Below are 144,179 nucleotides of genomic sequence, written 5' to 3' on the forward strand. Positions count from 1 at the left end.
TCATGTCAGTTATAGTAATAATGAGTAATAGGACATATATTTATCAAGGTTATCTTACAATTTTGAACACAGTATAAAACAGAGGAGCGCAGAGGCTGCTAATGATAAAGATTCAGGCAGTCTCGGGAGCGTGCACGAGAGAAGAGGCCGGGGGATTCTAAACCGCGAGCAGTATTTTCAGGGCAAGGGATCCGCAAAGGAGCTCAGAATACAAGGTGAGACAACCCCTTTAAAATTATAGACATATAATATAACCAGTATATTGCCAATACGCTTTTAACTCCAGCAAAGTATAAGCACCTTTGGAACCTGTGTCTTACCCAGGAGGACAGACCTGATGTCTAAGTGGAGTTTAAGCATTTGTATAATGCCACCTATAAAGCATTTTTGAAAATGATTGCTTTCTGGGGAACAGCTTTTTTCAAATAAAACAGGTCCTCTTTAACCGGTCAGTAGGCATTGTTGTGATTTTAGCAACTACCAATAAAAAATGTGAGCCCAGAAAAGCCCTTTTAATTCCAGTATCTCATCCCTATACCATAGCTAAGGCAGTCCATGGTTCACCTGAGAGATCTTGCAGAGAGCTAGTCAGCCCTGGAAAAGGGCTCGTGTACACTTCATATTGACCCTCATTTTGTTTTACTCTAAACAAGCTCAAGCTGATTAATATATATTATGCACAATTTCAGATACAGGGCTGCAGACCACATGCATAGATCAGAAGGCACTTAAATGGGCTCTATGGCTTCAACAAACATTGCATAAATCAATAGTACAAGTAAAAATAATAAAACTTTATAATATATCTTATTACAGAAAAAATACTTTTTCTTCACTTATGAGCCACTTCTTGTACCCCTGCCTCCTGAAATGATCACATTTAATTCACAGCTAATCTGCCTTGACAAAGGCAGAGATGAGACACGTTTTCAGCTCATGGAAGGATCAGGTTATAGAAGCTACCTATCGAAGTCTATGGAGAGGGGAGGAGGAGAAAGAAAAGGAAGTGGCTGCAGAGAGACTGAAATTTTGCAGGTGTTTTTTCCTGCCATTTTTAAAATCCTATAAAGAAGTCGCTAATTTTTTTAAATAAAAATGGCACTAACCACAAAAATACTGTATATGTAGACTTTTACTATAAACTTTAAAGGGAACCGTCACATTGAACATGGTGTCTGAGCTGCAGGCAGCATGATATAGAGCAGGAAGATCTGAGCAGATTGAAGTATAGTTTTATGGGAAAAGATTTAGCAGGACTTGTAATTTATTCATAAATCTGAGCTCAGCAGTCATATCAGTGGCTTTATCAGTGATTGACAGATATATATATATATATATGCACTATATGCCAACTGAGCAGGCAATTATCGGAAATGAATAGTTTGTGCCTGAAAAATTGTCTGCTCGTATGAGGATCGCTATTCCTATATGGAGTCATTGTTTCTGGGAGCAGATCACTGTTTACATGGCATGATCTGCCATCAGCAAATGATGATTTTGGTGTCCACATCAACAATTCTTCACCCAAGCAGTTGTAAATGCTCCTTCCCGTTAATTGCCCTGATCATCTGCCTTTACACAGGGTGCTATTAGTCACTGATTACAATGCCCAGAACTCAGAAAGAGCAGGGATATAAATGAAACATTTTTGCTGAAATACATATATAACAGAAATTTACAAAAAATGGTGCACTACACTGGTAAATGCAATTGACAATATATGGTTAACCCTCACACTGATATTAAAATGAGACTTTTGCCAATATATTCTTATATCAAGAACATACCGGAGCCCGCGCATCTCGTCAAGGTATCTCAAAGTGGCACGGGACCTAACGCCAATCTACCTGTGCCGTATGGGCAATTACAGGGGCAAAGACACAGCGAACAGCTCCCAGTTACCTCCGGTGTCATACATACAATGGGAGAGGGAGGAGGCTGTGAGTCCCACCTACCACTGACTCATGTGATGCAGGCCGCACAGGTGCACCTGAATGTTACCCATAGATCCCAAATCAAGGCACATTCAAACCTGGAGTTGCCACACCTCCAGGCGTGCATGTACAAACAGAATAACAGAATAATGCGGTCTTAAATGGCAAAAAATGCTCAAAACCCCATATACTGTTGTGCATTTCTAAACTGGGGTTAGAAATGCACAACCGCATATGGGGTTTTGAACATTTTCTGCCTTTTAAGACCACTTTATTCTGTTATTCTTAAATACATATATACCATAAAACTATATTTTAAGCTGTTCAGCACCTCCTGCTCTATAACATTTCATTTATGGTCACAAGTTCTTTTTAACATCTGCCCACAGTGCTTTTGAACAAGTAATACAAAATGTAAAAATGCTATAAAAAACACAGATGTTCATGTGTGTGAAATCAGCCCTCAGATCTAATAAGGGTATGTTCACAAATTGTTTTTTAAGGTTGATTTTGGCACATTTTCTGTGCTGAAGTCCTGTAAAAAATATTAGTATTAGCAACTCATTGATTAAAATGGAATCTGTGCAGTAGTTTATCTGTAGTGGATATTCCATTGGAGGATTTGAAATCAGTGTCAAGGAAAACATGACATGTCAGTTCTTGCCCAAATGTAACGTGGAAACAGTAGTGGTTAGCCACGTAATGTATAGCCGCATTGAATGAGTGTGGATCCATGCCATTTACAACTGCAATACCGCACTAGACATCTATAGGTCAGTCGCTTGTTTCTGCAAATACCAGATTTTTCCAACGTCTATTTCCAACATGTGAACTTTGCAAAAGAAAGGAATGAGCACATGATAAAAGGCAGGCATTCACTATAAGGGCTGATGCACACGACCATGGTATTTGTCAGCATCTGATCTACATTTTTTGCGGATCCATTCACTTCAATGGGGCCGCAACTGCAAAAGATGCAGACAGCAGACGGCCACGTAATTTTTTTTTAACATGTCCTATTCTTGTCTGTTTTGCGGACAAGAATAGGACAGTTCTACGGAGGGAAAATGCAGAACGCACACGGCCGGTATCCCTGTTTTGCAGACCGCAAAAACGTCAACGGCCGTGTGCAAGAGCCCTACTCGTATGCACTGGACATGCCCTAAAAGGGCTTTTCTGGGGCTATTGATGGCCTATCCTCAGAGGACTCTGGCTACCTGCATCACTTCAGTGCTCATACTCTGCTCGTCCTTCACACACTTCTATCAGTACAGATTGTGGGGTTTAGTGGATAAAAAGAGGTTTCCACCATCTCTGCCATTGGTGGGGAGATTGTGATAGAATTAGGATATAACTGTCCAAGTTACAGACTTCGATGACATCTCTGATTTCATTTTTTTACTGCTATTTTAAAAAGTGCATGCAGTTAAAACAAAAGAAAAAAAGTTCCGTTTTGTGTTTACTCTAGGTTAGCAGAGAATGACTCGCTTATTTCTTCTGAATTAAATTCCTTCATTCTAAAGTTGACTTTTACCCACTTGTTGAAGTACTCCCGAGATCCACTAGCATTTTCTACCACAAACTTTTCAATTTTGATAAGTGGAATGTCATGAAATCCCAGGTAGGTACCTGAGATCCCCCAGTCCTCTCCACAGTCAGGATTTTTGCAGTATATTTTGTGCAATTTCTTGTAGCCGGAAAACATCTTTGGATTTGAATGCGGCTTTGTAATATACCGATCTTTAAAGTCTTTATCGATCACTGTGTGATGGGAAATCTGTTGTGAAAAACACAGTAAAGAAAAACTCATGAATGGTAATTCATAACCTGGGTTTATGGAACAACGTGCCAATAATGGGCATACAACAGACGTCCAGTGCCTCATAAATATCTCTTCTTAAGGGTGCTAGGTGAAAACCATGGGCAAAGCTATGTAATGAGTCACAGTAATGAACGACTCCCTATTGGGTTGAAGCATAAACCAGGATGTCCCCTGTCTGATGGTGGGACTGCAGTTTTTTCCATGACTATATAGCTATTCTATACTGCAGAGATCCATGTAGCACCAGCCCCACTTTAGCATCCATATTTATCGCCACAGTACCTGTGAATACCACAGTTCTATCCAAGGGTAGGATTTTCAGGTAATCTAAGTTTTCTTCATGGGTACTGGAGGATGCCTAGCATTACGGCATTCTGAAGGTATGTACATATATAGTGGATACTCTGTCTGAATTTGCAGGTGGAAAATCTGCAGCAGTAGCAAAGTGAATGAGAGTTAATTCAATCCCATCCACATGCTGCAAAAAAAAATCCACCTGTAAATTGTGGTGTGGATTTTAAAGGGAACCCGTCATCACCTTTATGCTGCCCATACTAACGGCAGAATAAAGTAGAGACAGGCGAGTTGATTTCAGCAGTCTGTCATTTATAAGGTAAAAGTAAGTGGTTGCAGACTGGGCCTGGAAAAGAGTCCCGGCCACCTGAGAAGAGTCCTGGTTATTCATGAATTCATGTTCTCTCTCTGCCCACCTGCTGATGACTGACAGTCTTCTACCTAGTTTTCTCCCTTTCTCTCTAGGAGAGAACTGCCAATCATCAGCAGATGGGTGAGAGAGCAGGAGATTATGAATAACCAGGACTCTTCTCAGGTAGATTTGACTCTTTTCAAGGCCTGTGCTGTAGTGATTATGATGCTGGTTCTCGGCAACCACTTACTTTTATCTCATGAGTGACATACTGCTAAAATCAGCATTTCTGTCACGAATGTATACTGCCCTCAGTGAGGTCAGAATAAAGTTGATGACAGGTTCCCTTTAAATCAGCAGCATGTCAATTCTATCTGTGGATTTTCACCATAATTTGGTCGATATGAATTTGACCTTGGCTTTCATGATAAATTCTGCATCGAATCTGTAAAGCATGTTTTCTGTTCAGGTTATGTCCCTTTGGACATAATAGCCCTAAATTGTCCTTAGTCTACAGCGAAGGTGGTAATTAAATTTTACTTTTGTGTTTTAAAAAAATAAATTCTTTCATATCACCGTTTTAGTCTCCATTCTTCTGATCCGTCAGAAGAACAGAAAAAAAAGATCCTTTATTTTTAGCATTTGTTGTGGTAATTTTCCACCTGTTTGCACACAGATCCATTATTTTGGAAAGGAGAAAAAGCCCTATGAGGAAGACTTTTTCTGCCATCCAAAATAATGGCTCTGTGATGGAATTGACAGAAAGAGATGCAAAATTAGCACAACGGATGCTGAAAATAAAGGATTTATTTTTTTAGTATTTTTCTGTTCTTCTGACCGTTCAGAAGAATAGAAAATAAAACTATGATCTGAATGCGCCTTCAGAGAGATTCTCCGAATCCGGACCGCAGTTACCAGCTGTCCGGACACCTGCACAGTGGTGTGCTAAGTAGAGGGCGGTCTGCCCCGGGTGCCGGCTCTCACGGAGTGCCAGGGCCTAGAAGTAATGAGCGCTTCCATCAATACAGATAGAAGCGCTTATTGCTGGAGCGCAGGGGTCCTGTCACTCACCGCTCTGCTCCCCGCATTCCTCCCCCTCCTTCAGGCCGGCGGTGCTTTGAATGGTGAAGCAGGAAGATTTCTCCCTGCTCCACCATTCAGCCTGCAGGCACGGATCGTGCTACCGGACAGTGTGGGCGGAGCCTGCAGTCCGGAAATCTGCATAAGCTCCACCCACACAGTGCTGCAGCGCGATCTGTGTCTGCAGTGGCGAGAGAGGACTGTGAGCTTCAGAAACGGGACAAGGTGAGTAATTACTGTGTTGTTGTTTTTTGTTTTTTAAGACACAATGGGGGCACAATGGGCATTTCTACTCTGGAGGGCGCACAATGGGCATTGCAAATGTGAAGTAGGCACAATGGATATTTCTACTCTGGAGGGGGCACAATGGGCATTTCTACTCTGGAGGGCGCACAATGGGCATTGCAAATGTGAAGTGGGCACAATGGATATTTCTACTCTGGAGGGGGCACAATGGGCATTTCTACTCTGGAGGGCGCACAATGGGCATTGCAAATGTGAAGTGGGCACAATGGATATTTCTTCTCTGGAGGGGGCACAATGGGCATTTCTACTATGGAGGTGGCACAGTGCACAGAGGCCATTACTACTATGAAGGGGGCACAGAGGGCATTATTACTGTGAAGGGGTCACAATGGGCATTACTACTATTAAATGGGCACAATGGGGATTTTTACTATGGAGGGGGCACAATGGGCATTGCTAATGTGAAGGGGGCACAATGGGCATTTCTACTATGGAGGGGGCACAAAGGGCATTGCTAATGTGAAGGGGGCACAATGGGCATTTCTACTATGGAGGGGGCAAAATGGGCATTTCTACCATGGAGGTGGCATGGAGAGCGCATTACTCCTCTGAAGGGGGCACAGTGCACAGAGGGCATTACTACTATGAAGGGGGCACGGAGGGCATTAATACTATGAAGGAATGGGCATTACTACTATTAAGGGGGCACAATGGGCATTTCTATTATGGAGAGGGCACAGAGAGCATTATTATTGTGAAGGGGGCACAATGGCCATTACTAGTATTAAGGAGGCACAATGAGCATTATTACTATTAAGGGGGAACAATGGGCATTACTACTGTGAAGGGGGTACAATGGGCATTACTACTATAAAGGGGCATTATTACTGTGAAGTAGGCACAATGGGGATTATTACTTTGAAGGGGGCACAATGGGGATTATTACTGTGAAGGGGGCACAATGGGGATTATTACTGTGAAGGGGGCACAATGAGGATTATTACTGTGAAAGGGGCACAAAGAGGGCATTACTATTGTCAGGGGGCACTTAGGGTATTAATACTCTGTGGGGAGGAACTAAGGAGGCATCACAATGTGTGAGGGGCACTAAGGAGCATCATAATGTGTGGGGAAACCAAGGGATTACCCTGCTGTGAGGGTGCACTTAGGGGTATCACTGTGGAGTACTAAAGGGATATCATACTGTCTAAGGGGCATCATTATTGTTAGGGGGCACTGAAAGGACATTCTTACTGTTTGGTCAGCACAAGGGATATTAGGTGGGCTTGGAGGTGTGGATTATTGTAAAAAAAATAAATAATGCAGCGCTACTCGCCAATGGTGTTGTCCCTCCTAATATATTTTTTTGTTTTGCAGCTCGGACCTTCATCCTACAGCAGACCCAGGTATGTGGACCTTTACAAAAAGCTCTTGAGTACCCCTGCTCTAGTGAATGGTACAGTGCCAAGCAAGGCAAATGTGGTGCCCATTTTTAAAAAGGGCTCTATAACTTCTGTTGTGGGGAAAAATGTTTGAAGGACTCTTAAAGGGGTTGTGCAAGAATGAAGGTTTTTTTGGGAATCATTGGCTGTGGTGGAGACCACAACCCCTTACATCATGTGACCATTTGTCATGACATAAGGAGAGCCGTTTATACTGTAGATCCGGTAAGGTGGGGTGGTTGAAAGATTGTGTCCAGAGAGTGGTGGTCAACTATCCTGAATGGTTTCTGGTTATAAGTGGTGTACCCCAAGGTTCAGTGCTGGGTTGCCTATTAATTAACTTCCTAATTAATATATGGAGGATGGGATTAGTGGCATTATTCAATTTTCAAGATGACGCCAAGCTGCGTAGTACGTGCCATCTCCCTTCTCTCTTCCTGCTTTGCCATAGACATAGCAGCAGAAGGAGCATAGGTCATCAATGTTAAAAGCTCGGAACACCAATTTAACAGGAATATGCAATTCAGTTCTGGGAGCGAGTTCATAGAAATAATTCCCTGGAGCTGAAAAATGTACAAAGAAGGGAGACTATAAGAGGCAAGGCAAGAATCTTAGTTAAGAGGATATATTACACTGCGTGCAGAATTATTAGGCAAATGAGTATTTTGACCACATCATCCTCTTTATGCATGTTGTCTTACTCCAAGCTGTATAGGCTCGAAAGCCTACTACCAATTAAGCATATTAGGTGATGTGCATCTCTGTAATAAGAAGGGGTGTGGTCTAATGACATCTACACCCTATATTAGGAGTGCATAATTATTAGGCAACTTCCTTTCCTTTGGCAAAATGGGTCAAAAGAAGGACTTGACAGGCTCAGAAAAGTCAAAAATAGTGAGATATCTTGCAGAGGGATGCAGCACTCTTAAAATTGCAAAGCTTCTGAAGCGTGATCATCAAACAATCAAGCGTTTCATTCAAAATAGTCAACAAGGTCGCAAGAAGCGTGTGGAAAAACCAAGGCGCAAAATAACTGCCCATTAACTGAGAAAAGTCAAGCGTGCAGCTGCCAAGATGCCACTTGCCACCAGTTTGGCCATATTTAAGAGCTGCAACATCACTGGAGTGCCCAAAAGCACAAGGTGTGCAATACTCAGAGACATGGCCAAGGTAAGAAAGGCTGAAAGACGACCACCACTGAACAAGACACACAAGCTGAAACGTCAAGACTGGGCCAAGAAATATCTCAAGACTGATTTTTCTAAGGTTTTATGGACTGATGAAATGAGAGTGAGTCTTGATGGGCCAGATGGATGGGCCCGTGGCTGGATTGGTAAAGGGCAGAGAGCTCCAGTCCGACTCAGACGCCAGCAAGGTGGAGGTGGAGTACTGGTTTGGACTGGTATCATCAAAGATGAGCTTGTGGGGCCTTTTCGGGTTGAGGATGGAATCAAGCTCAACTCCCAGTCCTACTGCCAGTTTCTGGAAGACACCTTCTTCAAGCAGTGGTACAGGAAGAAGTCTGCATCCTTCAAGAAAAACATGATTTTCATTCAGGACAATGCTCCATCACACGCGTCCAAGTACTCCACAGCATGGCTGGCAAGAAAGGGTATAAAAGAAGAAAATCTAATGACATGGCCTCCTTGTTCACCTGATCTGAACCCCATTGAGAACCTGTGGTCCATCATCAAATGTGAGATTTACAAGGAGGGAAAACAGTACACCTCTCTGAACAGTGTCTGGGAGGCTGTGGTTGCTGCTGCACGCAATGTTGATGGTGAACAGATCAAAACACTGACAGAATCCATGGATGGCAGGCTTTTGAGTGTCCTTGCAAAGAAAGGTGGCTATATTGGTCACTGATTTGTTTTTGTTTTGTTTTTGAATGTCAGAAATGTATATTTGTGAATGTTGAGATGTTATATTGGCTTCACTGGTAAAAATAAATAATTGAAATGGGTATATATTTGTTTTTTGTTAAGTTGCCTAATAATTATGCACAGTAATAGTCACCTGAACACACAGATATCCCCCTAAAATAGCTAAAACTAAAAACAAACTAAAAACTACTTCCAAAAATATTCAGCTTTGATATTAATGAGTTTTTTGGGTTCATTGAGAACATGGTTGTTGTTCAATAATAAAATAAATCCTCAAAAATACAACTTGCCTAATAATTCTGCACTCCCTGTAGTCTTGAGAAGAGATGTCTAATGAGGGACGTGATTAACCTATATAAATATATAACATAAATGGCCCATACATAAAAATAAAAAAAATGGTGAAAAGCTGTTCCATGTAAAATCCCCTCAATACACAAGGAGGCACTGCCTCTGCCTGGAGAAAAACATGTTTAGTCTGCAGAGGCATCAAGGCTACTTTACTGTGAATCTGTGGAATAATCTACCTCAGGACGTGCTAACGGCAGGAACAGTTGACAAATTCTTAAAATTAACATTAAAAGAAAAGTGTAATCCGAAATCAAATTATTTTTAAAATCATGTTTTAGTGATGTTATTTTTAGTTTCCATGTCACTATCTATATAGGGGGGAAAAATGCAGTTTTCACACTGTCTACTAAGCCTAATAATAGACGTCACTATCTGCTTATCATTACAGACCGGATTAGAATGACAGCTGTCACATATATATAGAAAACATGGAATCCACCATTCACAATAGGTGATATCACAGCTTATCTACTCCCTCCTGACCTCTGCACAGGTCACAGAGCATGCCTAGAAGACCCTCCCATAAATGTCAATGATTCAGCTCTTGTCCATTAAGTCTATGTCCCATCGTGGCCAATGTAAAGTCTCTAAATCAGGCATCCTCAAACTGCGACCCTCCAGCTGTTGTAAAACTACAACGCCCACAATGCCCTGCTGTAGGGTGATACCTGTAGGCTGTTCGGGCATGCTGGGAGTTGTAGTTTTGCAACAGCTGGAGGGCCGCAGTTTGAGGATGCCTGCTCTAAATGCTGTGTCAGTCAAGATGGCTTCCCCTACAATCATGTTTCAAGAAATAGAATAAAAAATATCTACAATCAGAAAATAAAATTGTTACTATCTGGGTTTAACTAGCAGAAAACCTTTTCGGTGAGACATTCCCTTTAATGCTCGTGTAAATATGTAGAAGTTTTTGTTCACACTCTCCTTCCCTTAATTTACATCCCTTCCCATTCCTTAGTTGAACTTGATGGATTTTTTCAACCATACTATGTAACTTACCTGTATAGTTCTAATGTCATCTGTATTACACCCAAACTGCTTGCACTTTACACAGAGAAGTCGTTTGTTTTCTTCACTGAGTTCTCTCGGTTTAATATTCTTTTTGAAATCTCGCTGTCTCTTTTCTTCTCTTTGGAATTGAAGACTCTTTGATGAAGAAACAATATTGAGATAGAGAATGTTGTACAGATAGATGCATGCCTGATCTCCCATTAATATGTTCTTCAACACTAACAAGCATTTCTCAGGTAGAACTTTTGTGTTGAGTGCAGTGATCATACTTCAGCCAGGGCATGGCATATAGACACGTACTGTATACTGCTACTTAGAAGAAATGTACATTGCAGTGCAGTTTTCTGCTTGTTGACAAGTTCTCATGTTAGAAAGGCACAAACAAAATCCTGTGTCACACAACCCATATAACTGCTTCAAAAGTGGAGCTACACATCTAATTATATCTACTAGGTTTTGTTGAGTTTTCCCGCTGATGCAGCCACCCAGCCTGATTTTTTTAAATATCGCTCCTGCACCCCGAATTCCCCTCCCCTGCAGTTTTCCCGCTCAGTATGTTAATACTGAGCATCGGTACAGGGAGGAGGAGACGCCTAGGTTTCTCAATGGGCGTCTCCTTCTACCTGGCTGTGCCGCGGTCCAATCACATCGGAGAGTGTCACAGCCAGGGAGAAGGTACGTTTTTTTTTCTCCCTGGCTGTGACGCTTTCCGTTGTGATTGGACAGCTCACAGCCAGGTAGAAGGAGACGCCCATTGAGAAACCCTGGCGTCTCCTCCTCCCTGCACCGATGCTCAGTATTAGCATACTGAGCGGGGGGGAACAACGGGGCGCAGGAGAGATATTTTAAAAAAATCAGGCAGGGTGGCAGCATCAGCGGGGGGTACCGCGCAAGTGAAGGTGTTTATCACAATTAATACAAAACCATGAAAGGTCCTCTTTAACCCCTTATGGATCCGGGCTCATTTTCACCTTAAAGAGGACCTTTCACTAGTTTAAAAACGAAATCGCTAGATGATGAGGAGGACGCGGATGACAAGAGGAAAGTGGTGTCATCCTCGTCCTCACTGGGGCTCTCGGACTCGGAGGCAAGCAAGGTATATGCCTCCTCGGCCGAGAACGTCCGGCAGGCCATAGGGGAGTGTGTGTGTGAGTGTGTGTGCGTGCGTGCGTGCGTGGGTGGAAAACTTTATTTAGTGTGCGTGTGTGTGGGGCCATGGGTGTTCGCGGACTTTGCCCTAAACCTAACAGAAAAAAATAAAAATGAAATAAAAAAAAGTGAAAACCCAAAAAAAGGCAGTGTCGGCCACAGTCAGCGTACGCAAAAAATAAAAATAAAGACGCTTGGGGGATCTACGGTGGACCCCAGACACCCGATCAGGGTGATGCAACAGTTGAACTTGTTTTTTGTTTTTGTTTTTCCTCTAAACTTTCCCTGAATATCCCTGTTTAACCTAACCTTTCCCTAACCTGTCCCTATGTACCTTTTAGTGCCAGATGACACTGTGGACGGTCAGAAGGGGGGTGCTGGGCAGAGATGGGGGTTGCTGGGCACAGATCCGATGCTGTTCCTCTCCACGGGCTCCGGACACAGAAAGGGAAAGGAGGCAGAGCTGCAGAAAGTTTAAACCTCCCGTCCGCCCTGCAGCCAATAAGAAGTGATCCCGAGAGCTGATGTCAGCATCACCTCTCAGGATCGCAGGACAGTGATTGGTGGTGTATTATCACACCACCGATCACCATCCTGTTCCAGGTTAACGGGTCACCAGAGACCCGAATAACCCGGATTATTAGGTCTGAATTGACCTGCGGTTTGCCGCGATCGCCGATACGGGGGGCATTGTCCCAGGGTGCCTGCTGATTGATTTAAGCAGGCACCCAGTTCCGATCACCGCCCGCCGCGTGGCGGTGATCGGAAATACACATTACGTACCGGTACGTCATGTGTCCTTAAGTACCAGGGCATCATGACGTACCGGTACATCATGTGTCCCCAACAGGTTAAAGTGGACACCCTGTGACCAATATAAAAAAGTTACCAAACAAAGCTCTTCTTCCCCTCTTTTTATTCCATATGTTGTAATTTGCTTTGAAAAAATTTGAAAACCCAATAAAATCATAATTTAAAAACCTACACTGTATGCCCCAGTGTGTAAAATAAAATCCATAAAGGGTTGGACATTTTATAGGAAGATTTGAAACTGGGATATCTTTTTAATTTCTGTGTTGGCTGTGTATTCTATTCAGTACAGGTAGAGGTTGTCAGTCGGAACTAGTTCCCAGAGTTCCTAGCTGCCTGGAAGGACCTGTGGCTATAGCTGTAGATATAGTATTCTTATAGGTCCCATATCTTCAAGGTGTCCTTTGTTCTCAAATATGGTCATGCTGAGAGTTTATCTACTAGGGCTGTGTTGGCTAACCTCTGGCACTCTAGCTGGCTGCACACTTGCTTGGCTGTTCTTAGAACTTCACAGAAAGGAGTGGAGCATGCTGGGAGTCGTAGTTTCACCACAGCTGGAGTGCCGGAGGTTAGCCAACACTGTATTAGAGTATGTGGACACCGTAGAAGGGGAAGGGTTTCTCCACCTAGGGCACAGTCCATGTGATAGCCACATTTCCCAGACTGACCGCGCTTTGTCTGAGCCAAACTCGCTGCATAATAGTGAATGAGGGTCTACTGTACTGTACATGACGCTGTGAGTACGGAACGGTAGACTCACAGTCGGACTGGAACTTGCAGCATCAAAAATCATTCTGGTGCAGTGAGTTTGGCTCAAGAGCTGTGGTGAGTCAGAGAAATGTGCTGCGCTTTATTAAGACAGCAGACCCTGGACACACGTAAAGGCACTTTATCTAATTATTTACAAATAGTCATTCAGACTAACTGCCTTATTTAGACTTATGTCCTTGTTACTTATTGTTAAAACATAACTTTTAATTATCACTATATATAAAATTAATAATGGACCAATTAAATCTTGTTAAAACTCGCATTCTTTTTTCCGTTTTTTTCTTTAGTATATAAGCCCTGTTATTCCCACAGTGCTACTACTAGCCTGGGACTGTGAGGTGCTGATCCTTGCGCGCTAGTTTCAGCTCACTCTTATCTACATGTATCTCTGTCCCTCATGGCTGCTAATTTATTAACTAAATCTTGTACTCCAAGATGCTTCACTCCTGCTCTAAAAACCCTCAAACACTGCCCCCCGACATGTTTCGCCAGATAATCTGGCGTCTTCAGGGGAACGGGCAGTGAGTGTTTGAGAAATGTGGGATGGGTCTTTTAAAGCCTCCCATGCTGACATCATAGGTACCTTGTCCGTATCATGCTGACCGTAACTACGGCTTTTCAATGTGTATTTTGCTTTAAATGCTGCTATTGGAGCGCTCTCCCGTTTCTCCTCCCTTAGGCAATGACTCACCTATCCCTCCGTGCTGCTCGTAAGCATGTCTTGCAGCGCATGTCAGTGGACTTAGACTCCGCTCGTCTTCATCCACTGACTGCGCATGCTCCAGGACTTAGAAGAAAATCAATGTGTCTTCACTTCTGCGCATGACTCTGGACTTAGCTTCCTCGCTCATAGCTTGCTCTAACCATACATTCTTTGATACTTAGTTTTATTATCTTCCAATTGTATAATAATGTCTACAATGATGCAGTAAAAGGGGTTATAAATAGTATTATCAATAGTACATCCATTCTCACTTTATCAGCTGATTTTAATACTTTCCACATTTTTATCCATTTATTCCATTAAGTAGTGTCGACTTTTTATGAATTTTATTATGATCTTAAATTAATTATATCTATGTTCGTTTTTTATAAATATCCTTTTGTCTTCTATCATGATTGGTATTTTTAGATTAATTTCCTTTAGATCATGTTTAATAATCATTTGAATTATTTTCTTGTTTTTATATATTTTTTTATTTATATATGCAGCTTTCTGTCTACAGTCGTGGCCAAAAGTTTTGAGAATTACATAAATATTGGAAATTGGAAAAGTTGCTGCTTAAGTTTTTATAATAGCAATTTGTATATACTCCAGAATGTTATGAAGAGTGATCAGATGAATTGCATAGTCCTTCTTTGCCATGAAAATTAACTTAACCACCTCAGCCCCCAGTGCTTAAACACCCTGAAAGACCAGGCCACTTTTTACACTTCTGACCTACACTACTTTCACCATTTATTGCTCGGTCATGCAACTTACCACCCAAATGAATTTTACCTCCTTTTCTTCTCACTAATAGAGCTTTCATTTGGTGGTATTTCATTGCTGCTGACATTTTTACTTTTTTTGTTATTAATCGAAATTTAACGATTTTTTTGCAAAAAAATGACATTTTTCACTTTCAGTTGTAAAATTTTGCAAAAAAAATGACATCCATATATAAATTTTGCTCTAAATTTATTGTCCTACATGTCTTTGATAAAAAAAAAATGTTTGGGTAAAAAAAAAATGGTTTGGGTAAAAGTTATAGCGTTTACAAACTATGGTACAAAAATGTGAATTTCCGCTTTTTGAAGCAGCTCTGACTTTCTGAGCACCTGTCATGTTTCCTGAGGTTCTACAATGCCCAGACAGTACAAACACCCCACAAATGACCCCATTTCGGAAAGTACACACCCTAAGGTATTCGCTGATGGGCATAGTGAGTTCATAGAACTTTTTATTTTTTGTCACAAGTTAGCGGAAAATGATGATTTTTTTTTTTGATTTTTTTTTATTACAAAGTCTCATATTCCACTAACTTGTGACAAAAAATAAAAACTTCCATGAACTCACTATGCCCATCACGAAATACCTTGGGGTCTCTTCTTTCCAAAATGGGGTCACTTGTGGGGTAGTTATACTGCCCTGGCATTCTAGGGGCCCAAATATGTGGTAAGGAGTTTGAAATCAAATTCTGTAAAAACTGACCAGTGAAATCCGAAAGGTGCTCTTTGGAATGTGGGCCCCTTTGCCCACCTAGGCTGCAAAAAAGTGTCACACATCTGGTATCTCCGTATTCAGTAGAAGTTGGGGAATGTGTTTTGGGGTGTCATTTTACATATACCCATGCTGGGTGAGATAAATATCTTGGTCAAATGCCAACTTTGTATAAAAAAATGGGAAAAGTTGTCTTTTGCCAAGATATTTCTCTCACCCAGCATGGGTATATGTAAAAAGACACCCCAAAACACATTCCCCAACTTCTCCTGAATACGGAGATACCAGATGTGTGACACTTTTTTGCAGCCTAGGTGGGCAAAGGGGCCCATATTCCAAAGAGCACCTTTCGGATTTCACTCGTCATTTTTTACAGAATTTGATTTCAAACTCCTTACCACACATTTGGGCCCCTAGAATGCCAGGGCAGTATAACTACCCCACAAGTGACCCCATTTTGGAAAGAAGAGACCCCAAGGTATTCGCTGATGGGCATAGTGAGTTCATGGAAGTTTTTATTTTTTGTCACAAGTTAGTGGAATATGAGACTTTGTATGAAAAAAAAAAATATATAAAAAAAATCATCATTTTCCACTAACTTGTGACAAAAAATAAAAAATTCTAGGAACTCGCCATGCCCCTCACGGAATACCTTGGGGTGTCTTCTTTCCAAAATGGGGTCACTTGTGGGGTAGTTATACTGCACTGGCATTTTCCAGGGGCCCTAATGTGTGGTAAGTAGGTAAATGACCAGTGAAATCCAAAAGGTGCTCTTTGGAATATGGGCCCCTTTGCCCACCTAGGCTGCAAAAAAGTGTCACACATCTGGTATCTCCGTATTCAGTAGAAGTTGGGGAATGTGTTTTGGGGTGTCATTTTACATATACCCATGCTGGGTGAGATAAATATCTTGGTCAAATGCCAACTTTGTATAAAAAAATGGGAAAAGTTGTCTTTCGCCAAGATATTTCTCTCACCCAGCATGGGTATATGTAAAAAGACACCCCAAAACACATTCCCCAACTTCTCCTGAATACGGAGATACCAGATGTGTGACACTTTTTTGCAGCCTAGGTGGGCAAAGGGGCCCATATTCCTAAGAGCACCTTTCGGATTTCACTCGTCATTTTTTACAGAATTTGATTTCAAACTCCTTACCACACATTTGGGCCCCTAGAATGCCAGGGCAGTATAACTACCCCACAAGTGACCCCATTTTGGAAAGAAGAGACCCCAAGGTATTCGCTGATGGGCATAGTGAGTTCATGGAAGTTTTTATTTTTTGTCACAAGTTAGTGGAATATGAGACTTTGTATGAAAAAAAAAAAAATATAAAACAATTCATCATTTTCCACTAACTTGTGACAAAAAATAAAAAATTCTAGGAACTCGCCATGCCCCTCACGGAATACCTTGGGGTGTCTTCTTTCCAAAATGGGGTCACTTGTGGGGTAGTTATACTGCCCTGGCATTTTCCAGGGGCCCTAATGTGTGGTAAGTAGGTAAATGACCAGTGAAATCCAAAAGGTGCTCTTTGGAATATGGGCCCCTTTGCCCACCTAGGCTGCAAAAAAGTGCCACACATGTGGTATCTCCGTACTCAGGAGAAGTTGGGGAATGTGTTTTGGGGTGTCTTTTTACATATACCCATGCTGGGTGAGAGAAATATCTTGGCAAAAGACAACTTTTCCCATTTTTTTATACAAAGTTGGCATTTGACCAAGATATTTATCTCACCCAGCATGGGTATATGTAAAATGACACCCCAAAACACATTCCCCAACTTCTCCTGAGTACGGCGATACCAGATGTGTGACACTTTTTTGCAGCCTAGATGCGCAAAGGGGCCCAAATTCCTTTTAGGAGGGCATTTTTAGACATTTGGATACCAGACTTCTTCTCACGCTTTGGGGCCCCTAGAATGCCAGGGCAGTATAAATACCCCACATGTGACCCCATTTTGGAAAGAAGACACCCCAAGGTATTCAATGAGGGGCATGGCGAGTTCATAGAAATTTTTTTTTTTTGCCACAAGTTAGCGGAAATTGATATTTTTTATTTTTTTCTCACAAAGTCTCCCGTTCCGCTAACTTGGGACAAAAATTTCAATCTTTCATGGACTCAATATGCCCCTCACGGAATACCTGGGGGTGTCTTCTTTCCGAAATGGGGTCACATGTGGGGTATTTATACTGCCCTGGCATTCTAGGGGCCCTAAAGCGTGAGAAGAAGTCTGGAATATAAATGTCTAAAAAATTTTACGCATTTGGATTCCGTGAGGGGTATGGTGAGTTCATGTGAGATTTTATTTTTTGTCACAAGTTAGTGGAATATGAGACTTTGTAAGAAAAAAAAATAATAATTCCGCTAACTTGGGCCAAAAAAATGTCTGAATGGAGCCTTACAGGGGGGTGATCAATGACAGGGGGTTGATCAATGACAGGGGGGTTGATCAATGACAGGGGGTTGATCAATGACAGGGGGGTGATCAATGACAGGGGGGTGATCAATGACAGGGGGGGTGATCAATGACAGGGGGGGTGATCAATGACAGGGGGGGTGATCAATGACAGGGGGGTGATCAGGGAGTCTATATGGGGTGATAACCACAGTCATTGATCACGCCCGTGTAAGGCTTCATTCAGACGTCCGGATGCGTTTTGCGGATCCGATCCATCTATCAGTGGATCCGTAAAAATCATGCGGACGTCTGAATGGAGCTTTACAGGGGGGTAATCAATGACAGGGGGGTGATCAGGGAGTCTATATGGGGTGATAACCACAGTCATTGATCATGCCCCTGTAAGGCTTCATTCAGACGTCCGGATGCGTTTTGCGGATCCGATCCATCTATCAGTGGATCCGTAAAAATCATGCGGACGTCTGAATGGAGCTTTACAGGGGGGTGATCAATGACAGGGGGGTAATCAATGACAGGGGGTTGATCAGGGAGTCTATATGGGGTGATCACCACAGTCATTGATCACGCCCCTGTAAGGCTTCATTCAGACGTCCGGATGCGTTTTGCGGATCCGATCCATCTATCAGTGGATCCGTAAAAATCATGCGGACGTCTGAATGGAGCTTTACAGGGGGGTGATCAATGACAGGGGGGTAATCAATGACAGGGGGTTGATCAGGGAGTCTATATGGGGTGATCACCACAGTCATTGATCACGCCCCTGTAAGGCTTCATTCAGACGTCCGGATGCGTTTTGCGGATCCGATCCATCTATCAGTGGATCCGTAAAAATCATGCGGACGTCTGAATGGAGCTTTACAGGGGGGTAATCAATGACAGGGGGGTGATCAGGGAGTCTATATGGGGTGATAACCACAGTCATTGATCATGCCCCTGTAAGGCTTCATTCAGACGTCCGGATGCGTTTTGCGGATCCGATCCATCTATCAGTGGATCCGTAAAAATCATGCGGACATCTGAATGGAGCTTTACAGGGGGGTGATCAGGGAGTCTATATGGGGTGATCACCACAGTCATTGATCATGCCCCTGTAAGGCTTCATTCAGACGTCCGGATGCGTTTTGCGGATCCGATCCATCTATCAGTGGATCCGTAAAAATCATGCGGACGTCTGAATGGAGCTTTACAGGGGGGTAATCAATGACAGGGGGGTGATCAATGACAGGGGGGTGATCAGGGAGTCTATATGGGGTGATAACCACAGTCATTGATCATGCCCCTGTAAGGCTTCATTCAGACGTCCGGATGCGTTTTGCGGATCCGATCCATCTATCAGTGGATCCGTAAAAATCATGCGGACATCTGAATGGAGCTTTACAGGGGGTTGATCAATGACAGGGGGGTAATCAATGACAGGGGGGTGATCAGGGAGTCTATATGGGGTGATCAGGGGTGATTAGGGGTGATCAGGGGCTAATAAGGGGTTAATAAGTGACGGGGGGGGGGGTGTAGTGTAGTGTAGTGGTGCTTGGTGGGACTTTACTGAGCTACCTGTGTCCTCTGGTGGTCGATCCAAACAAATGGGACCACCAGAGGACCAGGTAGCAGGTATATTAGACGCTGTTATCAAAACAGCGTCTAATATACCTGTTAGGGGTTAAAAAAAACACATCTCCAGCCTGCCAGCGAACGATCGCCGCTGGCAGGCTGGAGATCAACTCTCTTACCTTCCGTTCCTGTGAGCGCGCGCCTGTGTGCGCGCGTTCACAGGAAATCTCGCGTCTCGCGAGAGGACGCGCCGGCGCGTCCAGGAGGAATGAATCAACCACCTCCAGGACGCGTCTGTGCGTACAGCGGTCCGGAGGTGGTTAATCCCAAATAAAAACTTTCCACTGCATTTCACTATTGTCATTAAAGGACCTGCTGAGATCATTTCAGTAATCGTCTTGTTAACTCAGGTGAGAATGTTGACGAGCACAAGGCTGGAGATCATTATGTCAGGCTGATTGGGTTAAAATGGCAGACTTGACATGTTAGGGCTCATTCAGACGGCCGTATGCTGTCCGCAAAAATACTGAATGCTATCCGTTTTTTTGCGGATCCGCAAAAAAAATGAAACATGTCCTATACTTGTCCGTGAAAATCAGGACATGGCCCCATTGAAGTCTATGGGTCCGCAAAAATACTGAATGCTATCCGTTTTTTGCAGATCCGTTTTTTTGCGGATCCGCAAAAAAACGGATAGCATTCAGTATTTTTGCGGACAGCATACGGCCGTCTGAATGAGCCCTTAAATGGAGGGTGATGCTTGTAATCATTGTTTTTCCATTGTTAACCATCGTGACCTGCAAAGAAACGCGTGCAGCCATCATTGCGTTGCATAAAAATGGCTTCACAGGCAAGGATATTGTGGCTACTAAGATTGCACCTCAATCAACAATTTATAGGATCATCAAGAACTTCAAGGAAAGAGGTTCAATTCTTGTTAAGAAGGCTTCAGGGCGTCCAAGAAAGTCCAGCAAGCGCCAGGATCGTCTCCTAAAGAGGATTCAGCTGCAGTCTCGGAGTGCCATCAGTGCAGAGCTTGCTCAGGAATGGCAGCAGGCAGGTGTGAGGGCATCTGCACGCACAGTGAGGCCAAGACTTTTGGAAGATGGCCTGGTGTCAAGAAGGGCAGCAAAGAAGCCACTTCTGTCCAAAAAAAACATCAGGGACAGATTGATCTTCTGCAGAAAGTATGGTGAATGGACTGCTGAGGACTGGGGCAAAGTCATATTCTCCGATGAAGCCTCTTTCCGATTGTTTGGGGCATCTGGAAAAAGGCTTGTCCAGAGAAGAAAAGGTGAGCGCTACCATCAGTCCTGTGTCATGCCAACAGTAAAGCATCCTGAGACCATTCATGTGTGGGGTTGCTTCTCATCCAAGGGAGTGGGCTCACTCACAATTTTGCCCAAAAACACAGCCATGAATAAAGAATGGTACCAAAACACCCTCCAACAGCAACTTCTTCCAACAATCCAACAACAGTTTGGTGAAAAACAATGCATTTTCCAGCATGATGGAGCACCGTGCCATAAGGCAAAAGTGATAACTAAGTGGCTCGGGGACCAAAACGTTGACATTTTGGGTCCATGGCCTGGAAACTCCCCAGATCTTAATCCCATTGAGAACTTGTGGTCAATCCTCAAGAGGCGGGTGGACAAACAAAAACCCACTAATTCTGACAAACTCCAAGAAGTGATTATGAAAGAATGGGTTTGTCAGGATTCGAACCAGTGACCAGCCATGTCCCAGGCAGTAGCTCTAGCCACTAGACTACCAACCCTTCTGGACATTTCCTTCTACTGAACTCTTTGATCTACCTTGTTCCAGCCTTGCTTTGTTAATCTCTGTGATTCCTTGCACCTGCTACTTCCTCTTTATAAGCCCAGCCTCTTGCACCAGATCCCTGCTGGTTATTGTTCTTCTGGACTTGATCCTGCTGCATCTACTGCTGTTCCTCTGTTGCTACTGCCACCAACTTGACTGCTGCCGACCTTGGAATTGTCCCCGACTACTCTTCTGCTTGTCCCTACCAACTGAACTGCTTCCACCGTTCCCGATCCGGATTGTCTGACCACGCTCACTGCCGCCTGCCCTGACCCACCGCCTGCTAACCGATTACGCCTCTGCCTGACTTCCTGCAACTACAACCTGCCTGCGGTCCTTGCCACTGGGCTCCACCTCCAGCCAGCTGTCCTCTGACTCATGTGAGCCTGTAGGATTGCAACAGAATAACCAGCCTAAAAATGGAGTCCGCGATGGCCACCCTGCGCAAACAAGTCTCCGAACTTCAGGAGTTTGGCACCTCTGCCCAAAAGGAAATGGCTCAACTTCAAGGCGCAATCCAGAGCCAACAGAGGGAAATTATCGACTTACAGCGTCAACTACTGGACGTATGCAGCGCGGTCACAGACTCCCGCATGCCTCTCCCGTCAAAGTTTAACGGCGATCGGAGCCAGTTTCGGGGGTTCCTCAACCAGTGCTGTATCTACTTTTAGATGCAGCCGGGCTCCTTTTCCTCGGACAGAAAGAAGATCCTGTTCATCATTAACCTTCTAACTGACGAGGCCCTGGCATGGGCATCCCCATATGTGGAGTCCCACAGTCCCTTATTAAATAATCTAGACAACTTCACCGCAGCCATGAGCCAAGTCTTCGACGACCCTAACCGCTGCGCGACTGCCGAGGCTAGGCTGCACAGTCTACCGCAGGGAAGACGCTCTGTAGCCGAGTATACCTCCGAGTTCCGCCGCTGGGTCACGGACACCACCTGGAACCCCGCTGCTCAGAAAAGTCAATTTCGCCGCGGACTCTCTGAACTTATAAAGGATGAGCTCGCCAGGGTAGACGCCCCAGACGATCTGGATGACTTCGTCCAACTGTGCATCCGAATTGACCGGAGACTCGCGGAAAGAAGGAGAGAAAGACTCTGGTCCTTAGATAACAGGCCCGCGTACCCTTTCACTCCAATGACTCAGCCGGCTCACCAACCCTCCACCGAACCGATGCAGGTCGACACACTGCGCAAGACTCTATCGGCTGCTGAAAAGGAGAGACGACTGGCCGCAGGCCTCTGCCTTTACTGTGGCGAGCCAGGGCACTTCGCTATTAGGTGCCCCAATAAGACTTGCCGAACCATTGCTGTCACTGAATTACGGGAATTACAACAAGCTACAATTTCACCCTTGGCCTCTGAAACCATGGACACTACAGGTACCGGGTCCCACTTCATTGTTCCCATCCTTATCACTATTGGGGAACGACAGCTTCCCTGCTCCGCAATGCTTGACTCGGGGGCCGGCGGAAATTTCATGGACTTGACCTTCGCCCATGAGAACAACATACCACTGGTAACCAGGGCAGCCCCCATCGATCTGGAAACCGTCGATGGGACCCCGCTCTCTTCTGGGCCGGTTACGCACCAGACCGCTGATCTTCAACTTCTCGTCAAACCCGATCATCAGGAAACCATTCACTTCTCCCTGATCACCTCCCCTAAGTTTCCGGTGATCCTAGGCATCCCTTGGTTGGAAACCCACAACCCCTCGGTGGACTGGGATGCCCGCTGCATACGGTTCCGCTCTGACTTTTGTTCTCAGAACGGTTTACGTGAATCCGTCCCTTCTCCGCCCGAAGAACCTACCATATTCGGACTATCCACCAAGGAGCTTTTACCCCCTCAATATCTGGAGTTCCAGGATGTCTGTGACAAAAGAAATGCAGACAAACTGCCCCCGCATCGGCCTTATGACTGCCCGATTGAGCTGCTACCTGGAGCCGAAATACCCTTCGGCAGTATATACTCCCTCTCCGAGCCGGAACTAAAGGCCCTGAAGGAGTACTTAGACGAAAATCTAAAAAAAGGTTTTATCCGACCTTCCACATCCCCTGCAGGGGCCCCTTTCTTCTTCGTGGAGAAAAAAGACTCTTCTCTACGCCCTTGCATAGATTATCGAAAGCTCAACAACGTTACTGTGAAGAACCGGTACCCTCTCCCCCTGATTTCTGAACTTTTTGAGAGACTTCGGGCGGCAAAAGTCTTCACTAAGCTCGATCTCCGAGGAGCCTACAACCTGGTCCGAATTCGCCCGGGGGACGAGTGGAAAACCGCCTTCCGAACCCGCTATGGTCACTTTGAGTATCTGGTCATGCCTTTCGGCCTCTGCAATGCCCCTGCTACCTTCCAACATTTTATCAACGACGTCCTCAGGGACATGCTTGACCAATTTGTGGTAGCATATCTGGACGATATTTTGATTTTCTCAGAAGACCCTGAACAACATTGTGGGCATGTCCGCAGGGTGCTACAGAAACTCCGTGAACAGTCTCTCTATATTAAACTGGAGAAGTGCGAATTTGAACAGACTTCCACCCAATTCCTCGGCTATATTATTTCACCGGAGGGCTTAAGTATGGATCCCCGGAAGATCCAGGCCGTGACTGAGTGGCCCGCCCCGAAGAACGAAAAGGAGGTCCAGAGGTTTGTAGGTTTTGCAAACTTTTATCGGAAGTTCATCAGGAACTTTTCGAAAATCATCCCCCAAATCACTCAACTAACAAAAAAGACTGTCCCCTTCGTGTGGACTCCGGAGGCACAGGAGGCCTTTGCTAAACTGAAGTCCCTCTTCACCTCTGCCCCGATCCTGGCCCACCCAAACCCTGAATTACCATTTACGGTCGAGGTGGACGCCTCCGACGCTGCGGTGGGCGCAATTCTGTCTCAACGTTCAGGGTAAAAGATGCTCCTACACCCTTGCGCTTTCTTCTCCCGCCAGATGTCCCCCGCTGAACGGAATTACGACATCGGGAATAAGGAACTGCTGGCAATCAAGGACGCTTTCACCGAGTGGAGACACTTGCTGGAGGGGGCCCATAATCCCATCTCTGTATACACTGACCACCGGAACCTAGAGTTTATCCGCAGCGCCAAGAGACTCACTGACCACCGGAACCTAGAGTTTATCCGCAGCGCCAAGAGACTCACCGCCAGACAGGCAAGGTGGAGTCTGTTTTTCTCCAGATTCAATTTTGTTATCTCCTATCGCCCTGGGTGGAAGAACGGCAAAGCGGATGCTCTCTCAAGGATGTTCTCTGAACCCTCTCAGATCAATGAGGCTCCGGCCGGTATCCTTCCCGACAGAAGCATCATAGGAGCCACCTACTTGAGGGAACTCCTGGGTTCCCTCAAGGAAGGGTATGAGAACGATCACCTCCTCACCTACCCACCTGGAGCTGTAAACCTTACTCTCAAGGGTGGCTACTGGTTGTACCGGGATCAGCAGTTGTACGTACCAGAATCTGCACGACTTGACGTACTTGAACTCAACCACGATTCCAAACCGGCCGGCCATCTGGGTATCAGAAGGACCCAGGAGCTCCTCTCCCGTTTCTTCTGGTGGCCAACTTACAGAAAAGATACCGAGAGGTTTGTCTCCTCATGCACGATGTGCGCCCGCAACAAGACCCCCCGCTCCTCCCCCGTGGGCTTGCTATGTCCACTCCCGGTTCCCTCCCGCCCCTGGGGTTCAATCTCCATGGACTTTATTGTGGAACTTCCTCCCTCCAAAGGCATGAACACCGTTCTGGTCGTCGTCGACCGTCTCACCAAAATGGCCCACTTCATCCCCTGCAAGGGCCTACCTACCGCCAAACAGACGGCCGATCTCGTACTCCGAGAGGTTTTTAGGCTACATGGGGCCCCGGACGATGTTGTTTCGGATCGGGGAGTACAGTTCACTTCCAGGTTCTGGAGAAACTTCTGTCAAGCCCTTGGGATCAAGGTGAACCTGTCTTCTGCGTTCCACCCCCAATCCAATGGGCAGACCGAGAGAACGAATCAAACCCTCGAGCAGTATTTGCGCTGTTTCGTCACCCATCTGCAGGACGACTGGCTGGACCACCTCTCTACGGCCGAGTTCGCCTATAACAATGCGGAGCACAGTTCTACGCTAACACCGGCCTACACCCAACCTTCATCCCTCACTTGCCCATTTCCACCACAGTCCCAGCTGTGGCCGAACGTCTTGCAAGTCTACAACAGGCACAGGAAAATATTCGGGACAATCTACATCGAGCCCAGAGCCGCTTCAAGCAGGCAGCGGATAAACACCGCAAACTCGCTCCGGAATTCCAGGTAGGGGACAAGGTGTGGCTCTCCACCAGAAACCTAAGCCCAAAGGTTCCCTCCCGGAAGTTGGGCCAAAAATACATGGGTCCTTTCCGGATCACGGCTCGAATCAACGAAGTCACCTTCCGACTCGACCTTCCCGACTCCATCCGAGTGCACCCGGTTTTCCACTGCTCTCTCCTGAAACCACATGTTGAGAACACTTTCCCAGGCCGCCACCCCCCTCCTCCTCCTCCTCCGGTAAGAGTACAAGACCAGGAGGAATACACTGTGGCCAAGATCCTTGACTCCAGACTCCACCGTGGAAGGCTGCAGTATCTAGTTGGGTGGAAGGGCTATTTCCCCGAGGATAACTCCTGGGAGCCGGAGGAAAATGTCCATGCCCCCAGACTGGTAAAATCTTTCCACCAAAGACATCCCGATAAACCATCATCTGCGGTGCCCGGAGGTCACCTTGAAAGGGGGGGAGTACTGTCAGGATTCGAACCAGTGACCAGCCATGTCCCAGGCAGTAGCTCTAGCCGCCACTAGACTACCAACCCTTCTGGACATTTCCTTCTACTGAACTCTTTGATCTACCTTGTTCCAGCCTTGCCGTGTTAATCTCTGTGATTCCTTGCACCTGCTACTTCCTCTTTATAAGCCCAGCCTCTTGCACCAGATTCCTGCTGGTTATTGTTCTTCTGGACTTGATCCTGCTGCATCTACTGCTGTTCCTCTGTTGCTACTGCCACCAACTTGACTGCTGCCGACCTTGGAATTGTCCCCGACTACTCTTCTGCTTGTCCCTACCAACTGAACTGCTTCCACCGTTCCCGATCCGGATTGTCTGACCACGCTCACTGCCGCCTGCCCTGACCCACCGCCTTCTAACCGATTACGCCTCTGCCTGACTTCCTGCAACTACAACCTGCCTGCGGTCCTTGCCACTGGGCTCCACCTCCAGCCAGCTGTCCTCTGACTCAGGTGAGCCTGTAGGATTGCAAAAGGGTTGCTTGCTATCAGTCAGGAATTGACCCAGAAGTTGATTGAGAGCATGCCCAGTCGAATTGCAGAGGTCCTGAAAAAAAAGGGCCAACACTGCAAATACTGACTCTTTGCATAAATGTCATGTAATTGTCGATAAAAGCCTTTGAAACGTATGAAGTGCGTGTAATTATATTTCACTACATCACAGAAACAACTGAAACAAAGATATAAATGCAGTTTAGCAGCAAACTTTGTGAAAACTAATATTTTTGTCATTCTCAAAACTTTTGGCCACGACTGTAGTTCTTAATATTTTTGGTTTTTATTTATTTTTATTGTTTTATTTTCTTTTTATATATTTTTATTTATTTATATATGCAGCTTTCTGTCTAGTTCTTAATATTTTTTGTTTTTATTTATTTTTATTATATTTATTTTTTAGATGTTTTTATATATATTTTTTAAATATATTTTTTATATTATTTTTAATAAAATTACTATATAAGAAAATACCCACATGATTATATATATTTATAAGTATCTCATCATTAATTATTTCAAAAGGATATAACCTTTAATTCATATTTCTAATTTGTTAGTTTTTCAATTATTTTTAATTTTTATTATTTTTATACTCGTTCCTTCATTTTAGTGTCAATACTACAAATAATTAATGTAATGGAATCAATCTTAAGAAAAATAGATAATAATAATAATAATATATCATAGAGTGATTTGAGAGCAGATAGCACAATAACTATGTTGGTATTGTTAGGAAGACTACTTCGGTGTTCTCACTATAAGCTTGGACTACAATCCTTTTTTTAAAGATGGAAAGAGGGGAAATAAAAGAAAAAGAAAAAAAAAAGAAAAAGGAGGGAGAAAACATAGGGAGGCCTGCCATTACCACATTGTTTTATATTTATACTTGTATACTTGAAAAATAATCTCTGTTTTTCCCTAACATTTCCTTTACTTAGGGTTGTGACATAATGACGTTACTACGGTATAAGGGTCCATTCACACGTCCGTTTTTTCTTTCCTGATCTGTTCCGTTTTTTCAGGAACAGATCTGGACCAGATCTGGACCCATTCATTTTCAATGGGTCCTGGAAAAAAACGGACAGCTCAATGTCTGATTTTTTCCAGGACCCGTTGAAAATGAATGGGTCCAGATCTGGTCCAGATCTGTTCCTGAAAAAACGGACGTGTGAATGGACCCTTAGAGAAATGAGGTGAAGGTAAACCCTTTATTCAGCCCATACTTGGCCAGACTTTTCAAACGATAGATCCATTTGGCTTCTTCTTGCTGCATATGTGCCAATTAAAAATTACCAGACCGCATGAAATATAAATATAATTTATTGACACAATTTATAAATCACAGTCCATACATACCAAGTGCAAGGAAAAAGGCGACATCCACATCAGGAGACACAAATGGTGACTCAATCCCACATATACATAATAATAAAGTGCAAGTGCGTAGTGCATATTGTAAGAAGGTACAAGGAATCATCGTGGATGATGGGTACGTGTCACAGAGGTTCCTGGCCTCGGTGGAGTAAGAGCCGATTTTTATGTGTCAGCAGCAGTTGCTGTTTGACACCTTGGTACTTAGCATGGCTATAATAGCTCATCCGGGACGTCTCTTACTGGGAGTAGTCAAAGTGCTGGGTGGGTGACTACTCCCCACATTCCAGGTCGGGTTTTGCCAGGCATAAAACCAGCCAGCAGTGCCAGGTGGAGAGGATAACCTCTGTCTGAAAGTGGAGCTCAGGAGGTCTGTGTGCTGGGAACTGAGGCCTGTGCTGGGCTGGAGAGCGGGAACAGGCCGTCTAAAGCCTGTATTTGAACTTTCTGAGGCAGAACTGCCACCAAGGTGACTTTTGTTATATTAACTTGCCATTGGGTGTGAGGTAACACCAACACTGCAAAAGTGACATTTTGTTTTTGCCATCATGTGTGAATAAACACTGAAGTTTGAACTTTGTACTGCGCCCGCTTATCCTAACTACCAGAGCGAATCCCCACAATTGGTGGAGGATGTGTGCATAAGCAGTGAGGCTGGCGTGAACACCGAAATATTTTTTGTTTTGCATTTTTGGGCACGGTTGTATGTTATACATCAAACAAGTGGTATTACAACCCGTGTCCCACGACAAAATGGAGGCTGTTGTGAAGGCCCTCATGGAGGCTAATCTGCAGCAGCGAGAGACAAACCTGCAACAATGGGAGGCTAACAAGCAGCAGAAAGAGACCAACCAGTTGCTGCTACAACACGTGATGGCTTTGCAGACAGCAGGAGCAACCCCGAGCGTCCACGATGTCAGGAAGGCAGTCCATGCGGCGATTCCTAAGATGACACCTGCAGACGACATCAAAACCTACCTGGCGATGTACGAGAAAGTGGCCACAAGGGAGAAGCTACCCCTAAACCAGTGGGCTGAGGTCGTCGCTCCGTTCCTGGCATCCGATTTCCAGCGGGTGTATTTCCACTTGCCGGACAATCAAGCGGCCGACTACCAAAAAGTGAAGGGAGAGATTTTGGCAAGACTGGGGGAGAATGTGTTGGTCCAGGCCCAGCGGGTACATCAGTGGGGGTTTAAGCCGGCTGAGCCCGCGAGACCCCAGTATTATGACTTACTCCACCTTTTGCAAAAGTGGCTACAGCCTGAGGTGCTGAGTCCCGTGGCTATTCTGGATAGAATATTGGCTGATATGTTCTGGAGTGCTTTGCCATCCCCTCTCCAGCAATAGATCGGCCAGGTCTCTCCAGGTAATGCCCTTGAGATGGTCGACCTGGTGGAACGCTATGAGGCTACCCGGAATCTACAGGGGGGTTCTTTTGGGAGAGGGCAGTCAAATCCCGTAAATCTCCACCCCAGACCCGGCGACTTGTGTCAACCAAACCCGCCCGGGATGTACCCCCCATGGACCCAGCTCCGATAGTCTGCTGGCGGTGTCGGGAGCCTGGCTATTTACGATCTGACTGTCCACATCAGGTGGAACCCATGGACACGAACTATGGCTTCCGTCAGTCGTTATATGCCAGGAAGCTGTGTGCAGCGGGTACCCCAGAAATTCTAAATCACTTGTGCCCGGTGAAAGTGGGAGACACTTCAGTGGAGGCCCCGTTGGACTCAGGGAGTCTCGTGTCTCTAGTAAGGGCTCCCCTGGTACAGTCCGCTGAGTATACTGGCCGGAAAGTTGGGGTCATGTGCATTCATGGGGACTTAAAAGACTATCCCACCGCCCTGGTGTCTCTAACCAAGGGGGCCGGTAGGTGGACTCGCGAAGTGGCAGTTGCCACAAACTTACACTCCAAACTTGTAATAGGGAGAGACTTCCCTGGTTTCCCGGCACTGTGGCCTGCTACGAAAGTGACTGATACCCATGAGACAGGGTGGCCCTGCTCCGGGGGGAGGCCAGAACCCTGGGAACCCGAGGCCGAAGGGCCAGCAGTAGGGGTGACCTCCACTTCGGTGGAAGAGGGGGAGAGACAACCCCATTGATTGTAATGGTGGGAGACGTGGAGGACTTGCCACCGGGGCCTGAGCTGGCAGACCTCAATATCTCCGGGGATAATTTTGGTACTGCACAACACCGGGACCCCACCCTATCCCGAGCCTAGGAAAATTTATCAATAGTAGATGTGAACCACAACAAGCTGGGGCAGAGTCGGTGTTCCCCCATTTTGTGGTTCAGCAGGATATATGATGACGTCTTCTCTTTCGGTGACGTCATCGGCGCAGGCGCACTGAGGGAGTGCTGAGGAGACGAGCCTCCTTATCTCAGAGCGTCTGCGCCGAATCAACACAGGCGCACGGTTTTTGAAACGCTGACAGGGCCGGCCGGAGGAGGAGATCGCGGCTGGCCCTGTCAATCAACAGAAGGAGGGGGCGGTTTTCTGCGGCTGCTACCAGCAAGTAGACGCCCTACTTGCTGGTAGAAAGGTAATTAGCATATCATAAAAGTATGTTTTTTGCTAAATCTACTGAACGAAAATTATTAATAACATAATGTATGGCAATATGGCAGGATAGGGATTATAAGTACACAAAAAAAAAAAAAAGTTTAGTGGGGTGACAGAAGCCCTTTAACACGGGTGATCAGGTTTTGGTTCTGGTACCGACCGTGCACAGTAAGTTCCTGGCTAGGTGGCAGTGGCCCTACGAGGTACTTGAGAAAGTTGGAGATGTGAACTACAAGGTACAGCAGCCAGGGCAGCGAAAGCCAGAACAGATCTACCATGTTAATTTACTTAAGCCGTGGAAGTATAGGGAGACCTCTGTGGAAGATAGCCAGCGTCCGGGTTTTCTAGGGGAAGAGGTTCCGGCCCCTTTGTCTGATGCAAGGGAAGCGGTTGCCGCCGTAAAAGCTGCTGACAGCCTCTCCTCTAAACAGGCTCAGGAGGCCAGGGAGTTCGATATTCGGAACACGGATGTGTTCTCGGACCTCCCTGGACGCACCTTTACAATCCATCATGACATTGTCACGGAACCTCAGGCCACAGTCCAGTTAAAACCATACTGGGTACCCGAGGCTCGGTAACAAGCCATCTCAGAGGAAGTGCAGTTAATGCTGCAACTAGATGTCATTGAGAAGTCTGAAAGTGAGTGGGCCAGACCTATAGTCTTAATACCCAAGCCAGACGGGACGTTGCGGTTCTGTAACGATTTTCGTAAACTGAACGACATTTACAAATTCGATGCGTATCCCAATACGAAAGGGTACTGGCAGGTGCCCTTAATGGAGGCTGCCAAAGAGAAAACTGCCTTCATCACACCTGAAGGGCTGTATCAGTACAAGGTGCTACCTTTTGGTCTGCATGGTGCCCCCGCCACTTTTCAACGGCTTATGGACATTGTGCTGCGTCCACATCGTCGGTACGCTTCAGCTTAACTGGACGATATTGTCATCCTCAGTACTGATTGGAAAAGTCACCTACCCAAAGTGCAGGCTGTAGTGGACTCCCTTCGGAAGGCGGGACTAACCGCTAACCCCAAAAAATGTGCTATAGGGTTAGAGGAGACTAAGTACTTGGGGTAAGTCATTGGGCGCGAAGTCATCAAACCCGAAGTGAACAAAATAGAGGCAATACAAAATTGGCCCCGACCTGTCACCACTAGGCAAGTAAAGTCATTTCTGGGAATGGTGGGATATTACATAAGGTTTGTCCCTCACTTTGCTACAGTGGCCGCGCCATAGACAGGGCTCTTGAAGGGACACAAGTCAGTGATGGTTCGCTGGGATGATCGGGCGGAAGAGGCTTTCTCCGCTTTGAAGTCGGCCCTGTGCGGGTCCCCGGTTTTGGTGACGCCCAGCTTCAAAAGGGAGTATATAGTACAGACTGATGCCTCTGAAGTAGGCTTCGGTGCTGTACTGTCTCAGCAAGTCAACGGGGAGGAGCATTGCGTTGTCTTGCTCAGCCGTAAGCTCTCCCCAGTATAGTATAGTGGAGAGAGAGTGCCTGGCTATCAAGTGGGCACTTGAGTCTCTCCGCTATTATTTGTTGGGGAGAACATTCCGCCTGGTGACTGACCACTGCCCTCTCAAGTGGATGAGCCAGGTCAAAGAGAGAAATGCCCGAGTCACCAGGTGGTTCCTGTCCTTACAAAACTTTACGTTCTCCGTAGAACACAGGGCAGGCCGGTTGCAGGGAAATGCGGATGCCCTGCCCCGAGTATACTGTATGGTATGTGTTCACCCCCTCAGGGTTGAACAAAGGGGGTGTGTATGTAAGAAGGTACAAGGAATCATCGTGGATGATAGGTACGTGTCACCGAGGTTCCTGGCTTCGGTGGAGTAAGAGCCGATTTTTATGTGTCAGCAGCAGTTGCTGTTTGACACCTTGGTACTTAGCATGGCTGTAATAGCTGATCCAGGACGGCTCTTACTGGGAGTAGTCAAAGTGCTGGGTGGGTGACTACTCCACACGTTCCAGGCCAGGTTTTGCCAGGCATTAAACCAGCCAGCACTGCCAGGTGGAGAGGATTACCTCTGTCTGACAGTGGAGCTCAGGAGGTCTGTGTGCTGGGATCTGAGGCCTGTGCTGGGCTGGAGAGCGGAGACCCGTGTGTCAGGGAAACAGGCCGTCTAAAGCCTGTATTTGAACTTTCTGAGGCAGAACTGCCACCAAGGGGACTTTTGTTATATTTACTTGACATTGGGTGTGAAATAACACCAACACTGCAAAAGTGACGTTTTGTTTTTGGCATCATGTGCAAATAACACTGAAGTTTGAATTACGAACTTGTATTTTGCCTCTGTACTGCGCCCGCTTATCCTAACTACCAGAGAATCCCCACAATATAAATGTCCAATACATATCATATACAGAGTCTATTTACCCATTATGTGTCTCCTCTGGGCTGGCGCGTACTATATATATTTTTTTCATTCTGCTGTTGTTGATTCTGCAAAAGGGTTGTTCTATCAGTTGTTTTCGCTCTTCTATATGCCTTATGTAGTACCTTTTTCGGATATCCTCATGCCAGGAATCTTTTATATAACAACTCACTCTCCCGTTAAATACGTTCATTGCTTGAGCAATTTCTTTTTGCTCGCAAGTACTGGCCCACAGGAACTCCCTTCTTTAGGGTCAGGGGGTGATAGCTCTCCCAATGGAGAAAGCTATTTGTTGATGTAGCTTTTCTGTACACTTGAGTTGAGATACTACAGGCTGCAGGGCTAAAACTAGATCTAGAAAATTAAGGTTTTTTTAAATGTATCTCTGCAGTGAACTTGAGACCAACCGTATTATCATTCAGGACTCTCACAAACTGAACAAAATCCTTTTCAGTGCCTTCCCACAAAATCAAAATATCATCAATATTAGGGATCGACCGATTATTGGTTTTACCGATATTATCGGCCGATATTGAGGATTTTGAACGTTATCGGTATCGGCATCTATTTTGCCGATATACCGATAACGTATTGGGAACACAGAACGCGCTGCTGACAGCGCTCTCTGTGTTCCCTCCGCAGCACAGGGGAGAAGGAAGCAGTATCTCCCTCCCTCTGTGCTGCTGCTGCCGCCAATTAAAGGAGAGAGGACAAGAGGAGGGGCGGGGCTGTGGCCACCGCTCCACCAATGAAGATAAGTCTTTCATTAATTCATATACAGGAGGCTGCAGAATCACATAGCCGGCTCCCGACCTCTATGAGCTGTAGCTGCGATCTGCGGTAGTTAACCCCTTAGGTGCCGCGGATCGCAGCTACCGCTCATAGAGGTCGGGAGCCGGCTATGTGATTCTGCAGCCAGCTCCCGCCTCCTGTATATGAATGAATGAAAGACTTATCTAAATTGGTGGCGCAGTGCGCCCCCCCAAGCCCCCCAGTATTAATCATTGGTGGCGCAGTGCGCCCCCCACCCAAGCCCCCGCCCCCCAGTATTACTCATTGGTGGCAGTGGCCACAGGATCCCCTCTCCCCTGCTCCTCCGATCGGAGCCCCAGCAGTGTAATCCTGGGGCTCCGATCGGTTACCATGGCAGCCAGGACGCTATTGAAGCCCTGGCTGCCATGTTCAGCTCCCTGCTGCTGTGTGCACAAAGCACAGAGCAGCAGGGACAGTGTGAGATCCTATTCACCCTGATAGATCTCTATCAGGGTGAATAGGACAAGGGTTCTAGTCCCTAAGGGGGCTAAAAGTTAGTAAAAAAAAAAAAAAAATATTAAGTATAAATGAAAAAGAAAGATTTACAAAAAAAAAAAAAATACACGTTAACAATAAACATATTAATTTTCAGCAGATTTGTGTAGGAAATGTTTTTTTTTTCCCAAAAATGAAAATTCCCAGAATATCGGTATAAATTATCGGCTATCGGCCTGAAAGTTCACAAATTATCGGTATCGGCCCTAAAAAATCAATATCGGTCGATCCCTAATCAATATATCGGCGCCAAAATGTGACGTGCTTAGTGAACTTAATGTGCTCTTCCGTGAATACTATTCTTTCTTCCCACCACCCTAAAAATAAATTTGCAAAACTCGACGAGCATATCGTGCCCATTGCAGTGCCAGTGGTCTGTAAATAATATTTTCCATCAAAAATGAAATAATTGTGGGTTAACAAAAATTGTAACAATGTAAGGACAAAATTATTGTGTTCCCGAAAGTGTATTCCCTTTGCGCTAAGGTAGTAATTAATTGCTTGTAGTCCCAAATGATGTTGGATGCTAGTATACAGAGCCTCCACATCCAGGCTTGCAATTAACGTAGTTTCACTAGCTTGTATGTCCTGCATCCTGACTAAAGCATCTTTTGTGTCCTTCAAGATGACAGACAGATGATGAAAAAAATACCAATCATGATAGAAGACAAAATGATATATATAAAAAACGAACATAGATATAATTCATAAAAAGTCGACACTAATTAATGGAATAAATGGATAAAAATATGTGGAAAGTATTAAAATTAGCTGATAAAGTGAGAATGGATGTACTATTGATAATACTATTTATAACCCCTTTTACTGTATCATTGTAGACATTATTATACAATTGGAAGATAATAAAACTAAGTATCAAAGAATGTATGGTTAGAGCAAGCTATGAGCGAGGAAGCCAAGTCCAGAGTCATGCGCAGAAGTGAAGACACATTGATTTTCTTCTAAGTCCTGGAGCATGCGCAGTCAGTGGATGAAGACGAGCGGAGTCTAAGTCCACTGACATGCGCTGCAAGACATGCTTACGAGCAGCACGGAGGGATAGGTGAGTCATTGCCTAAGGGAGGAGAAACAGGAGAGCGCTCCAATAGCAGCATTTAAAGCAAAATACACATTGAAAAGCCGTAGTTACGGTCAGCATAATACAGACAAGGTACCTATGATGTCAGCATGGGAGGCTTTAAAAGACCCATCCCACATTTCTCAAACACTCACTGCCCGTTCCCCTGAAGACGCCGGATTGTCTGGCGAAACATGTCGGGGGGCAGTGTTTGAGGGTTTTTAGAGCAGGAGTGAAGCATCTTGGAGTACAAGATTTAGTTAATAAATTAGCAGCCATGAGGGACAGAGATACATGTAGATAAGAGTGAGCTGAAACTAGCGCGCAAGGATCAGCACCTCACAGTCCCAGGCTAGTAGTAGCACTGTGGGAATAACAGGGCTTATATACTAAAGAAATAAACGGAAAAAAACAATGCGAGTTTTAACAAGATTTAATTGGTCCATTATTAATTTTATATATAGTGATAATTAAAAGTTATGTTTTAACAATAAGTAACAAGGACATAAGTTAAAATAAGGCAGTTAGTCTGAATGACTATTTGTAAATAATTAGAGAAATGTGCTGTTCCCATGTGTGAAATGCATACCCATTAATAATGAAGGGATCTTGCTTTGACAAACCCAACACATCCATGTATTAAATAATCCTTCCCCACACTGCCAGAGGTGCAGGAGGTGTATGGCCAGGCGAACACCTATAAAACCCTGCACAGAACTGACCGGTGTGAAAAAGACTTACAGAGGGCAATTTAGTTAAAGGGAACCTGTCTCCGGGATTTTGTGTATAGAGCTGAGGACATGGGTTGCTAGATCGCCGCTAGCACATCCGCAATACCCAGTCCCCATAGCTCTGTGTGCTTTTATTGTCGATTTGATACATATGCAAATGAACCTGAGATGAGTCCTGTCCGTGAGATGAGTCCAGGGACAGGACTCATCTCAGGGTAATTTGCATATGTATCAACGTTTTTTTTACACAATAAAAGCACACAGAGCTATGGGGACTGGGTATTGCGGATGTGCTAGCGGCCATCTAGCAACCCATGTCCTCAGCTCTATACACAATATCCCAGGGACAGGTTCCCTTTAATATACAAGTGAAGGTTCACATACAGTATAATCTAAAAACAAATCCACATGTGATACTCCATAATACAGTAAATGTTACCTAGGCTCACAAAGGGCTGTAATAGCCAAAACAGGTTGGCGTCACCTTAATTTGCGTAATTAATGTTACCTGTTTTAGAAAGTCCTCCTTGTCCTCTTTCTGCACTTGGGCAACAGCTTCGTTCATCATAATCTCACATAATACGTTATTTTTTTCTCTAACAGTCTGCTCTCTCTTACTTGTGATTAGAAAGCACTTGCTGTCCTTTGCTCTGCCTCGACCTACATGGCAAAAATAAAATGCACATATATGTTGACTATGGACCTACAAACTGCATTGTACAGCATCACCTCTCTATAGTCTGTAAATGGTCTACCTACTGACAGCTGTAGCTAGGGAGGGTGTCTGCGGGTTTAAACACTCCTCATTGTGGTTATATAGGCCAGGGATGCTCAACCTGCGGCCCTCCAGCTGTTGCAAAACTACAACTCCCAGCATGCCTGGACAGCCTACAGCTATTAGGGCATGCTGGGAATTGTAGTTTTGCAACAGCTGCAGGGCGCAGGTTGAACATCCCTGATATAGGCAAATAGGGAGAGGCCTGTCAATCATGCTGAAATCTACCAATGCCATCCCAGCTTTTTGTATGGCAGACTAAAAATATAGATAATTTTTAATATCTTACTATCTTTTCACAATAAAAACACTTATTTTAAAAATATAATTTGGTTTTCAAAAAAATTTGGAAACAGAGTGTCTTCATGAGACATGCCCTTAATCAATTCATGACAGGACAGGGACACATTTTTGCTTTTGTTCAGCCTCGAAAACAATAACTTTTTTTTTATCATTCAGTTTTTTAAATAATTTTAGCATTTTTTTATGAAACATGGGGCTTTATTCCTATGTCATTTTTATAGTTTTTTTTAATACTTGTTACATAAAAAGTCAGTTTTCATATTTTTCTATTTTTTATTAATAGCACAAAGTGCAAGTAAAATCCTTTTTATTTAAATGTTGTCCCCTTTCCATTACAGTTATTTTATGCAGTTTATATATAGTGTACAGTTGTCTGGATTGGGGCAAGAAAAGCTGCAGTTTGGGCTAGTGATGCCATTCTTTTTTTTTTTCTTATTTTACACATTGTACCCCTATAAAAGGAAATCTGTCACCAGTTTAATACTGCACTGAGAGTAGCATAAACCAGTGACAGATACCCTGAGCAAAATGCTGGGTTGCATAATAGAATTCACCCAGTCATTCACAAGCAAAAACAAAATTTTTGTACTTACCGTAAAATCTGTTTCTCTTCCATTCATTGGGGGACACAGGCTTGACCATGGGTATAGCTGTTGCTGCTAGGAGGCGGACACTAAGCACAAAAAAGTGTAAGCTCCTCCCCTTCAGCTATACCCTTCCTACAGGGACTAAGCTAAATCAGTTGGAGCAGTAGGAGAAGCAAGACAAAACAGGAAAACCAAAGTATGTACAAACCCAGAACCATACAGGCCCAACGAGGCCCATAAACAAAGAATGGGTGGGAGCTGTGTCCCCCAATGAACGGAAGAGAAACAGATTTTACGGTAAGTACAAAAATCTAGTTTTCTCATCCGTATCATTGGGGGACACAGGCTTGACCATGGGACGTTACAGAGCAGTCCCCAAGGGTGGGCATAACCAAGAACCCTCCTGCCAATCAGAGGACCGCCGTCTGCAACTATCTACACCCCAGAGACGTGTCAGCCGACGCGAAGGTGTGCACTCTGTAAAACTTGGAAAAGGTGTGCAAGGACGACCAGGTCGCCGCCTTGCATACCTGAAGAGCCGAAGCCCCGTGATGCACCGCCCAAGAGGCTCCCACTGCCCGAGCCGAATGAGCAGTCACCCGGAACCGTGGATCCCGGTCCTTAACACGGTATGCTTCCACAATGGCCAAACTAATCCATCAGGGAATAGAAGCCTTCAATGCTGCCAGCCCTCATCTCGGCCCTTCTGGAATCACCAACAGGGAATCCGCCGTCTGTGACAGATAGACTCGAACGGCCCATACCAAATCCAGTGTGGAGTGACCTCTCCCGAGGATGAGCCGGGTCCGGACAAAAAGAAGGGAGAATAATCTCCTCATTTAGATGGAATGCCGACACCACCTTCGGAAGGAAGGCCTGAACAGGACGAAGGACTACCTTATCCTGATATAGGACCAGGAAAGGCGACCGATATGACAGATCCGCGAGTTCCGAAACCCTACAGATGGAAGTGATAGCCACCAAAAACGCCACCTTGTAGGACAGGAAGCGAAGCGACACCTGCTGTAAAGGCTCAAACGGTGAAGACTGGAGAGCGTTGAGCACTAAATTAAGATCCCAAGGATCCAACGGAGGATGGAAAGGGGGCGCAGCATGCGCCACCCCCTGTAGAAAAGTCTGAACCGCCGAAAGAGAAGCCAAGTTCTGCTGAAAATTAATAGAGAGAGCTGAAACTTGCCCTTTGAGGGAGCTGAGAGCCAGCCCCAAGTCCATGCCCGACTGCAGGAAAGACAAGAGACGTGGCAAGAAGAACTGAATGGGAGACAGCTGCTGCCGCTCGCACCACCCAAAGTAGGACTTCCAGGTCCGGTGATAGATTCGGGAAGACAGCGGCTTTCTGGTCCGAATCATGGTCTGCACCACTGCATCCGAAAAATCCTGAGCCTTTAGTATGGCGGCTTCAACAGCCATGCTGTGAAATGTAGCGACTCTAATAAATTCGGGTGGAAGATTGGTCCCTGTGACAGGAGATCCTCCCGAAGAGGAAGCCGCCAGGGTTCATCAGAGAGAAGGACGACTAGAGACGCGTGCCACACCCGGCGTGGCCAATCAGGGGCCACGAGAATGACGGGCAGTCCTTCGGACCTGATCTTCCGGAGGAGACGCGGAATGAGAGGAAGAGGCGGGAACACGTAAGGAAATGTTAACCGACTCCACGGATTTACCAGCGCATTGCACGCCAGTCCCTGGACCATGCCACGAAGTCCTCGACCTTGTTGTTGAAGCGGGAGGCCATGAGATCCACGTCCGGTCGACCCCTCCTCTCGCAGATGACTCGAAAGACCTGCGGGTGAAGAGCCCACTCACTGGAATTAAGACGCTCCCGGCTGAGGAAGTCGGCGATCCAGTTCTCGACGCTGGGATTGTGAACTGCCGACATCGCCAGAACATGTTTCTCCACCCATCTGAGAATCAGCGCCGACTCTGCCATGGCTGCCGTGCGTTCCTCGCATTACCATACTCCTTGAACAGAGAGATTCTTCAACACTCCCCCCAACCCCTGAGGCTTGCGTTCGTTGTTAAAACCGTCCACCGGAGATGAAGGAACGAGCGGCCTGACGTCAACATCGGAGAGACCAACCACAATCTGAGGGCCCGGAGGGTCAAGGCAGAGAGACGCATGGGCCGATCCAGGGAGGCTGGGGAACTGTCCCAGCTAGACAGAATGGCTCACTGAAGCGTTCTGGTATGGAACGGAGTATAGGGAACTGCTTCGAAGGCAGAGACCATGTGACCCAGAGCCCGCATGCTGCGACGAATGGGAATAAGACCTGGCCGCAACAAGGGAAGAACCTGAAGACGGAGCGCGGATAGCTTCTCCGGCAGCAAGAACACCTTGGCCTGAAATGTGTCGAGCACCATGCCCAGATAAGTCAGCCGCTGCATTGGATAAAGACAGGACTTCTGCCTGTTCAGGATCCATCCAAAGCGTTCCAGGGTGTCCAGAACTATGGTAAGACTGTCCGCCGTCCCCCGGAATGACGGACCCTTCACCAGGATGTCGTCTAAGTAAGGGAACGCCACGATACCCCTGGCATGGAGCAGGGCCATGACTGCTGCCAAAAGACCCTGGGAGCCGTGGCCAGGCCGAACGGGAGGGCTACAAACTGGAAGTTAAATGGACCCATTGCAAACCGGAGAAACCTCTGATGACTGACGCAGATGGGCACGTGAAGATAAGCATCCTTGATGTCTATCGATGACAAGTACTCCCCCGGTTCCATGGACGCAATGACCGATCTCAGGGACTCCATCCGGAAACTGCGAACACGAAGGAAACAGTTGAGAGCCTTTTGGTCCAGAACGGGACGGACTGTCCCCTCTTTTTTGGGAATCACAAAGAGATTGGAGTAAAACCCCCGAAAACGGTCTTGTGCAGTAACCGGAACAATCACCCCTTGCCGCAGTAGCATGCGAATCGCCTAAAAAAAAAGAATTTGCGACTGAGGGAGAGGCCGGAAGTGACGACCGAAAAAAACGGGATGTAGGGGAAGACTTGAATTCCAGCTTGTAGCCCTCTGCAATGACCTCCCTCACCCACACATCCGAGATGTGAGCCAGCCAGACATACCGAAACAAATGAAGCCGGGCACCCACCCGAAGAGAGGGAGGGAGTTCTTGGGTTATAGGACTTGGAGCCCTGTTGACAGGGACGCCAGGAAGGGCGAGGCTTGAAGGAAGGTTTGCGCTTCTGATCTGTGGCTGACTTGTTAGACGCCCTCTTGGGGCTGGAAAAACTCTGAAAGGGGAGAAAAAAAGGCTTCCGCTTTTTTGACCTATTAGACACCTGTTCTGTGGTAAATGAGTGCTCTTACCACCTGTAGCGTCTAAAATGATCTCATCCAGGCTCTTACCAAAGAGTCTGCTGCCGGTAAAGGAGAGGGTTGTCAGGGTCCGCTTTGAAGCATTATCCGCCGCCCAGCAGGAGAGCCATAGGGTACGGCGGATAGCTACCAACAAGGCAGACAAGCGGCCCATAAGCCTGGCCGCGTCCAAAGATGAGTCACAAATATATACACTGGCATGAGAGAGCTGCAGAGCCACATCTGCTAATTCCCCCGAGGGGAATCCAGAGTCGAGACCCTTACGTAAATTATTCGCCCACACCCATCCCCTTGCTCACCCATGTCGAGGCAAATACCGGCTGCAGTGCTGTGCCCACTGCTTAAAAGGAAGACTCTGCAAATGCTTCCAGTTTCTTATCCCTGATATCAGAGAAGGAAGCCCCATCCGCTATTAGCAAGGTAGTATGCTTAGCCAAGTGGGAAACGGGTGGGTCCACTATAGGTGAGGACGACCATTTCTTAGTCAAATCCTCCGGAAGTGGATAAAGGTTGTTTAAAGAGGACCTTTCACCTGAAAATGCAAGTTAAACTAAAGATATACCCTTACTTGACGGCCCCCGGTGGTGCTTATTCAGTTCTTCATTTTGCACTCAGTGCCCCCGTTTGTCCGTGGTGCCCCCCGCAATATTTCCCGCCTTCTATGCTAATGAGCCATTCGGCTCAACTGGGCGGGACTGCAAAAGTTCTCCCGGGCGTGTCTTTCTTCTCCCTGGCACGGAGCGCATCCAATCAGCGCGCTCGGCTCTTAGCCAGGGAGAAGAAGCTCCAGTTCTTGCGAGATTCGCGAGAACTGGAGCGATTTCATCCATTCTGAGCCGCCGCCGCCTGCTCCAATGCTCGCCGCGGGAATCCAAGATGGCGCCGGCTCAGGATGGATGAAATCGCTCCAGTTCTCGCGAATCTCGCAAGAACTGGAACTTCTTCTCCCTGGCTAAGAGCCGAGCGTGCTGATTGGATGCGCTCCGTGCCAGGGAGAAGAAAGACACGCCTGGGAGAACTTTTGTAGGCCCGCCCAGTTGAGCCGAATGGCTCTTTAGCATAGAAGGCGGGAAATATTGCGGGGGGCATCGCGGAAAAACGAGGGCACTGAGTGCAAAATGAAGAACTGAATAAGCACCACCGGGGGCCGGCAAGTAAGGGTATATCTTTAGTTTAACTTGCATTTTCAGGTGAAAGGTCCTCTTTAAGCGTTTTGGCAAAGCAAAATGTCTATCAGGAAAATTCCACTCCTTGGCAAGAGAAGAATCCAACTCCTGGTGGTTGGGGAAACACTTGTGCAGGCGACGGGACCTTCTAAAGAAAAAGCCTGAGCTGGCAGACGACGGTGCAGGATCCTCAACCTGCAATGTCTCCATAACCGCCGTAATAAAATTATCCACCATGGAGGACAGTTTGGATGACTGACCCTCAGGCGAGACCACATCCTCATCTGACCCTCTCTCCCCAGAACATGCCTCTTCCACTGAGGACACGTCAGTGAGACTCTCAAATAGGAGGAGAGGCCGAGGAAACGGGAGACAGAGACACCCTTTTGGAGGAGGATGTTCTGGCCCGTTTTGCGGGAAGGCCGCGATGGGCATGAGTCCTCTGATCCCCAGAGTCGGACCAGTCAGAGGACTGCCTTGCCGACAAATGCCCCAATATCTCCACAATGGCTTTGTTGGTATTGGAGACCTCCTGTACCACCCTGGACAGGGAACGCTCCCACTTAGATTCTACCATAGGCTGGGCAGCAGGGACCATTGGGTCTGGGGCCGAGCCACTTGAATGCGGAGCAGCACATGCAAAGCAGAGAAAGTCTAACTGAGGGGATGTAAATTTTGCGCGACACGATGAACAAGCAAAATTACGCACAGAAGCGACGTCTGCATCAGGGCATGGGGTCTGGGCTCAGACATACTGACAGCCCTGCCGTCCGTAAGGAGAAAGAGGGGGAAGATTAGACCCTGAAAGAAGGGATAAAACAGCTCTTACCCCACCTGTGTCCCTCCACGCAGCATGACCCGATCAGCGTCCTGCCGCAGGAACCTTTAACCACCTCAGCCCGCAGTGCTTAAACACCCTGAAAGACCAGGCCACTTTTTACACTTCTGACCTACACTACTTTCACCGTTTATTGCTCGGTCATGCAACTTACCACCCAAATGAATTTTACCTCCTTTTCTTCTCACTAATAGAGCTTTCATTTGGTGGTATTTCATTGCTGCTGACATTTTTACTTTTTTTGTTATTAATCGAAATTTAACGATTTTTTTTACAAAAAAATGACATTTTTCACTTTCTGTTGTAAAATTTTGCAAAAAAAACGACATCCATATATAAATTTTGCTCTAAATTTATTGTTCTACATGTCTTTGATAAAAAAAAAATGTTTGGGTAAAAAAAAAATGGTTTGGGTAAAAGTTATAGCGTTTACAAACTATGGTACAAAAATGTGAATTTCCGCTTTTTGAAGCAGCTCTGACTTTCTGAGCACCTGTCATGTTTCCTGAGGTTCTACAATGGCCAGACAGTACAAACACCCCACAAATGACCCCATTTCGGAAAGTACACACCCTAAGGTATTCGCTGATGGGCATAGTGAGTTCATAGAACTTTTTATTTTTTTGTCACAAGTTAGTGGAAAATGATGATTTATTTTTTTTTTTTTTCTTTTCTTACAAAGTCTCATATTCCACTAACTTGTGACAAAAAATAAAAACTTCTATGAACTCACTATGCCCATCACGAAATACCTTGGGGTCTCTTCTTTCCAAAATGGGGTCACTTGTGGGGTGGTTATACTGCCCTGGCATTCTAGGGGCCCAAATGTGTGGTAAGGAGTTTGAAATCAAATTCTGTAAAAAATGACCTGTGAAATCCGAAAGGTGCTCTTTGGAATATGGGCCCCTTTGCCCACCTAGGCTGCAAAAAAGTGTCACACATCTGGTATCTCTGTACTCAGGAGAAGTTGAGGAATGTGTTTTGGGGTGTCTTTTTATATATACCCATGCTGGGTGAGAGAAATATCTTGGTCAAATGCCAACTTTGTATAAAAAAATGGGAAAAGTTGTCTTTTGCCAAGATATTTCTCTCACCCAGCATGGGTATATGTAAAATGACACCCCAAAACACATTCCCCAACTTCTCCTGAGTACGGAGATACCAGATGTGTGACACTTTTTTGCAGCCTAGGTGGGCAAAGGGGCCCATATTCCAAAGAGCACCTTTCGGATTTCACAGGTCATTTTTTACAGAATTTGATTTCAAACTCCTTACCACACATTTGGGCCCCTAGAATGCCAGGGCAGTATAACTACCCCACAAGTGACCCCATTTTGGAAAGAAGACACCCCAAGGTATTCCGTGAGGGGCATGGCAAGTTCCTAGAATTTTTTATTTTTTGTCACAAGTTAGTGGAAAATGATGATTTTTATTTTTTTTCATACAAAGTCTCATATTCCACTAACTTGTGACAAAAAATAAAAACTTCCATGAACTCACTATGCCCATCAGCGAATACCTTGGGGTCTCTTCTTTCCAAAATGGGGTCACTTGTGGGGTAGTTATACTGCCCTGGCATTCTAGGGGCCCAAATGTGTGGTAAGGAGTTTGAAATCAAATTCTCTAAAAAATGACCTGTGAAATCCGAAAGGTGCTCTTTGGAATATGGGCCCCTTTGCCCACCTAGGCTGCAAAAAAGTGTCACACATCTGGTATCTCCGTACTCAGGAGAAGTTGAGGAATGTGTTTTGGGGTGTCTTTTTACATATACCCATGCTGGGTGAGATAAATATCTTGGTCAAATGCCAACTTTGTATAAAAAAATGGGAAAAGTTGTCTTTTGCCAAGATATTTCTCTCACCCAGCATGGGTATATGTAAAATGACACCCCAAAACACATTCCCCAACTTCTCCTGAGTACGGAGATACCAGATGTGTGACACTTTTTTGCAGCCTAGGTGGGCAAAGGGGCCCATATTCCAAACAGCACCTTTCGGATTTCACAGGTCATTTTTTACAGAATTTGATTTCAAACTCCTTACCACACATTTGGGCCCCTAGAATGCCAGGGCAGTATAACTACCCCACAAGTGACCCCATTTTGGAAAGAAGACACCCCAAGGTATTCGCTGATGGGCATAGTGAGTTCATGGAAGTTTTTATTTTTTGTCACAAGTTAGTGGAATATGAGACTTTGTATGAAAAAATAAAAAAATAAAAAAATCAGCATTTTCCACTAACTTGTGACAAAAAATAAAAAATTCTAGGAACTCGCCATGCCCCTCACAGAATACCTTGGGGTGTCTTCTTTCCAAAATGGGGTCACTTGTGGGGTAGTTATATTGCCCTGGCATTTTCCAGGGGCCCTAATGTGTGGTAAGTAGGTAAATGACCTGTGAAATCCTAAAGGTGCTCTTTGGAATATGGGCCCCTTTGCCCACCTAGGCTGCAAAAAAGTGTCACACATGTGGTATCGCCGTATTCAGGAGAAGTTGGGGAATGTGTTTTGGGGTGTCATTTTACATATACCCTTGCTGGGTGAGAGAAATATCTTGACAAAAGACAACTTTTCCCATTTTTTTATACAAAGTTGGCATTTGACCAAGATATTTCTCTCACCCAGCATGGGTATATGTAAAATTCCTTTTAGGAGGGCATTTTTAGACATTTGGATACCAGACTTCTTCTCACGCTTTGGGGCCCCTAGAATGCCAGGGCAGTATAAATACCCCACATGTGACCCCATTTTGGAAAGAAGACACCCCAAGGTATTCAATGAGGGGCATGGCGAGTTCATAGAATTATTTTTTTTTTGGCACAAGTTAGCGGAAATTGATATTTTTAATTTTTTTCTCACAAAGTCTCCCGTTCCGCTAACTTGGGACAAAAATTTCAATCTTTCATGGACTCAATATGCCCCTCACGGAATACCTGGGGGTGTCTTCTTTCCGAAATGGGGTCACATGTGGGGTATTTATACTGCCCTGGCATTCTAGGGGCCCTAAAGCGTGAGAAGAAGTCTGGAATATAAATGTCTAAAAAATTTTATGCATTTGGATTCCGTGAGGGGTATGGTGAGTTCATGTGAGATTTTATTTTTTGACACAAGTTAGTGGAATATGAGACTTTGTAAGAAAAAAAAAAAATAAGTCCGCTAACTTGGGCCAAAAAAATGTCTGAATGGAGCCTTACAGAGGGGTGATCAATGACAGGGGGGGTGATCAATGACAGGGGGGGTGATCAATGACAGGGGGGTGATCAATTACAGGGGGGTGATCAATGACAGGGGGGTGATCAGGGAGTCTATATGGGGTGATAACCACAGTCATTGATCATGCCCCTGTAAGGCTTCATTCAGACGTCCGGATGCGTTTTGCGGATCCGATCCATCTATCAGTGGATCCGTAAAAATCATGCGGACGTCTGAATGGAGCTTTACAGGGGGGTGATCAATGACAGGGGGGTAATCAATGACAGGGGGGCGAACAGGGAGTCTATATGGGGTGATCACCACAGTCATTGATCATGCCCCTGTAAGGCTTCATTCAGACGTCCGGATGCGTTTTGCGGATCCGATCCATCTATCAGTGCATCCGTAAAAATCATGCGGACATCTGAATGGAGCTTTACAGGGGGGTGATCAATGACAGGGGTGTAATCAATGACAGGGGGGTGATCAGGGAGTCTATATGGGGTGATCACCACAGTCATTGATCATGCCCCTGTAAGGCTTCATTCAGACGTCCGTATGCGTTTTGCGGATCCGATCCATCTATCAGTGCATCCGTAAAAATCATGCGGACATCTGAATGGAGCTTTACAGGGGGGTGATCAATGACAGGGGTGTAATCAATGACAGGGGGGTGATCAGGGAGTCTATATGGGGTGATCACCACAGTCATTGATCATGCCCCTGTAAGGCTTCATTCAGACGTCCGGATGCGTTTGCGGATCCGATCCATCTATCAGTGCATCCGTAAAAATCATGCGGACATCTGAATGGAGCTTTACAGGGGGGTGATCAGGGAGTCTATATGGGGTGATCACCACAGTCATTGATCATGCCCCTGTAAGGCTTCATTCAGACGTCCGGATGCGTTTTGCGGATCCGATCCATCTATCAGTGGATCCGTAAAAATCATGCGGACGTCTGAATGGAGCTTTACAGGGGGGTGATCAATGACAGGGGGGTAATCAATGACAGGGGGGCGAACAGGGAGTCTATATGGGGTGATCACCACAGTCATTGATCATGCCCCTGTAAGGCTTCATTCAGACGTCCGGATGCGTTTGCGGATCCGATCCATCTATCAGTGCATCCGTAAAAATCATGCGGACATCTGAATGGAGCTTTACAGGGGGGTGATCAGGGAGTCTATATGGGGTGATCACCACAGTCATTGATCATGCCCCTGTAAGGCTTCATTCAGACGTCCGGATGCGTTTTGCGGATCCGATCCATCTATCAGTGGATCCGTAAAAATCATGCGGACGTCTGAATGGAGCTTTACAGGGGGGTGATCAATGACAGGGGGGTAATCAATGACAGGGGGGCGAACAGGGAGTCTATATGGGGTGATCACCACAGTCATTGATCACGCCCCTGTAAGGCTTCATTCAGACGTCCGGATGCGTTTTGCGGATCCGATCCATCTATCAGTGGATCCGTAAAAATCATGCGGACGTCTGAATGGAGCTTTACAGGGGGGTGATCAATGACAGGGGGGTAATCAATGACAGGGGGGTGATCAGGGAGTCTATATGGGGTGATCAGGGGCTAATAAGGGGTTAATAAGTGACGGGGGGGGGGGGGGTGTAGTGTAGTGTAGTGGTGCTTGGTGCTACTTTACTGAGCTACCTGTGTCCTCTGGTGGTCGATCCAAACAAAGGGGACCACCAGAGGACCAGGTAGCAGGTATATTAGACGCTGTTATCAAAACAGCGTCTAATATACCTGTTAGGGGTTAAAAAAAACACATCTCCAGCCTGCCAGCGAACGATCGCCGCTGGCAGGCTGGAGATCAACTCTCTTACCTTCCGTTCCTGTGAGCGCGCGCGCCTGTGTGCGCGCGTTCACAGGAAATCTCGCGTCTCGCGAGAGGACGCGCCGGCGCGTCCAGGAGAAATGAATCAACCACCTCCAGGACGCGTCTGTGCGTACAGCGGTCCGGAGGTGGTTAAAAACGGAAGTGGGCGGAGCCAGCACTCCTCTATCAAACCTCACTTAACTGCCGGTGTGGGAGAGGGGAGAACTCAAGCCCCACCCCCAAAATGACTCCATCCTTCAGGGCAGGCCCTAGCAGCCTCTGTACCTGCCCCCCCTTTCCCCGCTCGCCGGCACTGCATAGTGCCGCGTCCCCGGCCAAACTAAGGCTACTTTCACACTTTCGTTTGGTGCGGATCCATCATGCGGATCCATCATGGATCTGCACAGACAGATCCGTTCAGATAATACAACTGTCTGCATCCATTCAGAACAGATACATTTGTATTATCTTTAACATAGCCAAGACGAATTTGTCTTGAACACCAATGAAAGTCAATGGAGTACGGATCCGTTTTCTATTGTGCCAGATTGTGTCATAGAAAACGGATCCGTCCCCATTGACTTACATTGTGTGTCAGAACGGATCAGTTTGGCTCAGTTTCGTCAGACGGACACTAAAACGCTGCAAGCAGCGTTTTGGTGTCCGCCTCCAAAGCGGAATGGAGACAGAATGGAGGCAAACTGATGCATTCTGAGCGGATCCTTTTCCATTCAGAATGCATTAGAGCAAAACTGATCCGTTTCGGACTGCTTGTGAGATACCTGAACGAATCTCACAAACGGAAAGCCAAAGCGCCAGTGTGAAAGTAGCCGAAGACGCCGCTCGGGGAATAAGAAGCCGCGGGCGAAACCCTGCGGGAGTAGGCCTCAAATTTTCCGGGGCCTCAATTATAAGTGGCCCCGGCGGTGCCCCTGCCCAGTCCGACACAAGGCATAACAAAAGATGGAAGACGGACGCCCCTTGAGACGCCGAGCCGGGGGCCAAGTCCTGCAAACCTCTCCCCGACAGCAACCACTTCCTGGAGGGGCCTAGCTTTTTTGGGTACCAGGTAACTTGAGGGGGAAGAGTACTTTGGGTTTAAATCCTTTTTCCCTTTTGTTTTTTATACTCACCTGTCCGGCGTCTTCTTCCCCCCTGGCTCCAGCCGGATCCAGTGCGGCCCCTTGGGGAGGGACGACCGTGGTGATCCAAACGCTGGCGGGATACAGAGGTTTTTACCTGAACCTCTGGTCCTCCTTAGCTTCTGGAGAACGGGAAGGAGCAGGGGGCTTGGGGGACCCCCTGGTCTCCCGTCTCCGGGGTGAGGGTGCAGGCAGTTTATTTGGACTGCCTGAAACCACCGCTGGAAAAAACAAAAACAAGAAAAGAACAACCAGCAGACCTGCAATGCAGGGAGGTCTGACTCCTACAGACACTAAGCTAAAACTGATTTAGCTTAGTCCCTGTAGGAAGGGTATAGATGAAGGGGAGGAGCTTACACTTTTTTTGTGCTTAGTGTCCGCCTCCTAGGGGCAACAGGTATACCCATGGTCAAGCCTGTGTCCCCCAATGATACGGATGAGAAAAATGTTTTGATCAGCTCCACTTAATACTCTACATGCACCCTGGTAGTCCTTATATTCAAGCAAATGACCCAGTGTATTGAGTGCCATGTACACAGCAATCGGGAAAGCAGAGATGGTAAAAAACATATCTCAGCCTTCTCTAGGGGTAGCCCAGCTGTCAATGACCATCAATTCCCTGTTCCTGCAGCTGCAAAGTCTCAGTACAGCAGCAAACTCCACATGGACATCCAGGAAGGTCCTTTCATAGTTATAGGAGTATCTGTTGGACAATTTAAGTCGGCCAGCAAATAGTTAAAAGGGTTTTCCAAGATTTTTTTTATACTGATGACCTATCCTCAGGATAGGTCATCAGTATCTCATCAATGGGGGTCCGACACCCAGGACCGCCGCCGATCAGCAGATTACCAAGCACAGCGCCATACATTGTATAGCGGCTTTGCTTGATATTGCAGCTCAGCCCCATTCACTTGGTACTGAGCTTCTTTTAGGCCACGTAATTGATGAACGTGTCATCAATGGCCTAGGGAAGGCTGAGAGAAGGCCGCAGTGCTCACAGGAGCACCGCTGCCTTCTCAAAACAATGATTGACGGGGGATACGGGTGTCGGACCCCCACCGATCAAATACTGATGACCTATCCAGGGGTCAGTAAAATAAATCTAAAAAAAAACCTTTAATAATAACCTGATTGTCACGACCATGGTCATGGTCGTGACTCTGGACCCGCATGTGGTTGCCTGCGGTTTGGTAGTGGTCAACTACATGGTGAGAGCTACTTGTTTGTTGCCTCACGTGTGGTTGCCGCTGGCAACAAGATTGTGTTTGGCGGTTGCTAGGCAGCTTGCTGCCAAGTGCATGCGGTAGCTCCTGGTTTGGTTTGTATGGTGTGCACTGTTACACCTTCCGTCACTTGTGGTTGCCCGTGGCAACGTGTAGTATAGTGTGTGTGTGTGGCAGTGCCTCGGCCTGCTGGCTGATTCCCAGGACATGATTGCCACGCATGCCGTTGCCGGCGGTAACTGGTGCTGTGTGATATTTATGTGTGCACTTTCCCAGTTTGTTGTGTATGAGGTTTAGTTATGTATGCACTTTCCCTTTAAGTGGTTTCACTTCCCTCCTTGGTGTTGGAAGGGTTAATTCCATTTCACTGTGTGTCTGTGTGGGTGTGGCCACTTTGGGCTATATAGCCTCAGTTGAGACCTGATGTCAGAGGGGTACTCCAGCCTTGTTTGTAAGCTGGAGGCACCCTCCTGGTCCCTTATACCATCTGCCAGTGAGGGCCACCCTTGTGGTCATAAATGTTTTTATGTGATGGTAAGTTGATGTGGCTTTCCTTTTGTTATTTAATGCAGCTATGGATCTGGGTTCCTGTCTGTATGTGCGTTGGCTGTGTCCTTTTAGTATGGTGTGGACGTCAGCGTGTCAGCACAGGGATCCAGTCAGCAAGGCTGTGGCAGGTAGGTGGAACTAGTGCAGTTCACCTGCCATATCCATAGGTCTGTTTTTGTATCCTGTTTCCTTGCAGCTTGGCCAGTGAGACTCCTGTTCCTCCGTGTCCAGGAGGAACGGGCTGTCTACCCAGCTCCTAGTTCAGGGATCGGCGGAGGGTCAGTAGGGATCCGAGGTTCCTGAGCATGAGCCCTCCTACCTTCAAGGTCGGCTCATGCAGCTAGGAGTCAGGGTCAGATTAGGGAAGCTCTAGGAGGTGACCTGCTCCCTAATTCTGTCGTCCTGGCCGAGCAGCCACTAACATCTTCTGGCATCGCACGGCTGAGGGTTTTCCCCATCCTCAGCCGTGATACTGATACAACATGATAATTCTCAGTGTGCACAGCATTGATACAATGAGGTTGTATGGGTAGGTTGATCTATGAACCCAGTAATTATTTGTACCTCTGACTTGGATCATCTTGGTGACATTGCCAACATACTCATACAAAAGAACCAAGTTACATGCAGGTATATCTATGCCTTCATCAGCCACTGACGTAGCGATCAGTAATTTGCTCTCTCCAGAGTTTCTAAATGTTTCCAGAGCTCCTTTCTGACTGGAAAGGGACATCCCTAAAACACAAAAACATGGCATTTTGTGAATAAAAAAATAAAAAACTGGTGTCATTCATGTCATTTAAAAAAAAAAATACAAAAGCAAAGTATGAAGTAAAAACACAAGCAGAAGTTTTGTGTGTGTTACGGCTCATACGTTCCTCCAAATATATACTTTAACCACCTCAGCCCCCAGTGCTTAAACACCCTGAAAGACCAGGCCACTTTTTACACTTCTGACCTACACTACTTTCACCGTTTATTGCTCGGTCATGCAACTTACCACCCAAATGAATTTTACCTCCTTTTCTTCTCACTAATAGAGCTTTCATTTGGTGGTATTTCATTGCTGCTGACATTTTTACTTTTTTTGTTATTAATCGAAATTTAACGATTTTTTTGCAAAAAAATGACATTTTTCACTTTCAGTTGTAAAATTTTGCAAAAAAAACGACATCCATATATAAATTTTGCTCTAAATTTATTGTTATACATGTCTTTGTTAAAAAAAAAATGTTTGGGTAAAAAAAAAATGGTTTGGGTAAAAGTTATAGCGTTTACAAACTATGGTACAAAAATGTGAATTTCCGCTTTTTGAAGCAGCTCTGACTTTCTGAGCACCTGTCATGTTTCCTGAGGTTCTACAATGCCCAGACAGTACAAACACCCCACAAATGACCCCATTTCGGAAAGTAGACACCCTAAGGTATTCGCTGATGGGCATAGTGAGTTCATAGAACTTTTTATTTTTTGTCACAAGTTAGTGGAATATGAGACTTTGTAAGGAAAAAAAATAAAATAAAAAATCATCATTTTCCACTAACTTGTGACAAAAAATAAAAAATTCTAGGAACTCGCCATGCCCCTCAGGGAATACCTTGGGGTGTCTTTCCAAAATGGGGTCACTTGTGGGGTAGTTATACTGCCCTGGCATTTTCCAGGGGCCCTAATGTGTGGTAAGTAGGTAAATGACCAGTGAAATCCGAAAGGTGCTCTTTGGAATGTGGGCCCCTTTGCCCACCTAGGCTGTAAAAAAGTGCCACACATGTGGTATCGCCGTACTCAGGAGAAGTTGGGGAATGTGTTTTGGGGTATCATTTTACATATACCCATGCTGGGTGAGATAAATATCTTGGTCAAATGCCAACTTTGTATAAAAAAATGGGAAAAGTTGTCTTTTGCCAAGATATTTCTCTCACCCAGCATGAGTATATGTAAAAAGACACCCCAAAACACATTCCCCAACTTCTCCTGAATACGGAGATACCACATGTGTGACACTTTTTTGCAGCCTAGGTGGGCAAAGGGGCCCACATTCCAAAGAGCACCTTTCGGATTTCACAGGTCATTTACCTACTTACCACACATTAGGGCCCCTAGAATGCCAGGGCAGTATAACTACCCCACAAGTGACCCCATTTTGGAAAGAAGACACCCCAAGGTATTCCGTGAGGGGCATGGCGAGTTCCTAGAATTTTTTATTTTTTGTCACAAGTTAGTGGAAAATGATGCTTTTTTTTTTTTTTTTTTTCATACAAAGTCTCATATTCCACTAACTTGTGACAAAAAATAAAAACTTCCATGAACTCACTATGCCCATCAGCGAATACCTTGGGGTGTCTTCTTTCCAAAATGGGGTCACTTGTGGGGTAGTTATACTGCCCTGGCATTCTAGGGGCCCAAATGTGTGGTGGGCAAAGGGGCCCATATTCCAAAGAGCACCTTTCGGATTTCACCGGTCATTTTTTTACAGAATTTGATTTCAAACTCCTTACCACACATTTGGGCCCCTAGAATGCCAGGGCAGTATAACTACCCCACAAGTGACCCCATTTTGGAAAGAAGACACCCCAAGGTATTCGCTGATGGGCATAGTGAGTTCATGGAAGTTTTTATTTTTTGTCACAAGTTAGTGGAATATGAGACTTTGTAAGAAAAAAAAAAAATAAAAAATCATCATTTTCCGCTAACTTGTGACAAAAAATAAAAAATTCGAGGAACTCGCCATGCCCCTCACGGAATACCTTGGGGTGTCTTCTTTCCAAAATGGGGTCACTTGTGGGGTAGTTATACTGCCCTGGCATTTTCCAGGGGCCCTAATGTGTGGTAAGTAGGTAAATGACCTGTGAAATCCGAAAGGTGCTCTTTGGAATGTGGGCCCCTTTGCCCACCTAGGCTGTAAAAAAGTGCCACACATGTGGTATCGCCGTACTCAGGAGAAGTTGGGGAATGTGTTTTGGGGTGCCATTTTACATATACCAATGCTGGGTGAGATAAATATCTTGGTCAAATGCCAACTTTGTATAAAAAAATGGGAAAAGTTGTCTTTTGCCAATATATTTATCTCACCCAGCATGGGTATATGTAAAATGACACCCCAAAACACATTGCCCAACTTCTCCTGAATACGGCGATACCAGATGTGTGACACTTTTTTGCAGCCTAGATGCGCAAAGGGGCCCACATTCCTTTTATGAGGGCATTTTTAGACATTTAGATCCCAGACTTCTTCTCACGCTTTAGGGCCCCTAAAATGCCAGGGCAGTATAAATACCCCACATGTGACCCCATTTTGGAAAGAAGACACCCCAAGGTATTCAATGAGGGGCATGGCAAGTTCATAGAATTTTTTTTTTTTTGGCACAAGTTAGCGGAAATTGATTTTATTTATTTTTTTTCTCACAAAGTCTCCCTTTCCGCTAACTTGGGACAAAAAATTCAATCTTTCATGGACTCAATATGCCCCTCACGGAATACCTGGGGGTGTCTTCTTTCCAAAATGGGGTCACATGTGGGGTATTTATACTGCCCTGGCATTCTAGGGGCCCTAAAGCGTGAGAAGAAGTCTGGAATATAAATGTCTAAAAATGTTTACGCATTTGGATTCCGTGAGGGGTATGGTGAGTTCATGTGAGATTTTATTTTTTGACACAAGTTAGTGGAATATGAGACTTTGTAAGAAAAAAAAAAATAATTCCGCTAACTTGGGCCAAAAAAATGTCTGAATGCAGCCTTACAGGGGGGTGATCAATGACAGGGGGGTGATCAATGACAGGGGGGTGATCAATGACAGGGGGGTGATCAGGCAGTCTATATGGGGTGATCACCCCCCTGTCATTGATCACCCCCCTATAAGGCTCCATTCAGATGTCCGTATGCGTTTTGCGGATCCGATTCATGTATCCGTGGATCCGTAAAAATCATGCGGACATCTGAATGGAGCTTTACAGGGGGGTGATCAATGACAGGGGGATGATCAATGACAGGGGGGTGATCAGGGAGTCTATATGGGGTGATCACCACAGTCATTGATCACGCCCCTGTAAGGCTCCATTCAGACGTCCGTATGCGTTTTGCGGATCCGATCAGTCTATCAGTGGATCCGTAAAAATCATGAGGACATCTGAATGGAGCTTTACAGGGGGGTGATCAATGACAGGGGGGTAATCAATGACAGGGGGGTGATCAGGGAGTCTATATGGGGTGATCACCACAGTCATTGATCACGCCCCTGTAAGGCTCCATTCAGATGTCCGTATGCGTTTTGCGGATCCGATCAGTCGATCAGTGGATCCGTAAAAATCATGCGGACATCTGAATGGAGCTTTACAGGGGGGTGATCAATGACAGGGGGGTGATCAGGGAGTCTATATGGGGTGATCAGGGGCGAATAAGGGGTTAATAAGAGACAGGGGGGGGTGTAGTGTAGTGCGGTGCTTGGTGCTACATATTGCTGAGCTATCTGTGTCCTCTGGTGGTCGATCCAAACAAAGGGGACCACCAGAGGACCAGGTAGCAGGTATATTAGACGCTGTTATCAAAACAGCGTCTAATATACCTGTTAGGGGTTAAAAAAAATCACATCTCCAGCCTGCCAGCGAACGATCGCCGCTGGCAGGCTGGAGATCCACTCGCTTACCTTCCGCGCGCGTTCACAGGAAATCTCGCGTCTCGCGAGAGGACGCGCTGGCGCGTCCAGGTGGAATGAAACAACTACCTCCAGGACGCGTCTGTGCGTACAGCGGTCCGGAGGTGGTTAAAGGAGTATTTTGGTTATGTGAAGTTATGCCCTATCCACGGTTTCATCGAGAGCTGAGCACTCTAATCGGCTATCTCCAGAACTCCCTTAAAAATGAATGGAGTGGCTGCAATCCGAACCAACCACTGCTTTCATTTTGGGGAGCTCCAAAGGGTATGGATTCCTGTTCTTGTAATCAGTGGGGGTGCCCCCGACCAATCTAATAGTTATCCCGGGGATAACTTCACATACCCAGAATACCACTTTAAATGGGTTTTCTGGTAAAATAATTTTTTTAACGAGTTCCAGCAGCATGGCCCCTGAAATAGAATATTCATACTTACTTGCTCCATGCTGCTCCAGTGGTCCACGGTGCCTTTGCTCGATCCATCCTCCAGTACTGGTACTGTATACATCCGGCTGGAAATGGCTCCAGCCAATGACTGGCTTCAGTGGTGACATGCTGCTTGTGGCCACAATACTGCTGAAACCAGGCATTGGCCAGCCGGATGAAAACACTGCCGGGACTAAAAGATAAAGAGGGCAGAGGCAGCGCGGACCACTAGAGCGGCATGGAACAGGTAAGTATAAATCTCCTGTTTCAGGTGCCATGCTGCGGGAACTTGTTAAACATTTTTTTTACCAGAAAACCCTTTTAAGGATCTTTCATAGAACTATGTCTATAATACAAAATGCTCTGAACGCTGAACCAAAAGCAGCTGACAGACATGTTTTTACTGCCATTTGCGATGCCAGCTAACTAGGGCAGTGCTTCTCAATGGTTCTCTACTGGGACCTCGACCAGCCAGAACATGGTGATTTCGGTAATGCTGGTTCTGGCCCTTATAAAAGTATTTATTATTACCTGAATATATTTTAAATTCTGTACACAGAACATTAAAGGTCTTGTTGCACAAAAACATATTCTACATTTTTCAAAGCAGCTTTTTTAATTGCATGCAATAAAAAATGTAGCATTGCCACTGAGTTGTTCAATAAAATGTATCTATATAGCGCCATCTGCTGTTGCTTTTTTTCCTCATTTCAATGTCCACCTCACTGGGTTGAACACACATTCTCAGTTCCATCCAAACTGCCACCAGTCCTATGTTCTATTAGAAGATAAGACAATTACGGGGAGAGATCTGCAGCACAAAGGACACGCTCCTTGAACTGTGAGAGGGAAATATCTGCACAAGAAAGGGCGCACCCCCTGAGTTGTTATAGGAAGAAAGCTGTAGCAGAAAGGACACTCCCTAAGCTGTAACAGGGAAAGAGCTGCAGAAGAAAGGACACATACTCTGAAATGTGATAGGGAGAAAGCTGCAGCAGAAATAGCATGCCCACTAAGAAAGAACACACATTCTGAGCTTGCATAGGGGTATTTCCTATTCCCGGGCAAACAGAGGTGTTTACCTTGACTTTCCTTGTCAAAGAAAGGATTTTTCACTATGTACAGTTGCAAGAAAAAGTATGTGAACCCTTTGGAATGATATGGATTTCGTCACAAATTGGTCATAAAATGTGATCTGATCTTCATCTAAGTCACAACAATAGACAATCACAGTCTGCTTAAACTAATAACACACAAAGAATTAAATGCTACCATGTTTTTTATTGAACACACCATGTAAACATTCACAGTGCAGGTGGAAAAAGTATGTGAACCCTTGGATTTAATAACTGGTTGAACCTCCTTTGGCAGCAATAACTTCAACCAAACGTTTCCTGTAGTTGCAGATCAGACGTGCACAACGGTCAGGAGTAATTCTTGACCATTCCTCTTTACAGAACTGTTTCAGTTCAGCAATATTCTTGGGATGTCTGGTGTGAATCGCTTTCTTGAGGTCATGCCACAGCATCTCAATCGGGTTGAGGTCAGGACTCTGACTGGGCCACTCCAGAAGGCGTATTTTCTTCTGTTTAAAGAGGACCTTTCACTACAATAAAAAAATCTAAACTAAGCATACAGACATGGAGAGCGGCGCCCAGGGATCTCCCTGCACTTACTATTATCCCTGGGCGCCGCTCCGTTCTCCCGGTATAGGCTCCGGTATCTTCATATGTTCGGCTCAACTGGGTGGAGCCTGCCGGCGTCTCCTTCTCCCAGGCTGTAGCGCTGGCCAATCGCAGCGCTTAGCTCATAGCCTGAGAGAAAAAAAAAACTCTCAGGCTATGAGCTGAGCGCTGCGATTGGCCAGCACTACAGCCTGGGAGAAGGAGACGCCGGCAGGCTCCACCCAGTTGAGCCGAACATATGAAGATACCGGAGCCTATACCGGGAGAACGGAGCGGCGCCCAGGGATAATAGTAAGTGCAGGGAGATCCCTGGGCGCCGCTCTCCATGTCTGTATGCTTAGTTTAGATTTTTTATTCTAGTGAAAGGTCCTCTTTAAGCCATTCTGTTGTTGATTTACTTCTATGCTTTGGGTCGTTGTCCTGTTGCAACACCCATCTTCTGTTGAGCTTCAGCTGGTAGACAGATGGCCTTAAAGGGTTTCTACCACTTCGTTTTCACCTAATTAGCTTTCAGACACTACCGATCCGCTAGTGTCTGCTCTACCTAACCATCCTAATATAACAGCTTATTGTCCTGCCGTTTCGCTAAAAAAAGAACTTATATAGATATGCTAATGAGCCTCTAGGTGCTATGGGGGCGTCATTAGCACCTAGAGGCTCGGTCTACCTTCACAAACTGCCGCCGCCCAGCGCGTCCCTCCAGCCCGCCCATCTCCTCCGGAATGCGATCTTCCCCGTGCTCATCTGTATTCGGCGCATGCGCAGTGAATGTCTGCCCGCTTCCCTGCTCAGACATCTCCACTGCGCCTGCGCCGATGACGTCATAGTGCTCCGAGGAACAGGCGCAGTGGAGATGTCTGTGCAGAAAGCGGTCAGACATTCACTGCGCATGCGCCGAATACATCCGCGCACGGCGCATGCGCGAAATTCGTCCGCTGGCTCACAGGGAGGATCGCATTCCGGAGGAGATGGGCGGGCTGGAGGGACGCGCTGGGCGGCGGCAGTTTGTGAAGGTAGACCGAGCCTCTAGGTGCTAATGATGCCCCCATAGCACCTAGAGGCTCATTAGCATATCTATATAAGTTCTTTTTTTAGCGAAACGGCAGGACAATAAGCTGTTATATTAGGATGGTTAGGTAGAGCAGAAACTAGCGGATCGCTAGTGTCTGAAAGCTAGTTAGGTGAAATCGAAGTGGTAGAAACCCTTTAAGTTCTCCTGCAAAATGTCTTGATAAACTTGGGAATTAATTTTTCCTTCGATGATAGCAATCCGTCCAGGCCCTGATGCAGCAAAGCAGCCCCAAACCATGATGCCCCCACCACCATACTTCACAGTTGGGATGAGGTTTTGATGTTGGTGTGCTGTGCCTCTTTTTCTCCACACATAGTGTTGTGTGTTTCTTCCAAACAACTCAACTTTGGTTTCATCTGTCCACAGAATATTTTGCCAGTACTGCTGTGGAACATCCAGGTGCTCTTGTGCAAACTGTAAACGTGCAGCAATGTTTTTTTGGACAGCAGTGGCTTCCTCTGTGGTATCCGCCCATGAAATCCATTCTTGTTTAGTGTTTTACGTATCGTAGATTCGCTAACAGGGATGTTAGCATATGCCAGAGACTTTTGTAAGTCTTTAGCTGACACTCTAGGATTCTTCTTCATCTCATTGAGCAGTCTGCGCTGTGCTCTTGCAGTCATCTTTACAGGACTGCCACTCCTATGGAGAGTAGCAGCAGTGCTGAACTTTCTCCATTTATAGACAATTTGTCTTACCGTGGACTGATGAACAGCAAGGCTTTTGGAGATACTTTTATAACCCTTTCCAGCTTTATGCAAGTCAACAATTCTTAATCGTAGGTCTTCTGAGAGCTCTTTTGTGCGAGGCATCATTCACATCAGGCAATGCTTCTTGTGAAAAGCAAACCCAGAACTGGTGTGTGTTTTTTATAGGGCAGGGCAGCTGTAACCAACACCTCCATTCTCATCTCATTGATTGGACTCCAGTTGGCTGACACCTCATTCCAATTAGCTCTTGGAGATGTCATTAGTCTAAGGGTTCACATACTTTTTCCACCTGCACTGTGAATGTTTACATGGTGTGTTCAGTAAAAACATGGTAACATTTAATTCTTTGTGTGTTATTAGTTTAAGCAGACTGTGATTGTCTATTGTTGTGACTTAGATGAAGATCAGATCACATTTTATGACCAATTTGTGCAGAAATCCATATCATTCCAAAGGGTTTACATACCTTTTTCTGGCAACTGTATATGATGTTTTATAGATAAAATAGCTAATCGAATGTTTGCTCTGGGTGGGTGGACGGCATTTCTATTGAATTCCAACACACAAATCATTCCGAATACCAGACATGCACAAGTATTTTACATGTGCTAGGAATTTCTGGTCTGTTTCGTGTACCTAGTTTATCATGTCTTCTGTTCCTTCCAATCAAGATTTCTGGCTTCAAGAAGCTGAGTTCTGGAGTTTCATCAATCCAGTTCTTTAAAGCCTAAAAGAGCCATGAAAGCGGTTATTATGTGACTGTAGAGATAACTGCGGATGGATTACTGTCACAACAACATCTTAAAGGGATTGTGCGGGAATCCATCATTTCTAGCAGGTGTGGCAGCCTCCCCTGCCCTACTGAAAGGGGTTTGAAGAAATCCATGAACTTGCGCCAAAGCCACCATATTCAGATGACTAAAAACACTTTTTGGCCACATATATATCTGCAACAACTCCACCACATGTGAATCTACCCTTAATGGGGTTGCCTAGGATTTTTTTTAAATTCCTCCTCACCCTGCTGGATCTGTGAAGAGGCCTATACTTACCTAGTCACCACTACTGTTTCAGCTCTGTGGCTCAGCGATGATGTGTCCGCAAGAGGATGGTGAAGGCTGGGAGCAGAAGTCCAGTGAAGAGAGCCCAGGAGCCACAAAGCAGTGAGGAGCAGGTACAGTAAATACAGATCTCTTTACAGGTCTGAAAGGGTGGGGGATTTAATCCTGGACAACCCTTTTAAGGTGGCTATACACATTGCCAATGCCGTTCTGATGCTTCCCCAGTCCCCGATGCTCTACACTTCTCTATGGCTCTCCACCGGTTGCTCAGGTGTGTCACCACTGCAGCCAGTGATTGGCTCAAACAAAAGTCCAAACCATTTCCTGAATGTCAAGAAAGTGAAGAACAGCAGGAACTAAAGAAGTGCTGGAATGGTAGCGGCAGGGAATCAGTGAGGTGAGGGGATCGGTAAGGTTAACCCTTGCTCAACCACTTTAAAAATATGTTTATGTCCCTGTAATAAGTTTTCAAGGATCATACAGTATACATAAAGTTTCTTGTTTTCTATGGGCCAAAGAGTGTCATTCTGGCATGCTGTAGTCAGGGATAGGGTAATTATATACTTTTTTTGTGTCAAACATTTGCAAGGTATATATTTATTCATTTTAAACATATTTTCTGCATTACCTTTCAACACTTTTCTCAAACTATATATTTGTTTATTTTAACCTAAAATAGCATATATAATGCAGATTGTGGGCTGAAATGCCCTTAAATCTCAACAACCAACAGGGATTTGATATAGAAATTCTCACCACCACTAACGCCCTGGTGTTCACAAAGAGAAGGGTGCGGGTCTCTGGATCGTCTTGGTAGGATTCAACTAAGATAAACAGCAGTTCATCTAGCTTTGGGTTTTCATTATCTTTAGAAATGTTTATCAACAATGGCAATTTAGCTGCAAAAAAGAACAGAATAACAGAATCTGGTGAATGTCGTTACATCAGACGATGGATTTAATCAGGTCATTAACAAAGAAAAGACAAAACACATTTAAAAAAAAAAAAACCTCATGTTGTGATTTTACTGCGGCTGCTAAAGCTCCCTTTACACTGGACGACGATCGAGGAGATTGTCAGGAAGGAAGCGTTCCTTCCCGACAATCTGCTGATCGCTAGTGGAGGAGACCAGTGCATTTACATGTAGCAATCTCCTCCAGCATCTCCAGAGTCTGGGGAGAAGTGACCACTAATGCCATCGCTCTTCCCCATACTGTCTCCTTGTTTCCTGGAAGCACGATCCGCCACTGGGAAACGATGATGCAATTACCCGATGAATGATCAGCAAGATCATAGCTAAGTGTTTAATTCAATGGAGTCTTTCACCTAAAATCACCATTATAGAGCACTAACATCAGGATCTCCATTTCATTCCCCATATTAGAATACTACCTTCCATATTGCTGGACATCGCTGATTTTCTCAGAAAAACACTTTTATTCAATATGTTAATTAGCTTCTGAAGGTGTCCAGGGGCGGCTTTCATGCGGCCGGTGCCCAGGCCCCTCGTCGCTTTTTATACGAAATCCCTCCCCTTTAACCCCTCTGGCCCGTTCTTCTGATTACGTCCTCCTCTTAGTGAGAAATCCAGCGCCGTTCAACAGATTCGCCGTGCCTGCGCACTTCACTCCCCATTATGGGCAGAGGCACAAGAGCGTTTAATGCGCATGTGCCGGCCCGTACATCCCGATCTAGCCGGCCTTGTGCCTCTGCCCATAATGGGGAGTGAAGTGCGCAGGTGCGGCGAATCTGTTGAACGGCGCTGGATTTCTCACTAAGAGGAGGATGTAATCAGAAGAACCTAGGGCAGGCCAGAGGGGTGAAAGGGGAGGGGTTTGGTATGAAAAGCGACGAGGGGCATGGGCACCGGCCGCATGAAAGCCGGCCCTGGGCACCTTCAGAAGCTAATTAACATATTGAATAAGTGTTTTTCTGAGAAAATCGTCGATGGACAGCAACATGGAAGGTAGTATTCTAATATGGTGAATGAAATAAAGATCCTGATGTTAGTGTTCTATAATGGGGATTTTAGGTGAAAGACTCCCTTTAAATGCAAAAGATACAGTTAAAGTCATTCAAAAGGAATCTGTCACCAGTTTTATGCTGCTCTCAGGTGAGACAATGCACTGTATTGAGCAGACTCCGGCTCTCAGCACATGCTGATGCTGCTCAATACAGGGTTTAGCAAAACGTATTTTGATTTAAAAACAGAAATTCTACATTCCATGTTATTTATGCATTTGTACAGTAAATTTCCTTTAATGGGGTTTTCCGGAACTTTAATATTAATGGCCTATCCTCAGGACACTATATTAGGCCACTAAGCCTAATATTAGGTACTACTTCTGTACTTATCGCTTTTCAACAGTCATCTCATTATCATCACAAGCATGATTACAATGACATAACACCTTTATATAGATAACACAGGATCCATCATTTACAAGTGATTGTCACAGCTTATCAGCTCCCTCCTGACCTCTGCACAGGTAACAGAGCACGCCTGGAAAACTCTCCCACAGAAGTCAATAACGTTCTGGTTTTGAAAGGTATTGAAAAACCCTTTAATTAATGGACCTGATGAGTGCCATTATTTTGGATTATTGGGCAGTCATAAAACATCCATTTGTGAGGGAAAAGAAGTAATATTGCAGCTCTGTGTCTGAAACAATATTAGATTCACAGAATTATACTAGATTAGTCATCAATACTAGATCTCTTGCTAATGATGAGGTTTATTTTTTTTACCTTCAAAATTTTTTGCCAGTTCCTGTTCAATTTCAGTAAAAGTCCCGTTTTTGATATTTTTGAAAAAGTTTTCCAAGTACTCCACGGCATCTTTTGTACGAGCATCATTGTTAATTATAAGAGAGTCGTTAAATTTCTGTTATAAAAGTAAAACAATGCATTTAGAAGAAAGGCATATAAAAAGCCAAAACTACTGATAAAACATATTGTGGTGATGTTGACAAATATGAGCTCCCCGCTAACAGCTGCAAACACCTGTTGGCATCTGTTATCTTCCTATTTGTTCACCAGTTCATTACACCAGTGTTATAACCATCATTTTTAGCAGAGTTTCCCTTTAATTCTTCATTAAAGGTGTTATCTGATGGTGTAAAAAAATGTACTACACAAAAACACATGAAAACCACTTCCTTCATCCTTCCAAGTAAAACTTGGGCAAAAATATAGGTTTTTTTTACGGATAAACCAACCTCCAATAGGGCAGCTGTGATTACAGGAAAGCTACTGACGTTTCAGTATCCTATGACTGCAGCTGAAATCAGACAATCCCAGCACTTTTGGAAATGAAAAATGGTATTACTTACCGGTAATTTGATTTTACAGAGCCCATGACAGCACCACCGGAGAGAGGAGGATCCGCCCCACAGAGACAGGAAACCTGCAGAATAAAACGGGCGGGCCTACTCCTCCTCTTCAGTGAGTTTTCCAAGTATCGGAGGAAGGCCGCCACATGAATTAGACATGCAATTTGTATACAGGGAACATATATTATATATATATATATATTTTTTTTAACACCCGTGTAATAAAGAAGAACCACCAGGGAGGGAAACCCAGGGTGCTGTCATGGGCTCTGTAAAATCAAATTACCGGTAAGTAATACCATTTTTTCCTATCGCCCATGACAGCACCACCGGAGATTTACTAGAGTAATCCATAAGGGTGGGAAGTAGAAAGAAGAATCCCTTTACCAAGGAAGGATTACCAGAAGAGTTCACGTCCAACCTATAGTGCCTAAAAAAGGTCAAAAGGGGAAGACCAGGTTGCTGCCACACAAATTTTCTCTATTGGAACAGAAGACCTCTCAGCTCAGGAGGCAGCCACCGCCCTGGTCGAGTGGGCCCTTCGGCCCCCCGGGGGAGACAACCCCGATGAAAGGTAGGATAAGGAGATGGCTGACACGACCCACCGAGATATGGAACTCTTTGAGGCAGCAGAACCTTTGTATCTCCCTTGAAACTGTAAGAAGAGTGAGGAAGATTTCCGCCAGGAAGAGGTAGAGGACAGATAGGCCAAAGAGCTCTCTTGGCATCCAGACAGTGGAGAGATTCTTCTTCCTCAGAGGAAGGATTTTGACAGAGAGTGGGAAGAACAATCTCCTGAGAGCGGTGGAGTTTGGTGGCGACTTTTGGAAGAAAAGCCGGGTCAGGACGGATGATAACTTTGTCTTCTAAATCAAGGTATACGGAGGGTTGATGGAGATGGCCTGGATCTCACCAATCCTCCGAGCAGAAGTCAAGGCTATCAGAACGGATAGCTTTAAGGTAAGGTGTTTAATTGAAATAGAATCAATGGGCTCAAAGGGGGGCCCAGACAAAGCTTTTAATACCACCTCCAGACTCCAGGGGGGGGGGCTTTTGGAACTACCACCAAGGAAGACCTCTCCACAGCTCTAAAAAACCTGGCAACCCAAGGGCTACTAGCTATGTTCTGATAAAAAAGAATCGACAGGGCAGAGACCTGAACTCTCAGGGTACTGACTGATAGACCCATCTCTAGACCTTTCTGGAGAAACTCAAGAATAGAAAGCAAGGGATCAACCCTAGGTAGGCTCCTTAACTGGATCTGGGCAAAATTTAAGAACCTGTGCCAGACTCTGCTATAGATCTTTATAGTAACTTCCTTTTACTTTTTAGCAGGGTAGAAACCAAGGCATTAGAAAACCCTTCCTTTTCTAATAACCACCTTTCAAAATCCAGGCCGTTAAATGTAGGCTGTCTACAGCTGGATGTCTCACAGGTCCCTGGCCCAGAAGGCCCCGGACCGTCGGAAGCACCCAGGGATCGGCAATCGACATGGTTCGGAGTCCCGAGAACCAGGACCTCCCGGGCCAGAAGGGCGCAATCAGGATTACTGCGGCCCGCTCCTCCCTGATTCTCCGTAAAACTCAGGGAATCAGGGGGAAGAGGGGGAAGGCATAAGCTAGGCGGAAATTCCACTCCTGTGACCGGGCGTCTATCCCACAGGGAGATCCCGCTCTGCTTAGAGAATAGAATTTAGCCACCTTCTTCTTAGAATACGTGGCAATAAGTCGATTTCGGGAAACCCCCAAAGATCTACTATCCTCTGGAAAACCATGGGGTCTAGGGACCATTCCCCCTGGGACAGGGTATGACGGCTCAGAAAATCCGCCTGTCTGTTCTCCACCCTTCTGATGTGGACCGCTGAAATCGAGGTACATACCCTTTCTGCCAGACTCAGAGTGACATAAGCTTCCTCCATAAGAGCCCTGCATCTTGTCCCTCCCTGCCTGTTCAAATAGGAGACTACAGTCCTGTTGTCCGAAAGGATCCTTAGGTCCTTCCCTTTTATGAAGGGAGGCCCTCATCGCAAGGCCGACTGCCATCAATTCTTTCAGGTTGGAGGACTCTACTTTTTTGTAGGGGGTCCCAACGACCCTGGAAGGAAGTTCCTTGAATGTGGGCACCCCACCCCCAAGGGCTTGCATCTGTAGTCAGGCACACTAATTAAGGTTTGGACTGAGACCTCCATTTTTGCATTTAAGGACCGGCTTTCCTTCTAAGCAGACAGGATTTCCCACTGTAAAGCTCTGGAGTGCAGCTGAGCCCACCTTACTCCCGGAATACAGGATGTGAGGGAGCCTAGGACCGACATTGCTGTCCTTACTGAAGTAACCGGTCTCCGGGTTAGATTTCGGATCTTGTTCTGGACAACTACTACCTTGCTTGTAGGTAAGAAGGTTTTCTGGAGAGAAGAGTCCAGTATTAGGCCTAAGAAGGTCTGCCTCCTCGATGGACGGGGTCTTGACCGATTATTATCCACCCTAACCTGTTCAGGATAACCCGGGTCTCTGATACTGCCCAGATTTTTTTTTTTTTTTTTTTTTAAATATATTTTTTTTTTATTTATTTATATTTTTATTTTATTTTGTATTTAATTTTTTAAATATTTTTTTTTTTTTTTTTTGGCTTTGCATCTCGTTCCTCCTTGTTTGTTTAAATAGGATACTACCGTCCTGATGTCTGAAAGAATTCTTAAATTCCTTCCTTTTATTTTTGAAAGTGAATTCCTCATAGCTAAGCCTACCGCCATCAGCCCCCAAGGACTTGCGTCCGTTGTCAGGCAACCAAATTTTTGATCTTCCACGGGGCCCCCTTTGTGAGATTTTCTTTTTCTAACCACCAGGCTAGTTCCTGGATAGTCTGGGAAGAGACTTCCAACTGGCGTCCAGTGATTTGCTCTTCTCCCAACTGGCCAGAATCTCCCACTGTAAGCCCTGGAATGAAATTGTGCCCACCTTACTGTTGGAATACAGGACGTGAGGGAGCCCAGGACTGACATTGCCTTCCTTATGGAGGTCACCGGTCTTTGGGTTAGACTTGTAATCTTGCTTTGAACGGTTTGTATCTCCTCTATAGGCCAAAAAACATCTCTGGAGAGAAGAGTCCAAAATTAAGCCCATTTATAATGGTTCTCCAGGAACTTTTTTTTTTTTTTTTGACCAGAAAAAGCGGTGAATAGAACCCTTTTCCTCCTCTTTTTTCCTTGTATGGTAAGAATCTGGCAGGAGGAGACTGAAGGAATTCCAGATAAAGGCCTCTGGATATGGTATCGAGCACCCAAGGGCTCAAGGAATCTTCCTCCATTCTAATGCGCAATCCTTCAGTCTGCCCCCTACCGGAGTGCTGGCGTCATTGTTGGCCTGACTTCTTTTTATCCGAGGAGGGCTGGCTAAAGAATAAATTCCTGCTCTTCCTTTGACCCCTAAACCGGTCTTCTCTAGATTTTCTATCTTGTTCCTGGTTTCCCTTAAAGGGACGAAAGGAGCGACTAAACCTGCTTTTACTGGGGAAAGAACTCTGAAATCTGGGAAACTTTCTCTTTTGACAGCTGCCTTATGCAGGAGGTCATCTAACTAGGACCAAAGAGGTACTCCCCCTCACACGGAACTCCGCAGAGCTTTGTCTTGGAGGCAGAATCGCCACTCCAATTTTTTATCCACAGTGCTCACCGAGCCGAATTGGATAGGGCTGCTGACTTAGCGGCTAGTCTGACCGAGTCAGTAGACGCATCCGCCAAAAAGTCAGCTGCTTTTTTTTTTTTTTTTTTTTTTAGCTGAGTTTCTAATTCAGACAGCCAAACAATTAAGGAACGGGCAGTACAGGTGGAGGCTATACTGGGCCTAAAAGATGAAGTTGATGCCTCCCTTTATAGTAGAACGAAAGGCCTTTTAAAAGCTTCTCCGTATTTTCCACAGGGAAACACGGTCTCCGCCCCTGGCCTTCTTCCTCATTACTGAAGAAGGAAAATAGTCCTCTTCTTCTGAAAAAATTGGATTTCGCCGGGTCTCTTTACGAATAGGCCTCTGCTCCTTTTTAGCGGTTTTAAGGAGGAGTTAACCTCTGACCGAACCACAGCCTGTAGACATTTATAAAAGGAAGGAGATTCTTCTGCCACCATTTTGTCTATACAGGTCTGGCCCATTTTCTCCCGCCGGAGGGAAACCCCACTTTATACAACACACATCTATTTTCTTTTGGCCACCACTTTCCTAGGCTTAACCTGTAAATAAACAGTAATGCCTATCAGTATAAAAGTATCTAGGTCATAAGACCCACACTCACCCCTTCAGAGGTACCGGAGCAGGAGGGACAGCAGGCTCCTCAGAGGGCTTGTCTTCCTCCATTGCAGGCAGCCAGCCCGGTTGTAAACAGACACCGGCAACGACAATCGCACTCCTTTCCCTAGGGCGCAGGCAGATTACGTCACCGCCGACGCTTACGCCGGTCACATGACTACAGGAGCGCTATCCGGCACTCACTGCCAAAGCCGCTCCTCTTCCTCCCCCTGGTGGCCGGCGTTCAATCTTCGCGGCACCTCCATGGAGGTGCCGGCTTTCCCCCAGCTCCAGCACACTGAGTACCCCCTCCGGAGTCAGCTGTGCCTCTGCTCGGCCCCCAGCGCACCTCGATGCCGCCAACTTCCAGGGACCGCAGGTCAGTAGCGGAGCGCCACCAGAGAGAGGGCTTGTTGCATCCATGCTGCAGGCTTCCCACCAGAGACAGGAAACCACACTGAAGAGGAGGAGTAGGCCCGCCCGTTTTATTCTGCAGGTTTCCTGTCTCTGTGGGGCGGATCCTCCTCTCTCCGGTGGTGCTGTCATGGGCGATAGGAAAAATCATTGTGTAAGCAGCTTTATTTAATATTTTAAGTTATGCTCATGCATTTTTGCTATTGGATAATCCCTTTAACCTAGAAAGGGAAACATGCACTGAACCTGAAGTATATTTAAAATACTAAGGCGTAAAATAAAGCAAAACAAGTAAAATGTCTCTGTATTCTGGATCTTTCAATATGGAAAAAGCATAAACATGCCATATATTTACAGTAAAGGTGAGCGATACGTAAAGAGTTATATATATATTTTTTTTTTGCATTGGCTGTTTTATTTGATAAAAACACATTTTCAATTGTTTTTGTTAAAAATGTTGCTGAGTTCGCCTTTTGTGGCCTGAGCGGATTGTCATACATTGCAGGCTGCTCAGTCCTGTTCGATGTGAAATGAGTCAGACAAACTCTCAGACTTTTCTTTCCCCTCTCTCTGCTCCTCTGAACGCAAATCTAGCATAACACATTTACAACCAGAAAAAAAATCTAATCATAAGGATGTCACCTTTATCAGCATTTAGGAGACCAGAAAGAAACAGCTTGAATTTCACACTGGACAGGACTGAGGAACGTATAATGTATGAGAATACACACAGGCTGCAGAAGAAGGACAAAACTAAAGCTGTAACAAAAATCGATAGAAAGGCAATGCAAAAAAATAAAAATACATTAAAAAGATTCACCCCAAAAGGTTTCCGCAGTCTTTAATGAGACTTAGGCCCCTTGCAGACGAGCGTGTGTCACGCTGCGGACTCGATGCGCAGCTCCCGGCCTGAACTTCCAGCACTGCCGGGGTCACATAGCATTATATTGATTTATGAAGCTATGTAACCCTTACAGTTCTGGAATGTATTGGATAACACTGACAACATTATGTCAGTGTTATCCAGTACATTCCAGACCTCTAAGGGTTACATAGCATCATAAATCTATATAATGCTATGTGACCCCAGCAGTGCTGGAAGTTCAGGCCGGGAGCTGTGCATCGAGTCCGCAGCGTGACACACGCTCGTCTGCAAGGGGCCTTAAGGTTTCTGCTATACAAATTTTGTGCTGTGTGTTATCCTTGGGGCTCCTAAACAACACCCGCTACCCCCACCCTACCGATCAAGAGCTGTACCTGAGGATTTCAAATTCATAAACTGTATTAATCTGTATTATTCCAAAATAGAAAGATACTGGGAGTAGTATAAAAAAGTCTGTGACTATGGCATACCCTTAAATGTTCAGTGTACGTAAACAACGCACTACAGATGCGGCTCTCCATCATCCTATCTTCCATTTGCAGTATGTGACATTTCTTCTGGGTGTCAACAATCCACTGCTCGTATTGCTGAGTTCCATAGGGCCGATTCTGGATATTTGATAATTTTTCTAAGGCAGAAAGACAAAACAATTATGGTACATCATTTTTACCAGTCCCAAAAAATACTAGTTTTAACAATGGCTCCCATCCCATGGTTCGCGAGCCCCTGCTCTGTGTCTGCTGTTGTTCAGAGAGTCCCGAGTGTGTGTGTGACAATGTCACAGAAACAGATCAGAGAGAACTAAGCCTAATTCTGATTAGCCGAGCCTCTGCCGGTCAGTGCTTTTTTCTTTTCCAACTTCGTCAGGCCTCTCCTGTAGGGTGGGGTGGGCTGTATGACTGGCACCCACCTTTTGTGCCGCTAAGGAGCTGAGAAATGAAAACTTAAACTGGTAAAAGAAAGTTGGGACTGAAAATGAAATAAAAATAGAACTGGGGCTAGGACAAAATGACTACTTGTCTGACACATACACTTAGGCCTCTTTCAGACGGGCGTTCGGGAAAATGTGCGGGTGCGTTACGGGAACACCCGCGATTTTTCAGCGCGAGTGCAAAACATTGTAATGCGTTTTGCACTCGCGTGAGAAAAATCACGCATGTTTGGTACCCAAACCCGAACTTCTTAACAGAAGTTCGGGCTTGGGATCGGTGTTCTGTAGATTGTATTATTTTCCCTTATAACATGGTTATAAGGGAAAATAATAGCATTCTGAATACAGAATGCATAGTAAAATGATGCTGGAGGGGTTAAAAAAAAATAATAATAATTTAACTCACCTTAGTCCACTTGATCGCGCAGCCCGGCATCTCCTTCTGTCTCCTTTGCTGAATAGGACCTGTGGTGACGTCACTCCGGTCATCACATGATCCATCACCATGGTAAAAGATCATGTGATGACCGGAGTGACGTCACCACAGGTCCTGTTCAGCAAAGGAGACAGAAGGAGATGCCGGGCTGCGCGATCAAGTGGACTAAGGTGAGTTAAATTATTATTTTATTTTTTTTACCCCTCCAGCACCATTTTACTATGCATTCTGTATTCAGAATGCTATTATTTTCCCTTAAAACCATGTTATAAGGGAAAATAATAATGATCGGGTCTCCATCCCGATCGTCTCCTAGCAACCGTGCGTGAAAATCGCACCGCATTCGCACTTGCTTGCGGATGCTTGCGATTTTCACGCAACCCCATTCACTTCTATGGGGTCTGCGTTGCATGAAAAACAAAGAATATAGAGCATGCTGCGATTTTCACGCAACGCACAAGTGATGCGTGAAAATCACCACTCATGTGAACAGCCCCATAGAAATGAATGGGTCGGTATTCAGTGCGGGTGCAATGCGTTCAACTCACGCATCGCATCCGCGCGGAATACTCGCCCGTGTGAAAGGGGCCTTAGGAGCTTTCCACATGGGCAGACTGGTCATAGACTCTACAGGGAAATTTCCCAATGGGCTGATGCCCAGAGGGCCACCCAAGCTCTCTTCATGGCCGCCAGCCAGGTACATAAATATCTGCTGCTCTTAGCATTAATTAATGTATGTGCCTCAGGCACTTGTGCTGCACTGTGGTATTTGGTTCTGCTGAGGCAGTATTTTGTGCTGCACTGTGGGATTTGGTTCTGCTGAGGTAGTATTTTGTGCTGCACTGTGGGATTTGGTTTTGCTAAGGCAGTATATTGTGCTGCACTGTGGTATTTGGTTCTGCTGAGGCAGTATATTGTGCTGCACTGTGGTATTTGGTTCTGCTGGGGCAGTATTTTGTGCTGCACTGTGGTATTTGGTTCTGCTAGGGTAGTATATTGTGCTGCACTGTGGTATTTGGTTCTGCTGAGGTAGTATTTTGTGCTGTACTCTGGTATTTGGTTCTGCTGGGGCAGTATATTGTGCTGCACTGTGGTATTTGGTTCTGCTAGGGTAGTATTTTGTGCTGCACTGTGGTATTTGGTTCTGCTAGGGTAGTATTTTGTGCTGCACTGTGGTATTTGGTTCTGCTGAGGCAGTATTTTGTGCTGCACTGTGGTATTTGGTTCTGCTGAGGCAGTATTTTGTGCTGCACTGTGGGATTTGGTTTTGCTAAGGCAGTATATTGTGCTGCACTGTGGTATTTGGTTCTGCTGAGGCAGTATATTGTGCTGCACTGTGGTATTTGGTTCTGCTGAGGCAGTCCTTTGTGCTGCACTGTGGTATTTGGTTCTGCTGAGGCAGTATTTTGTGCTGCACTGTGGTATTTGGTTCTGCTGAGGTAGTATTTTGTGCTGCACTGTGGGATTTGGTTTTGCTAAGGCAGTATATTGTGCTGCACTGTGGTATTTGGTTCTGCTGAGGCAGTATATTGTGCTGCACTGTGGTATTTGGTTCTGCTGAGGCAGTATATTGTGCTGCACTGTGGTATTTGGTTCTGCTGAGGCAGTATTTTGTGCTGCACTGTGGTATTTGGTTCTGCTGAGGCAGTATTTTGTGCTGCACTGTGGTATTTGGTTCTGCTGAGGCAGTATTTTGTGCTGCACTGTGGTATTTGGTTTTGCTAAGGCAGTATTTTGTGCTGCACTGTGGGATTTGGTTTTGCTAAGGCAGTATATTGTGCTGCACTGTGGTATTTGGTTCTGCTGAGGCAGTATTTTGTGCTGCACTGTGGGATTTGGTTTTGCTAAGGCAGTATTTTGTGCTGCACTGTGGGATTTGGTTTTGCTAAGGCAGTATATTGTGCTGCACTGTGGTATTTGGTTCTGCTGAGGCAGCATTTTGTGCTGCACTGTGGGATTTGGTTTTGCTAAGGCAGTATATTGTGCTGCACTGTGGTATTTGGTTCTGCTGAGGCAGTATATTGTGCTGCACTGTGGTATTTGGTTCTGCTAGGGTAGTATATTGTGCTGCACTGTGGTATTTGGTTCTGCTGAGGTAGTATTTTGTGCTGCACTCTGGTATTTGGTTCTGCTAGGGTAGTATTTTGTGATGCACTGTGGCCAAAGACTTGGTGAACATTAAAGGGGTATTCCAGTTCTTACAAGTTTTCCCCCATCCACAGGATAGGGTTAACTATTAGATCAGTTGGGGTCCTATCACTGGAACCGCCATGATCACAAGAACAGGGAGCCCGTACTTCTCGGAACCCAACAAAATGAACAGTGTGGCGGTGACACTCCATTCATCTCTATGGGAGTTCCAGAGACAGTGGAGTACAATGCTCAGCTATCTCCAGAACTCCTTTAGAGAGGATTGGAGCGGCACTGCCTCTCCGTTCATTTCAGAAGGCTCTGAGCGGCATGGGGTTCCTGTTCTCTTGTAACAGCCAGAATACCCCTTTAAGCTGGAATCAGTAGGTTCTGACAACCTGTATCCAGACAAAATGTGGCCCTGGGCAAAATCAAAAGTGGGGCCCCAAATCTTATAATAATGTACTAACAACACAGTTACATTCTGTCAATTTAGTCGCTCCCTCACAGATTTACACCCCGTAAAGCTCCTCACACAGTTCTTCACCCTCATGGCCCCAGAATACGCCACATGCCCCCTCCCCTCACAGCAATGAGTTCTCCTTACTCACGGCATCTGAGAGTGGTAAAAAGCGGAAGCGTGGGATTCCTCTTCAGGCGCGCTTTCCCCCAGCGGAGATTGGGGAAAGCAACCTGTTCAAGAAATGAGCCGCAGCCTATGCTAGGCTTCCAGGCTCATTGTTAGTATATCCCAGTTCAGGCCACTAGATGGCAGCACTGAACTGTGATATAGTGATTTCTATACAGACTAATGGAGCAATTTACATCTGATGATTGTACGTTGTGGTCCACTTAGGGGACTTAGGAAAAAATAAAAAATAATAATAAAAAGTTTTGAAAATATAAAAAAAAATTAAAAATTAAAATCACCCCATTGCCCAAAATAAAAAGAAACAAAAAAAATATCATTATGCCGCATGCGAAAACGCCCATACTATTAAAATATTTAAAAAGTTAGCCCATATGATGAATGGCATAACAGTAAAACATTTTAAAAAAAAGGCCGATTCGCATTTTTTTTATCATTTTATCTCCCAAGAAAATTAAATAAAAAGTTATCAAATCATACACACCCCAAAATGGTATTGCCAAAAACGACAGATCGTAGCTCAAAAAATTAGCCCCCACATATCTCCGTAGACATAACTATAAAAAAGTTATGAGGGTCAGAATATTGGGATGAAAAGAAAATTTTTTTTTTTTACGAAGCGAGTCCTGATGAGGCTTAGCTTGCTGCAGTGAGCGGGCCTATAGACGTCCTGAGGGGGGCTGCTGTTAGAGTTGCCACCTTTCCCAACAAAAAATACTGATTACACAAGTTAAAAAGGTTGATGTGGGTTAATACGGGTGTTATTTGATCATATTTTACGTTTTGCTCCATTTTTTTTCTCAATAAAATCAAACTTTTCAATGTTGGGTACACCCTGCGTAATTTAGACTCTATTTTTAAAATATTTCTGTGGGGATTCAAACTCACAACCATATACATTGAGGCAAGAAACTTAACCACTAAGCTATAGAGCTCAATGCTAAGTCTACTTTCACACTAGCGTTTTTGCTGGATCCGGCAGGGTTCAGCAAAAACGCTTCCGTTACTGATAATACAACCGTCTGGATCCGTTATGAACGGATCCGGTTGTATTGTCTTTAACATTGCCAAGACGGATCCGTCATGAACTCTGTGGAAAGTCAATGGGGGATGGATCAGTTTTCCATTGTGTCAGATTGTGGCAGAGAGAACAGATCAATCCCCATTGACTTGCATTGTGGGTCATGACGGATCCGTCTTGCTCCACATTCCATGACAAAAAGAAAACCGCAGCATGCGGTATGGGAACGCAACCAAATGGAACGCAATGCATTTTGGAACATTCCGTTCTGTTCAGTTTTGTCCCCATTGACAATGAATGGGGACAAAACGAAAGCGTTTTTTTCCGGTATTGAGATCCTGTGACAGAACTCAATACCGGAGAATATTAACGCTAGTGTGAAAGTAGCCTAAGTCATTGTTGAAAAACCTCATAGAAGTTCTCTTGTTTTTCACCAATGACTTAGCACTGAGCTCTATATGGAGTCAGAGCAGGGACTCCTAAGCTGGGAAATTCCCCACTATGGAGTCCAACAGTTGAATGATCTGCTGGGACTGAAGCAGGGGGCCCCTTAGAGGATGGAGCCCTGGGCAATTGCCCAGTTTGACCCCCCAATGCCGGCCCTGCCTATATCTGTGTATGGTCAGCATTTAAAGGGACTGTGTTGAGTGGTCCTGCTAACCGTAGTGTGGAGTTGATGTGCAGGCTAGTAGTATGCACACGGGATATTGCAATTTCTATACATAGCAGTAAGTCTCTGTTCAAAGAGCCTCCATCACAGAGTCCATGAAAAATAGCAGAGAGAACAGTCCTGCACGCTGGACTTTTTTTCCACTAAAAGAACGTTCTCCCGAATTGAAACTTAACGGATCCCATTATATTCATTGGGAACTGTTAGGCTCCGTTTATGGCGCTTCTATTATTTTCATTCTTCTGTTCCTATAACGGGGCAGAAGAACAGAAAATAATAGACCAGGCCCCAAACAGCTCCTTGTGGATAGTAAGGGCCACACACAATCACATTCTAAATCTGGCTAGACGTGACACACATCACTATTACCAATAGGAGGAAAAAACGATTTTGCCATCTCTTCTATTTCTGCCATGATTTTCCTTACAACCTCCGCGAATGGGTCATGTTCCCGCTGCTTTGTCTCGTGGATGACTAGATTAAGAAAAAAAACATGTCCATGACAGTATGAGACACCAGAGACTGGGCGATAGTAAGGAACCGTACTTACGCTTCTCTGGCTTATATACGACCCTCTGCAGCTCGTCCACATTTGATTTGACAGTAGATATTTCTTCAATGTCCAAACTAGCACAAAGCTTACTAACATGGATCACAGCATCCCGCGTACAGCGTGACTTTCCCGTGCCAACCGAGGCGGTTAATCCAATTATCTACATGTAAAGTGAAAAGTAGAACCTCAGGAATTACCAATACTTCTATACAAGCGGAAGCACGTGCATGTGACCCGGAAATCACAATCTGTGAACATTCAAATAAACATATACATAAAATATTGGTGGCAAAAAAAGATCAAGTGGTCCCTTCTAGTCCACCCCATGAGTTGTAGGTAGGACCTGTCAGCATTCCTGAAATACTTGGATTACCCCTATGAGATAACAATTCTGGGGCAACTTCTCATACAACCCTACGCTGTGTAGTTCCTCTCTTATTCCCTCTAAAAATGTATACATAAATAGGAGTGTTATCATTCCCCTTGTTAAAGGTATATATCTACACAGCTTTGACTGGGACACATCCCCATCTAGTAACACCCAGTTGTCAATTTATTCATACATTTCTAGTAGTAATAACAGAGAGACCGTACATTGTAGAGTTTTAAAGCGTATTCCATTTACTTCACGTCATCCACAGGATAATGGATATCTATTAGATCAGTGGGGTCTGACCTCTGGACTCCAGTAATGAAGGAAGTAGCAGCACTCAGCTATTTCAGTCAGTCCATACAGATCAATGGAGTGGCAGCTGGCATGTTCAATCTGCCGCTCAATTCATTTTGTGGGTCCCCACAGGGTACGTGGCCCCCATTCTCATGATCAGTGGGGTTTCCAGCGGTCGGAATCCCTGCAATCTAATTGCTATCGTCTATCCTATGGCCAGGATCATTTGAAATAGTACCAAGGAAAACGTGCCAGAATAGATATATGGTGGCAAAAACAATAATTTATCGTAAATAAACTTCCTGTAGGGTGATAGGCACACAACATATGGAGTCACATGGACCAGAGGATTATTTGTATAAAACCCCAAAACTTTCTTCATAAAAATAGAATAAAAATGAAGTAGGAAGTGGATGCAATATTGAAAAATAACCATAAAAAAAAAAATCGCTAAAAATAAAAAATATTAAAGAATATAAAAAACAATAACAACAATTAATAACCTTATGTATAAGTCCTGTTACGGTTGACACTACTTGGTTAAAAATAATAAATAAAACCACTTAAGGACAAGGTTGCACGATCTATATCTATAAAGGAATCACACTATTATATCGCCGTATCGCGATACTAAAAACAAGCGGTGCTGTGAATTGAACTGTGAATGCGGTACATATTACACCTTATTGCAGGTGATAATGGCTGTGAATAATCAGATATCGATAATATGTCTAAGAATGGACCGCTCAGGAATTCAGTTCACAGTATCACTCATTACAAACTATATGTCCTATATATCTGTCAAATCTGTCCCTCAAATCACATTTACGAAAGCCCCAAATTTGGGTCTTAAGGTGGCCCCATCTGTCAAACACTACCACAAAGGAGAACACTCTATCCAAAAATGGGTAGGAATGACCGGCTTCTATAAATGCGGTAAATGCACAAACTGTAAGATTACTTAATTCCCAAGAAGGACAACAAAAATTACTTCAACAATTTACATACACACATTATAAAAGATTTTTTAACATGCAACTCGACAAAACGAGATTTTTGTATAACTTACCAGTAAAATCTCTTTCTCGCTCTTTCCTTGGGGGACACAGAAGACCTTGGGTATAGCTCATCTCCATAGGAGGCGTGACACTAAGTGAAAGCTGTTAAGCCCCTCCTCCACAGCTATACCCTCAGCCTGGAGAGAAAGGCAGCCAGTTGCGTGTCCAAGCAGTGAGAAAAGGCAAAGTCCAACAAGGAACCAACAAGCCAACTACCCAACGGGTAACACAAACTCGGAAACCGTGTAGAGAAAAACAACGAATGGGTGGGTGCTGTGTCCCCCAAGGAAAGAGCGAGAAAGAGATTTTACTGGTAAGTTATACAAAAATCTCGTTTTTTCGCCCAGTTTCCTTGGGGGACACAGAAGACCTTGGGACGTTCAAAAGCAGTCCAAAAGGGGAGGGACCACAGCTCTAAGGCGAAGCACCCGAAGGCATCAAGGAACCGCCGCCTGCAGACCCAGGCGGACCAAGGCAGCATACGCCGAAGCCAGAGTATGCACCCTGTAGAATTCTGTAAAGCGTGCAAGGAAGACCTGTGGCCGCCTTGCTCAAATGCATGGCCGAAGCCCAAAGCCTCCGGCCAGGAGGCACCGACCGCTCTGGTGAAATGAACGGTGACAGTAAAGGCAGAATCCTGCCCTCGGTGCGGTAACCTCAGCAATAGCCAATCTGATAAAGCGGAGGAAAACCACCCTGGAGTCCGTCAACTCTAAGCGCGGACCTCCAGGAAACCCAAGAGACCGAACGTCGACAGAGTCGGAGATCTCCAAGTAAAAACTGCAAGGCCCAAACAACGTCCAAATTGGTGAAGTGTTGAAGCGAAAGGCAAACACCACCTTCAGAAGGAAGGAACGGGATGTAGAACAGCCCTGTCCTGGGAAAAGACAGAAGGCTCAGAACAAAAAGGGGGCCATTCAGGCACCCGTCAGAGACACGACTGATACAGAAACACAACCGTACAGGACAGGAGGGGTAGAGAGAACTTCTGTAACGGCTCCAAGGACAAGATTGGAGCGCCGAGAACTCAGTATGTAGTTCCCAGGGCGGTACCGAAGGACAGTACAGAGGAACCAAAGAGCCATTTCGAGTAAGAAGGTCTTGACAGGCCCAGAGGGCCGGGGAACGCTGGAAGAGGAAGAACAGCGCTGACACTGATACCTCAAGTAAAGGAATCCCAGTCCCGGGTCCAGGCCGGACTGGAAAAAAGACAGAACCATGGGGAGAGAAAAGTCAGAGTGGGGAATGCACAGCTTCCCACAGAACCCCAGATAAAAAAAACATAAGTCTTACGACAGATCCTGGACGAAATACAGCCAGGAGCGGGCAGTAGCGAAACCGCTGGAGTCGCCTGGCAAGCGGGCGAAAAACCAAATGTGATCAGGCGCAGACCAGTAACACGGGCAGAAGTTGACAAACTGGTCCCGTCGGCCCCCGAGCAACGTTGTCCCGTATCCACCCGAGTGGGGGAGCAGAAGGACAGACGGAAAGGAACCAAAAGGGTCCGCCCAGCATCCGCCAGATGCCAGGACAAGACAGGCTATAGTCCATGCTGATGTAGCCATGTTCTACAGTCCCGGTGTAGGAGATCAAAGGATAATCTGGACCGAAAGGTAGTCCCCCCAAGTTACCGAGAAGGTAAGTCTACAGCAGGACCATTGTCTTAGAATGGACCACACAATCTGCACTCAGCGGGAGGACAGAACGCGGTAGACTCGATAAATCGGCACAGCTAATACAGCCAGTGTGAACAAGGGAGACAGTACGAGGCCAAAAGGAACACCGGAACCATCCACATGAACAACCATGCTCTCCCCAGAGGGGAGGACAGTGAAGGAACAACCTCTGAAGTCTGGCGGGACAGAAGCCACATCAGAGTGATCTGTACCGAGCGGGGGCCAAACAGAGCCGGCGAGATAAGGTAGTCGAGACAAAGGCCGGCATAACACCCTCCAACCGAACGGAGGAGTGGGCAACAGGGAAGCTATAGGACAGCTCAAAAGCAGAACCCTGCTACACTGTGAGATGCCCGGTTCACCGCCTCGCAGAAGGAGAATACCCTGAAGAACCCAAGGCGGAGGTCCTCCGGACCTGGGTAATCGAGCACCCAAGAGAATTTGGGTGACCTTCCCGAGAAAAGCGGCCCGCACCTGGTAGCAGATCAGACTGTAGCGTAGAGGCGCCAAGAGGAAGGACTCATACCACACTACATCCGAAGAGGAGGAAATTGCAGCAGGCAAGGGAACCGCAGTCCTGCCAGAGCCAACGAAGAATTCGAGGGGCGATCCAGACAACCGCACTCTCGACCATGTGACCACTAGCGCAGGGAAGCAATACCGCGGAAGGACGAATGGGCACGCATCTAGGAACCACGAACATTCCCTGGGATGAAGGGCCAACTAAATGAATGAGTACCACCCAGCTCCGTGCAGCAGAGAGCAAGTAGAGCCCGTCCGGGTCAGGTGGACAGAATGAACTCCTTAGAGACGAGTGCAAGGTTTGTGGCAGGCATCGTATCCCAAGAAAACAAAAGTATGCCGCAGGAAGTAGATGAGGCATACGTACGAGCAGCCCGTAAGCAGTGAGAAGGCCAACCCACCTACAGGAGGAGAAGGCATACACGGCCCAAACAACGCACAAGAACGTCCGCTCACTGCAAAAGGTTAATTTAGCGAGAAAGGGGGGCTCGCCACAGAGTGCCACAGCATGTACGGAATTGCAAAGTGCAACCTGAAAGGGAGTTATGCACAAGCCTAGTATAGCATGCGATGGAACGCAAGCAGTCCGCCCCGAAAAGGGGGGAAATTGTATCTGGCAAACTGCAGTCGGCAAGAGTGCAAAGGCGGGTCCCAAAAGGGAGTGATGCCTAAGGCCGTACCTACTTCAGAGAAGCAGGACATACCCTATAATCCAGCAGGAACACAGAAGGTCCACCTAGTGAAAGGGGAACATGCACAGGGGTATCCTAGCATTAAGTGAATGTGCAATAATACACCAACACTGAACTTAGCGAGAGTGCAACTACTCTGCCAATGAAGGGGGACATGTACAAGTCCAGCACAGCCATACAAGGACAGCCGTGAATCTCATGAGCGTGCCAAATTCTGCTCATGGGATGAGGGGTGGTCACGCACAAGGCCAGCACCGTATCCAATGGAAGCACAAGCATTCCACCCATATTAGAGGGCCATTCTCATGGGCAGCAATGTATCCGGTGAGAGTGTAGCATGCCGCCCAGAAAAAAAGGGGGGTAAAGCACATGGCCAGCATCTCATCCAGGGAGAGTGCGAGCACACCGCCATGCATGGGAGTCATACACATGGCCAGCAACGTACTGGCGAAAGACAAACACAGTCAGTAAGAATGTGTGCATGTCGCCTGAGGAAGGAAGGCATGCCCCTGGCTGGCAGCGAATCCAGCAAGAGTGCGTACACCGCCCACGGAAGAGGGGTCATGCATATGGCCGACAGCGGATCCAGCGAGAGTGCAAGCACCCTGCCATGTATGGGGTACATGCACATGGCCAGCAACGTACCTGCGAGGAAACAACCACAGACAGAGGGATGTATGTATGCTGCCTGAGGGAAGGAGGCATACCCAAGGCCGGCAGGAATCCAATGAGACTGTAGCATACCACCTATGAAATGGCCGGCAGCGAAACCAGTGAGAGTGCAGCATAGTAACATAGTACATAAGTGCATCATAGCACATCAGTGAGAGTGCAGCATTCCGCCTATGGAAGGGGGTCGTGCACATAGCCAGTACCGTATCCGGTGAGAGTGCAGTATTCCGCCTAAAAAGGGGGGTCATGCACATGATCGGCAACAGATCCAGTGAGAGTGCTGCGTTCCGCCCAGGAAGGGAGTCACACACACATGGCTGGCTCACGCACATGGCCGGCAGCGAATCCCGTGAGTGCTGCGTTCCGCCCATGGAAGGGGGTCACGCACATGGCCGGCAGCAAATCCAGAGAGAGTGCAGCGTTCCGCTTATGGAAGGGAGTCGTGCACATGGCCAGCACCGTATCCGGTGAAGGTGCAGTATTCCGCCTAAGAAGGGGGTCATGCACATGGCCAGCCGGCAGCCAGGGAGAGTGCAGTATCCCGCCTAGGAGGGGGGGGGGATGCACATGGCAGGCACCATAACTGGAGAGAAGATGAATGCTGCCTACGGAAGGGCCGCATGCACTTGGCCAGCGCCGTATCCTGGAAGAGGCAAGAAAACCGCCTAAAAGGGGAAATGCCCTAGCAGCGACGCAGGCTAAGAGCGCAACACCATGCCGCCTGTGGAAAGAGGTCATGCAGACATGCAGCACTACTGATGAGGCTGCAGCGTCCTGCGCAGTCCAATAGAAATCAGTGATCTATTATTATTTATTTTATTATTATAATTTTTTATTTTAATTTTTTTATTTTTTTTTATATATTTAAAACACAGCCTCTCTAAGGCTAAAGGGGAGCCACCATATATGGGCACCTGAGAAAAAAAGGGGGGCCAACTATACAGACCCATTTGGGAGCCGGCCTGTACCCAAAGGGTTAACAGGGATCCGGCCTGGAGGGCGGCGTGCGATCCCCTGGGGGCGCAGGAACCTCCAGGCGGGAAGAATTCGCGCCTGGAGAGGTTCCCGCCCCCTCCACCAGAGACCGGAATATTGCGGCCTAGTAGGCCGCGAAGCCGGGGGCTAAATTTGCGGCGCCCGGCCCGTTATACCGCCGGGACCTGAGGCGGAATGGCGCTTTAAACCGGCCGCGGGAGCCCACCCCGCGGGCCGGTCGGAATTGCGGCCCAGCAGGCCGCGAAGCCTAGGACCAAATTTGCGGAGCCCCGCCGACCGGCACCGATGGTCGGACGGGGCCTGCTGGGGCATAGTCAAGCCCAATGCCGGCCGCGGGAGCCCACCCCGCCGGCCGGAAGAGACAGGGACCCGAAAAGGCGGTTTGCCGGCCGCGGGAGCCCACCCCGCCGGCCGGAAGAGACCCGGAATGGCGGTTTGCCGGCCGCGGGAGCCCACCCTGCCGGCCGGCTCGGCCGCACCGGAATATTAGTGCTGTCCGGAGGCGAGGCCTTACTCCACTGCAGCGTCCTGCACTCTCCGGTAAGGCCCAATGTGATCAGGCGAGATGGGGGGGGACCCAAAGACGGGGTGCCCGTGAGGAGAAGGCAGGCGACGGCTGACAGCCACTAGCTGCATGTACTATGAGGGCCAGGAAAAAAGGGGGGGGGGGAGGCAGGGAGCAGATTGCCGCTCTGCGGCACCCCAGGAGCCAGCCTAGGTCCAGCAGGGGACTAGAGGCCCAGTATGGGGGGTCAGGCACGCAGGAGACCATTGGGTGGGGGGTGGGGGACGTAGGGCTGGAGAAGCCACTCTCTTACCACAGCCGTCTTCACCCTCGGTCCATTCCAGCAGGGTCGCCCCTTCAGCTACTGGCACCGTAGTGGCAGGACGCTGGAAGAGGGACTTGGCGTGCGGGCGACCCTTGCGCTGGCGGGATGTGGGGGAGCGAGGCTGCCCTGATCCACCTTGCCTTCTGTGGGGGAGGCAGCAGTGCGGATGACCGGCACTGGCGCAGCTCAACCCCGGGAGAACAGAGAGGTCTAGTGCGACTCTGTTATCCCTGATGATCTGGAACAAAAAGAAATAAAAAAGTAAAAATCTAAAATTTAAACAAGGAGAAAACAGCCCTGCAGAGCAGGGAGTGTCTTGCCTCCTTGGACACTAAGCAAAAAACTGGCAGTCTCTCTCTCCAGGCTGAGGGTATAGCTGTGGAGGAGGGGCTTAACAGTCTTTCACTTAGTGTCACGCCTCCTATGGAGATGAGCTATACCCAAGGTCTTCTGTGTCCCCCAAGGAAACTGGGCGAGAAATGTCATTTATCTTATCCAATGTCCCTGCGACAAACAATATGTAGGGAGAACCAAGAGAACCCTCAAAAAACGGATTTCTGGACATATCACAAATATCAAAAATGGTTATGACAAACACTCTCTATCAAACCACTTTAAACAAATGCACAACCAAGACCCAACTGGTTTGAAATATGCGGCACTTGAAGTAGTGGAGAAACATTGGAGGGGAGGAGACCATATCAGCAGGATGTCTAGATTGGAATCGAGGAGAATCTTCAAATTCAAGTCATTATTACCAGAAGGTTTGAACGCGGAATTAGAAATATTTGGGTTTTTGTAAATCATTGGTGGGTGCCCTCCACTGACAGGAGATCGGGGGTGTTTTATCTACGGACACTTCGGTCTTCTCCTGGTGGAAGGCCTTCACCTTTATCCTACTGTGAATCATCAATTCAAAAGTATATGGATTTACCGTTTCAATAAAGAGCAATCTACCATATTTAAAAGACTGAAAAATGTGTCCTAAATAAATGTCACCAAATACGGTATATAACACAATGTGCAAGCCATCAGTGATTGCATAGTGTGTTTAATAGCAGGCGGGTCATAACCTACCGCAGGGAAACTAAAGATTAGGACTCATGTGCCATCATACACATTAGGACTATAAACCCTACATAAAACGTATTGGAGAAATAAAAATAAAATATACTCCTGTTCTCTATATATATATTATAAGTATATTATATAAGTTTATGTATGCTGCAGATATGACTGAACCATTTGACTTCTTGATATTTTGATTTGAGGATTATAATTATTTGTAGATACAATGAGTACTAGGTTATGGAATATTTTATTGTGATAATTGAATGAAAACACTACAAAGTCGCGCCAAAAAAAAAATATTGCATGAATAACGCAGGTAAACCATAGGAAGCTTAATCCTCAGATATTCATATGCTGTGGACACTAAAAATCCAGACACAATGCACGGGAGAACCCACTCCATGTTTTTGACTGACTCAGAAAATTTTGGAGGGAAACACTATTATTTAAGGATATCAACCACTGAAGAAGGAGCACGTTAAAAGCTCCGAAACGCGTCTGGTTTTGGGAGACCCTCCTGCCTGAAGTACCCACACGGATCTATAAGTGAAAAAATTGAAGCGCTCCATATATGCTTTTGAGGAATTGCTATTTGAGGAATCTGAGTCCCTATTGAGACAAAATTATCCATTTGGATTAAACTCAACGAGTGGAACTTTTATCTCTTCAACATACCGCACATGAAACCAGCGAGCTGCGATACACTCCATAGCGAAAGGTAAGCAGCACGATCGGCAAGCTGCAATACACCTCACAACAGCAGGAAATAAGATCTGTATGTGCCAGAGACCACGTGGGACGCCACGGCAGGCACGGGATTCCTTACCCCCACATTCAACTGTGAGTAATCAACAATCTCTTGTGCCATGGTATGTAATGCAAACATTTGAGAACTAGACATATGGACATATAAACAATACTCACTGGCGGGTAGGTTGTGGTGAGGTCCGGACACCGTGGAGCGCTGATCTCCAAGTAGAACTGTTACACCACAATATAAGATATTTGACAGATATATAGGACATATAGTTTGTAATGAGTGATACTGTGAACTGAATTCCTGAGCGGTCCATTCTTAGACATATTATCCATATCTGATTATTCACAGCCATTATCACCTGCAATAAGGTGTAATATGTACCGCATTCACCGTTCAATTCACAGCACCGCTTGTTTTTAGTATCGCGATACGGCGATATAATAGTGCGATTCCTTTATAGATATAGATCGTGCAACCTTGTCCTCAGGTGTTTTTTTTTTAACCAAGTAGTGTCAACCGTAACAGGACTTATATATAAGGTTATTAATTTTGTTGTTATTGTTTTTTACATTCCTTAATATTTTTTATTTTTATAATTTTTTTATGGTTATTTTTCTATATTGCATCCACGTCCTACTTCATTTTTATTCTATTTTTATGAATAAAGTTTGGGGGTTTTATACAAATAATCCTCTGGTCCATGTGACTCCATATGTTGTGTGCCTATCACCCTACGGGAAGTGTATTTACAGTTTTATTGACGAGGTGAGTCAAGTTGATTTGAGCACCTCCTCCTTAAGGCCTCTTTCACACAGGCGAGTTTTCAGCACGAGTGCAATGCGTGAGGTGAACGCATTCAACCCGCACTGAATCCGGACCCATTCATTTCTATGGGGCTGTGCACATGAGCGGTGATTTTCAAGCATCACTTGTGCGTTGCGTGAAAATCGCAGCATGCTCTATATTGTGCGTTTTTCACACAACGCAGGGCCCATAGAAGTGAATGGGGCTGCGTGAAAATCGCAAGCATCCGCAAGCAAGTGCGGATGCGGTACGATTTTCACGCATGGTTGCTAGGCGACGATCGGGATGGGGACCCGATCTTTATTATTTTCCCTTATACATGGTTATAAGGGAAAATAATAGCTTTCTGAATACAGAATGCATAGTACAATAGGGATGGAGGAGTTAAAAAATAAAATAATTAAACTCACCTCATCCACTTGTTTGCGCAGCCCGACTTCTCTTCCTTCTTCTTTGATGACCTGGGAGAAAAGGACCTTTGGTGACGTCACTGCCCTAATCACATGGTCCATCACATAATCCATCACCATGGTGATGGCCCATGTGATGAGCGCAGTGACGTCCCCAAAGGTCCTTTTCTCCCAGCTCATCAAAGAAAAAGAAAGAAGAAAGAAGAGAAGTCGGGCTGCGTGAACAAGTGGATGAGGTGAGTAATGTTTTTTTGGGGGTTTTTTAACCCCTCCAGCCCTATTGTACTAAGCATTCTGTATTAAGAATGCTATTATTTTCCCTTATAACCATGTTATAAGGGAAAATAATAAAATCTACACTACACCTATCCCAAACCCGAACTTCTGTGAGAAGTCTGGGTTCGGGTCTGGGTACCAAACATGCCGATTTTTCTCACGTGCGTGCAAAGCCCATTAAAACGCTTTGCTCTCGCGCGGAAAAATTGCATTTTCCCACGAAGCACCCGCATCCTATCCGACCCTCACACGCGACGCCCGTGTGAAAGAGGCCTAACAATACCTAGGAGAGCCACCTTACTAACATTCATTTATTGATTTCCACAATCATTTATTGTATATAAAATCCTGCTAGGAAGAATTACTAGTGCAAAAGTTATTGCTCATAACTAAATGTCTATATACTCTTTATTCAATGCTTAAAGGGTTTGTCCAGGATTAGATCAAAGGACCTGCTCTTTTCTTCAGAATAGTGCTACTCTTCTCCATGGGCATTTAAATAGGGTGAAATACCAGGCAAAGCCCAGGGAAGAGAAAGGTGCTTAAAGACAAAACTTTTTTTTCTAATTCTAGGCAATTCTAGGCATATGTAAGTTTTTAAAGGGAACCTGTCACCGGGATTCTGTGTATAGAGCTGAGGACATGGGTTGCTAGATGGCCGCTAGCACATCCGCAATAACCAGTCACCATAGCTCTGTGTGCTTTTATTGTGTAAAAAAAACTATTTGATACATATGCAAATTAACCGGAGAGGAGTCCTGCCCCTGACTCATCTCAGGGACAGGACTCATCTCCGGTTAATTTGCATATGTATCCAATCGTTTGTTTTTTTACACAATAAAAGCACACAGAGCTATGGGGACTGGATATTGTAGATGTTCTAGTGGCCATCTAGCAACCCATGTCCTCAGCTCTATACACAAAATCCCGGTGACAGGTTCCCTTTAAGTCTAAAATCTACCGTGGAAGTCACAGCAGAAAATCTAAGAATAACCCTCAGATTTCTGCTGATTTGCAGTTGTACATGTATGGATCCCCATGTGAATCTAACCCCACTTAATGGGGCTACAGTTTTCTACGCAAAAACCACAACAGGAATTTATATTCTCATTCTTTTCCATAACAGGCTGCGTTCACACGGGAGAGATTTCCGCGCGGGTGCAATGCGGTAGGTGAACGCATTGCACCCGCACTGAATCTGGACCCATTCATTTCAATGGGGCTGTTCAGATGAGCGATGATTTTCACGCATCACTTATGCGTTGCGTGAAAATCGCAGCATGCTCTATATTCTGCGTTTTTCACGCAACGCAGGCCCCATAGAAGTGAATGGGGTTGCGTGAAAATCGCATGCATCCGCAAGCAAGTGCGGATGCGGTGCGATTTTCACGCACGGTTGCTAGGTGACAGTCTATACACTGTATTATTTTCCCTTATAACATGGTTATAAAGGAAAATAATAGCATTCTGAATACAGAATGCATAGTAGGTGATCAATTGAGGGTTAAAAAATAAAAAGAATTAACTCACCTTCTCCTCTTGTTCGCGTAGTTCTCCCGGTCTTCAGTTCTTTAAAAAGATGAACTATGGGCTAAAGGACCTTTGGTGACGTCAGATCACATGCTCCAATCACATGGTACATCACCGCGGTGATGGACCATGTCATTGGAGCATGTGATCTGACGTCACCAAAGGTCCTTTAGCCCATAGTTCATCTTTTTAAAGAACTGAAGACCAGGAGAACTACGCGAACAAGAGGAGAAGGTGAGTTAATTTTTTTTATTTTTTAACCCTCAATTGATCACCTACTATGCATTCTGTATTCAGAATGCTATTATTTTCCCTTATAACCATGTTATAAGGGAAAATAATAACATCTACACAACACCGAACCCAAACCTGAACTTCAGTGAAGAAGTTCGGGTCTGGGTACCACAGTCGGTTTTTTATCACGCGCGTGCAAAACACATTGCACACGCGCGATAAAAACTGAACATCGGAACGCAATCGCAGTCAAAACTGAGTGCAATTGCATTCCTACTCGCGCGGGTTTGCCGCAACACACCGGGACGCATCCGGAACTAATCCGGACACGCTCGTGTGAACCCAGCCTTAGGGGGTCATTTATTAAGACCAGTGTTTTAGACGCCGGTCTTTAAAACCCCTATACCTGGCGGTGGATCCGCCGAAGTTATGTAGTGGTGTCAGCCTCTACATAACTTTGGCGTATCCACCGTGGGTCTATATGTAACACAGCTTTCTTGTAGCTTAAATGTAGACAATTTTCTATGCCTAAAACAATTTTCTACGCCTACCAGACCATCTCTTTCCACACCCACTTTTTTAGTCCTGGCGTGAGCAAGGAAAAGTCACAGATTGCGGCGCAAAGAACCTTTGTGTCGCAATCTGCGCCAGACATATGCCTATTATAGGTGTATTTCTGATAGTAAATGACCCTCTTAGTTCTTATGGCGCAGATCCCCACTGAGAATCAATAGGGGAAGGAATACAGATGACTTTCTGGAAAATCTGCTAAATGAACATACCTTTTGACTTAAAAAACCTTAAAGGACCTTAAAGAGGCTCTGTCACCAGGATCAACCCTATTAAACCAGACATACTGCCTGGAAGGTGTTTATCGTACAGACAAAAGAAAGGTATAGTTTTAATCAGCATGATGAGCCCTTCCAGGCAGTATGTCTGGTTCAATAGGGTTGATCCTGGTGACAGAGCTGCTTTAAAGGGAACCTGTCACCAGTTTTATGGTGTCCTAACTAAGGGCAACATAAATAAGTGACTGATTCTCTTAGCAAAATGCTGGGTCACTTTCTTTAATTGACCCAGTCAATCACATCTTGTATTGAAAAGCTCCAGCTGATAATGATAAGTCCTGAATATTCATGAGCTCCTGACTCTCCCCGCCTACCTGCTGCTGAGTGACAGTTATTTTCCATATGAATCAGCAGCAGGTGGGCAGGGGAGTGGCTATAGCTGTTAATTAAATAAACGCTGGACTCAATTACATCACGCTGGACTCAAATCAGCTCATTAGCATGCGGAATGCGGCATCTTTGTGTGTATATTATGAGGTAACCATCTGTCACACCAGTAAGTGAATACATCTAAGGCACTTTTTAGTAGTTAATGATTGTATATAATTAGTTAGTTATAATCAAATATCCACATGACAGGTTCCCTTTAAGGATAGGCTCTGCTGCTATATTCACTCTATGGAACTTAAGTCCCTTTGTAAGTGAAAGGAGCACCACAGCACATTCTGGACCCGCCGCTCCATTCATACAGATACATGGCACTTTGATATGTTGCTCTGACAAGTGGAGGCACACTTTAAGTGTTAGTCATTAAACCATCTTAGACCTTAAAGGATATTAGAAATTAACCCACACCTGCCCTAGACCACATTGGATATCAATAGTAGTCCCTTTATCACCACAGACCACCAGAAATACTATATATTAGCCACTAAGCCACTGTAGACCCCCAGGTACAATATATTATCACTAATTCCTTATAGGGGTTGTCCTAGTTATTTTTTTGTTCTTTGTATGTTTCTAACGAATCAAATGTAACAGCTTTACCATGCACTTACTGCATCTGTAGTTGCTCCTTTCTCAGATTTCACTGAGAGTCACATGACCTGTGATGTCAGCTTCTCTCCCTGCTCAGATGATGTTTCGTGCACAAGCCTGAGAAAGCAGATATGAGTCTGTACACCAGACGTCACTGTGCTGGCCATGCCCCCTGCACTGCCTGCTGCTGTCTCCCTCCCACTGGATACTTCAGGAAAGATTAACCCCTTCAGGAGTACAGACAGGGCTGAAGGCTTTACTGAGTAGCTGCAGGCAGTGAGGAGACAAATACTGGGCACAGAAGCTGACAAGGAGTTCTGCAGAGCATTGCACAATAACAGGTAGGGGGAAGATCCTGTGTGTATAAGCAGTGCCATTGTACAGCTGGGACTTGTAGTCCTACAACATGCTGCTGAGTCTCCCAGCAGTCAGACATGTCACTCAGTGCAGACTTATTCACTCCCTTTGCAGAGCAGGGGGAGGGGCAGATATTGTTATTATTGCAGGTAAACAAAGGGCCAGAAGAGAACCAGGGAAATGAGGAAATAGAATTCTACCGAAAACTTGCTTAGCTCAGTTACATATTGCTGCTCATCAGATTTACAGTGCTATATATATTTTTTTTTTTCATAACTAGGACAACCCCTTTAAAGGGGTTTTCCAGGACTTGCATAATGACCTATTCTTTAGATTGGTTATCAAGATTAGATTGGCGCTCATGAAATCAGCCAATTGGCATGGTGCTTGTAGTCAGTCCCCTGCCATTCTGATACTGATGACCTATCCTACAGACAGATAATCAATAAGTCAGTCTTGAAAAACCCCTTCACTACCCTACCTTAAGATATGTGAACACACTTGGAAACCCCTACCTGAAAAACAATGCCTTATCAAATGCTTTATTTAGACATAAGAATGTAATAGAGGGAGCCAGTCAGTCAGGGCTTCTCTCAATGGCAGGGTGGAGATGCTAACCAAGCAATGGCTTTTGCTCTGGCAGACTTGGACCATCCATGTATTATATAGATGGCCATTCATTTCATAAAATAATACTATATTAACCCTTACTTTATTGCAGGGGAAATGTATAGCTGAAAGCATTTTGCTTCTGGAAAACTCAGTTATTTGCCAGGGTACTCGAGAGTCACCAATAGCCTGGCATGGGCCCATACTCCATATTCTTCTTAGTTTACATTGGTCAGAAAAAAAGATATGGCATGCAAAATGAAGTATTAGGCCTCATGCACATGGCCATATCCGTTTTCAGTCCACAAACCGTGGACCCACAAAAATGTGGATACCGGCTGTGTGCATCCTGCAGGCGTCGTTGAAATGCCTATTTCTTGTCTGCAAAACGGAGAATAGGACACGCTCTATAATTTGCGGCTTGGCCACATTGATGCAGACAGCAAACAGATGACGGGTCTGCGTTCAATGTGAAAAAATGTAGCCCGAAAATATGGTGGTGTGTGTAAGGCCTTATGCTAATATTCTCCCCTAGAATCACTGCTAAAATGGACCTGTAGGGGCTGCATGTGCCACTATACAAGGACCATGTGTGCAGCTTTGCCCTGTGTATTGAGCCCTTAGTATTAACAATGATTTTGGAAATACAATCACTTTGCAATAAAATTTCAACTCAAAATGGCAAACCACCAATATTTCAGTTGCATATCCATCCTCCATCAAACTGGTGTAAAGTAGAACTGGCTTAGTTGCCCATAGCAACCAATCAGATTCCACGTTTCATTTTTGACAGCTCCTTTGGAAAATGAAAGGTGGAGTCTGATTGGTTGCTGTGGGCAACCAAGCCAGTTCTACTTTATAGACCCCATAGGTCTTTACATAACGACCATAGCAAATCTTTACAGCTAAGGTAACAGCATAAAATATACTTTACCTGAGGAAGCTTTTGATCCGGGCAGCCTAGCTTCAGGTCAAGATAGTGAAACATTAATACATTGTAGGGGTGATGACCTATCGTATTGTGACATTCATCAAAAATCATCAAGGTAAAAATGGAAAGCGAGGGCACGCATCCGTCATTTAGACAGTTGACAAGGATCTGAGGAGTCAGAATGATGATGTCACTATCTTCCATAATCATTCCCACGGGAGCATTTTCAGTTTCTTCTCCGGAGAAGCCCACAACATTATATCTGTGGAGACAGAGGAAGAACTGTGAGAATCACTGTCCTGATCATTACTTGCTCAGCTCCCTGATACTGAGAAAGGATTTCAGGTCTCCATGCTCCCGAATCCCTTTGCTCGTGGAGAAACGTCATGACTTGATGGTACATACCCGGTGTTCTCAAAGTATTTGCAGAAAACATCCTTCTGTTGCTCATACACAGGAACCTTAGTAGCCATAAACACAATCTTTCCTTTCTGTCCTTTTGGCAAAGATTTTAGATGATGGTCACAAATGGATAAAGCCACAAATGTCTTCCCTGACCCTGTTAAGAGAGATATGACACATATTTAATACTATGTATTCACTTTGGATGATATTACTGATCACTGTTCCAATTTATTCCAGGAATTCCAATAATTAACTACATGACCATCAATCTGACTAGAGGGAACAGGGAAATGGCCAACTCCAATCATATTGAGGAACGTGAGCTCAATAGTGGTTTTCAGTTCCAAATAAAGTTGGACATTCACGATCATGTCAGCTGAGGTTGCCAATTTCCACGTAACCAGATGATCATCAATACATAGATAAATCTCATCTAAATATATCAATATTTTATTATGGTCCTGAGTAGTGTCTTACTGCAAAGTTGATAAAATGCTAGGTCGCATTAATGTATTATGTATAGCCCCTACAATATGACACCATGGACTGAGGACCAAAAGACACTCCTGTCACTCAAGTGAGCTGACCTGTTGGAGCACATATGATTGTATTCTTGCCACTGTATGCCGGCTGGGCCAATTCTTTCTGGTAATGTCTCAGCTTCAAATCTTTAATTGATCTGTGGGTGGAACCTGCACATAAAGGGATATAAAATAATTATCATAGAAAATGTAGCACAATACACAAATCTGATGTATTAAGTGAGATTATGTTGCCACCATGTGCAGAAAATGTACATCCTATGTGTATTATGCTACACTACTCCACTAGTGTACAGAGGTAAAACACTATAAACTTGTAGCAATCAGTATTAAATAAAGCTAAAATTAATACCACTTTGTAAGGGCTCATGCACACGACGGTATGTATTTTCCGGTTCGTAAAAAACATATCTGCAAAAAATATGGATGAAGACCGTGTGCATCCCATATGTTACGGAATGGAACAGCTGGCCCCTAATAGAACAGTCCTATCCTTGTCCATAATGCGGACAATAATAGGACATCTTCTATTTTTATACAGTAATGGAATGCGCACGGAGTAACTTTTTTTTTTTTTTTTGCGGACCCACTGAAATGAATGGCTCTGCATACAGTCCGCAAAAAAAACGGAAAGGACACGGAAAGAAAATATGTTCGTGTGCATGAGGCCTAATATACACAAGGAGAATATCTCCTGCATGGAGATCTGGGTACTAATACTGGGCAGTGTCCATATGGAAATCTCCAAACAGAACGAGTATGTACAATTCAATTGTGAGGTAGCAATAACTTTAAAATGTATATGATTAGTTGACCTCTTAAAGAGCATGTGTCGGCACGATCAACCCTACTAAACTACGTATACTGCCAGACAGAGCCGATCCTGCTGATTAAAATGATACCTGTCTTGCGAAAATCGCTTGCAATGTTTCTGAGAAAAACCACTTTTAATCTTTATGCAAGTGAGGACTTCAGTGCATTGAAGGGGCGGGGTCTGGCACCTCAGCTCTTTAGCTTTCCAGTCCTGGTCATGCCCCTCAGTGCACAGAAGTCCTTTCACAACACAGGTATCATTTAAATCACCAGGAACAACTCTAACAGGCAGTATGCCTGGTTTAATAGGTTGTTCCTATCATGGCACATCATGGACGGATCCGTTTTGCATCCAATAGACTTCTATTATGACTGAATAAATAACGGAATGCCTCTAAAGGCATTCCGTTATGCATTCCGTCATAGAATTGGGTTAAAGTCCATGGTAACGGAATCCATAACGCAATTCTGCTTTTACCACCAAACGAAGCGCCAATGAATTTCAAAATATTAAATTCGCTCATCTCTAATTACAGGCATAGAAGCCTTTGATTACGGTATTCCTTCCACAGATTATTATTCCAAGAGGTGCACTGGTTCCCAGTTTCATTCAGTAAGTATCAATACTTACTTGACACTTGAGGACATGCAGCTTCACTGCCATTGACCAGCACTGGATAAGCTAAAATATACAAAAGGTATAAAGAAGTTACAAATAATACTAAATAATACTGTTAAACGTACAACACACTATGGAAAACACCTAGAACCACTGAGCTAAGCTTCTGTCTGAAAAATGTTTACATGGATTAGATTAATATATTATGTCATCTTCCGTCCTTAGCTGCGGTCTTGTCACATATTAAAACTTGTCCGCAGCTGGGAAACCCTTCTGTCCAATGTGTGGGTGTTCTGGGCTAGGAGGAAGAACACCAAGGACTGATTGCTGCTGTGACATTTACATGGGAAGATGTGTGGAGCGATCTGCATCCTTCAACAACCCCTTTTCATACCAATTTATCCATCTCTAAATTCAGAGCTAAATGGTTAACGGTTCTCTTGTGTTCAGGATGTTTGGTGGATCTTTCCTTATACAGGAGAATATCATAGCTAACAATTTGGACCTAGAAACATTAAAGGGTCACTGAGATTTCAGAAAACTTTTAATATGCCATAGAGATACAGTCGAAACCAGACGTTTACATACAGTATATAAAAAGACACATATGCATGTTTTGCTCAATACCTGACATGAAATCAGAATAAACCTTTCCTGTTTTTGGTCAATTAGGATTACCATAATTATTATTATTTGCCAAATGCCAGAATAATGAGAGAGAGAATGTTTTAAGGCATTTTTATTACTTTCTGCAATGTCAAAAGTTTACATACACTAAGATTACTATGCCTTTAAACAGTTCTGGACGGCCCATATGATGATGTCATGTGTTTGGAAGCTTCTGTTAGGTTTGTTGGCAACATCCGAGTTAGTTACAGACACACCTGTGGATGTATTTAAATGCACACCTGAAACACACTGCTTCTTTGTGTAGCGTCATGGGAAAGTCTAAAGAAATCAGCCAAGATATCGGGAAGAGAATTGTAGACTTGCACAAGTCTGGCTCAACCTTGGGTGCAATTTCAAGATACCTGAAGGTGCCTCGTTCTTCTGTACAAACAATTATACGCAAGCACAAACAAGATGGGAATGTCCAGCCATCATACCGCTCAGGAAGTAGACGGGTTCTGTGTCCCAGAGATGAATGTGCTTTGGTCCGACATGTGCATATCAACCCAAGAACAAAAGCAAAAGACCTTGTGAAGATGATGGTAAAGATTGTGTCAATATCCACAGTGAAACGAGTACTGTATCAACATGGGCTGAAAGGCCACTCTGCCAGGAAGAATACATTACTCCAAAAGAAACATAAAAATGCCAGATTAATGTTTGCAAATGCACACACGAACAAAGACCTATATTTTTGGAGACATGTCCTGTGGTCTGACAAAACTAAAATGGATCTGTTTGGCCAGAATGACCATCGTTACATTTGGAGGAAAAAGGGAGAAGCTTGGAAGCCTAAGAACACCATCCCATCTGTGAAATACTGAAGCAACATCTCAAGACATCAGCCAGGAACTTAAAGCTTTGGCGGAAATGGGTCTTCCAAATGGACAATGACCCGAAGCATACTGCCAAAATGGTTACAAACTGGCTTAAGGATACCAAAGTCAATGTTTTGGAGTGGCCATCACAAAGTCCTGATCCTATTGAAAATTTATGGGCAAAGCTGAAAAGGCAGGAGCGAGCAAGGCAACCAACAAACATGGCTCAGTTACACCAGTTTTGTCAGGAGGAATGGGCCAAAATTCCGACCAACTATTGTGAGAAGCTTGTGGAAGGATATCCAAAACATTTGACCCAAGTCAATGGTACCAAATATTAATGAAATGTATGTAAACTTTTGACTTTGCAGAAACTAATAAAAATTCCTTAAACATTCTCTCTCTCGTTATTCTGGCATTTGGCAAATAATATTAATTATGGTAATCCTAATTGACCAAAAACAGGAAAGTATAGAAAAGTGAGGGGGCACTCTAAAAATGGATCACTAGATTAATATAGTACAGATATTTATTAATATTTTAAGAACACACCCTTAAAACCATTAAAACATACGTAAAACACATAAGCAGAACGTCACTGGTAATGATCCTAACTTCAATCTGTATGAAGTTTAGCGATGCTAGCAATATGATGGTATTGCGGTGGTAAAGGCAAAATGAATGTCCCAATGTGAGTCCTATTCATATGCTGCAATAGTGTAGCAATTCCACTGTACCCAATGGCGTTGAAGCAATAGTGATACTAATCAAAAGCAGCCCTGTGGCCCAGTCCTAATGGAGCAATAATGATGATAGTGTCCCTTGATCCGATATTCTGGACAAGCAGAGATATATATCAAATTCGGAGACTGAACTCCAGCTACTTACAGTCTCTCGTCGCTTGCAGTGTTCCGGTCTTACCCTTCCTGGCTGACTCTCCGCAGCGCTGATTTCCAGGCGGCCGTACACTCACAGCGTCTCACGTGGTATACTCGGCCAAGACGTGGCGTCCCACGTGACCTGGTTGTCTGGGGTGCCGGCTGGACGCTGATTTGACGTCACTGGTATGCGACTTGAGCTCTGGTTCTATGCCGGAGAAGAATCTCGTGTAGCGATGTCTTTGTTGTAGAAAGCTTTCTTACTCTTTCCAGGAATCCACGCTCACTCTGTATTTTCCAGACGCGTTTCAGGGTCATACACCCCTTCCTCAGGTTTATTCTGATTTCATGTCAGGTATTGAGAAAAAACATGCATATGTGTCTTTTTATATACTGTATGTAAACTTCTGGTTTCAACTGTATATCAAAGGTTTTGATCGGTGGGTGTCTGAGGGCTGAGACCCCCACCGATTCTTAGAATGAGGAGAGAGAAACCCTCAAATATCGCTCTCTCTCTCTCCTCATTGCAGGGGACCAAAACAAGATGGGCCTTAGACTTTCTGTTGTTCCCGTCTCGCTTTCTATTCTACAGCAAGGAAACAGTGTGTTCTTTCGATCACTGGGGTCAAAGCAATTAGACCCCCACCGATTCCTAGAATGAGGAGAGAAGCCTCACATACCGCACGCTCTCCTCACTGCAGGGGACCAAAGCAAGATGGGCCCTAGACTTTCTATTGATCCAGTCTCTCCTGAAGAAAGGAGAGACAGCGTGATGGGAGAGAACTTCTCTCTCCCTGTTCTAGCGTTCGGTGGGGTCACAGCACTCAGACCCTCACATGATCAGAACTTTTGATATGTCTCTATGACATATGAAACGTTTTCTGAGAACGCACTGACCCTTTAAATGCAGAATCTACATGGAGCAATGCTTTTATACTTGTCTGTTTTGAAAGCGGTCAATGAAGATGACTTCCTAGAACTCAAACAACCCAATTCCAGAGGAGGTACGGCTTGTACATGAAGAAAAATGGCTACCCTGTGTAAGAGGGGGTATATTGTTTTTCATATAATAAATGTTAGTTGTGGACTTGGAGGAGAATCAAAGCCAAAATCAACCACCTGACTGAAGATTGTCTTCGAGCACTGGCTCTTCTGTGAACTGGACCGTAAAAACGCTACTTTCTTCTCCCGAATCTTCAATAGGTTCATCTGTTTTACTGGAACAACCTAAAAGTTAAAAACCATATAATGAAAACCGTAAATTTGCTTTCATTTAGGGAGCATTACCTACAGGTATAAAACAATTTGCCTTCTGAGTTTAATCAGTTGTTTACATTTTTATGCTTTTACTTTTTTTCATCACAATATATCCCTCAAAAGCTGAAAAAAAGACCTCATGGGGGAAATATAATTGTGTCTCCCTGTATAATACTATCTGGATCTGGTGCTTCCATTCCAGCCTCAACTAAATAGTCTTGACAGTTGTTATAATCAGGTATCTGATGAATCTAAAGGTTTTCTTTATGGTATGTTCACACATGGGTTTCAGTGGGGATTCTGTGCTGAAAACTGATCACAATCTGCGCTGTAACCATCTCCCATAGTTTTCAATGGGAAGCTGTGCTGCCATTCATGCAGCCGAGGATTTTCCAGAAACCGCAGCGGAAGCCCGCTTGTGGTTTAGCTCCTTTCAATGGAGTTAAACCAAGAGCGGGGTCATCACCATTCAAAATGGAAACCCAGCGGTTTCTACTGTGGGATACGTGGCAGATTTTGACACAACTAAAAATCCCTCGTGTATACCTATCTTTACACAGACCAGAGGTTGAGGCAATTATCAGGAATGAGCATTCATAGGAACACTCCGATAATTGCCCCATATAAGTGTGCCGCCAATCACGCAATGAACAAGCGAACACTAATTTCTCAGGTGAACACATGTTTTATGTGGCACATAATAAATGACCCCCAAAGTCCCTTAAAGTAACAAATGTCATATAACTGTATCACCAAATGAGGAGGCCTCTGTCTTGGGTAATAACAACCTGTTTCATTGTAAGGAAATGTTTACACGCAACAGATTCTTTCCTTAAACTTCCTGCAACTGAAATATCCAATCCATTCATCTTCATGGATCTGCTTCCGCAGCAGGGGCTTGTGCACGCTCTATTCTACACATCTGCCTCATGTGTCTTGTGGAAGTTCTGTCTAAACCTTTATTAAATGCTATGGATTCACCTTGATCACCGCTCCAAACATCAAGGACATCATAGTGATCTCCTCTTTCCAAAGCCAAAGTGAACAGTTTCGGCCACTCTTTTTTATCTGATCGTAAAAGGCATACAATAAGCTTTTCCGCGCCAGCTGTAGGCCCCCTCAGCCTGGTTTCCTGAACAGAGGAAAGGATTAGTATAATATTTATGTAACTATGGAGCATATATATATCATTTAAAGGGGTTTTCCTATCCTCCAGAGGTCATCAGTATCAGATTGGTGGGGGTCCAGCAGCCTGCAACCCCACGACCAGTTGTCTGTAGCAGCCGCTGGTGCCAGAAACACAGCAGCGGACAGAGGTGGAAGGAGAAGGCTCTGTCCGCTGTGTAGAGGCCATATTGGAATACTGCAGCTCAGCTCCTCTTCACTCATCAATATCTACAAGATGGAAAACCACTTTATGATCTACAGCATTTACAGGTAGAAATGATGATTCTGATTTACTTGATCCAGAGCAACTGTAAAGATCATGATAATACCATAATTAAAGGGGTTATCCAAACTATAAAACATGCCCCCCTCCGCGGGCCCCTCATATAGATTATACTTACCCCGCTCCCCGGCACCCGAGTCGTTGCTTCCACGCACGTCCGCCGCTGCATATTCCCGTCGCATGGATCAAAACATCCTGGGATGGGGAGGGGGGGCAAGTTTTATAGTTTGGATAACCCCTTTAAGGCGAGTCATACTATATCGGAAACGCGTAGGTCTGTTTTTTAATCGTTGTACAAGATGTTTTTATTGATTTTCAAATAAAGAAGTGAAGTTTTTACAGAGCACTGGAGATTTTTCATTTTGAATCTGTTCATTGTACAGAGTATTTTCTATTAACAGGTTGTTGGTATATAATAGTGATGGTGAACCTTTTAGAGACCAAGTGCCCAAACTGCAACCCAAAAACCACTTATTTATTGTAAAGTGCCAGCACGGCAATTTCCCCTGAATACTACAGTCCAATATAGTATATCGTCCATGTACTTTATCTTGTAGCTATAATAACCTGCCTGCATTCAGTGCGCTGCCTGTGCTGTTCATACTGCGCCCTGCACTGATGAATGGCAGGAAAAGTCTAAGGCATATTGGTACACCACAGACTTTATACAGGGTGCCCACAGAGAGGGCTCTGAGTGCCGCCTCTGGCACCCGTGCCATAGGTTCACCACCACTGGTATATAAAGGTTACACCAAAACTGCATCACAATGTCATCACAGTGTGTGAGCAAAGCGCAGATTTCACCTTTTGTAATGCAAATGGTGAGATCTAGGGCATATCTGTGTCAACATTTGCAGCAAAATAAGCATGAAAATATACACGGAAAACCTGAATAGACTAAAATGCTGCACAAACAGGTCATTACACAATAAAAGTATTTTTAGAAAAAAAAAATATATTTTTGTCTCCAATTTCTGAAAGCCATATTTTTTGGGGGGGGCGATTGTCTTATGTAGGGGCTCTTTTTTTTGTGGGATGAGGTGAAAGTTTGATCGGCACTATTTTGGGCTACATACGACTTTTTGATTGCTTGGTATTACACTTTTTGTGATGTAACGTGATAAAAAATGGCTTTTTTGGCACAGTTTTTATTTAATTTTTTACGGCATTCACCTGTGATATTTTTATACAGCCACTGTGGGATTTCAACTTTTGGGGTCTGATCCCCTCTACAATGCATTACAATACATCCTGTATTGTAATGCATTGTCTGTCAGCATTACACTGACGGTTGCCTAGGAGATCCAGCCTAATAGGGCTGAATCTCATAGGCTCCCATGGAAGGCAAGCCCCGATGCCGATGTAAGGCATCGTGCTGTATTTCCAGCCATCGGGTCCCCATCACCACAGCACAGGGACCCGATGGGGACGGGGAGGGAGCCGTAAACCCCCTGTATGTACGACTGCAGTGTACAAGAGGGTAATCTGCCGACATCAGCCACAGCCGGGCCCCTGCAATGATAGTGCATGCACTGCTCCGGGGACCTCCTGATCATCTTGATGTACTGGTATGTCAAAGGTCGTCAAGGAACTGGTGACACACTAGTACACCAAGGATCACCAAAGGGTTAACATTGGGTGTCTGAGCTGAGATCTAATTAATATTGGGGGTCCGATCTGAGGTCTGATGAAAATTTTTATTTTTTTCCTTTTGTTGGGCGTTTGGGATGTTTGTTTTTTTAAACGGTCCCCAAAAGACAGTTGAACCCATTGAGAAAATCATGTTCACCTGCTCACTGGCTTCATCACAGCAATCTTCCAGTCCCCAGCCTGTAAACTTCTGGACGGACAGGGTCATGTGCACCGCTGCAGCCTATGTCTGGTCTCAGCAGGGAGGTGTCACCAAGTGGCACGTGGTCCAGCAATGACTTGCCGCATTAGTTACAGTGGAACACGTGACCCCATCCAAGCAAGCTGCGGCTGGCTGTAATACACAGCTGGGTTCCCACTGAAACGGCCTAGATCAGAGCCATTTACAGATCATTACACATTACAACCACTTATACTTTTCAACTCACCTCTTTAATCTCTTCGATCTGTCGTTGGAGGAGGCAACCAAAAAGTTCATTTACCATCTCATCAGTTCTGATGTTACTTTTAACAATACTGCTGATGATGGACAGGCGTTTCCTGGACTCCTCTAAGCTTTGAATACTGGTAAAGTCCGATTTTTGAATGGCTTCTGAAAGTTCTGTATATCCTTAAGGAATACACAAGACATTTGTTCAGTTCTACATTTACAATACAGCAGCTGAAGTCAACAAGTATGAAGTCTAATGCTATTATATATATATAATATATATATATATATATATATATATATATATAAATATATATTAGACTGTACATTGAATGAGATCTGAAGATTTTGCGGGCTAAGCCAATTTGACCAAGAAATCATGATCCTTATTGCCCGACTACTATTTTCATCTAGGTCTAAGCAGTTATATACAGTGTATATATATATATATATATATATATTTATTTATATTGTGACCCGTCTCAGGACCACATCCACATTGATGTTCCACAATGCTTCTGGGGAACTGTTCTATGGACAGATGAGACAAAAGTAGAATTTTTAATCACTAATGCTCTTTGTAATAAAAAGAACACTGTACACCAGGCATGCTCAACCTGTGGCCCTCCAGCTGTTGCAAAACTACAACTCCCAGCATGCCCGAACAGCCTACAGCTATTAGCCTACAGCAGGGCATTGTGGGAGTTGTAGTTTTACAACAGCTGGAGGGCCGCAGGTTGAGCATCCCTGCTGTACACCAACACCTCTTCCCAACTGTGAAGCATGGGGGAGGGAGCATCATGGTTTGGGGATGCTTTGTGTCCTCAGGGCCTGCACACCTTGTGATTGAGGGAAAGATGCATTCTAAGGTATATGAAGACATTTTACAGGAGGATATAAGGACAGCAGCTCATGACAGCGGCAGCGATGCAATAAGACAATGATCCAAAACACACAGGTAAATCATCTACAGAAGGGTGGAAAAAGATGTGTGTTTTGAAATGGCCAGTCCTGACCTTTAGGGTCTATTCACATGTCAGTAGTGTAATGTGGATCCGCAATACACACGGCCGGCATCCCCATAGAAATGCCTATTGTTGTCCGCAATTGCGGACAAGAATAGGACATGCTCTATTTTCTTGAGGAGCTGTGGACCAGAAGATCGGGGGCGCGCTGCGGAAATGTGGATGCGGAGAGCACAAGGTGAAAAAAATAAATGCAGGATCCATTTTGCCAGATGACACCGGAAAGACGGATCCGGCATTTCAATGCATTTTTTTGACTGATCAGGCATTTTTTTGACTGATCAGGATCCTGATCAGTCTTACTAATGCCATCATACGTTTTGCCGGATCCGGCAGGCAGTTCTGGCGACGGAACTGCTTGCCGGATCACTCTGCCGCAAGTGTGAAAGTAGCCTTACTCTATCAAGATGGCATCAACTGAAGGCATCCCAGAAATACCGACAAACTGAAACACATTTTCAGAGAAGAATGGTCCAAATTCCCCCTCAAAAATCCCCCTGCACCTACAGGAAACATGAGATGACTGCTGCTAAAGGGGGGTCTACGAGCTATTATATTCAAGGGTTCACTTAAAAGGTGTTCTACAGTTTTTTTCTTTCTGAAAATTTAAATCATTTAGATCATTAGCATCTGATCGGCAGGTGTCCGAGCCACAGCCTTCTCTCTGTTTACCGCAGGCCCAGTGATGTCACGACTAGTATCACTCGCCTGGGCGCGGCTAAGCCCTGGTCACTTGAATGGAGTTTAGCCACGCCCAGGCGAGTGATACTAGTCATGACATCACTGGACCTGCGGTAAACAGACGCTACTGGAGTGCCGCTGCCTTCTCAAACAGCTGGACCTCTCTATGTTATATTTCAAATGTGTCCCTTGAATGAGATCTTAATACTTAGTTCACCTCTTTCTCAAACTGTGAAAATAAAGAAATGCAAAATGATAATTCAGTGTGACGTAGAGCATACCTGTTGTATTGAGCACATCTATAAACCCTTGGTACCATCCTTCAGTTTCCAGTTCGAGTAATTTCTCCAGAAACATCTTGGCAGCAGCAATAGATCCCTTCCCCTCTTCTGCCCATATCTGCTGAATGGCATCTTTCAAAAGATATAGGAAATATTACATAGGCTATTTCCAGTTGTACTGGTGCAATAAGTAATAATGCATAGCACATTGTTTCAATTTATAACAATTCAGAATAATTTCTTTAAGGCCCCATAGACATACCAGTTTTTTTTGGTCTGCATCATATGCGGAGAAGGTTGTGTGCACGAGGCCTTAGGCAATGTATTACAGGCAGGCCACTGTACAGGGAATCTGCAGACCTCTCTGTACCTTCTGTTTTAGTTTATAATCATTGTGCAGTTGCAATGATAATCAGCATCCAAACAGTGACTTCCTGGGGAGCTGTACCGCAGCCTTATGAGCACCCAAGGGAGAGCACTTGGCCGCTACCACAATTCTCCTAAGGTTGCAGGCACGTTCTACAACTACTCCCCACCACAACAGAACTGGAGCACTGGGAGCTGAATCCAGCAGTGAAACCTCTCACCCCTCTTCCCCAATCTAATATTTATCATGCACCCTGTTTTAGGCAGGTATCCCATTTATCGGCTTGGATAATCCTTAAGGCCCCTTTCACACGAGCGAGTATTCCGCGCGGATGCGATGCGGGAGGTGAACGCATTGCACCCGCACTGAATACTGACCCATTCATTTCTATGGGGCTGTTCACAACTTCACATGAGCAGTGATTTTCACGCATCACTTGTGCGTTGCATGAAAATCGCAGCATGCTCCTCTTTGTGCGTTTTTCACGCAACGCAGGCCCCATAGAAGTGAATGGGGTTGCGTGAAAATCGCAAGCATCCGCAAGCAAGTGCGGATGCGGTGCGATTTTCACGCACGGTTGCTAGGAGACGATCGGGATGGAGACCCGATCATTATTATTTTCCCTTATAACATGGTTATAAGGGAAAATAATAGCATTCTGAATACAGAATGCATAGTAAAACAGCGCTGGAGGGGTTAAAAAAATAATAATAATAATTTAACTCACCTTAGTCCACTTGATCGCGTAGCCCGGCATCTGCTTCTGTCTCCTTTGTTGAATAGGACCTGTGGTGAGCATTAAGTACAGTTACAGGACCTTTGATGACGTCACTCCGGTCATCACATGGTACGTCACATGATCTTTTACCATGGTGATGGATCATGTGATGACCAGAGTGACGTCATCAAAGGTCCTGGAATGAATGCTCACCACAGGTCCTGTTCAGCACAGAAGGAGACAGACGAGATGCCGGCAGCGCTAGCAAGTGGATTAAGGTGAGTTAAATTTTTTTTGGATTTTTTTTTTTAACCCCTCCAGCGCTAGTTTACTATGCATTCTGTATTCAGAATGCTATTATTTTCCCTTATAACCATGTTATAAGGGAAAATAATACAATCTACAGAACACCGATCCCAAGCCCGAACTTCTGTGAAGAAGTTCGGGTTTGGGTACCAAACACGCGCGATTTTTCTCACGCGAGTGCAAAACGCATTACAATGTTTTGCACTCGTGCAGAAAAATCGCGGGTGTTCCCGCAAAGCACCCGCACATTTTCCCGCAACGCCCGTGTGAAAGAGGCCTTAATAGTTGTTAATTTATTTTTATTTTTTTCTCTCATTCATACTACTTGTAAATGTATAACCATGGAAAAACAAGTAGACAACACATGCCTAGTTGCAGGGGTTAAGCGTGTGGCTAGGCACAGCAGGAGAGGGCTGCTCCAGCCTCCAGCCATCAGAGATTTGGAGATGCTGGAGATGTGAACCTCACACTCCCCTTCTTCTCCTCTGTGACTGGTTTGCTGTTTGTAATACAGATGGCCATCTGCTGGTGAAAGGTGAACAACTCACATGTAGATGTCAGATAGCATTAAAGGAATACTTCCACCTTAGACATGGATATGCCATGAATGTCTGATAGACATCCCACCTCTGAGACATGCACCAAACTCCAGACCCGCCAACCCGTGCTTGAGAGGTGGTCACATTTATCCATTTATTTTACTCATATTCCGCAGCGCTTTAAAAACATTATCATCCGTTCCTGTTTCCAGTGGAGCTAACAATCTAAGTTTCCTATTAAAATTCCTATGGAATATGGGAGGAAAGCGTCAAAAATTTGGTTTACCAGCTCAACAACCCTGGAAAAATTTTAATTACACACATAAAAACCCTAACCTTTATACAATAGAATATGTTCAAAACTGCTCTTTTATATATAATTTCTTAATAGAAGCAGAAAAGTATCCAAAATTGGTGTAGGTCTCCATTCTCACATTTTGAGCCTCCCTCCTGAAAGATACCACTGAAGGAAGGCCGTAACGGATCCCTCTGTATAGGCATAAAGCGGGAGGTGTTGCTTATACAGCCACCACCCCCTCTGTATGCTAACATCTGCACTGCCCTCTCCATGTAAAGACCCGCACTGCTTCTCTTCTCAGTTCCCAGACAGAGCAAAGCTCATGAGGAAGCTGCAATGACGTATAAGATAACTGTCCATATAAAGACACAACAATGGTCCTCATAGGGTTCCATGAAGCTGCTCTAGAAAGGTGTCAACGCTGTGGGCTGGAGCGGGGATAGTGGGGGGTCCGAGAGGACGCTGATTCTAAGAGCAGCAAAGAAGACAGGGTCGTGTCACTGCTCCTAGGATTCTGCCTCTCAGAAAGTTTGTCCTGTACAGAAGCTCAACTCTTCTGCACTTGTGGTCTCCTTGGCTGGCCATGGGCTAAAGAAGAGATATAGCCACACTGTTCTTAGAACATGAAGCTCCACTAAACCATACAGTAAATGGACATGGCTGTTGCTGGAGATTCTCAACTTTAATCGAGGCCTGTGACAGATGCTGTACAGTGGCATAAGATACTATAGCATTGTTAAAAAATATACTTTTTTTTTTTTTTTACAGTATATAACTGTATGAAATGGAGCAGACTACTATGCTACTCCATACTGCTTTTTTCAGTATACCGACATAAAGGACAGAAGCCAAAGAGGCACTCTTTTGACTTTTGTCTGGCAATGGAAACCCATAGACGTGTTCAACATGTAAACTGAGAGCTTTCCCGGAATACAGGCTAAACATATAAAAAAAATGTGATGGGAACATAGCCTGGATATTAACAAAAAAATTGACTGGATTTGCCACAAGTCTAAGGCTAAAGTTTTATGATGGAGTTTTGAAGTCAAAATCAGGAGTGGATCATAAAAGCCCCTTCCCTCTCCTTCTTAACGGACAGGTCCAGGCATGAGGACTATGTGGGAACCTGGCCCTGTCAATTAAGGAGATGGAGAAGGGGCTGGCAAAGAAAGAAGAGGAGCAAGGTTGCACACAGTAGCTTGGGCATGCCCTCAGTGCACTTAGATACTCATTTGCACATGGATTAAAAGTACTTTTTCTTCAGAATGAAGCAACAAATCACCAAGTGAAAGGTATCATTACATTCAGCTGATCTAGCCCTATAAGACATTGTGCCTGGCTTAATAGTGAATTTCCTGCTGACAGATTCCCTTTAAGTCTTGTTTGTATCATATGATTTGTACTGAACATCTTATTGCTTGCTTGTCATTATAAAGATCTGTGTGTGACTGTGTGTGATGGGCCCAAATTAACATGTGACTGTGGATACCTAATGAAGCCTGAAGATTCATTCATCTAATCGGATGCCGGATCTTCCTCTTCAGTCTGCGTTGCCCTGTACTTCATGCACCCTTTTTACAGTATCGGGTGAGATGTACTGTTTGTTTTGTACATGCTGAAGACGTATAGTATATATATTCTAATATTATAACATGGAAAAGTTGAGTAATTTCCACAAACTTGTTTTTCAGGTCCAGCAACAGGAGATCAGTCAACTTTAAAGAAAACCTGTCAGAAGGCACTCACATACAAGACAAAAAGTTGAACTTAAAGCAGCCCCTCCCCCCCGGTAATCCGGTAATAAGGTCAACCCCCCAGGGGTCACATGGTCATATTCTTCCATGTATGACCTGAGGCCACCTTAACCTTACTGTATCACTAGCCACATTAAATGAATCTGTCACCAGGATAATCGCTATTGAAGTAAAGCCATGGCCTAATAGCACTTAGTACCTTATTTCCAGAGGTGCCTTTGTTTCAGCAATAGATGTTTTCTATCTTCTGAAAATCCAGTTTATTTGGTATGCAAATGAGCCAGTAAGGTGCCCAGAGGGGCGTTATTCTTGCAGGAAGGAGCCCACGCCCCCCCCCCCCCCCCCCCCTCCTCACATTCAAGCCATAACTCTGCCCTCCTTTTTCTGCTCCCTGCTCCAAATAAACTGGATTTTCAGAAGATAGAAAACATCTATTGCTGGAACAAAGGCACATCTGGAAATAAGGTACTAAATGCTATTAGGCCATGGCTTCACTTCAACAGATTTAGGAAAACTACAGTCAGGCTCTCCTTACAGGTAACAAAGGGTAACGTAACTGCATACTGAAGGGGTCTGATCGGTAATATATCATGTAGACTGCCGCACTACTCTACCAGGTAAAATTAATGTGTTGGAAAACTCATGGACCAATCGGTCCTGTATACATGTTAGCCAGCTGTAGGAGCCAGCTTTAAAAGTCAGGAGCCAGGGACACCAAGATATAGGACAGGGTCCACACAGTTCAGATAAGGAGCAATTGATGCACATTTTTATAAATATGCCCCCTACACTTTTCCAGCATTTACAATTTCTCCTCCACTTGCCTTCCTTACTTCTTCAGGAGTCATAGCAGCAGCTCTTCCCATTTAAGCCCCCCAGCAGGACAAGAAGTCGCAGCAGGACTTCCACCAGCCTCCCCCTTCCACTGTGACAGCTGTGACTGCTTCTGCTGGGAATGATGTACAATGGCTCCTGACTTTTAAAGCTGGCTCCTACAGCTGGCTAACATGTAAACAGGGCCGATTGGTCCATGAGTTTTCCAACATATTAATTTTACCTGGTAGAGTAGTGCGGCAGTCTACATGATATATTACCGATCACCAGTGTGAACAGACCCCTTCAGTATGCAGTTACGTTACCCTTTGTTACCTGTAAGGAGAGCCTGACTGTAGTTTTCCTAAATCTGTTGAAGTGAAGTGAAGCCATGGCCTAATAGCACTTAGTACCTTATTTCCAGATGTGCCTTTGTTTGCAGTTTGTACTGGAGGTGTGGCTGCCTCCTCAGTCATGCACTCCTGACCACCCTGTCTGCCCTATAGGCTGATTTTAATTAGGTGGAACCTACACTCCCTGAAGTGTATGGTAGCCGTCATGGCACCTAACAGGTAGAATTTAGTGTTAGGAACCGGTCTAACAGAGATCGCCTTGACGTGCGGCAGACGGGCTCAAATAATTTTGTACAAAACGATTTGCCAAGTATCTCTCACTTATAGTGTAGCACTTGTTATTATTATGCAATTTTGTACTCTATATTGCAGTGAGTTGTCGCATTGCATGTTTTTGTCTTTTAATGTTGTTCCCTGCCATAGCAATGTGCTCCTCCGGTTTGGTATGTGCTGACTAATACAGGTTTTAGTTATATGTCGTCCAGTTAGTCCAACTGATATGCTTCCCAATTTGCAACAGTAATGTGGGTCTATGTCAGTGATGGTGCATGATGTATGCAGTCCTGGAACAGCCGTTCGAGGGTGTATATCTTTGTTCAAGATGTGAGCAAATTACCCGTTTGGCATCGCAAATCGAGTCTCTAAATGGGCAAGTTGCAACACTGAGAGGCATTGACAATTTGCAAAAGAGTTTGCTTCTCACCGAGCAAGCACTCTTTGGGGTAGATGAGGGGGAGGGTGACAGAGAGGAGGCTGAGGAAAGTGAGGTAGCAAGCTCGGTAACAGTTAGAAAGCGGGGTAGAGGGAAGAGTGCCAGGCAGGCTAGCCCTGATCTGACACACCCCAACAGGTTTGCACGTTTGGCAGATGAGGGGGATGCCAGTTCAGGGACAGCACTGCTGTAGCCGGACACTTCCTCTGCCAGTCAGGGGAATGTCAGCTCCGGTAAGCAGGGAAGCAGGAGAGCAGGGCAGGCCAGACAGGTGCTGGTAGTGGGAGACTCCATTATTAGGGGAACAGATAGGGAAATCTGTCACAAAGACCGTGATCGCCGAACAGTGTGCTGTCTTCCTGGCGCTAGAATTCGACACATCGCGGATCGGGTTAACAGATTACTGGGAGGGGCTGGAGAAGATCCAGCGGTCATGGTCCATATCGAAACCAGTGACAAAGTTAGAGATAGGTGGAGAGTCCTTAAAAATGATTTCAGGGATTTAGGTAAAAAGCTTAGGGGAAGGTATTTTCTGAAATACTGCCTGTACCACGGGCCACACAAGAAAGGCAGCGGGAGATTAACAAGTGGCTCAAGAACTGGGTTAGGAAGGAGGGGTTTGGGTTCCTGGAGAACTGGGCCGACTTCTCTGTTGGCTACAGGCTCTATCGTAGGGACGGGCTGCACCTCAATGGGGAAGGGGCAGCTGTGTTGGGAAGAAAGATGGCTAGAAGGTTGGAGGAGTGTTTAAACTAGGGACTGGGGGGGAATTACACTATAGGAGGGGAAGATAGTGCAGATAGAGACCGGGGGCAAGGTAGTGGGACTGGGGGAGGAATGGAAGGAGGGACTAGAACAGTTCAGAAGGAAAGGTGTAGGGTAAAAAATATACATAAACCTCTCAAATGTATGTATACTAATGCCAGAAGCCTGACTAATAAAACTGGTGAACTGGAATTAGTGATGTGTGAGGAGGACTATGACATAGTGGGAATAACTGAGACATGGCTGGATGATAGCTATGACTGGGCGGTTAATGTACAAGGTTACAGTCTGTTTAGAAAGGATCGCCAAAACCAGAGAGGGGGAGGGGTTTGCCTTTATGTAAAGTCCTGTCTAAAACCCACACTCCGAGAAGATATAAGTGAGGGACATGAACATGTGGAGTCACTGTGGGTAGAGATACATAGAGCTAAAAACAACAATAAATTACTAATAGGAGTCTACTATAAACCACCTAATATACCAGAGTCCACAGAAAATCTACTACTAAACGAGATAGACAAGGCAGCAAATCATAATGAGGTGGTTATTATGGGGAACTTCAACTACCCAGATATAGACTGGGAAACTGAAAGCTGTACATTCAATAAAGGTAACAGGTTCTTGGCAATAACCAAAGACAATTACCTCTCCCAATAGGTTCAGGACCCGACTGGAGGGACGGCCATACTGGACTTAGTATTAACCAATAGACCTGACAGAACAACAGACGTGCAGGTCGGGGGACACCTGGGAAATAGTGACCATAAAGTAATAACCTTCCAATTATCATTCAAAAGAGCGTTTCTACAGGGAGGAACAAAAATACCAAACTTCAAAAAAGCTAAATTTAGCCAACTAAGAAAGGCCATAGGCCTAACTAACTGGGACAAAGTCCTCAAAAATAAAAATACCGCCACAAAATGGGATATCTTTAAAAGCATCCTAAAATCTCATTGTGAGAGGTACATACCGTATGGGAATAAAAGGTTAAGGAACAAAAAAAAACCCAATGTGGATAAATAGAAGTGCAAGCAAGAAAGCAATGAACATGCAGATGCCAGGGAGGGAGGGAGCCGTAGCCGGGATCGCGCTGTGGCAGGACGCGCACGGCGCATGCGCGAGAAGAGCGCGGTCACGGCTACAAGGAAAACTGTCCATCAATATGCGGAGGAGCCACATAGGGGCGGGCTTATCCGACGGTTGAGTCAAGGAGGCCGCTGCCCCCGTGACTTCAGCACGACTTCAAAAAGGTGCCAAACACAGTTTTATAAGTCGATTTTATGAGACAGCACAACGCAGAAAGAAGATATGAATACATCTTTGGGCACACTATGAGAGATACTTTAAGGTACTGTGATTAGTGTAAATTGTCTTTTCCAGGTGACAGGTTCCCTTTAAATATTTTTTTCTCCAATGTATTCACTGAGGAAAATAAACGGTCAGAGGACATGCAGAATGTAAAAATAAATTCCCCAATAAAAGTGTCCTGTCTGACCCAGGAAGAAGTACAACAGTGACTTAAATAGATTAAAATAGACAAATCGCCAGGACCGGATGGCATACACCCCCGTATCCTAAGGGAATTAAGTAATGTCATAGCCAGACCCCTATTTCTGATATTTGCGGACTCTATACTGACAGGGAATGTCCCACAGGATTGGCGCATAGCAAATGTGGTGCCAATATTCAAAAAGGGTCCAAAATCAGAGCCTGGAAACTATAGGCCGGTAAGTTTAACATCTGTTGTGGGTAAACTGTTTGAAGGTTTTCTGAGAGATGCTATCTTAGAGCATCTTAACGGAAATAAGCAAATAACGCCATATCAGCATGGCTTCGTGAGGGATCGGTCATGCCAAACTAATTTAATCAGTTTCTATGAGGAGGTAAGTTCTAGACTTGACAGCAGCGTATCAATGGATGTCGTATATCTGGACTTCTCCAAAGCATTTGACACTGTACCACGTAAAAGGTTAGTATATAAAATGAGAATGCTCGGACTGGGAGAAAATGTCTGTATGTGGGTAAGTAACTGGCTCAATGATAGAAAACAGAGGGTGGTTATTAACGGTACACACTCAGATTGGGTCACTGTCACTAGTGGGGTACCTCAGGGGTCAGTATTGGGCCCTATTCTCTTCAATATATTTATTAATGATCTTGGAGAAGGCTTGCATAGTAAAATATCAATTTTCGCAGATGACACTAAACTGTGTAAAGTAATTAACACTGAAGAGGACAGTATACTACTACAGAGGGATCTGGATAGATTGGAGGCTTGGGCAGATAAGTGGCAGATGAGGTTTAACACTGACAAATGTAAGGTTATGCACATGGGAAGGAATAATGCAAGTCACCCGTACATACTAAATGGTAAAACACTCGGTAACACTGACATGGAAAAGGACCTAGGAATTTTAATAAACAGCAAACTAAGCTGCAAAAAACAATGTGATAGGCAGCTGCTGCCAAGGCCAATAAGATAATGGGTTGCATCAAAAGGGGCATAGATGCCTATGATAAGAACATATTCCTACTACTTTACAAATCGCTAGTCAGACCACACATGGAGTACTGTGTACAGTTCTGGGCTCCAGTGAACAAAGCAGACATAGCAGAGCTGGAGAGGGTCCAGAGGAGGGCAACTAAAGTAATAACTGGAATGGGGCAACTACAGTACCCTGAAAGATTATCAAAATTAGGGTTATTCACTTTAGAAAAAAGACGACTGAGGGGAGATCTAATTACTATGTATAAATATATCAGGGGTCAGTACAGAGATCTATCCCATCATCTATTTATCCCCAGGACTGTGACTGTGACGAGGGGACATCCTCTGCGTCTGGAGGAAAGAAGGTTTGTACACAAACATAGAAAAGGATTCTTTACGGTAAGAGCAGTGAGACTATGGAACTCTCTGCCTGAGGAGGTGGTGATGGTGAGTACAATAAAGGAATTCAAGAGGGGCCTGGATGTATTTCTGGAGCGTAATAATATTACAGGCTATAGCTACTAGAGAGGGGTCGTTGATCCAGGGAGATATTCTGATTGCCTGATTGGAGTCGGGAATGAATTTTTTATTCCCCTAAAGTGAGGAAAATTGGCTTCTACCTCACAGGGTTTTTTTTTTGCCTTCCTCTGGATCAACTTGCAGGATGACAGGCCGAACTGGATGGACAAATGTCTTTTTTCGGCCTTATGTACTAGGTTACTATGTACTATGGTGAACCTTTTAGAGACCGAGTGCCCAAACTGCAACCCTACACCCCACTTATTTCTCGCAAAGTGCCAACATGGCAATTTCCCCTGAATACTACAGTCCAATATAGTATATCGTCCATGTACTTTATCATTTAGCTATAATAACCTGCCTGCATTCAATGTGCTGCCTGTGCTGTGATGAATGGCATGAAAAGTCTAAGGCATATTGGTACGCCCCAGACTTTTTCTAAGGCGTGGGTGCCAACAGAGAGGGCTCTGAGTGCCGACGATGACACCCGTGCCATAGAATCACCACCACAAATAAAATCTATCTTTTATACATTGTTTATGCGTATTTTGTTGGGGGTTATTAGCAATTTGAGTAGGTTTAGAATCTTCTAGGAGTCCTACAGAAGATAGACCGGCGGCACTCAGTGATAGACGAATAAGTATCTTCTTTTACTGTCACGTTAGTACAAATCTGGGATGCGTTTCGGCTCTATTATCAGCCTTTTTTAAACATGTCTGTCATGATTTCCTTTCCTTTCCCTCTGAAGTCCTGCTGCACATCATGTAAACCTATATATACCTGAGCTCGGCTCCTCTGTTATATGCGGCTCTGACATCACCTGACATTGTAAGAAGTTATGAATGAAAATCTCACCTTCTGACATCCAGGGGCTCATGCTTCTCAGCACGTATGAGGGTTGCAGGATATTCACAATGTATTCACTGAAGAGCTTCAGACGTTCCTTTCCCTCGGTGCCCATCTTTCCTTACCCCGTTAGATATCTGTAAAAAAAAAGTTCTCTTTTAAATGTGTTCTCCTACGTCATAATACGAGCCATTTCCCAGTGTTCATGATTTTGACCCTGGCTGGAATCCACACCAGTGCAGGAACTCCCAAGTCCGGGGAATACCTCTCTTATTAGGCTATTTTCACACATTCAGGATATATCATAGGCAAATCTGAAGTGTATTTGACCAAAACCGAGTTTCACATTTGGATTTCTGCCATAGATGTGCATGAGGATGAACCTCAACATCGTTCAATGGGGTTTATGCGCATAGACCCAGATTTACTAATGTGCCTGCACCAGTAATCTGTCTAAAAATGGCAAAAAAAATGGAGTGAAAATCTGTCTCAAAGTAAGCCAACCAACAGTTGGTATAGAGTCCAAGAAAAGTGTCTGTCCTTGCACCAGATTCATCCTTCAGCCTGAGGCCCTGTGGTAAATCTGGTGCAGGTCTAGCCGTCTTTATGATTAGTAAATCTGGTCCATAGTTTCCATTTTTCCAAGATTTTTATATTGATAGCCTGTCCTCAGAATATGTCCCGACCGCCCCTCCACGTAAACTGCGTCAGTGGTCAGGCATTTAAAAATGGCGCCCTCTCACGAGCAGGGCTAATGCATTGGAGTTGATGAGAAAAGTAATCTAATCATTGCTTGCTATAGTTCCCTAGGGAAACTATTAAAAAGTGTAAAATATAAAAATTCTAATCGCTGTCCCCCCTTTCCACAAAATGAAAATAAAAATACATAAATAATTGAAAAAAATTTACATCATGGGCAATGCCACAGTACTTTAAAAATAGTTATCCCATATGGCAAAACGGAAAAAAATATTGCCGTTTTTTGGTCGCTTCACCTCCCAAAAAAATGGAATAAAAAGTGATCAAAGTCATACACACCCCAGAATGGTATCAATGAAAAGTACAGATTGTCCCGCAAAAAATGAGCCGTCACACAGCTCCGTACACATAAAAATAACTCATCGGATCCCGCCAATCTGCAGTTTGAGAAGGGACTGGTGCTTGTGGTGGCGCAGCAGCCTTCTCGCAACGCCGTACACTGTACATCGGCTGGGCTTGGTATCACAACCCATCCCCATTCACTACACCTAAGCCACATAACTGATTAATGTGATGGCACTGGACTAGGAGGAGCTGCAAGACGGCTGTGACACTACTGCAAGCACCGATGCCTTCTCAAACAGCTGATCGGCAGGGGTTCCGGGTGTCGGACCCCCACCGATCAGATATTGACCTATCCTGAGGAAGGGTCATCAATATAAAAACCTCAGAAAATCCCTTTAAGAGCTGCAGAATGCCAATTTATATGGTGGCTATATGCTGCAGACTTCTCCCTTTGCAAAGCAGAAGGTAAAATCCACCACTATGTGTGTGCAGAATCAGCTACAGCGGATTTCGGACAGATACACTGTGAATTTTCCACTGCTACATGTGGCCATACCTTTAGATCTGTGTAACAGGAATGTTTCAGTTCACTGATGGTAAGTACAGAGCTGAAAATGGTGAAGCAACAGGGGTGAATAGACTACTTGGGCATACAGATAGTGCCCCAGGACCTGTGGTCACAACAGGCCCACGGCCCCTGGTTGTCAGATACGCTCCTTTGCGTCCAATAAAGGGGTTGTGCCATAAACTAGTTTTCACACTAAGGCTCCATTCACACGTCCGCAAAATGAGTCCGCATCCGTTCCGCAATTTTGCGGAACGGGTGCGGACCCATTCATTCTCTATGGGGACGGAATGGATGCGGACAGCACACAGTGTGCTGTCCGCATCCGCATTTGGGGAGCGCGGCCCCGATCTTTGGGTCCGCAGCTCCGCAAAAGATAGAACATGTCCTATTCTTGTCCGCAGCTTGCGGACAAGAAGAGGCATTTCTATAGGGGTGTCGGGCGGGTGTGTTGCGGATCCGCAATTTGCGGGTCCGCAACACACCACGGACGTGTGAATGGAGCCTAAGGGTGGCTGCACGCAGTGCAGAATACGAGCGTTTTATCTTTCAGGATTTTCATGAGGAAAAACTGCAGCGTAAGGGTTCATTTACACGAACACAAGGGCTCCATGCCCGTGTTGTGGACCACAAATACTGGTCCGCAATATACAGGCACTGGCAGTGTGCACTCCGTGCTGTGGATGCAGACCCATTGACTTGAATGGATCTGCGATCCGCAAGATACGGCAAAAGATAGTACACGTCCTATCTTTTGCAATGCGGAGACATGCCTATGAGAAGATAGGACAGGTCCTATCTTTGGCTGTATATCGCATCTGCAGTACGGGGTGCCTGTATATTGCGGACCTGCTATTTGTGCAATATGGGCACGGAGCCCTTACATTGGTGTGAATGAGCCCTAATACAGCACCGGCAATGTGAACAAGATCTGATAAATCCCACGTTGACCTGTTGTGCAGATTTTAAACCTTCCTGCGTGTCAATTGTATGTGTGATTCCGCACCTTCTGTAGAGTGGTTTTTCAACATAAAGGCTGGTTTTACACAGGTGTTGCGGGTGCATTGCGGAAAAGGTGTGGGTGCGTTGCGGGAAAATGCGTGATTTTTCCGAGCGAGTGCAAAGCGTTCTAATGCCCTGACCCAAACCCGGACTTCTTCACAGAGGTTCGGGTTTGGGTTAGGTGTTGTGTAGATTTTATTATTTTCCCTTATAACAGAAAATTATTTATTATTTTAAATTTTAAATTATAAAATTATATATTATTTTCCCTTATAAAAGAAAATAATAGCATTCTTAATACAGAATGCTTAGTAAAATGTCCATTGAGTGGTTAAAAATAATAAACAAATTTATCTCACCCCATCCACTTGAACGCGTAGCGGATCTCCTCTTCTTTCTACTTTCTTCAGGACCTGGCTAAAGGACCTTTGATGACGTCACTGTGCTCATCACAAGGTCCATCACATCATCCATCACCATGGTGATGGACCATGTCATGATTGCAGTGATGTCATCAAAGGTCCTTTAGCCAGGTCCTGAAGAAAGTAGAAAGAAGAGGAGATCCGCTACGCGTTCAAGTGGATGGGGTGAGCTAAATTTGTTTATTATTTTTAACCCCTCAATGGACATTTTACTTAGCATTCTGTATTAAGAATGCTATTATTTTCCCTTATAACCATGTTATAAGGGAAAATAATAACGATCGGGTCCCCATCCCGATCGTCTCCTAGCAACCGTGCTATGGGGCCTGCGTTGCATGAAAAACGCACAATATAGAGCTTGCTGCGATTTTCATGCAACGCACAAGTGATGCTTGAAAATCACCGCTAATGTACACAGCCCCATTGAAGTGAATGGGTCCGGATTCAGTGCAGGTGCAATGTGTTCACCTCACGCATAAAAAACACAATAAATAGTGCAGATTTGTGTGCGTTCTTTGTGAAGTTTTGGTGCAGATTTCATGATTTTCGGCACACAAATCTGCACCGTCTTCAGCCACCCCTAAAGTGTATTTTCATCAATTACTCTAGCTCCCATTCCTCCTTGGATTCGTTTTTTTTAAGGTTACCTCATTTGCAGTTTTCTTTTATCCCCCGTGTCTGAATCCTACTTCCTGGTTTGTCATGTGACTGCTGTCCCATCATGCTTCAGGGCAGTGACCTGTGTCCTGACATCAGCAGATCATGTGACACTAACTATGCCCAGTGGGGTAGATTTATCAGAACCGGTGTAAAGTAGAACTGGCTTAGTTGCCCCTAGCAACCAATCAGATTCCACCTTTCATTTTTCAGAGCTCCCTTGGAAGATGAAATATGGAATCTGATTGGTTGCTATGGGAAACTAAGCCAGTTTTCCTTGATACCAGTTTGATAAATCTGACCCCTTGTTCTTACAAAAGACGCTTCCTACGTCCTACATTACCAGGCTCCAACGCAGGATGTAACCTACAGCAACTGAAATGAAACTGATTTGCCACAGGGCGCAATGGTTGGCGAATCATTTTAGAATAAGGCAGTTATGATAAATGGTGGTATTTGGGGAAAGCTGTTGGGAGGGATACCTGTATATTAGCGGCATAGCCCCTTTAACACGTTGGATTTCATCATAGATTCTACACCAAATCTGATAACAATCCACCTCCCATGTGTGTGAATGGGGTTTCTGCAATTCTGTTCACATGCTCCAAAAATATTTCCAGAAAAATGTTTCAGAAAAAAATCCACTGTGGAAATAAAAAGCATGCTACTTACGGTATTTATGGGTTTTCTACACGAAAAAGCCCAGGATTTGCCCCATTTATAGTCAATGGGGATCCACGGCAGGTCCCTGACAGCGGGTCCTTTAGTAAATACATATGTGGCTCAAGTGTCCCTGTACTTTAGAGGAAAAGGTTTCAGATCACAAAGTTACATATAAAAGGTTTCGATCGGCGGGGGTCTCAGCACTCGGCACTAGAACGAGGAAAGAGAGGCCTGCTCTCTGCCGGGAATGGGCTCAATAGAAAGTCTATGAGCCTGTCTCGAGACAGTCTGCTGCAGCGAGGAGAGAGAGCGCTCCTTTCTCCTCGTTCTAGAGATCGGTGGGAGTTTCAGCAGTCGGACCCCCATGATATGTCACTATAAAATGTCAAAAGGTACAATTTAAAACTGACCTGTGTGAACACTGCTTTAAAGGAGTTTTTTGGGATTACTTACCTTTGCAGTTATCCCTGTAGCCCTTTCATGTTTATAATGAATTTGAGCTCCTCAAATGCAATTTACGAACCCAAACCAAGTGCACCCTGGCTACATTGGCTGGTATTGAGCCCATGAGCATTAAAGGGGCGTCCTGAGTACAATATTGATGGCCTGATCAATAGAGGAAGCGGAAGTTGGACCCATACCAATCCTAAGGATAGGCCATTAATAATAAAGTCCCGGAAAACCACTTTAATGCTTGGGTGGCCAGATAACTCTTGGTCCGCCCCGGTGAAGACCTGACACCTAAAGAGCTTTGGAAGGTGGCAGAACTTTTTATTTGAACCACTGGTCTCCAACCTGTGGATCTCTGCCCTGATGGGGAGCCACAGGTGACTCTGGGCTTCCCCTTTCTGCTATTGAGATCCGTCATAGAATCTCAATAGCGGAGGAAAACGCTTCCGTTTTGTCCCCATTCATTGTCAATGGGGACAAAACTGAAGGTAAAAAGGGGTCACCAGAATGCATTTCGTTCCGTTTCACTGAGTTCCCCTTACGCACACAAAACAGAGTCCTGGGATGCGGAGCAAGACGGATCCGTCATGACTCACAATGTAAGTCATTGGTGAGGGATCCGTTTTCTCTGACACACAAATTCGTCATGGCTATTTTACAGATAATACAACCGGATCCGTTCATAACGGATGCAGACGGTTGTATTATCAGTAACGGAAGCGTTTTTGCTGATCCTTGACGGATCCAGCAAAAACGCAGATGCGAAAATAGCCTAAGGAGATTGCTGCAGCATACTTTACATGATCTAGAAGCCCCCTTTAATAAAGGATGATGCCCCTCTGTGACTGATCATGGGCTGATCCTGGTAATGAAGGTTTTCCATGGATCCCGTGCAGTGCTTCTAGCAGGTCTATGTCCAGCTACATCTACTCCTATCTTGTGTGCGACTACAACCCCCAGCTGGCACCTGCAGAAGAGGTGCAGAGCTCAGTTATAAGATACTCACCCTGTAGAGAGGAGAAAGGCAGCTCGTCTCTTGTGGCGGCCAGCTGATGGGGCGTCCTCATAGAAGACTGCCAGGAGAGGAGCCTATTCACTGGAAAGTCCGGGCGGAAGCTCAAAGCCAGAGAAACGAAACCTATCTACAGTAAGCGGAGGCACAGCGCATGCGCCGAGAGCCGAGCCTGAGCTATAGCCATAAGGGACATGTACGCCGGGAAACTGCAACTGTACAGACACTGGGAAAACGCAACTCTACACCGAGGAACTGCGACTGTGCAGACACTGGGAAAACGCAACTACAAGGAAACCCCCAAATACACAGGGCCATCAACTGAGACCGCAGAAAATCCTGTCAGCTACAACTTAGAAAAAAACCTTTGCAGCGTTGTACATTACCAGCAACATGTCTAGATTTTATTAACTGTCATACACATGCGACATACAAAAACCATAGCATAAGGGCTCATACACACAAACCTTTTTTTTTTTTTTCGTCCGTTTTTTTTTGGGTACCGTATGCAGAACTATTCACTTCAAGGGCACAGAAATGACTCCGTGTACATTCAGTGACCGTATATGCGACAAAAAATAGAACATGTCCTATTATTGTTCACAGGATAGGACTGTTCTAGGGGTTGGCCCTTCCTTGCCGCAAAATATGGAATGCACACGGCTGGTATCCGTGTGCTGTGGATCCGCCGTTTGCGGTCGTGTGCATTAGCTCTAAACTGAATTGTGGACTTAAAATCCACTGCCATTTCTGCGGCAAAATCCACATGTATTACAGGTGCTTTTGCCGCGGAATAGCACCAAAAATGCAGCCGATTTTTCCACAGAATTTTCAGTTTCCTGGTATTTTCCTACTTTTTTTTTCTTCCAAAAAACACAGAGGGCAGATGTTAGCTGTTAGTCAGTAGGAAAATGCAACCCACATTATAAACTGCGTTTTTTTGTGCTGTTTTTGTGCACTTTCACTGCCTTTTTTTATTTTACATGCAGCTCACTGACGGTTTAGCTAGTTCTCCCATAGGATTCTTACAAACACATTTAGGCCTTATTCAGATGTCAGTGAATCGATGAGGTGTGTGGCCTGTGTTCTGCACGGACAGCACACGTACCCATTGATTTTAATGTGTGTATTCACACATCCGTGATTTACCACGGTCGGGAGTGCCACCGCAAAAGCATGCCCTTTTTCTGTCCATTTTTGCGGATCTATCACGTCCATTATAGTCTAAGTGTCATTGAAAAAACACGGACACAACACGGATGGTTGCTAGGAGATGCTCTTGAAATTAATTTTCAGCTTAACAGTGTCCATGGAACATGGATGATACTGGGAGGGCGAAAAACTGACACATGGGGCCTTCACAAGTGAACCATCTTGTCATTGATCTCATCACGGACATGTGAATGAGGCCTACAAGCCAAAAAAACACAAAAAATTGATTGAGAAAAATATGCAATTTTTCTCATGAGCAAAAGCCACAAGTTTTTGCACAAGGCACATTTTAATACAAAAAATTGCAACCTTTTGCTTTTGGTTAACCCATTTCTTTTTAAAAGTGACCATGGGAAGTGGATGGGTCTTAGTAGAGGGCAACGCCCCCTGCAACCCAACAATTTTGCTATACCAGACACTAGAGCAAAAAAAGGTCCATTGGATTGAGGGGAGCCAAATCTATAAAGAGGCACAACTTCTGGCAATCTTGTGGCAGCTAAGGTTTCTTTCACACTAGCGGCAGGTCGGATCCGTCCTGCCGCTATTTCGCCGGACCGCTGCTCCGTCCCCATTGACTATAATGGGGGCGGGGCTTGGGCGCAGCACGGCAGTGCACGGCGAAAGGCCGCCGGACTAAAAGTACTGCATGTCCGACTTTTTAGTCCGGCGGCCTTTCGACGTGCACTGCCATGCTGCGCCCAAGCCCCGCCCCGTCCCCATTATAGTCAATGGGGACGGAGCGGCGGTCCGGCGAAAAAGAGCATGACGGATCCGTCCTGCCGCTAGTGTGAAAGAAACCTTAGCTGCCACAAGATTGCCAGAAGTTGTGCCTCTTTATAGATTTGGCTCCCCTCAATCCAATGGACCTCTGAATACGAGTGGGGCTACATGGTGACATAGGTTGCACAGCATTTCATACAAGTATGTCAATAGTGTCACAGTGGACACACGACATTCTGAGAATGGTCTAAAATTGAGGTCTAAAATTGTTGCGTGAACGCAAGTTGCGCATGTTTTTCTGCTGCACAACGTATCTGCGACTTGCTGTCACGTGATACATGTCGCCGTGTAGCCCTACCCAAAGAGAGAATGATCTACCATATTTTCTTATAGTCCGAATGCTAACGACCACTTCCATTATTGAAGCGATCATCAGGATGTGCGGAGTGCTGGCTCTGCTCACCCTCCCTGATCTTCTTCTAGGCCCTGCTCTGCACTGTGTACTGACAGCTTACAGCTTCACGTAAGCACGCACTATGACTTGCCGTTTGCAACATCACAGTGCAGCACGGGCCGAAAGAAGAGCAGGGAGTGGCGAGTCCTAGATCTGCACGGTGGCAGCGCTGTACGGAGCAAACGAGGTAAGTTGAATTTTTTTTTTTAACGTCTGATTGGAGGTCTGATCTGAGGCTGATGGAGCTTGGGGGTCTGATTGGAGACTGATGGACATTAAGCGTCTGATCTGAGGTCTAATGTAGCTTGGTGTCTGATGGAGCCTGGGGGTCTGATCTGAGGCTGATGGACATTAGGGGTCTGATGAGTGTCTGATCTGAGGTCTGATGAAGAATATGGGTCTTATTTGGGCGTCTCATGAGCATTGGGGGTCTGATCTGGGGTCTGTTGGAGCTTGGGTGTCTGATCTGAGGTCTGATGAAGAATGTGGGTCTTATTTGGGGGTCTGATCTGAGGTCTGTTGGAGCTTGGGTGTCTGATCTGAGGTCTGATGAAGAATGTGGGTCTTATTTGGGCGTCTCATGAGCATTGGGGGTCTGATCTGAGGTCTGGTGAAAAACAATTTGTTTCCTTATTTTCCTCCACCAAATCCTAGGTGCGCCTTATAGTCTAAAAAATATGGTATTTTGTCAAATCAGGGAGGAATAATGAACATGATGTGGATTGGTTTAACTGAGTTACAATCTGTCTGTTACAGGTGGATTTGTTGGCCAATTTATGGTAGAAATTGAAGTTTCATTTCTGCTGTCAATGTACTGAAAACTCCATGGTGGATGTGTAAGGCCTCTTTCACACTTGCGTTGTCCGGATCCGGCGTGTACTCCACTTGCCGGAATTACACGCCGGATCCGGAAAAACGCAAGTGTACTGAAAGCATTTGAAGACGGAACCGTCTTCCAAATGCTTTCAGTGTTACTATGGCACCCAGGACGCTATTAAAGTCCTGGTTGCCATAGTAGGAGCGGGGAGCCGGGGAGCAGTATACTTACAGTCCGTGCGGCTCCCGGGGCGCTCCAGAATGACGTCAGAGCGCCCCATGCGCATGGATGACGTGATCCATGTGATCACATGATCCATGCGCTTGGGGCGCCCTGACGTCACTCTGGAGCGCCCGGGGAGCCGCACGGACGGTAAGTACACTGCTCCCCCGCTCCCCACTACACTTTACCATGGCTGCCAGGACTTTAGCGTCCCGGCAGCCATGGTAACCACTCTGAAAAAGCTAAATGTCGGCTCCGGCAATGCGCCGAAACGACGTTTAGCTTAAGGCCGGATCCGGATCAATGCCTTTCAATGGGCATTAATTCCGGATCCGGCCTTGCGGCAAGTGTTCCGGATTTTTGGCCGGAGCAAAAAGCGCAGCATGCTGCGGTATTTTCTCCGGCCAAAAAACGTTCCGTTCCGGAACTGAAGACATCCTGATGCATCCTGAACGGATTTCTCTCCATTCAGAATGCATTAGGATAATCCTGATCAGGATTCTTACGGCATAGAGCCCCGACGACGGAACTCTATGCCGGAAGACAAGAACGCAAGTGTGAAAGAGCCCTTATGTGGACATGGTCTTATATCGGTCAGCTCTAGAAACCTTTGTAAGGTCCAAGGCTGCTAGTGTAAAACCAGGAGCCCCAACATTATAAGGCTATCATTCACAGCCATCCTCCAGTATGAAATCACATGGGCGCAGCTTCTGCTTGTAGGTTGTTCCAACATATGGCAATAACACTTAGTTATCATTTGCGGTTTTCTTGTCATTCAAAAGTCTATCTTTGCGTTGTATGTCTGCTCCAAATGTATGAAATGGAGCACCTTGATAATACACTGCTCAAAAAAATATAGGGAACACTAAAATACCACATCCTAGATCTCAATGAATGAAATATTCCAGTTGCAAATCTTTATTCATTACATAGTGGAATGCGTTGAGAACAATAAAGCATAAAAATGATCAAAATTAATATCCCATGGAGGTCTGGTTTTGGAATGATACTCAAAATCAGTGCAAAATCCAATTTTAGGCTGATCCAACTCCAGTGGAAATGCCTCAAGACAAGGAAATGAGGCTCTGTAGTGTGTGTAGCCTACACGTGCCTGTATGATCTCCCTACAATGCCTGGGCATGCTCCTGATGAGGCAGCGGATGTTCTCCTCCCAGACCTGGATTAAAGCATCAGTCAACTCCTGGACAGTCCGTGGTGCAATGTGGCGTTGGTGGATGGAACGAGACATGATGTCCCAGATGTGCTCAATTGGATTCAGGTCTGGGGATTGGGCGGGCCAGTCCATAGCATCAATGCCTTCGTCTTGCAGGAACTGCTGACACACTCCAGCCACATGAGGTCTAGCATTGTCTTGCATTAGGAGGAACCCAGGGCCAACCGCACCAGCATATGGTGTCACAAGGGGTCTGAGGATCTCATCTCGGTACCTAATGGCAGTCAGGCTACCTCTGGCGAGCACATGGAGGGCTGTGCGGCCCTCCAAAGAAATGCCACCCCACTCCATTACTGACCCACTGCCAAACCGGTCATGCTGGAGGATGTTGCAAGTAGCAGAACGTTCTCCACGGCGTATCCAGACTCTGTCACAAGTGCTCAGTGCGAACCTGCTCTCATCCGTGAACAGGGCGCCAATATCGAATCTGCCAATCCTGGTGTTCTCTGGCAAATGCCAGTCACCTTGCACGGTGTTGGGCTGTAAGCTCAACACAGGCGTGTGGATGTCGAGCCCTCATACCACCCTCATGGAGTCTGCTTCTGACAGTTTGAGCAGACACATGGATATTAGTGCCCTGCTGGAGGTCATTTTGCAGGGCTCTGGCACTGTTCCTCCTTGCATAAAGGCGGAGGTAGCGGTCCTGCTGCTGGGTTGTCGCCCTCCTATGGCCCCCTCCACATCTCCTGGTGTACTGGCCTGTCTCCTGGTAGCGCCTCCATGCTCTGGACACTACGCTGACAGACACAACTAACCTTTCCACAGCTCGCATTGATGTGCCATCCTGGATGAGCTGCACTACCTGAGCCACTTGTGTGGGTTGTAGACACCGCCTCATGCTACCTCTAAGGGTGAGAGCAATGAGAAAATGCTAAAGTGACCAAAACAGTAGCCAAAAAGTATGAGAACAGATAAATGGTTTGTGGTCAACACCTGCAGAACCAGTGGCGCACCGACAGGGGTGGTCCAGCGGGTCTGAACCCCCCCCTAGAACAACCAGTGAATCATTTTTTTTATATTTTTTATCCCTCAGGGCGGTGAAGGGGCAGTAGGAGATGAGAGCTTCCATTGTGGAAGCGCTCATCTCCATATTAATTTGTATCGCCGTCCTCAGGACAGCGATACAGATGGCTGTGCTGCGGCGGGGGAGGGAGAGGCATCTCCCTTCCCTGCTCTTCTGATAGGCCGCAGGCACTAATGCCTGCGGCCTATCAGAGGCTGGCTCAGGCGGCGCGATGACGTCATTATCATCACGCCGCCTGAGCCGGGCTGCACACAGCAGGGACACAGGCCGGCAGAGGCTTGCATCGCATCACTGCTGATGAAGGTAAGTATGTGTTTTGTTTTTGTCTTTTTTTTTTTTTTTGGGGGGGGGGGGGACTGGCACTATAGGGGCATCTGGCATTTCTTACAGCCCCATATTTTTGGGGGTGGCACTATGGGGGCATTTCTTATTGGCACATTATGGGGGGGCACATGGGGGAGAGGAGCACTATGGGGGCTCTAAAGGGGCTTTTTTTTTTATTGGCACAGTATGGGGCGAACTATAGGGGAGAGCGGCACTATGGGGCATTATTTTATGGGGAGATGTGGGCTCTAAAGTGGACTTTTTTTTGGCACATTATGGGGGGCACTATGGCATCTGGTGGCACTAAGAGGGAAATTTTTTACTAGCACATTATGGGAGGCACTATAGGGGAGAGCGACACTATGGAGCATTATTTGGGGGCACTATGGGGGAGTGGAGCACTATTGGTGCATCTGGTGGCACTAAGAAGGGGCATTTTTTACTGGCACATTATGGGGAGAAGAGCACTATAGGGGCATCTGCTCGGGGCACTAAGGAGGGGCATTTTTTTACTGGCATATTATGGGGGACACTATGGGGAAGAGGGAGAGGAGCACTATGAGGGCATTTATTAAGACACTATATAGGGGTATTTTATACTGGCATACATTATGGGGACATTAGCTCAACTGCGGGCACTAATCGGGGGTATTTCATGTACTGTCATATTATAAGGAGAATTATTACTACTAGGGGGTATTATGGGGAGCTTTACTACTACTGAGGGGCTATGAGGAACTTACTAGTATGGGCACTATAGAGGCATTATTACTACTAAGTGTGCTATGGCAGAGAATTATTTCTATTGGTGGTATTTTGGGGAGGACTGTTACTTTGGGAGGCACCCTGGCACAGTATCAGCTTAGCGCAATTATTTTTGGGGGACATTATCTTTATACTATTAGTTTCTGGGCACATTTACTTTTTAGAGCACTGTGTGCCAAAAATTGTTAAAGGGGGCACTATCTGTGTGGTAGCAGTATTTCCAGGGGGACTTTTTCTGCAGTATAGTTTTGGGGGTGGCAGGAAATGGTGTTCAGAAGATGGAAAGATGATGGAAATGTGGGAAACTAATGTCTGTTTGTCAATCTCTGCAGAGACGGGAGATGGCTGAAAAATCATCATGGCGGTCTGGTCTGAATGGAGAAGATAAGGAAAGAGAACGTCTACAACAAAGGTGACATCACTGGATGTAAGAGGTATGTGGTGCTATGTAGGAGAGGAGATGCAGAACGAGGATTCAGAACTGGGTGAGGACGGTCAAGGGCGGCAGCAGGCCACGGGCGGGTGGCAGACGGTGGGGGGGAAACACAAGCCTTGAGCAGGATCTGGGGAGGGAGGAGAGCGGAGGAGCTTCCTGGCTGTAGCCTGCTGTTGTCTATTGAATAATGTGAAGCAGGCAGTGCAGCCAGGACAGGGCCTCCCCTCTCCGTATGATGTGTAGAGACAGGCCTCAACAATAGAATTTCAGCTGTACCGTGTTTGTTGGGAGTGGCCTATTATATGTAGGAGGGGCTTTTAATAACGGGCGGGGCTAAAATAAACTGCAACTTCTAAAGGCCTTTTAGAATGGCCAGGCAAAAGAATCGGCGCAGCACGCTACGCGCCCCGTATTTTTAAATATGAAGGGGGCTTAGGCTGAGTTCACATCAGCGTTCAGCCTTTCCGTTTTCCTACTCCGTTATAGGAGCAGGAAAACGGAAAGGACGGATTCGGCACATAACGGAGCCCACGTGCCCCATAGACTATAATGGGGTCCGTTAGGTTTCCGCCCAGAGGAAAATTTTTGAAGCGGAGATAAAAATCCTGCATGCACTACTTTCGTCTCCACTCCAAAATCATCTTCTGAGCGTAAACCTAACGGACCCTATTATAGTCTATGGGGTCCGTAGGCTCCGTTATGTGCCGAATCCGTCCTTTCCGTTTTCCTGCTCTTATAACGGAGTAGGAGAACGGAAAGGCTGAACGCTGATGTGAACTCAGCCTTAGAAAAATGGGCCGGCAAAATAATTGCCAAAGTGCGCTACACGTACCACATTTTTTGCCTTTCGGATCCCCCCTAGACAAAATTCCTGGGTGGTCCCCTGTGCAGAACCACTCCTTTATAGGGGTTCTCTTGCTAATTGCCTATCATTTCTACCTATTTTCTGTTCAACAGCAGGAGAAATTGATTCACAATCAGTGTTGCTTCAACTGTGAAGGTTGATTTCACAGAAGTGTGCTTGACTTGGAGTTACATTGTGTTGAAGTGTTCCCTTTATTTTTTTTGAGCAGTGTATATTTGGCCTGACTGCAATGTGATTTACACCTACAGTCAGGTCCATAAATATTGGGACATCAACACAATTCTAACATTTTTGGCTCTATACACCACCACAATGGATTTGAAATGAAACGAACAAGATGTGCTTTAACTGCAGACTGTCAGCTTTAATTTGAGGGTATTTACATCCAAATCAGGTGAACGGTGTAGGAATTACAACAGTTTGCATATGTGCCTCCCACTTGTTAAGGAACCAAAAGTAATGGGACAGAATAATAATAATCATAAATCAAACTTTCACTTTTTAATACTTGGTTGCAAATCCTTTGCAGTCAACTACAGCCTGAAGTCTGGAACGCATAGACATCACCAAGCGCTGGGTTTCATCCCTGGTGATGCTCTGCCAGGCCTCTACTGCAACTGTCTTAAGAGCTGAACCCGGACAACCCATTTGAGGCAAGGTCATTGCTGAAAATGGATAGAGGAAGAGCACCCTTAGCACCTAGAACCTCAGCAGAAAAGACACTCCCCTGAGCTGCCAGCTTGATATAAATCTAGCAGAGCAATGAATGTGGAGATCTCTGGATCCATGTGTGGTGCAAGGCTGGTTCTAGCTTTAAGATTGTCATTAGTGTTGATCCAGCACCAAAGTGCTCGGGTTCTCTGGTGCTCGAGTAGAACATTTTGGGATGCTCAGGTGTTCTACCGAGCACAATGGAAGTCAATAGGAGAACCAGAGCATTAGACCAGGCACCCCCTGCTCTGAAGAGGGGAGGGTGCCTGGTTTACAGGAAAAGGTCAGAAATTGATGGAAACACTACCGAAATGGTTCAGGGACAGCATGGGGAGGATGTCTGGATGCATCTTGGACTCCCAGGTTGCTGCTGGGAACCATGTTGTCCGAGTAGTACGCCACTTTTACAGACTGACTGCACAAAACCAAAGGAAACAAAAATTGATTTTAGAGTAAAAATTGTTAGGAAACATCCTTTCCTGTATATTTACTTGTATATAAAGTGCAAGTGCTGCCAAAAATTACAAGGAAGCGGCACTCCGATACAACCTGTATATCACATAATGGAGGGCCTCATTCACATTGTGGTACAATTGTTCAGGTAGTGAGACTTCTACACTGATAAAGCCTATGCACTAAGTGAAAGGGCTGCCAAAAATTACAAGGAACCGCCCCTCCAATACACCCTTTATTACACATAAAGGAGGGCATCATACACACCCTTGAAAAATTATGATTGATGGCCTGCTGGTGATCCTCAAAAACATTAGAAGCAAGGACCTGCTGATGACCCTCTAAACCATTAGGGGTGAGAGCCTGCTGCTGATTTGACCATCTAAAACATTAGGGGTGAGGGTCTGCTGCTGAGCTGACCCTCTAAAACATTAGGGGCGAGGGCCTGCTGGTGATCTGACCATCTAAAACATTAGGAGTGAGGGTCTGCTGCTGAGGCTGACCCTCTAAACCATTAGGGATGACGGCCTGCTGCTGATCTGACCATCTAAAACATTAGGGGTGAGGGTCTGCTGCTGATCTGACCATCTGAAACATTATGGGCGAGGTCCTACTGGTGACCCTCTAAAACATTAGGGGTGAGGGTCTGCTGCTGAGCTGACCCTCTAAAACATTAGGAGCAAGGGTAGCCTAATAAGCATGTTGATATGATGGAGGAGGAGAAGGATGAGAAAAATGAAGATTGAACCATATACCCTTTTTTCCGGTAAAAGGGGTGCATGGGAATACAATGTATTCAATACACCATAAAAGCCACATTTAAAGTACCTTTATGTTCAGCCGCTTTCCTCTGGTGGAGTAGAGAAGTCAGGGGCAATCCAGGCCTTGTTCATTTTGATAAGAGTCAACCTGTCAGCATTTTCAGTTGACAGGCGGATACGCTTAATCAGTAATTATGCCCCCAGCAGCACTAAATACCCACTCTGACAAAACGCTGGCGGCTGGGCAGGCCAGCACCTCCAAGGCGTAGAGCGCCAGTTTGTGCCATGTGTCCAGCTTGGACACCCAATAGTTGGCACAGAGGGATCACTGAGGGCGCTGACACGGTCTGCTACGTACTCCTTCACCATCTTCTAAAACTTTTCCTTCGTTGTGACACTAGGCCGCGCATCAGGCTGAGGGTGCTGGCGGGGTGGTGTGTGTTCCCCTCGTCTCCCCTCCTCGGTTGCCCAAGGAACTACGTACTCTGCCGTCAGCGTAGTCAGCTGGAAATATTTGGAGCAATTTTTCCACAAGGACCTTCTGGTATTGGACCATTTTGCTAGTCCTCTCCACCACAGGAATGAGAGATGAGAAGTTCTCTTTGTAGCGGGGGTCGAGAAGGGTGAACAATCAGTAATCAATGTTGGCCAAAATGCGTATAACGCACGGGTCACGGGAAAGGCAGCATAACATAAAGTCAGCCATGTGTGCCAGAGTCCCAACAGACAAGACTACGCTGTCCTCATCAGAAGGATAACTCTCAATCTCCTCATCCTCTTCCTCCTCTTTGGCCCATCCACTCTGAACACATGGAATAAACCTGCTATCGGTACTACCCTCTGTAGCCGAGGCAACCGTCTCCTGCTCCTCCTCCTCATCATCATCATTCAATTGGCGCTGAGAAGAACTGCGGGTGGTCTGGCTATCACCCTGTGTAATATCTTCCCCCATTTTCACCTCTTCCACATGCAAAGCGTCTGCCTTCATTGTGAGCAGCGAGCATTTCAGTAGACACATAAGTAGGATGGTTACGCTGACAATAGCGGCATAGCCGCTCACCATCTGTGTTGATTCCTCAAAGTTGCGTAAAACCTCACAGAGGTCAGACATCCATGCCCACTCGTCGCTTGTGAAGAACGGAAGCTGACTGGAAAGGCGACGACCATGTTGCATCTGGTATTCCTTACTGCCCTCTGCTGCTCACAAAGCCTGGCCAACATGTGGAACGTGGAGTTCCAGCGTGTGCTCACGTTGCACAACAGTCAGTGAGCTGGTAATTGCAAGCACTGCTGCAGCGTTGACAGACCGGGGGCAGCTGTAGATGACTTTCGGAAATGGGCACACACACGTCGCACCTTCACCAGTAGATGGGCAAATTGGGGTAGGTTTTGAGAAACTGCTGAACCACTAAGTTGAACACGTGGGCTAGGCATGGTATGTGTGTGAGCTTGCCGAGCTCCAAAGCTGCCACCAAATTGCGGCCATTATCAGACACAACCATGCCTGGTTGTAGGTTGAGTGGCGAGAGCCACAGCTCAGTCTGGTCCCTTATACCCTGCCACAGCTCTGCGGCGGTGTGCTGTTTGTCTCCTAAGCAATTTAGTTTCAGCACAGCCTGTTGCCGCTTCCCCACTACACTGCTTCCAGCTACTGACTGGTGCTGCAAGATGAAAATTCAGAGGTGGAAGTGGAGGAGGAGGTAGAGGAGGAGAAGGGGGGGTTGCAGCCACTAATGTAGGTGGTGGCAGAAATATTGATGAAAGTAAAGTGCCTCCACAACGTTCACCCAGTGTGCCGCCAGGGAAATGTAGCGTCCCTGGCTAAAAGCACTTGTCCATGTGTCAGTTGTTAAGTGGACCTTCCCAATAACTGCGTTGGTCACGGCACGGGTGATGTTACAGGACACATGCTGGTGTAAGGCGGGGACGGCACACCGGGAAAAATAGTGGCGGCTGAGAACTGAGTAACGAGGGATAGCGACCGCCATCAGGCTACAGAAAGCCTCAATGTCCACAAGCCTAAATGGCAACATTTCCAGGGCCAGCAATTTGGAAAGGTGCGCATTTAGCGCTATAGCCTGTGGGTGGGTGGCTGGGTATTTGCGCTTTCGTTCAAAGATGTATGGATATCTGTATGCTGCGCTGGGACACAGAAGTGGATGTGCTAGATGATGGTTTGAGAGTGGTGTCCTGAGCCGCCCTGCAAACTGGGTCATGAAGCTAGGTATCGTGGATGAGTGTGTTTCTTGTGATCTGGCAGCAGGCATAGTTTCACCGCGCCCGGGCCTTCCCTGTCTTTTACTGCTCGCCTTGAGCATATTAAATGGTATATATGTGCAATGAGCAGGACCGTGGTATGGTTAGGCAGACTCAAAAATATGCAGTGGGTCCGGATATGGGTATAATAGTCTGTTTTTTGTTTGTGACGCCAATTGCAGCGTGCGCAGGGTACAATCTCAGGGCCCTTTAAGGTGTTGCAACTCACGTACCAGGTTAAGAATGCCAGAGTGGTGTAATGTCTCTGTGTAGTAGTAGTAGTAGTAGTAGTAGTGTCAACAGTGTCTCCTACCTTGGTACGGCTGCACTCCTGGATCCTGGCTCACTTGCAATAAATGAGTGTGTTGCTAGTAGGAGTAATTGAGGATTTTAGTAGCAGTAAATGAGATCCAGACTTGGGATATAGTTCAACTTGTCTTTACTGGAGGCAGCATTAATCCATATGAGTTACAGCAATAGTCTTGGGTCCCAGCAGGTATTGGCAATGTATGGCAGGGTTAACTATCTCTTCTGCTTCTATCATATGCCTGGAGAATATGGCAGGAATCTGTCTTCTGCTCTGTCTATCTTCTGCTTGGTATGGGACTGACTAGCTGAGGAGGAATTTGGCTTCTCCTGGTCTCTGGATGTTACTCACAGTTATGCTCACAGGGATTGATTGGTTTGTTCTGGAGTTCTGGAGGTGCTGCTTGCTTGTCAACCAGCTGAGGCTGAAGGCTCAGACTGGGAATGAAGATCTTTGGTCTCAATCGAGACAAGATCCTGGTTTGGGATCCCTATTTCTGGGAGCTCCTACTTGCACAGCCTTCCCCTAGCCGGGGTGGCTGGCACACTAACTTCCTTTCCTCCCTATGAGGCAGGATGTGGGAACATTCCACACCTCCTCAAAGAGGGGGGAGCTAAACTGGAATTTACTATTCCAGTTTAGATATGCTAAACTGTTACTAAAGCCCTGGTAACACATTGCTGCCACCTGCTGGTGTACATGGAAATTACAGCAAATTACAGTGGGATGCGAAAGTTTGGGAAACCTTGTTAATCGTCATGATTTTCCTGTATAAATCGTTGGTTGTTACGATAAAAAAAGGCAGTTAAATATATCATATAGAAGACACACACACTGATATTTGAGAAGTGAAATGAAGTTTATTGGATTTACAGAAAGTGTAAGTTTATGATATATTTAAGGGTACTTTCACACTTGCGGCAGGACGGATCCGACATGCTGTTCACCATGTCGGATCCGTCCTGCGGCTATTTCGCCGTGCCCCCGAGCCGCCGATCCGTCCCCATTGACTATAATGGGGACGGGGGCGGAGTTCCGGCGCAGCACGGCGAAAGCCGCCGGACTAAAATTACTGCATGTCAGGTTTTTTAGTCTGGCGGCTTTCGCCGTGCAACGCCGTGCTGCGCCGGAGCTCCGCCCCTGTCCCCATTATAGTCAATGGGGACGGATCTGTCCTGCCGAACAGCATGTCGGATCCGTCCTGCCGCAAGTGTGAAACTAGCCTAACTGACATTTTTTATCGTAACAACCAACAATTTATACAGGAAAATCATGACGATTAACAAGGTTGCCCAAACTTTAGCATCCCACTGTACATGTAACAGTCTTAGAAAATGCACATTTGTGACGAATATTATGTAAAATTACACAGGATGACAATGCAGATACACTTAACAGGTTGTAGCGGGGTAAAAAAGTTTAGTAACATAACTCTGGGATGTTACATATGCTTGCAAGTATGTCACATGTAAAGAAGCGCAGCTACACTGAATGTCACAGATATTTAGGATGCGCAAACGTTATACAGGAGATGTAGCGCAGGTAACGTCACTGTCAGCAGCGGCCAAACAATTACGCTGAATGTCACATATTCAGGATGCGCAAATGTAACAACAGATATGGCAGAGGTTGTGTCACTGTCAGCAGCGGCCAATTGCACGCGTTGCGCTAATAATATATATTGCAGCCAGATAAAACAATAGTCCTTAAAAGGACTTTTGGGTCTCTAACACCTTTCAAGACTAATCCCTGCCTAAAAAAAATAAAAAAAATTCCTGTCCCTCCAGTAGCTGTCCCTTCTGCTGCAGCTCTCCCTGACAAAGACTGAGCCGAACCACGTGACCGGGTGCTATATAGCACCCGATGACGCATTCCGGCCAGCCAATCACTGTAATGCCAGTAACAAACATGGCTACGGCATTACAGTGAGTGCCAGTACTCTTCCGCAAGTTTATTGGCTGCGTAGTATTATTCTTTTCCGGCATATAGTTCCGTCCTAGGGGCTCTATACCGGAACAGAACTGATCAGTTTTATCCTAATGCATTCTGAATGGAGAGCAATCCGTTCAGGATGCATCAGGATGTCTTCAGTTGAGTCTTTCTGACTTTTCAGGACGGAGATAATACTGCAGCATGCTACGGTTTTATCTCCGTCCAAAATTCCGCAACACTTGCCGCCCCGAGTGTTCCGGCAAAACTGATCCGGCATTGCGGTCTGCGCATGCTCAGACCGCAAAAAATGTGAAAAAAATATAAATGCTGGATCCGTTTTTCCAGATGACACCGAAGAGACGGATCCGGCATTTCAATGCATTTGTCATACGGATCAGGAACCTGATCCATCTGACAAACACCATCAGTTTGCATACGTTTTGACGGATCCGGCAGACGGAACTGCCTGCTGGAATCCTCTGCCGCAAGTGTGAAAGTACCCTAACATGTGTGATGCTGAAGGGAAGGTATTCATGAAGCTTTATTTTTCAGTTAATTTTACCTTTCTGATGTCTGTATTCAGCCCTTAGCAACCCTAGTTCTCTGTGCCTCTATTTCAGCATCTTCCTAAAATGGCCTCTGCTGCACTTCCTGTGGTGATCTTTGCCATATCCTTAAGGCCATCCTGTATGGTAAAGGCTAAATCCCATGAATGGGAAAGACCTTCTGAAGTCAAGGAAGCACACTACATACTGAAATCACGTGACCGCAAAGCACATGCATCCTCATTCAGAGCGATGGCGTTCTGAAGTGAGCGGAAAGCAGGAACAGTGCCTGTCTTTACCACAGGTATTTACACTGCATGCACTTCACTGCTGGCGGCGGGGGGACTTGGCGGAGGGAGCCCATCTTTATCACATGTATTTACACTCAGGTATTTACACTGGGGGAACAGGAGGGATTATAGTGGGTGCACATGGCGGTGGGAAAATGTGTGTGTATGGGGGCAGCCACAAGGAGACATTATGCTGTATGGGGGCAGCCACAAGGAGTCGTTACGCTGTATAGGGGCGGCCACAAGGAGCAGTTACGCTGTATAGGGGCGACCACAAGGAGCCGTTACGCTGTATGGGGCAGCCACAAGGAGCCGTTATACTGTATGGGGCAGCCACAAAGAGCAGTTATACTGTATGGGGGCAGCCACAAGGAGACACACTATGCAGTGTCCTACTCGGTGTTCGTGGGCACCGCAAACTAGTTTGATTGTGTTTTATTGTCATATATTATGCCTGTATGCTGTACTTCATCTCATGTCATATTCTCCCATGTCACTATGCGATTTTATATGTAAGATCCTTTATACAGGCCAGGTTAGTGCGCACTATACTAGTTTCTCCACTAGATGGGGCAGTGTTACAGAGTATATATAGCTTAGCTCAGGCCTAGTTAGGGAGTGTCTAGTAAAGTCTAGTCAGTGAGCAGCCATGATGTAGCTGCCTGCTGGAGAGAGGCCTCCTGCCTCTCTGCTCTCTCCCTGTTGGCTCCACAGTCCAGGGTTAAAGCCTACAAGATTCAGCCTAGAGGTAAGAAATGTATTTCTATAGTTCGCTCCTCCGGGGTGACCAGTGATCAGCTGCAAACAGCAAGTATTCAATGGGACTAGTATATTTTATTCAAGTCAAAGGATAGCAAACGGCCATACTCAAAGGCTTCCCAGGCAACTTCACAATTAGGTGGAGGACACAGCTTCCGGCATCCACACCTCTAGTTTAAATCCTGGAGGACAGTTAGGCCAACTGTCAGAAAAGCACTGGAAATAGAGGTTCAAAGGATTCTGAAAACCACCTTTAATCTAACCACCGCAATTTGCGGTCCCCAATGCACAGGCAACATCCGTGCGGCAGCCTGGACGGATCGCCCCCCCCCCACACACTTTCCCCCTACGTTCACCCCCCCACACACACACACACACTTCCCCCCCCCCCCCCACACACACTTCTCCCCCCCCCCACACACACTTCTCCCCCCCCCCACACACACTTCTCCCCCCCCACACACACACACACTTCTCCCCCCCCACACACACTTCTCCCCCCCACACACACACATTCCCCCCCACCCCCACTTCTCCCCCCCACGTTCACACCCCCACACACACACACTCCCCCCCCACCCCATGTTCACCCCCCACCCCACATACACTTACCGGTAATTTGATTTTCAAGAGTCCAGATTAATGTTAAATAAGCAATATGGCATCTGTAGATTTTAAGCACTTCTTAGTATTTTATGGTTGTACATTGATGAATATATTGTTGAATTCATATTTAAATTTTATTTTTTGCTAGGACATTCCATCGTGTGAAGAGTCAAAAACATAATTATTTGATTCTATTTCTTCATTGAATAAAGCAATTTCTTCTTTGGAGGAAACTTCAAAATCCAATTTTATAAATCCCCAAATTTGGGCAATGAAGGTAGTGATCTTTTCCAGTGGTTATCCATACTGAATGCACACAACTGTATTTAAAGGTGTGAAATATTTTTTAATTACTTATTTGATCTTAGAAATCAAGGCTACTGGCGCAGAGAGAATTTTTTGGAGAAGCCCAAATGTGAAGGGAGACCCGTTGATTTCTTTTACTGGTGTTCCTTATATTGTTGTTGGAAGAAAAACTCTTCAGTGTAATTTGGGGAAAGAACTGAAGCGCAGCAGTAACACTGATGATAAAAATCAGGTATCCTTATTAATCTTGTATGCTATGCTTTTAATCTAGGTCCAAAAGAACCGTACGTTTTTTGTTTTTTATAAACAGGCAATGAAATTTAAAATAACCGTTGTGGAAGTATTATAATGTGTGGCTGTTGAATTAGTTTAAAGGGATTCTCTCACCAGTTTTCAACCCTGTCAGCTAAACATATGCTGATGTTCAGGGCGTCTTCACGATTCCTAATGTGTGCTTATAAATGTCATCTGTGGGTTTATTTAGCTAAAAAACAGCTTTTACTAACCTGTCAGTCAAACAAATAAGGTGCCCAAGGGGATGTGAAGCGATGGCAGGTGCCGGCCGCACCCGCCACCGTTCGTGCCCAGCGTCGCCTGTCCGGACTTCTGCGCCGCCTCCTAATCCTCTGTGCTGCCTCTCGCTCTCCCTCCCTCCCCCCTCCTCCTGCTGTAAGATCTCGCGCTTACAGGGGTTGAGCGAAGTGCCGGCGCATGCGCACTTCGCTGGAAGAAGCCAAATGGAGAAGTCCGCACGGGCGCATCAGGCAGAGGCCTGTGCGCACGCGCGAGACCTTACAGCAGGAGGAGGAGGGAGAGCGAGAGGCGGCACAGAGGATTAGGAGGCGGCGCAGAAGTCCGGAAAGGCGGCGCTGGGCACAAACGGTGGCGGGTGCGGCCGGCACCTTGCATCCATTAACATCCCCTTGGGCACCTTATTTGTTTGACTGACAGGTTAGTAATAGCTGTTTTTTAGCTAAATAAGCCCACAGATGACATTTATAAGCCCACATTAGGAATCGTGAAGACGCCCTGAACATCAGCATATTTTTAGCTGACAGGGTTGAAAACTGGTGACAGAATCCCTTTAAGTAAAATGATAAGCTAGAATATTAAATACTATTTAATATGAACACACTATTGTGCAAACTTTTTAGGATGCAAATACACATGCTGGATCTGCTGTAGCCGATCCGCAGCGTCCAGCTTTCAAGCAGATTGGACAAGATGTCAACATATTTCGTGCACATGTTGCTGAAGAAACCTGCAGCTGAGTTGGCAGTACTTTGCCAACACCACTGCGGCTATGATATCCACAGCGTCTGGCTGCTGCAGATATCAACAGCTGATCGCAGCCTTTGCATAGCAGAGGCCGCAATCAGCTGTGTAGCTCGTCTGTGGCGCTGCATCTGAACCTGCCAACCAATAGTTCAGTCAGATCAATGAACAAAATGTACAGTGGCTTAGCAAAAGGTAAATCTATCCCATCAATATTTGGTGTGACCAGTCGTACAGTCGTGGCCAAAAGTTTTGAGAATTACATAAATATTGGAAATTGGAAAAGTTGCTGCTTAAGTTTTTATAATAGCAATTTGCATATACTCCAGAATGTTATGAAGAGTGATCAGATGAATTGCATAGTCCTTCTTTGCCATGTAAATGAACTTAATCCCAAAAAATCCTTTCCACTGTATTTCATTGCTGTCATTAAAGGACCTGCTGAGATCATTTCAGTAATAGTCTTGTTAACTCAGGTGAGAATGTTGACGAGCACAAGGCTGGAGATCATTATGTCAGGCTGATTGGGTTAAAATGGCAGACTTGACATGTTAAAAGGAGGGTGATGCTTGAAATCATTGTTCTTCCATTGTTAACCTGCAAAGAAACGCGTGCAGCCATCATTGCGTAGTATAAAAATGGCTTCACAGGCAAGGATATTGTGGCTACTAAGATTGCACCTCAATCAACAATTTATAGGATCATCAAGAACTTCAAGGAAAGAGGTTCAATTCTTGTTAAGAAGGCTTCAGGGCGTCCAAGAAAGTCCAGCAAGCGCCAGGATCGTCTCCTAAAGAGGATTCAGCTGCAGGATCGGAGTGCCACCAGTGCAGGGCTTGCTCAGGAATGGCAGCAGGCAGGTGTGAGCGCATCTGCATGCACAGTGAGGCAAAGACTTTTGGAAGATGGCCTGGTATCAAGAAGGCCAGCAGAGAAGCCACTTCTCTCCAAAAAAAACATCAGGGACAGATTGATCTTCTGCTGAGGACTGGGGCAAAGTAATATTCTCTGATGAAGCCTCTTTCCGATTGTTTGGGGCATCTGGAAAAAGGCTTGTCCGGAGAAGAAAAGGTGAGCGCTACCATCAGTCCTGTGTCATGCCAACAGTAAAGCATCCTGAGACCCTTCATGTGTGGGGTTGCTTCTCATCCAAGGGAGTGGGCTCACTCACAATTTTGCCCAAAAACACAGCCATGAATAAAGAATGGTACCAAAACACTCTCCAACAGCAACTTCTTCCAACAATCCAACAACAGTTTGGTGAAGAACAATGCATTTTCCAGCACGATGGAGCACCGTGCCATAAGGCAAAAGTGATAACTAAGTGGCTCGGGGACCAAAACGTTGACATTTTGGGTCCATGGCCTGAAAACTCCCCAGATCTTAATCCCATTGAGAACTTGTGGTCAATCCTCAAGAGGCGGGTGGACAAACAAAAACCCACTAATTCTGACAAACTCCAAGAAGTTATTATGAAAGAATGGGTTGCTATCAGTCAGGAATTGGCCCAGAAGTTGATTGAGAGCATGCCCAGTCGAATTGCAGAGGTCCTGAAAAAGAAGGGCCAACACTGCAAATACTGACTCTTTGCATAAATGTCATGTAATTGTCGATAAAAGCCTTTGAAACGTATGAAGTGCGTGTAATTATATTTCACTACATCACTGAAACAAAGATCTAAAAGCAGTTTAGCAGCAAACTTTGTGAAAACTAATATTTGTGTCATTCTCAAAACTTTTGGCCACGACTGTACAGTTGCACACAGTTGAAGGAACTTGGCATGGGGGTTTTTACAAACCTCTTGGAACTAAGATCATCTTTTGTGAATGTATTCATGTAATCTCAGACAGACTAGATGTTGAGATCAGGGAGACATATTTTTTCTTTTTATACAATTTTTATTTATTGCTTCTTTAGTACATTGCTGTATCTTCCTATTACCTGCCTTAGACTACAGAGACGTCAGAAACTCCTTAAATGCTGATCGTGGTATCTAACACATTAAGCCCTTAACAACACATGACAGTAGTGTTTATGAGATGTATGGCACGGGAGCACCTGCTGACCCCGCTCCATACACTACAGGTGTCGGCTGTATAATATGTGGTGTGATTTGCAACAGTATTCCTGAATACATACTGACAGAACTCCTAGGATAGACAGCAAGCGGAGGTCCTCACATGACGATAGTACAAGTATAGTGGATGGATTGAACAAATGTCATCCATATTCTGCCTACAATATCAGCACAGCAAAACCATCCATATTTGTAGGTCACCTATAGGTTTTCATAGGGAAATAGTAACATAATTAATCATATAAATAAATATTTAACTAAAGGATTCTTGTTATAACACAGAATGAGCTTGAAGATGTTTGCAGCATGAAACCATTTATATGTTAAAATGTTAATATATTTTATTTAAAGTAGAGCATTGTACAATTAGCATTTTTAATGACTATGTATCTATTTATTATCCAGGTATGTGGAGCTAAATGTTCAAAGCTCCGAATACTACCGGAAGTACAAACAGGAAATTCCAAGTTTTCTAACAAATCGCCCAAGGGAAATAATTAGCCACAGTATGCAGAGAATGAATAGCACACTGGATCTAACCAACACTGTGTGTGTGAACAGTACTAGTGGGATTTTTAAAGTGGACAGTGAAACTCAAAGACAAAACATATACAGTGAATTTAGGAGGACAAACTCCATGCTGGACGTGTGAAGACTGGGGACATTTTGTACTTCCATGTAAACACATATGCTGCATTCTAAAATTTGTCTGGGGATGGTATAGACTGAGTAAGGCCTCATATGTACATGGCCGTTGTTTGGGTCCGCATCCGAGCCGCCGTTTTTGCGGCTCGGATGCAGACCCATTCACTTCAATGGGGCCGCAAAAGATGCGGACAGCCCTCCGTGTGCTGTCCGCATCCGTTGCTCCGTTCCGTGGCACCGCAAAAAAAATAGAACATGTCCTATTCTTGTGCGTTTTGCGGACAAGAATAGGCATTTCTACAATGGACAAATTGCAGAAAGCACACGGACGGCTTCCATTTTTTGCAGATCCGCGGACCGCAAAAAACGGCACGGTCGTGTGCATGAGGCCTAAGTCTTACACTCACAACCCAATGTTTTCACTGGACATACAGTGTTTTTCAAAAGAAGCAAAAGAGGAGACATTTGAGGGCCAGCCCCATTTTCCGGACTTAAAACTACCACCTGCAGAACATAAACTGGACCTAGCACCTCGTCGGAGAGCATTGCGAACAACAAAAATCAGAAATTGTCATATACTTCTCAAACAACTAGTAGACTCCTTGTATCTGATAAAAGAGGTTTGCGATTTAAATAAAGCAGAGCAGGACCTGGAGAGATTGGTCACCAGTGTGAAGAGTTTGGTGCCAAAAGATGAAGGTTTACCATTGTTAGACTCCTTTCACACTAGCGAGTTTTCCGCGCGGGTGCAATGGGTGACATGAACGCATAGCACCGGCACTGAATTTTTCACGCATCAGTTCTGCGTTGCGTCAAAAATGCGGCATGTTCTATATTCTATGTTTTTCATGCAGCCCTGGCCCCATAGAAGTGAATGGGGCTTCAGTGAAAAACGCATTGCATTCGGAAGTGCGGATGCAATGAGTTTTTCACTGATGGTTGCTAGGAGATGTTGTTTGTAAACCTTCAGTTTATCACGAGCGCGAAAAACGCATCAAAACGCATTGCACGCGTGCGGAAAAAACAACGCAAATGCAGACAAAACTGATTGAACTTGCTTGCAAAATGGTGCGAGTTTCACTGAATGCATCCGGAGCCAATCCGTCACATACGTGTGAAAGAGGCTTTGGAGTCTCCAAAGAGAAAAAAGGATACATTAGTGAATTTCGAACCACTGACAAAACGTGCATATTGCGGCCAAAACATCCATCTTCGCAAAGAGTTGGTACCAAAGCTGATATGCTTAGGGAAGATGTATGGGATATTGGAGAGAAAAGAACATCCATAAATCAGTTTAGCGCTTTGGACAGTGGTATAGGACAAGATACCTGCAATGACACCTGGAAAATAATAAATGGCATCAAATTAACTTACCAGGATAAAGTTGGATATTGGAGGGAACAAGTGGCTTGATGACAAAGTAATTAAGGTTTGCTAATATCTAATTTCTGTTCAATTCCCTCATGTCTATTTGACACGTTGCTCTTGGCACATAAAGTCGGCCAAGCTACCCAAAAAGAAAAAACATTATTCAAATTATCATTCAGGAGCACCTTGGCTGGTACCTCATGGATCTGCACCTGACGTCACAGTGTATGACTCACTAAAAACAACTGTCACAGACACTTTCAAAAAACTAATTGTACATTTGTATACATATCTTTTTGAAGGTGAATACTCAGTGCTTGACATTCCAAAAACAAAAAAGGCGCACATGACTGTAGGCCATTTGCAATAGCAAATGCGGTTTGTTTGGCATATGGAAAGAGGTTGAGCGATGTTGTCCTTTGACCAAAGTAAAATGCGAGCTCATATAGTTTACTGCCTTGAGACACAAGAAATTTGGATGTTCCCCCATTCAATGCTGGCAAAATCATGCGCCCCAATTTATTCCCCAAAAATTACACTAAGCACCTATTGCTTATGTCAGCTTTACAACCATAAAGATCAAATGGTGGAATGCTCAGCTTGTGCAATGTGGTACCACTTTCAGTGTGTTGGAGTCGGCCAACTATCTCCTTGCATTAAAACAAAAATTATATTTGCAACAAATGTGGTACTTCCTAATTGAAGTGTGTATGGTAAATCAATATGTTATTACCCACAGAGGGTTACCAAATGTTATTACATGCTATATATATTTTATGTAATTAAATGTTTTATTTAAAAAAAAAATTATATATATATATATATATATATATATATATATATATATATATATATAATTCTGTGTATTTTTATTTATACAAAAATGAAAATTATTTTAAAAAAATAGCACATAGAGACTTTTAGATTTAGTTTACAATAAACTAATAAACTATATGCTGGCACACTTTTGCATGCCATCATATTGTGGTTGTGCATAAAGAAACAAACCAGTACATAATGACCTACAGTTCCAGCGATGATGGCATAGGACATTGTGTCATTATAGAAGAGGATAGTCTATGGGTGCAAACAGATGTTGCAGAAAAGCGGCAAGTCTATTAGCATGTGAAAATCGGCACCACTTCTGCAACATGTTCACATCCTATGTGCCAGTAAAAATTGTGAGTAATAAGTGCAGCACTTAGATGTGGGACTGGTAAGGGCATGGCCATATGCGGCATAAATGGGTTGCAACAAAAGGGGCATAGATGCCCGTGATGAGAACATAGTCCTACCACTTTACAAATCACTAGTCAGACCACAAATGGAGTACTGTGTACAGTTCTGGGCTCCTGTGAACAAGGCAGACATAGCAGAGCTGGAGAGGGTCCAGAGTAGGGCAACTAAAGTAATAACTGGAATGGGGCAACTACAGTACCCTGAAAGATTATCAAAATTAGGGTTAATCACTTTAGAAAAAAGATGACTGAGGGGAGATCTAATTACTATGTATAAATATATCAGGGGTCAGTACAAAGATCTCTCCCATCATCTATTTATCCCCAGGACTGTGACGAGGGGACATCCTCTGCGTCTGGAGGAAAGAAGGTTTGTACACAAACATAGAAAAGGATTCTTTACGGTAAGAGCAGTGAGACTATGGAACTCTCTGCCTGAGGAGGTGGTGATGGTCAGTACAATAAAGGAATTCAAGAGGGGCCTGGATGTATTTCTGGAGTGTAATAATATTACAGGTTATAGCTACTATTGATGGGTCGTTGACACAGTTTTTTTCCCCCTTCCTCTGGATCAACTTGTAGGATAACAGGCCGAACTGGATGGACAAATGTCTTTTTTTGGCCTTATATACTATGGTTACTATGTAAATGATGTTTAATGGAAATTTAGTATAGGTAAATTGTAATGAACTGCCTAAACTAACATACTGTGGATTGTATCACCTAATCTGGAGTAGGTGACGGCTGACCAGGCAGAATACAGTCTATAAAACAAGTCTCAAAGGGTCAGGCAGGAGCAGTGTCTGAACATATAAAATATAAGAAAAAGAACTGGATCGCACATCCTCAATACTATGCTTTTATCTAATAACTGCTTCTCAGTATAATTACTGTCGCTACCCAGCACAATTGATCGTATACCTACCCCTATGTTACATGCTGTACATGAGGTATTGGTATACGATTTAATCAAAAAGCATAAGCCCACTCGCCACGACAAGGTTGCATCTTTGGGTGGGTCCAAATTTAGAGTAGGGTCCCATTCAAAGAGGTAAACTTGTTGCGGTGAGTGGGCCTATGCTTTTTGATTAAATCGTATACCAATGCCTTATGTACAGCATGCAA

General features: G+C 45.3%; 1 protein-coding gene across 1 annotated transcript; it reads right to left on the bottom strand.

Moving 5' to 3' along the window:
* Positions 1 to 1,786: 1,786 nt before the first annotated feature.
* DDX58 (DExD/H-box helicase 58) lies at positions 1,787 to 119,589 on the bottom strand. Its single transcript, XM_040417249.1, has 20 exons — positions 119,447 to 119,589; positions 113,647 to 113,774; positions 103,160 to 103,291; positions 101,171 to 101,352; positions 98,624 to 98,774; positions 97,505 to 97,612; positions 94,033 to 94,083; positions 92,634 to 92,738; positions 92,047 to 92,200; positions 91,645 to 91,903; positions 75,718 to 75,880; positions 75,537 to 75,641; positions 69,801 to 69,958; positions 63,176 to 63,311; positions 61,184 to 61,326; positions 60,003 to 60,093; positions 51,395 to 51,565; positions 36,385 to 36,536; positions 10,404 to 10,550; positions 1,787 to 3,711 (listed from the first exon to the last, which is right to left on the bottom strand). The coding sequence occupies exons 2-20, from the start codon at positions 113,750 to 113,752 to the stop codon at positions 3,394 to 3,396; spliced, it is 2,832 nt and encodes a 943-aa protein (XP_040273183.1). The 5' UTR covers positions 113,753 to 113,774; positions 119,447 to 119,589; the 3' UTR covers positions 1,787 to 3,393.
* Between the last annotated feature and the right edge of the window lie 24,590 nt (positions 119,590 to 144,179).

Source organism: Bufo bufo, chromosome 2 (genome assembly GCF_905171765.1).
Source record: "Bufo bufo chromosome 2, aBufBuf1.1, whole genome shotgun sequence".
NCBI lineage: Eukaryota > Metazoa > Chordata > Amphibia > Anura > Bufonidae > Bufo > Bufo bufo.

What these genes read in the sequence shown, in the direction of transcription:
- DDX58 (XM_040417249.1), bottom strand. Translation starts at nt 113,752, where the DNA reads ATGGGCACCGAGGGAAAGGAACGTCTGAAGCTCTTCAGTGAATACATT. An exon ending in TGTTTGGAGCGGTGATCAAG is followed by an intron (nt 97,613 to 98,623) that starts GTGAATCCATAG and finishes TTTAACTTTTAG; the next exon opens with GTTGTTCCAGTAAAACAGAT. An exon ending in ACTGGCAAAAAATTTTGAAG is followed by an intron (nt 61,327 to 63,175) that starts GTAAAAAAAATA and finishes TCTTTTTTGCAG; the next exon opens with CTAAATTGCCATTGTTGATA.